The 139,832-nt window shown below is 35.8% G+C and overlaps 6 protein-coding genes, 2 long non-coding RNA genes and 1 pseudogene across 43 annotated transcripts; 5 read left to right on the top strand and 4 right to left on the bottom strand.

The window, feature by feature from the left end:
* Positions 1-5,554: 5,554 nt before the first annotated feature.
* Positions 5,555-11,381, bottom strand: MEF1 (mitochondrial RNAediting factor 1). Of its 2 annotated transcripts, none has more exons than XM_011627233.3 (2): positions 10,239-11,381; positions 5,555-7,156 (listed from the first exon to the last, which is right to left on the bottom strand). In XM_011627233.3, exons 1-2 carry the CDS (start codon positions 11,280-11,282, stop codon positions 6,314-6,316), a joined length of 1,887 nt encoding a protein of 628 aa, XP_011625535.3. In that variant the 5' UTR covers positions 11,283-11,381; the 3' UTR covers positions 5,555-6,313. The 2 variants fall into 2 exon arrangements, with proteins under 2 accessions (XP_011625535.3, XP_088719283.1); XM_088863157.1 differs by having other exon boundaries at positions 5,555-7,100.
* Positions 11,382-12,514: 1,133 nt separating this feature from the next.
* On the top strand, positions 12,515-14,584 carry LOC148782708 (uncharacterized). The gene is made up of 2 exons (XR_016052913.1): positions 12,515-12,600; positions 14,279-14,584. It is a non-coding gene; the product is annotated as an uncharacterized LOC148782708 (long non-coding RNA).
* A 2,333-nt stretch (positions 14,585-16,917) lies between these two features.
* On the top strand, positions 16,918-21,074 carry MYB83 (myb domain protein 83). The gene is made up of 2 exons (XM_006850150.3): positions 16,918-17,480; positions 19,619-21,074. Exons 1-2 carry the CDS (start codon positions 17,146-17,148, stop codon positions 20,340-20,342), a joined length of 1,059 nt encoding a protein of 352 aa, XP_006850213.1. The 5' UTR covers positions 16,918-17,145; the 3' UTR covers positions 20,343-21,074.
* A 20,808-nt stretch (positions 21,075-41,882) lies between these two features.
* Positions 41,883-61,084, bottom strand: ATP5 (delta subunit of Mt ATP synthase). Of its 2 annotated transcripts, none has more exons than XM_020670657.2 (6): positions 60,853-61,084; positions 60,325-60,375; positions 56,523-56,766; positions 54,708-54,820; positions 45,998-46,084; positions 41,883-42,503 (listed from the first exon to the last, which is right to left on the bottom strand). In XM_020670657.2, exons 1-6 carry the CDS (start codon positions 60,979-60,981, stop codon positions 42,387-42,389), a joined length of 741 nt encoding a protein of 246 aa, XP_020526316.1. In that variant the 5' UTR covers positions 60,982-61,084; the 3' UTR covers positions 41,883-42,386. The 2 variants fall into 2 exon arrangements, with proteins under 2 accessions (XP_020526316.1, XP_006850212.1); XM_006850149.4 differs by lacking the exon at positions 41,883-42,503 and adding an exon at positions 42,840-43,151.
* LOC148782707 (uncharacterized) lies at positions 53,386-53,732 on the bottom strand. The gene is made up of 2 exons (XR_016052912.1): positions 53,651-53,732; positions 53,386-53,553 (listed from the first exon to the last, which is right to left on the bottom strand). It is a non-coding gene; the product is annotated as an uncharacterized LOC148782707 (long non-coding RNA).
* A 13,054-nt stretch (positions 61,085-74,138) lies between the features above and the next one.
* Positions 74,139-80,674, top strand: LOC18439994 (putative cysteine protease RD19D). The gene is made up of 4 exons (XM_006850148.4): positions 74,139-74,679; positions 77,406-77,525; positions 77,630-77,873; positions 80,031-80,674. Exons 1-4 carry the CDS (start codon positions 74,227-74,229, stop codon positions 80,300-80,302), a joined length of 1,089 nt encoding a protein of 362 aa, XP_006850211.2. The 5' UTR covers positions 74,139-74,226; the 3' UTR covers positions 80,303-80,674.
* A 1,530-nt stretch (positions 80,675-82,204) lies between these two features.
* Positions 82,205-84,436, top strand: LOC105421095 (pentatricopeptide repeat-containing protein At4g38010 pseudogene; annotated as a pseudogene). Its single transcript, XR_016052911.1, has one exon. The product of XR_016052911.1 is annotated as a pentatricopeptide repeat-containing protein At4g38010 pseudogene (transcript).
* A 2,573-nt stretch (positions 84,437-87,009) lies between these two features.
* Positions 87,010-112,364, top strand: LOC18439992 (ARM repeat superfamily protein). 30 transcript variants are annotated; one of them, XR_016052910.1, is made up of 26 exons: positions 87,013-87,123; positions 87,227-87,373; positions 87,468-87,565; positions 87,980-88,056; positions 88,553-88,763; positions 90,586-90,667; positions 91,282-91,579; positions 97,078-97,180; positions 97,276-97,412; positions 101,579-101,755; positions 103,130-103,335; positions 103,466-103,609; positions 103,697-103,785; positions 104,042-104,189; positions 104,355-104,440; positions 105,184-105,229; positions 105,748-105,911; positions 107,155-107,330; positions 107,962-108,019; positions 108,106-108,178; positions 109,062-109,163; positions 109,324-109,420; positions 109,899-110,033; positions 110,391-110,674; positions 111,423-111,566; positions 112,007-112,364. XR_016052910.1 is itself a non-coding variant. In XM_088863141.1 (26 exons), the coding sequence occupies exons 4-26, from the start codon at positions 88,026-88,028 to the stop codon at positions 112,223-112,225; spliced, it is 3,219 nt and encodes a 1,072-aa protein (XP_088719267.1). In that variant the 5' UTR covers positions 87,013-87,123; positions 87,227-87,373; positions 87,468-87,565; positions 87,980-88,025; the 3' UTR covers positions 112,226-112,364. The 30 variants fall into 30 exon arrangements, 19 of the variants coding, with proteins under 19 accessions (XP_020526345.2, XP_020526344.2, XP_088719268.1 ...); XM_088863141.1 differs by having other exon boundaries at positions 87,980-88,052; positions 105,184-105,239; positions 110,391-110,677; XM_088863147.1 differs by having other exon boundaries at positions 87,980-88,052; positions 90,586-90,730; positions 105,184-105,239; positions 110,391-110,677.
* A 16,872-nt stretch (positions 112,365-129,236) lies between these two features.
* LOC18439991 (tRNA (5-methylaminomethyl-2-thiouridylate)-methyltransferase) lies at positions 129,237-139,206 on the bottom strand. 4 transcript variants are annotated; one of them, XM_020670831.2, is made up of 10 exons: positions 138,593-139,206; positions 136,026-136,100; positions 133,771-133,824; positions 133,316-133,394; positions 133,012-133,139; positions 132,460-132,543; positions 131,605-131,688; positions 130,926-131,077; positions 130,356-130,506; positions 129,237-129,675 (listed from the first exon to the last, which is right to left on the bottom strand). In XM_020670831.2, exons 1-10 carry the CDS (start codon positions 139,085-139,087, stop codon positions 129,265-129,267), a joined length of 1,713 nt encoding a protein of 570 aa, XP_020526490.2. In that variant the 5' UTR covers positions 139,088-139,206; the 3' UTR covers positions 129,237-129,264. The 4 variants fall into 4 exon arrangements, with proteins under 4 accessions (XP_020526490.2, XP_088719264.1, XP_088719265.1 ...); XM_088863138.1 differs by having other exon boundaries at positions 133,321-133,394; positions 138,593-139,170; XM_088863139.1 differs by lacking the exon at positions 133,316-133,394.
* Positions 139,207-139,832: the final 626 nt, after the last annotated feature.

Here is a 139,832-nt window from a genome sequence, read left to right as displayed (position 1 = left end):
ACCATCGATGAATTGGTCGCAAAATTACCGATTCTTTAATCCCTAAGTCATCTTTGCTCATCTCCCTTCTTTGTGAACAACTGAGCATCTCTTTAAAATCGTAACAGCCTATTTTGGAGAGCTAAAATTGGTGTTTCAATACCAATCTCTAAAACAGTAACACCCAGTGGCAAAGAAACATCAAAGATAGTTTCAACACCCTTCTTCAATTTTGGAAACATATCTTTGGATATATCTTCTCTCTAGAGTTTCGGAACTTCTAATTTGTGTCTAGCACACACCACTGATCACAACATTAATGGCGATTTACTAAAACCCCACAAAATTTGTAAAGTTTAATCTGAAATCCTAGAAACCAGACCCAAAAGCACTTGTCAAAAGATAAAACAGAATCAGCCTCATGCATAACCAACTGCTAAATACCTAGATATATTGTAAAAAAGCCAAACAAAAGAGGCAAGACACCATACTTGGGGGTTCATAACCTAACTTTCCCTTCTTTGAACCCCCACTTATAGGATATGTTAAGTTTAGTAATAGTCAAAATCATCATTGTTACCTTTTCTAAAAAGGTTCAGGCGTATTATGGACTTTCGAGTAAAAAAGATATGAAGTTTATTGGGGAGCAAACAAAAACCTAGTGTTTCTACATGGAGGTAAAAAACAAACATAAAAAATGCACTTTGGCGGTCATGGAAAAGGTAGATGGGTCTCCTAGAGAAATAAAAGTAGCCTCCGAAAGAGAAAAGCGTCACTCTCAAAGGGTTTTTTGTTGGTTTAATTTCCACTTCTAGAGAGAATTTAACTCTGTAAAAAGAAAGAAGTTGATCGGTGGTACTGTTTAGTTTGGAGAACGGGCGTTAAAGGGAACATAAATGAGAATTTTGCCAATATTTAGAGAAAGGACGCATTTCTTGTAATCGAAAAGTGTAATATGCATTGTCATAGTGGATTTTGACTTGCCGAGGCTATGACTGTAGGCCATTAGGGGTGTCATTGTAATGTAATTTTTGCATTTCCTTTATTTTCTTGCATTCTTTTTGTTGTTATATTTACCTAGTTTGCATTTAACCAACTGTATCTATGTATTTGGCTTCCTAGTTTTGTAAGTGAGGAATTCCTAAGGACCCTATATCTGGTATCAAAGCATAAGGTGTATATAATGTTAAGATATATGTTTCTAGTGGAGGAAAAGATGTATAACAAAGTTAGATACATGATTTGAGATGGAGAAATATGGAGGCAAAGAGTTTGTAAAACTTTTATAATATAGATAAGAGAGGAAATTATAAAATCTGTTTCAATAGAGATCAAAATCACTACTCCTATATTTTACACAAAAGACTAGGGGTATTATGGTTTTTTAGGTTAAAACAATATGAGGGTTCTCAAGCACCAAGCACAAAACCTTAGTGATCAATACCAATGTTGTCAGGTTCGTTTAGGAGTTTGCTTAAGTTTGGTTTAAAAAATGAGGCAATTTGGTGCTTCGACTAATTCGAAAGAAGATTTCGGTTTTTTTTTATTATTATTTTAAAATAGATATTTTTATAATTTTATAAAAAATTTAAATTTTTAATAATAAATAAATTTATTACATATAAAAAATATCAAAATATAATGTCGACTGACACTAAAATCAAGGAAACATGGAGTGACTTAATGTGGGTTGGCCTTTGGGAAAAACCTCATTGAAGTATTCCAAACCTTTATTCTTTGGTATGAATCCCAACTCATACCCTTACAAACTTCAGCATGCTTTGTACAAAAAGTCCAAGGCCTATCCCTGCCACCAAGGAAATTATTCATGTATGGACAAACTACAGAGTCCAATCCTTATCATCATCACCAAAGCTTTCACGTTCCCAATTGACATGTGTCAATCTTATATATCCCTTCTGCAAACCGCACAAGATTTCGGTGTAAATTGCTAAATCTTAGGTTCATGGAATTTTAATTGTAGGTAAAACCCTTGGATGAAACGAAGCGAATTTGGAGGTATAAATTAATATATAAAGGGGGTAAAAGAGGCATCATACTCAACTTCTGGTCACCTGGTCACCTCCAAAGGGATCATGTGATGGGATATGCAAAAGAGAAATAAATCTCCAAGTGGGGGTGGCAATGGACCTGATTGACTAGACCTAGGATACGGCGGGTAAATTTAATTTTTTGACCCAATGGGTCGGGCCGGGTCCAAAACTTGGACTCAATCACTATTCGGATCTAGGTCCGGGTTCGGGTTAAGACAGACCTAACCCGTACCTGTGAACCGTTAGAGATAAAATATTTCACTTATGTATTATTTGTTTTGGTGCATTAAGATCGTACATAGTAAAAACTCGTAGTCATATTTAGCTATTAAATGTCATATCAGATGGTTTAAAATCTAATGATGGATGATTGTGATCTTATTGTCAATAATATGGGTATATGATGGTAAAAAAAAAAAGAAAAAAAAAAGAAGCTCATAATCATAAAGTGAATTAGACCCCACCACACTCAGGACCCAATGGATTCAATTTTTTGACCTAACAAGTCAGATCTGGGTCCAAGTCTAGCCGGACCCGACCCGTACCCAACCTGTTAGCCACCCCTATCACCAAGAGAGAGACAGAGAGATATAGACTTATTAGATAGAGTCAGTAGTCTCGAGAACCTTATAATGGTTAAATTCAAAACAACATCATATATTAAAAAGTAGGTTGGACTTTTTTTTTTTTTTCTGGGAATTTTATTTAGGTAAAAGTTATATAAAGCCGAGACTCTAAACAATCAAATTAGAGTCCACCTCAAAAATTTCGCTAGAAGAGTTTATTTTGATGTTTAAATATCCTCAAATTGATCCTCTCGACATCAAGATGCATGGACATGAGAAAAAAAAATAGATTTCAAGTATTAAAAATAATTCATTTTGTAACACATTTTTTGAACCATCAATTTTCAAGTTTTTCATTATCTGCTTGATGTCCACTATTTTTTAAGCTTTAAAATCTATAATTATATTTGAAAATATATTTTAAGACTATCACAAAGATTACCAGTATTGGGACCGCATTTCTCGACACTATTTGAAGGTATGCTTTACTTTGATTGTTTAGAGAGCTATTAAAAATTTAAAACTATAGGGATAAAAATTCAAAATAACGTCATTTAGTCATAATTCCCTGGGTAGTTTATAACATTTTCTCTCTACAATAGATTATACTTGCAGCTAGTACATTGATAACATTTTCTCTCTACAATAGATTATACTTGCAGCTAGTACATTATACTTGCAGCTAGTACATTGTAGGGTACTCAAATAAGAAATCTGCCATCCATAAACATCAATGGACAGGGAAGATGAATTTCTATTCTACTAACAGTGCAGACTTGGAGTGGAAAAGCAGCTCCTCTCCATTCTCTGTTCATAACTATGGAGTCTATGGACACTGGATAGTGGTCAGAGTACCCCAACGCTATACTCGCTATTGAGTAAAGGATTTTTTTTATTTAAAAAAAAAAAATGTATACAATAAGACTATTTACTTTTGATACAAGGAGGTCACAATTATCATCGACTGTTAGATTTGAGATCAGATAGTTGAGAGTGTGTAATTGTTTGGGCACAAAATCAAAAATAAAATTTCTTAAATGTTTTGATACAATTTCATCTATTGGATTTCATATTTAATGGTCAAACGACCTTACACAAAAAATAAATAGTCGCATAGTATACAATCTTTCATTTTAAACTTTCTACCGAACAATTCATCTAGAAAACCTCCCTCTCTCTCTCTCTCAAACAAGTTACATAAAGCCAATGACAAGTTAAAAGGATGACATATTACACGGCCATAGCCAAGTACTGCAATGATCAAATGTCTTTTGTTGAAGTGCCTAGGTTGGTTATGTTGACGCCATAGCCATTACGTCCATTAATTTCAATAGAGAGAGAGAGAGAGAGAGTTGTTCTGATTGTTGAACCCAGTAATATTGGGATTACAGTATGCTTACACAAAAGACAGGCAAACTATAGATACTACTAAGATTGTCCAAGAATGTATTCATGCAAGAAGTGATGAAAGTAGACCAAGATTTATTTGCAAGCAAGACTTTGAGAAGGCTTAATACAAAGTAGACTGGAATTCCTATAAAAAATAATGGGCCTAATGGGGCTTGGGTCACACTTGAGGATACAGATAGCAGACTGCCTCCCATCTACTTATTTATCAGTCTTAATTATGGCATAGCCAAAGGCGATTCTCTATCACCATTCCTTTTCTCCTAATTATGGCATAGCCAAAGGCGATCCTCTATCACTGCTCTTTTTCTCCTAATTATGGCATAGTCAAAGGCGTTCCTCTGTTACCATTCATTTTCTCAATGGTAGAGGCGATCCTCTGTCACCGTTCCTTTTCTCAATGGTAGTAGAAGCATTCAGCCATAGGGGACTACTAAAAGTATTCAATAGTAGTAGAAGCATTCAGCCATAGGGGACTACTAAAAGTATTCAATGCCTTGGGTGATGACCCAACAAATCTCATCTGCATATTGCCGATGGCACAATCATCTTTTGTAAAGCACAAGTCCAAATGTGGAATATGTACCTTTTTTCTAATGGGAAAAGTTTACATAGAGCTGAGGCTCTAAACAATCAAATTAGAGCCTACATAAAATTTTTTTGATGCCCATATATCTTCAAATTGATCATCTCGACATCAAGATACATGAACATGAGAAAAAAATGGATTTCAAGTTTTGGAAGTAGTATATTTTGTAACGTATTTTTGAACCGTCAATTTTCAAGATTTTCAAGTTTTCATAGATCTGTCGATCTGCACTATTTTTAAAGTTTTAAACTTTATAAATAAAGAAGAAAATGTATTTTAAGGCTATCACAAAGATTTTCAGTAATGAAAACCACATTTCTCGACACTATTAGAAGGTAGGCTCTAATTTAATTGTTTAGGGCCTAGGCTCTATGCAAACCGCACCCTTTCATAATTGTCTTTAAAGTTGTGTCAGGATTTAAGATAAAAAATACGGTGTTGAATTGAGAAGTCAATTGACAAAGGATTCTTTGGAATGGGATCCGGCCAATGTCATTAATTGGGTCAAGGGGAACCCCAATTTTAGATGAGATCAAAACAGTCACGGAAAGGCTACGTGCACAAATTCATTCATCAATGTTACAGAGAAAGCAATATGCAGGCAGATGCTTTGATAAAGGAGGGTGCAACCCGAACAATTTTTATTTTTGTTTGGTAATATATTTTGAGTGTATAGAACTAATGATATTTTTCAACCATCTACATGTTGTCTAAATTTGTGTTACAGACTAATGTAAATTTGAAGAAAGATGATAGAAAGTTCCAAATTGACATTTAAAAAAAGAGAGGGAGAGAGAAACCGTTAACTTGCAAACTTTTATGGTGAAGAACAATGCAAAACCTAAATCATGGCAACGAACAATGTAAACTCTATACATTCTCTGTCACCTCGCTGCATGGCCCATATTGAGAAACTTGGTGTGAACAAGGATGGTGGAGAAGATGGTTGACTGTCAATGGAGAGCAGAAAACAAATGAAAATTTCATAATTCAATCATAAACAACTGAAAAATATTTCTCTGTAAGATCTCTCTCCCCTCTCTCGCTGTCTCTCTCCCTCTCTCTATACCCTATAAAAAATAACAACATCACTTCTGTTCCACATGGCAACAGCAAAAAGAAACAGGAATCGATGTCACACAGCTGTAGGATAGGAGCGAGATGGGTCATCAGGCCTCGGGTAGTCCCTTCTGACAATCAAAATTCACCCTGAAGCTCTTGCTTTTTCACCCCTGAACCTTGCTTCTCTCTCTCTGCATCTCTGCTGCCAATCTGATCCCCCTGCCTTTCCTATGAGTGTCTGCATGTATCAGTTTGCAGGAATTTTTCTAAGGCCTTCCTTCTCTCTCTATCCCTCTTCCATATACATTTGTCATATTATACTCTCACCCCTCTGCATGCGATGCAGAAGCATCCTCTCTCTCTACCAGGGCATGCCCAACCCTCCCACCCGCTCCCCCCAGGTGTATGCTGCATGCACATGGGTGTGCAAAAAGGTCCTATTATTATCTATATGAGCTCTCTCTGTGAACAAATATCCATGCAGAGGCATATATGTAAGAAACCTCCTTTTTACCAGTAATCACCACAGGAGCACACCCTGTCCTATTATTATCTATATGAGCTCATATGTAAGAAACCTCCTTTTTACCAATCTTTATGAGCTCTCTCTGTGAACAAATATCCATGCAGAGGTATATATGTAAGAAACCTCCTTTTTACCAGTAATCACCACAGGAGCACACCCCGTCCTTGAAATGGTGAAATCGGTTTGTATCTCTAAGCACAATTTCCCTCCCAGCATACCCTGATACGAACTTGATTGCCTCATGGCACTCCGTGCACACTCTCAGGTTCTTCATCACCCGTATCGGCCGCCCTCCCTCAACACTAATAAGCCCGAAAGCCACTGCCAGTCTCTCACTATGGAAGTCTGCCCCCCTCTGTATCCCCTCAATCTCTGTCTCTATATCCTCAGCCTTTTCCATAGAAGTCATCAATCTTGTCCTCTCCATTGCCACCTGAATCTCCGAGAGCTTTGTGTATATCTCATCTGAGCGAGCATGGGACCTATCAGCCGCAACAAATGAATGAACCTGTCGTCCAAGCTCAACCCAACTGAGGCCAGCCTCTTTCTTAACCCCTCTGTCTCTCATTGCCTTTCGTGCCTCTGCTGCCTCATGCAATAGACCAGCATCAGCATACGTGTTCACAAGAAGCACATATGCCCCTGACCTTTTGGAACCTGTCTTGAAGAGGTGCTCTGCGGCAAAGGAAGCCATGTGTATGTCCCCATGCATGCGGCTGGCACCGAGGAGGGCACCCCAGACAGACTCACAGGGCTCGAGCGGCATTTTCTCAATGAAGCCTTTGGCCTCTAAGAGCCTGCCAGCCCGGCCTAAAGCGTCGACCATGCATGTATAGTGGGCAGAGAGGGGCTCGATGTGGTGCTTGTGGAGCATGAGGCTGAAGTACGACTCGGCCTTATCGACAAGGCCTGACCGGCTGCACACAGACAGGATGCAGAGGAAAGTGATGAAGTTTGGTTGGAAGCCTGAGGCCTACATTCATGCAAGGTGGGTTATGGATTCAAAATTCTGTAAGTGTTTGGCGAAAATTTATTTTCGGCTCTTAGTTGAAAATATTATGGGGAATGCATGCATATTCAGGCATGGAGTTGTTACCTGAAAACTATGAAGTAGGTCTCTATCTATCTTCAATGGTGTAAAATATAAGAGCTCATTCCATGGAAATATCTCTTGCAAGTAGTGCAATCGTGTAAACCACCCAAGAAAACATAAAGAATGGTGTACAATAAAAGCTCACATTCCAGGGAATGTTTTTAGTTTTCTCTAGATAAACAGGAATGATTTAGCCATGCCTAGGATTGCAAATTACCTTTTAGTGCAGAGTTTTTGTTAGAAACTCATAATACTGCACAGAACTCTCTCTTTATTGATGAATAAAGAATATACAATACCCCGTATAAATATACAGCTAACAGTTCTGGAAAGACACCCACAGTTATTGATAATTACTAATTAATCTTATCGTAATCCTAGACAACTAAGAGATATATACCCGTACACAAAATACTGCAAAGAACTCTCTTTATTGATAAATAAAGAGTATACAATACCCCGTATAAATATACGGCTAACAATTATGGATAGACACCAATAATTATTGATAATTACTAACTAATCTTATCATAATCCTAGACACCTAAGAGATATATACCCATACAATCAAGAGAGTGAACATGTTTGAACAATAAACTCAAGATGCTTTGACACAAAGCAGCTAAAGTTTGAACAATAAATTGCATAAACGAACGAGTTGAATCTTGAAGTCTTCAAGTGCATGTATAAGCAATGGTCCCCATGCTCAGATTGCTTGAACAATAAGCACAAAAAGCAGTGGTGAATCTACAAGCCTCAGGAACAACAGACAGTCGAGAAAACAGAATGGCACTTGGAAGAGCCAACAGAACTCGGTGGAGATCCGAGACAGATTCAGCAACTCACAATCCAAGACAAATTCAGCAACTCACAGTCCAGAACACAGGCCAGAACAGGGACAAATGTTGTTTTGCAGAGAGTCAAAACACGACTCGAAGGCCTTTGGCTGTACTTTCTTGGTCTATGAGTTTATCTCATTAAATTGCTAGCGTTGATTGATTCAACCATGGACAAAGGGGACAGCTGAAGTTTTTGTGCAAAGGGGGAGTCTTCATTGGATAAGTCTCAAGAAAATCAACTTGAAGTTGAAAAGTTTCGTTGGCATAAAGAGTTCCTGGTGCGCCATGAACTTCAATAACACACCTCTATAGATTATCAGTGACTTGGTGCTTGAATCCAGCAAGTGCATTGACTTGCCATTCCACGAGCTCTTTCTGGAGTCTATTGCATGCAATCTTACTCAGGGTCTTGCGAGATGCAGAGGCGCTCATGCTTGAGAAGGTGAAGAGAGCAAGAAGGGTCTTAATGTTTACCGCCAGAGAGAGAGAGGAGAGGCTTAAAAGGCAACCACCATGGACACAGACCAGTCTTTTCCTTTGATGGTACTGCCTAGATCAGGGGTCAGATTTTCCTTTGTGCTGGATCCTTCAAAGTGCAATAAGCAAATTCGAATTGCAAACCCGCAAAGGGGTTCACAACGGTTTCACAAAGTTGCAGACCAAAGCTAAGTATTGGAATGGGAGAAATTTGCAAATTTGCAAAGCAAACATGTAGTGATTGAATCAGGGAAATTTGCAAAGCAAAGCATAGCAAATCTCAATTACACAGGCAGCAGGTGGCTTCGCAAACAATTTTGCAAATTCTCAAGAGAGAAAAAAATCTGTACTGGTCGCCTAAATAAAGAAAATCCGACTTTGTGCAGAGATCACTTTACAGAGAGAAAGACAGCATCAAAGAGGGTACAGCTGTTTGACAAAGCATTGGAACGAATCTGAAGCCGAGCTTAGATCCGGCAACCTCATATCTGAGGTGCGAGCTCAAATCTGAGGTTGAGGAGCCTATGGCTCTGATACCATGCTAGAAACTCAGAATACTGCAGAAAACTCTCTTTTTATTGATAAATAAGAATATACAATACCCCATATAAATATACGACTAACAATTCTGGATAGACACCAACAGTTATTGATAATTACTAACTAATCTTATCATAATCCTAAACACCTAATAGATATATACCCATACAATCAAGAGATATATATACACTAACAGTTTTATATCATTTGATAGGAGCAGTGACTAAAAAGCCAAATATTAAGTATAAAGCAAGTCCTAATGATATATTTTTGGGAACCATGTCACTAGAAAGCCCAATCCTTTGTAAAGAATTGCTACAACTTCTCCTAAATGACAAAATTAATGTTTTTTTATGTTCAACGACAATGTAGGCCTATATTTCCACTCTTGGCATGGCAGTTGCAGCCAAAAGGCCAGGACCCTATTGTTTGAACTCCAGCAAATCTATCCAACAAAGAGTAACATAAAAAATAATTAGTAAATATATCTACCATTGTGCATAAGCCAAAGGTTAGGACCTTTTCCAGCCCATCCCTCCTGAGACCCTGCTTAGGCAGGAACAGCACCGGGTTATGGCCCTTTTTATCCACCATCCATCCTCCATGACAGATGGGTTGAGATGAAATGCAGAAAAAAAAAAAAAGTACATCTCTGACCATTGATGCCCCTAAGGGTCATGGTGTACTATGCGTGCAATGTGTATATTTTCGTTTGGTTCGGTGGTTCAGCCCCGGAAGTGGGCTATGTGGCCAATTGGCCCTGGCCACCAATGTACAATATTGCAGAAAAATAATATAATCACTAGTAACGACCACAACCAACGGGTTGAGAACCGTCCAATACATTGGTTGGAAAGCGATGGCAAGAAAGAGGGCTGCACTGTACAGTGGGATCAACTGTCTCCAATACTGCCCAAGCTATTGATGCAATGGTGGATAGAAAATAGGGCTGTCAAACTACACAATAAGACCCACTTTCTCCAATGCCATCCAACCAATTGATGAGACGATGATAACCTCTAGGTCATGAAGATAAAATTGGAATGCTATGAACACAATATGCATATTATATTTCTCCACTAAACAAAAAGAGAGATGGATTTCACCTGCATCTCCTCAAAGAGCTCGAAAGCTCTCGCACTAAGCCCATGTTGAGAGCACGCTGCAATCACCGCATTCCACGCACCCAAACTCTTCTCTCTCATCTCTCTGAACACCCTCTCAGCCTCCTTCACCACCCCACACCTCGCATACATACCAATAATCGCGCTCTCTACAAAACTTGAACCCTCCACACCCACCTTCACGCACACACCATGCACTGCTTCACCCAGTCCCAAGCACCCTACACCACCACAACCACGCATAACACTTGACAACACCGACTCATTCACCCCCACCCCCTCTTCCAAGGCCCTCTTGAATGCACATACAGCCTCCGTACACAATCCCCCGTACACAAGTCCACTAATCAAACCACCCCAAGTCACCACATTTCTCTCAGGCATTTCATCGAACATTTTGCATGCACAGAAGATATCACCAAGCTTAGCATACATATCAACCAATGCACTACCCACATACACAACACCATCAAGCCCAGACTTGACGGAGAGAGCATGGAGGGCCCGAGCTGTGAGCTCATATTGGGCCGAACCAGCAGCTGTAATAGCACAAGGGAGACTGAACTCAGTGGGTCTATGGCCATGGAGAAGCATGGATTTGAAGTGATAAATTGCTTCAAAATGGAGCTGGTTTTGTGCAAGAGCCGAGATTATAGAGGAAAATGTAGCTTGGGTTTTAACAGGAGCAGTTTTAAATAGGAGGGTGGCTTCGTTGATAAAGGAACACTTGGCATAGAGGTTGAGGAGATGGTTCGTGAAGAGAGGGAAAGAGAAGAAGCCAATTTTAATGGAGATGGCATGGATTTGAAAGCCTTTACAGATATTTTTCGTGGGAATGAAGGAGCGGAGGAGATCGCAGAGGTGCCTGCAAGCTTGCTCTACGCCATTAGAGGAACTTCCAGGTCGATTTCGAGGAATTTCCAGAGATGATAAATGTGTCTGTAATTGTACCTTTGGAGCGCCATTACAGGAGATTGGAGGTGGGGCTTGAGGAATTTCCAGAGATATGAATTGGGTTAATGTCATTTTTTATGAGGAAGTTGTTGTTTATTCATTTCAATAGAGAGAATTTCATGGTTGCCTGTGATTTTACGCGCTATTAAAGGAGCTTGGAGTTTAGGCGTCTCACTTTATTTGAATTTTGCAGAGATCACAACCGTCTGTTTGTCGTCTCAGTTTCAAGTGAACATTGGGCATGGTCGCAAGCATTATGCACCGCCTGTTTCTGATGATGGACGGTGTAGATTATTTCTACACATAGAGATGCTTCCCTTGGCGTACACAGTCGTGTAGGGAAAGTATGAGACTTGCGGATTATGTACCTTCTGTTCTCCAGATGGACGGTAGGAGATGAACAATTCCCATTCAAAATACCATGTTCGATGTACCCTCCAGAACAGCCCACTCCAATTAATTGAGAAAAAGCTTTCACGATGACGATGTACCTCCAAAAAACGGTCTGAGTGAGCCGTTTCTTGAAAGGTCTCATTTTTGTGAGACCACAGTTGGAATCAAAACGAGGCATAATGTCCACACCTTCATGAGGGGTTAAGATGTGTTTAAGTGTACAAACAAATCCGATATTGGAAACTCCAAAGTCATATATATATATATATATATAAAATATTAACTAATATTGTATAAAGTAAAAAATCGCTTAAAATCAATATCTCTTGAAGGGTCTCATTTTTGTAAGACCACGGTTGGAGTCGAAACGAGGCATAATGTCCATACCTTCATGAGGTGTTAAGCTCTTTTTAAGTGTACAAACAAATCCGATATTGGAAACTCCAAAGTCATATATATATATATATATATATATATATATATATATAAACTAATATTGTATAAAGTAAAAAATCACTTAAAATCAATATACTTCTTTATTCTCTTCCAATGTTCTAATATGTTTTGTTGTCCAATATAATCATCCCCAAGCTTTCTTGTTCGCTAAACAAACTTATCTTCAACTTAGTTTTTAAATGTTAGCCTCACCAATTAACTTGAAGTTATATAGAGAAATGCTTGAAAGTCTTACAGCAAAATAAATGGAAAAAATGAAAACTTGTCACAACAAAAGTATGTTATTCTAAAGCATGTCATAATAAAAACATATGATTCCTAAATTAAGAATCAAAAGCACACAAAAGATTTTACAAGTTCATATGCCTTATACACTTAAATTTATACTACACTTAAATTAAAACTATATGTTACTGAGATTGCTATTTGCATCACATTTTACTAAAGTAAAAAAATGTAGGTGCAGAAAATGAAAATAACGATCAAAATTAGCAATCGACAACGTTATTTTTGGGGTGGACAATCCTCCCCACTGATTCAGGTTGGAAACACTGCCTATTACAATTTGTGTCATTATGAAACTCATGATTTATTGTTACCATATTGTAGACTTTCTTCTAAATTTAATTTTATCTTTGAATTCTAATACCCTAGATCCCACTATCCCGATACACCATAGAGCATACTAAACCATGCTCAACATCATAATCCAACCCTAATTATTATGAGAATATACCAAAGATTCATAATATCCCATTTTAGGAAGCCAAATATCCTTAAAAATCCTGAATCCTTAGCTTAGAAAATCAAATCACCTATAATAGATTGAATATTACAAGATTTGTCAAACCGAGATTTTTCTTTTTTTTTTTATCGAGATTGACAAAATAAATAAATAAAAGTATCTCAAATCCTAGACAAATATCTATAAGTTGGTACGGCACATAGGTGCTCAGGTTTCATCTTTCTATTATGCTTTGTTTTGTTGTATTTTCCTATTTTATTTTATTTTATTTTTTTATATCATTACGTAGTTTATTGTTTTGGTAGTCATTTTATTTTTATTTTTTTTTATTTTTGTTTTTTTTAGATTTCACACTGTCTAAATCAAGTCGGCCGCTGATCTACAAAGAATAAGTTTTTAAGGCTGATTTATCTGTAGATCTGATTTCGAGGGGCCCACCTATCTCAACTCTCTAAATATTAGTTTTAGAAACAGGGACTTTGATTAGTCTAGTTAGTTTCAAAATTGCATCTAAATACATATGTATTTTATACCTTGTGGAGTCTACAACAATATTATACAACAAAATCAAGCGTGTAAACATGTAACTATCTAATACCTTGTGCAATCTGCAATTATATCATATAACAAAACCAGAGGTTACAAAGATACATAGTATTCAAAATTTTCACTATATTACATCACCCATTCATATGCAGAAGTATTGCGTAACATATTCACTTAAGAACAAAATGTATATCCATTAAAAAAAAAACTCAAAATATTTAGTAGTATAATATGTATTTAAAATTTAAAATCTACTTTTAAATAAGTAATTTAAAAGAAAATAAATTGAAATTCAAGTTTTATTAGTTGTGGTGAGAGATCATATATCCCAGGGAACATACTACCCATTTGTATGTTATACGATGATTATTAGTTCATTCAATTATATCATTGGTTACCTCATAGAATAGGCTCATTTTCCTTATGTCTATTTTTTTTTTTCCTTCGGCAACTTTCCTTTTACCTATTCTTTTATTTATGTCTAAATTTATCAATCTCTTAAATGTTATATATTACATGATGTACAAAGCTATCTCCATGTTTTTTGTGTTGAACTCCGCGTTATTGCAATTAATAAAGCCAGAAGATTTCCTCCTCCTGCGGGAGGATACTATACATTTCCATCCTCAGGCCATGCTATAGATACTTTTCGATTCTCAAATTCTGGGGATGTAATCTTTATAACCCATAATATAATCTCAAAAATGTTTTTTTCAAAATAATCTTTATACTATTCATTTTCTGCACTCATTGAATGCATTTTTTCTTCCACCACACGCTTAATCACTGTTAGCCATTTGCAAACATTAACCTTTGAAAAGGATTAATCCATGTGATAGAATAATTAATGTATTCGATCCTTTGGTTGGGGCTTATTGAAGCTAACACTCACCAAATCTCATGCATTTTTTCTGTTCCTTTCCAACAGTTAAATGCTTGTAAACGAAGGCTTATTGCAGTTGAGCAAGCAGTGAAAGCGCCACTTCAACCCATGTAGGACAGAAAATCCCTCATAAGTTTTCTTCTTACTGTTGTACTTTTTCCGCGACGGCGGTGCCACGCAGATGGCCCAAGAGAGGGAAAGCGATGGCTAACAACGAAAGCCTAAACGGTTACATACATTTGCTTTCCCCAAATGAATGTATTTTGCTCATTCAGACAGTTCTTTTCCTAGATGGCAAGGAGAATGAGGACAATTGAATCATTTGTGGCCTTTTCAAAAATCGAATTCTATTATACTACTACTTGGATTTGTAGATGGGATCCTGCCTTTTCTCTAACTATGGCTTTTGTCAGATAAATTTACCGATTAATTTGATTAACGATCCACACTTAAAAGTCTTAGATATCCAGATTAGGGTTAACTAAATGTGCATATTGAATAGTTTTTCGTAACGATCTTTCGACGATCGTTTGATCCGGATATGAAATAAACGGCATTTGCATGTAAGGAAACCAAGGAACGAAGAAACCTTCCTCATAAGAACCTTATCAAACAGTTCCTTATGAGGAGTACAAAAGAAAACTCCATGATACTTTTTCCTAGAGGAAAGCTTCGACCTACAAAATGCCACACAACGCCAACACAAACCCAAACAAGGTCCAAGTACACTGAGCAACCAATTGTGCTCATTTTCAAACTTAAGTTATAGACAAAGAAGGTCTTGGATGATGCTGGTGCAAAACCCCATATCATTATCAGAGTTTTATCCCAACTATTTCGGGTTTGATATATGAATTATGTTATGCTGACTCATTCTATCAAGGGTCATACCTCAATCACACTTTTTTTACTTCCATCCATATCTTTTTGGGTCTTTCTGTTGTTTTTTTAAAACCTTTCACTTAAACCAAATCACAAGTTTTAAGTCCTAACTAGTGCAAAACTTTGTATATGTAGCATAAATATTTACTCATTTAGAAATCAAAATTAAAATTCTCTCTCAATACTCAAGCTAATAGATTTTAGAGAAATGGAGGTAGTGAACCATGGAGGCCAACCCAAAAGAAAACATGGAGAGGAAGGTCCATTTTTCATACGATAAAAGACTTGCAAACTCAGGATATATCTCTCGGTCTTCTTTTCTGGGTAATTCAATAGGAAAGGGGTCTTTTATACATACAAAGAATGTCTCCCAAGTTCTAACTTTACGTTAACGTTGTGTGCATTTTAAATTTTTTTTTCTAATTTTTTTATATTCTATTTGAAGAACCAGGTTGGGCATGCATGCCCAAAAATTTTATCTATAAAAAGATAAAATCAAACACTAAAAAAAGACAGTCAATTGATGTGGTCTGTACTAACCCATGGTCCGGAGGGCCTACCTTTTTTTTTTGCCCTTTTAGGAAACATGGCAATTTTGGACATTGGTATCATGTACTAATGAAATATGATGTATAGGGAAATGGGGCACACGGTTCAGTGAAAAATGAAAAAGGTAAAGGTAAGGTACACTCCCATCAACTTTTTCTTGCCCTCGTGTGCAATTTCAACACGTAGACCCTTTTTTTACATGAAAAATGATGAGTCCATGGATCAAAATAGCACAGCACTTCATTATTGGGTCACTCTCTCTAACTCTGTTTCTCTCTCTAAAACTTATTCAACATTTGAGTGCGGTTCAATGGGGCCGTACTTCTTTTGGGGTTGTTCTAAATGGGCCCTATTTTATGTCAAATCTCCAAAAATTTTCACTGATTTCTACCTTTTTCATTTAGGAAGTACCCTACATATGCCATTTTGTTTTTCCCCCTCTCTCTCTCTCATCTTTGGCATCTGTTGCATGTGTTTGGCCTCTCCCTTTCTCTCTCTAACACATTTTCCTTGATGCCAATTAATGGATCTCTTTCTCTCTCCTAGTATCGTACTTCATACTTTTGAAAGGCATTTCTCTCTCCTCTATCTCTCTAGGACGTTTCCCTACCTTTGCGTTAGCCTTGGGCTGCACCTCATGAATTGTTCTAGTGTAGTGTCAAAGAGAGGGGACGTACCCTCGCTTTCATGTTAAAACAAACAAGAGAGAGAGAGAGAGATGGTTGATGTAAACTCCAAGCAAGAACTTTAGCTTAGTTATCAAAAAACCTCACTCCTCTCTCTCTCTCTCTCTCTCTACAATGATGATTACCTTGTGAGTGAAGTAAAAATGAAACCCCAAGAGAAAAGGGTTTGAGTCAAAGACAAGAAGCATAACAAGCCATTCTCTCTCTCTCTCTCTCACTCTCACTCTCTAGGCATTCTCTCTCTCTAACTCTTTAAGCATTTTCTCTCTTTCTAACTCTCTAGGCATTTTCTCTCTCTCTCTCTCTAACTCTCTAGGCATTCTCTCTCTAACTCTCTAGGCATTCTCTCTCTCTCTAGGCATTCTCTCTCTCTCTCTAATTCCCAAGTCTCAATCCAAACCGTTTTTGTTCCTCACCCGACCAAACCAACAAGAACACATAACCCCCCCGCCCACCATTTCCCTACGTTCCACGCAAAACCCCACTCACCATCATGAAGCCTTCTTTTTCGCTCCACCCCCCCCCCCCCCCCCCTTCTTTTTATAAATGCCCCACCTCATTTCATACACCCATTTGGACTGTAACGCCGTTAAACTCCCCCAAAAGCCCAAACAAGAGAGAGAGTGATCTTGAATTCAAATCTCTCTCTCTTGCAAACCAAACTGACCTACCTAAGAGAGAGAGAGAGCCATCAAGCATAAGATACAACAAAATAGAGTGAGAGAGAGAGAGAGAGAGCGAGATCCCAATACAATTACACTCCTCCCATCTTCAACCAGCAAAAAAAACTCAGCCATGAGAAAGCCTGACTCCCCTGCCAAAGTGTGTAACAATATCAACAATAATGGCAACAGCAATACCAATGGCAACAGCAACAACAACAACAATAGTAACAAGAGGTTGAGGAAGGGGTTGTGGTCTCCAGAGGAGGATGAGAAGCTTATGAGGTACATGATGGGGAATGGTCAGGGATGTTGGAGCGATGTCGCCCGCAATGCCGGGCTTCAGAGGTGCGGCAAGAGCTGTCGTCTGCGGTGGATCAACTACCTCCGCCCGGACCTCAAGCGCGGCGCATTCTCACCGCAGGAAGAAGAGCTCATTGTCCACCTCCACTCCATCCTCGGCAATAGGTATCTAATTGGACCACCACCACTATCATCATCTTCATGGTCATGGCCATTATCATCATTATGGTCATGGCCGTCATCATCATCATTGTCATTACAGGAAAAATGTTGTGAGATTTTGTACATTTTAGTGATAATTTTACCTTTTTTATTTATTTACTACCTTGCAATGATCTCGCAATATTTTCTCCATCAACTTTTTTATTTTCTTTTTTTACTTGGAAGTTTTTGGATAATTTATCGTGCACTATTAAGCTTATCTATAAGGGAAAAAATGAACCCATGTGAAACTTCACATATACATATGAATTATGTAAGTTCATAGAATGTAGATGCGACAAGAAAAAAAGGAAATTATACGACATGCTTTTTGTTGATTTCATATTATATCATGCAAGGTTATAAGAATAAACATAATCTTTTAAGAGAATTTATGGTAGAGATTTATAAAATATTTAAAAGTTATTTACATATGGACCTTGAATAAGTTAGGAAAATACGAATTGCTCCTTTTATACGAGAAAATTACATTAAAGGTCCGCGATTATTTTTTTTTGACAAAATTACCCCTCAGTCTAAGGTTGAAATTCTCGGACCTTTTTTTTTTTTCGTCGAAACTTAAGTTTCCTCAAACGGAAGGTTAATTTTTTTTTAAAAAAAAAATCAAAACGATCTTTATTATAATTTTCAAGTATAAAAAGAGCAATTCGTTACTCATATTTTTTTAACTTATTTAAGGTCCGCACGTAGATAACTCAATATTTAAAAAAAAAGTTGATATTTATTACTAATAAAAAGCTAGACCAGATGATTGTAAAATCCTTCAATGAAAAAGAAATAGAAAAAATGTGCTAGTTTACACAAAACGCATTATGTTATCACTTTTGGCAAACATACGTATACTTGTTCCTGGCAATAAGTTCCCCTCATTAATTTATTCCATTTCTAAAAGATGTTCAAAAGATAGAAGTTCGAAGATCCAAGATCTCCCAAAATAATTTCTACCTCTTCCAAAAATTCATTAAAATATCATATCAATCAAGTTTAGTCATCATGATCATCATGAGTAGCAACAAATACATGATCAGTGTCATTACCATCATCAGCATCACAACATGACCATAATCATCATGGCAAGAAAACCATCAACAAAGGAAATAATATCACCATTGCCGACACCATCACCATCACCATCACCATCACGATTCATATTAATGTCCACACTCCTCATGATCTCCCAGTTTTATTATGATTATTGTCATCACCACATTTTCATTTGAATTATTTCATGATTTATTTCTTCCTCTTACTTATATTATAGAAGGCATAAGAGACTTTGAGATTAAAAGAATCTCCCTTTTCTCCAGGCCAAGAGCCCAAATCTGAGAGAGCATTATGTTCTCTCACTATGAAACCTTAATCAATGTTTTATAATACCTTCAGTTTATTTGGGATTAAGGGCACAAAGCATGGAGGTTAGAAACATCAGTATTTTTAGTTTAAAATTTTCACATTATCATACTGATTCTCATAGTAACCTAGAACTGAATGAATTAGTCACTTCCCCCCTCCAGCTGATGGTTAAATGCTATGCTGATTAATTGCAAGGAAATATACATCAGTTTAATAATCTTGGTTAATATGTTCTATTTCATAAATCAAATACCATATATAATATAGTTTCATAATCTTGGTTAATATGTTTTATTTTATAAATAAAATACCATATATAACATAGATAATTGGGTAAAGCTATAGGAACAATCATGGCTACTTTCTTTATCCATGCATTTTCATTACTTTGCTTGCAATTTACTTTTTGTAAATTTATCTTAAATCTACTAAACCACTCTGGTGAAAGTTTCTGGTCTTGAATATGAAGGAAACCTAGATATTTTTCTGGGAATTGGCACTAAGAGTAAATAACTAAATAATTTTGAAGGATTATTATTTTTCATGTGATTAGTTCCTGAGGCATTTGTTTTTTATAATGAAATTGTTTATGTGTGTGTGTCAGTTGGCATCTCAATTTTGTATCTTGCTATTCTAATTTCTTATGCCATTTTTCAGAAAACTCTTTGGCCTTTTTATGAACTAAGAGCTCATCTATTGCTACTCCCCTTCCGAATCCGGCCTTGCAGGTGGTCGCAAATCGCAATGCGCCTGCCAGGGCGAACAGACAATGAGATCAAAAACTTTTGGAATTCCACAATCAAGAAAAGGCTGAAGAGCAATCAATCAGCACCAGCAAAGCCTGAAAGTCCTCAAGCTGGCCTCATGGCCATGCATGACAGTAACACGAGCATGCATGACTGCGACATGGCAATGGCCATGGCCATGACCATGTGCATGGAGTCCCTTTCATCATCCCTATCATCATCATCATCATCATCATCCATGCCGTCTACATGCAACAGGACCAGCCAGTCGGCCGGTGTCGAGAACTGTTATGGGATGACCGGTTTAGCTGGTTACTTTCAAATGCCAACGTGCCTAAATGATCTGGGCTTTGATAATGGGGTTTTGGAAGTTGGGCAGATGGGTGATGGTGATCTGAGCTTGGAGGGGGATCTATTTGTGCCCTCATTGGAAAGCATAAGCTTAGATGAGGATATCAATAACAACCATGAAAATGATAGCAATAACAACACAAAAAATAACAGCAACAACTATGATAACATCACTAATAGCAATTACAGCATTGTGAATTGCAATGCTAACAGTAATAACTTGGGTAATAATTGTGAGAGTTTAAATAATGGGAATTATTGGGGAGGAGAGATGAGGATGGGTGAGTGGGGGTTGGAAGATATAGTTGGGGGCTCATCTTTTTCCTTCCCTTACCTGGATTTCCAACTTGAATGATGGAGACCCTAAAAAAATTAGGTTTAGGGTTAGGGAAAGTTTCCCATTTCATTTCTAGGACAACTAGAACTGTGATGACCTTGTTTTTCATGAAAATTCATAAAAGGGTCCTTAATTCTTCTTTGTTTGTTAAGAGTTGTGAAGAAGTTGCTCCCAAGCTCTTGAAACCTAGGCAAAGCCACTGTTTCAGACCTAATTTTCATGCCACTTTTTTGTTGCCATTCAAATTGGATCCTGCTGGGCCACACCAAATGATTCAGGCTCCCAAAATTTCAAGTACTTGTTCTAAATGTGGTGTGATCCATTTGGATTGTACAATGTGAACTTTTTTTATGGATTAAGGCCTATTTTGGTCATTCATGAAAAAGTAAACGTTTTTGCATACTCTATCCAAGTGTACCTAGGTAGAATCAATAATCACACTTCTAGAAATGTGCATACAGGATCCTTGTGGGGAAAAAAACAAAAGACATGTGCATAAAAGATTCAAAAATGGGGGACCATCACATTGATGGCAATACTTTGGTCATGGGATGTACAAGTTTAGAAATGAGGAGAGATGATTACCATGTCAGTGAATAAAGCTGAATAAAAGAAATAAGCATCTTCTGGCTTTCTTTTCATCTTTTTCTCTCTCCTTTCATGTTCAATATACATAATACTGTGTACTTCATTGTATATAGAGTAACATGTATACTTCTCTCAAATGGAATGTCCTCTTTTTATGCCAAATTTGCTGTCTATTTTGAAGCACACACAGACACATCTCTATAGTGTTTGCAAAATCGAATCGAGAACGGTTAACCGAACATGGGCTTAGAAGCGCTTTAACTTACCTAATCAGTAAACCAGCCAATTCAACCGTTCTAATCGGACATGTCCTGGGGTCAAAAAAGTATTAAAAAAAAATTTAAAATATACAAAAAAAAATCTACTAAAATATGAAAAACATATAAAGAATGATGAAAACAAAACACATTCAAATGAAGTTGAAAATTAATGAAAAAATGGATTTTAAATAATCGATTTGTGCCTACGGGTATTTTTTAATTTTTTTTGAAAAAAATAGAAAAATATAAAAGTGAGTATTAATGAACAAAATAATTTTTAATCTTTACCATAATTTAAATAATTTTAAAAAATGCATTACAAACCAAATTCATTACTTTTGGGAGTTTATATACATTTTTTTATTTTTTTTATTTTTAAATACTGGCCGATCACCAAAACGGTCCAAAACCAGAACCGGCTAGTGGCCAATTCCGATCTAACATAGTGGTTACTGGTTAGATTGCCCTATTTTTTCCAACAATGCATCCCTCTCTCCACCAATTGATTGAGATTAAAGCTTTTGCACTAGGCCTTGAGACATGGGTGGTCAGGGTGGCAGGGTTCCATACGAGCTTCATTCCCACCAAGATCCTACATTAGCGTTCAAAAATGGAAAAAAAAAAAAAAGGATTTTCTCAAAAAAAAAAAGCTCCATCACAAATTTGGTGGACGGCCTAAGCCATTCCCCCAACATAACACAGGGAAATGAAAATGGCAAATTTAAATGAGGCCTTGTTCAAATGGGGTCCCTTTCAAAACTCCATCTTACAGATGGGTCTATCATTTGAAATACATAGTAAGTGATTCGAAATGGGTTTTTTTCTTTAGATCCATATTTTTTGGTGAAAAAAAAAAGCGTGCAAATTTGATGATATGTGAAGAATTAAAATGAATACCCCAAAAATAAAATTTTAAATTATTTATTTTTAAATTTAAAATGTAGTTCTTTTCAAATGCATGATCATGGAGTTCGACCTATGATAAATCCAAAATCCTTTTGAAACATGTCGATTTACTTGAGCACCAATACCTCTCCAAATCTAAATCATTACCTTTTCAAAATGATAAAGTCACCAATAGGTTGTACCTAACATGAATAATTGTTTATGAGAAGGTCGAAAATGCATTTCACTATTTAAATTTTAAATTTTTCTACAAGTCATTTTCAATAAATATTTTGGTTATCACGTGCCAAATAAAAATATAAAAAATATTATTAAAATTTAAATGACTAAATTACCCGTGTAGGTGTTGTTTGGTTATTTTAAGTTTTAAAAATGTTTATTTTATATTTTTATTATGCACCCTATTATATAGATATATGCCCAATATTTTATCTCGATATGATTTATAAAAGATAAAGGTTTCTACACTTACCTGGCTGCATAGAAGATATATACTTCCTCCCTCATCCAACTGTCCAATTTAGATCAAGTGAGCCACTGATCATTTGACCTGGATAAGATGCCTCAGAGTATTTTTAGTTTTATTTTATTTTTTACAAATTTTATGAATATAAAATTTGGTACGTGTCGTCATCTCAATGGGGCAGGCCTTAAAAAAATATTAAAAATAGTTTTTTGATAAAATATAATGATCAAAATACCCCTTGAAACTTTTGGAATTATTTTAGTCATTTTATTTTATTGAAAATATTTGTTTTATATTTTTTATAGGTGCAAGTTTAAGAGAGGAATGGATGTTTAAAATTTGGTATCAAAATATTTTGTAGAAAAAAATTAAAAATAAAATAGTGTAGAGATGTGACATTGTGATTGGGGCTGTCTCAACCGTCCACATTCAGAATGGACGGTTGGATATGGGAAAGTATATAAGTTTTATACAGTAGGGAAAGTATAGAAAGCTTGCCCTTTATAAAAATATTAACTTTTAAATAAAGGTGTGGTTTCTATAAGGTTGCAACCATAAACAATCCAATTAAGGCTCACCTCCAATTTTTATCATAACATGTAATTTTGGTGTAAAAAAATCTTAGGATTATCTCAAAATCTATTTTCATATCTAATTATAAAATTTTAAACTCAAAAAAATCGTTAAAATCAAGTAGATCTCTAAACATATGAAAATCTTGAAAACGGACAGTCTAGATAAGGTGTTGCAAGATGAACTATTTCTGAGACTCGAAATCTTTTTTTTTTTTATATTCATACAAGCCGATGTCGAGATGATCAATTAGAGTGGTTTTTAACATTAAAACAACATTTTTCGATGGATTTTTTAAGTACATTTATAATTTTACATTTTAAAATTGCAACCTTATATAAACTTTTTCCTTTAAATAATAACTTGTATCTTCAACCATCGACAGCTGGGAGTATAATCTAAATTACTATTTATTTTAGGTGACAACTTATTATTAGCTTTTGTTCTTTACAATAGATATGGTCCCTATGTTCATGATAATAAAGGCATGTTGAGATTGTGAGGTTGCCCTAAAAGGGATGTGGTAGTGACGCCAGTTTAGGTGTCATACTTTTGTCATTGGGAATGTAAATTTTTTTCCTTCCCTTTGTCCCAATCAAATGCAATGATGTGAAAAAAAGGGCCTCTGTTATATGGGAGACTAAACACCTGTGGCCTCCAATCAGGATTGCTCATCCCCTAAACTTTCCCTTAATTCATAATGAATGGATGCACAAGTTTTCCTTAGTGATGTTATTTCACACAATTCCATCATGTTGTAGTCAATCATGCATAATGAGTTACTCCTCTCTTATAAAAGATTAGCCAAACGATTTTATGTTCTTGAGGGAGCATATTCTCTATTAACTCCATCAGGTAAAATCCAAGCTAGGAGTATTTTTAAGACCTCTAATTTTTGGGGATGTAATCTCTTCAAGCCATGTGCTACACTCAATAAAAGAATTTCCAAATTGCATTTTCCAATTTTTGAAAGGTGAGATCTAAGTGTTACAAAACTCAAAAAATCAAAATTTCCCCTAAGCATCTTGTTATATTTAGGTTGCTTCCAAAATTTTCGATAAAAAAATCTTCCCAAATCAGTCTTTTGCACAAGGGAATAAATGTACAGTATGCTTATGCAAGAGCATGTATATAAGAAATAAGGGAGACCAATTCTATTTACCCTTTGTAAAGTGAATTGTATTTGTGGTACATGGGTATATATCAGGCAAGGTGTAAAAGTCGCCTAACCAATTACTTCATTTGCTTGCAATAATAATACTTTGAATATGAAATTTTGTCGATCGTCTAATTGATCATTAGGTTTGAGAACAATTGCATAATGGCATCTCTTCAAAGATTATGTTGTTTTAACTAATTTTTGAAGCTCATGTCCATTTGACAATGTCTTCCGGTTAGAAATCATGGTAATTGTGGCATCCATTTTCTTTTATTTAAAAAAGAAAAAGAAAAATGTTTGGGTAGTTAAGTTTGTCACCATGCGATACTGACGTTGAACCCTCAACCTCCATCATACAAATAAGTGGTAATTAATGGGACCAATAGAGACAGGACAATACTAAGCTTGCATTTTTGAACTTGGGAGTGCTAGGTCCCACCCTATGAACCCTAAATGATTCCATTCAAAGCCTGTCTTTATAAAGTTTTTCCTTTTTACAACTAGGGCCAACTTGAAATGGAGTGATGCTTGTATAAGTCGTGAAGGCCATTTATAATTGGAAAATGCTCTCTTCCTGGGGCTGGACTGCATGACTACATATGCGGTCCAAAAACGTGTAAAGCATCCATTTCTAAGATGGATGCAAGTTGGGGTTTCATTTAAAAATAATGGAAACTAACGGTCCAAATGGTTTTTTACTAGAATTATTACTCTTCGTCTTTAAAATTTATTTATTTTTTCATGTTCATGATCTCCATGTTCGAGATTATATGCCCTTAAAATTCAAGTCTTAAAATCCATCTCAAAAATAGATTTATCAAGAGGCCCGCATTTCTACATATGCGGGCTTGGCCGTATAGAAACCGGGTCCTTTATAATTTACAATAAAAAGATGGGATATTTTGGTCGATTTCATTTTCTTTCCTTTTTTTTTCTTTTATCTTTTAGTTATTATTTTATGGGTATGGATTGTATAAGGTTGAGATACAAATAAATCAAAGTAAGGTATACCTTCAAGTAGAGTTAAAAGATGTCGCTTTAGCACCAAAAATCTTTATGATTGCCTAAGAATTTATTTTCATCTCTAACTAAAAAATTTTAAGCTTAAAAAAATAGTGTATGTCAAATAGATCCATGAACACTTGAAAATCTTGAAAATTGACGGTCTTAATAATGCATTACAAGATACACTATTTGTAAGACTTAAAATTCATTTTTTTATATTTATGTATCTGAAGGTCTAGATGATCGGATTTAAGGGTTTTTCAACATCGAAACAACTTTTTCTACTTAATACTTGTGGTGCGCCTAATTTGATTGTTTAGGACCTCAACCATATATAAACTTTTTCCTTATGTTATCTCTGCGATGGGTGTAGAGGGCTGAACTGCATTGCATTGGGGTTGCAGCAGCAATGATATTTTATCACTTACAATATATTTAATTCGTCTAAAAAAAAAATTGTACTTGCCTACCTCGTGGCGTATTTAATTCGTCTAAAAAAAAAATTGTACTTGCCGACGAATAGGAATTATACTGCAAGTTGTTTCCCATACCCATTTACCAATGACATGAACCCTGGGATGCGAAAGCACAACCATATTGGCAGAAAATGGTAGTCCATGCATTGCTTCCCAGCTTGATTTTGACTTAAGACGACGCATTTAGTCGTATTCCGCCGAAAGATAGCTTTAGGCACACGATAGCTTCACAACATTGACTTTCCACCAAGTATGATGACCATTTTGTGTGAATCGACAATTGAGTAAATAAATGTAACTATATTAAGTTACTAATGCAGTGTCAACAGTATAGTAAAACCAACATGTCTCACGCCAGTCTAAACCTAGCTCATTTTCTGTATTTTGTGGGTGAAAAAAATCTACTACTTGCCGAAAGTTGCTTCACAACGACAGGAAGAACAGGGGTAGCAATGGACCCGTATCTAACCTGGGACCCGACGGTTAGACCTAACACATCCCATTGCCACCCTTAAGGTTCGGTCCGGTCCGGGTACGATGACTTCGCGGATCCGGACCCAACCCAACACATCCCATTGGCACCCTTAAGGTTCGGTCCGGGTATGATGACTTCATGGATCCGGACCCGACCCAACACATCCCATTGCCACCCCTAAAGAAGAGCCGGCATTGGAGTAATAAAAAGCAATATTGTTAGTATTCTTGTGGTAACTTTTTTGTGAAACCTCTAGCTTTGAAGCCCGAATATATAAAAGATTGATAGGCCATGCAATTCATATTAGAAATTAGAATCAAATGAACGTTTATCTTTTTGTTCAAAACGAGATTGCAGTTCTTTGTTTTGCTCATCTTAGGACACTGCAATTATCTTTTAATAAATGTGCGGCCGCAGTGAAACTCCCCACCTTACAATGTCTTCCGCCCAGATCAGTTCATTCAGGACAAGCCTTGAGCCAAAAGTAGGGGTAATGCTATGTTAGGTTTCAAGAACCCTTTTATACGCAGAAATAGGAACCCTCAAGGTTGGATCCTACCAGCATTATGTAATTAATTGGCTAGAAACAATATCAATAAGAGTATGGGCTGTAACATGAGTATGCAAAATTAAAATAATGGCACACATATACCACAATAATATAAAAGTTTATGGAGTTTACCCCAAAGGGCTGTTTATGGGGCATATGACGAATCGAAATCCATAATATTGATGAGAGCTACGACACAACAAATGTATCATACCGACCATTGACAATACCCAATTAAGCAACTTTTCAAACCACTCTAAATCAACATCACTTGCCATTCTTCTTTATCTTTACTTATGACAACGATTACCGAGCACACTAGATGGGAATCCGAAAGCAACAAGAAACTGATTTTCTCTTTACAAAGAAAACACTACTTCAAATATCCAAGAGAACAATTTCTCTACAAGAGACACGATTCTTTCCTCACACAACACACTGATGTAACCTCCCTCACTAGATCACTTCTCTCTCTAGAAGCTCCTTCTTCTATGTACCTGGGGCATTTGCCTCTCTAGAAGAAAGTCGATATTTCCTATAAGGTGACCCAAATAGAGCATACACATTATTTCCTTTACTATTCCATATATATATATAAGGATAGAAAATATGAAACTTCCCATGGGTATTGATATATTTCAAAATCTAAGATATATAATCAACACTGCTAATCTTTTTGGACTTCCATCTTCTCTAGCTAATATTAACCCTATTTATGGCAAGATATAAGTGGGATGGTGATTTTGTCTATCAGCGTCTCTAATAATCTTCACTGGCAGGATATATGTGGGATGGTGATTTTGTCTATCAGGATCTCTAATAATCTTCACTTTGATAGCAAAAAATGCTCGCTCTGCCAACAACCATCAGATAGATTTTATAATTTCTTCCTTTTTGTCAAATAAATTGATTTGTCATTCATGCTAAAAAAGCCCACCATTATACTTTTCTAACTCAAACAAAACACTCACATATTTAGTCATATATTTTTGGGAAAATATCATCTTATCACCTATTTTTAACTTCTATATCTTATGAGACCCCAGAATTAGAAATATTACTTGTAAGCAAAATATCTCCATCTTTTCTATCTTACAACCCTCTAAACCTATTTGACTATGTATTATTGACATCAACAACTTATTAAATGACTCTCTTCCCTCAAAACCTAACTTTTTAACGTATGCCCTCTCTCTCTCTAAACTCAGTCTCTCCCTCTCTCTCTAAACTCCGTCTCTCTCACCCCTCTCTCTCTCTCTCTAAACTCCTCTTTCTCTCTAAACCCCGATAACCAGGAAGAGGAGGAATCAAGCAATTGTAGCGCCTCTCTTGAGGAGGGAGAGCAAAGTTTAAAGATCACTTTCATTCCCATGAATTCCTTAATTCTCTGTCACTTGCCACTGCCAATCCCACAAATCTCAAACATCAAAGTGAGAGAAGTTTAAAAAACCCAATAAAAGGCCGCTTATTGAAGAAGACAGCTAGAGAGAGAAAGAGAAAAGTTAAAATAAAATCTTGCGGATATAAGTCAAGGAATGGGGAATAAAACAATTCTAGAGAGAGAAACTGTGGAAAAATTTGATTATCAGATTTGGTAAAGAAACCTGGAGAAATAAAGTGAAGCAAAAACTTGACAAAACCAGGAAAATATTAAAAAAGCTAGAGAGAGAAATGGAAAAAATACTAAGCTTTCTTTTGAACCAGAAGCACCACCTTCTCTCTCCTGCCCTTGTCAAATGAAGCCTTAATTTGCAGGTGAGATTGCTTCACTCTCTCTCTCTATCTCCTCTCCCACTCTATCCATCACTGCCTCTCTCTCTTCTGTCCATTTCCTCCCTTCTTTCTCTCTCTCGCCATCTTTTCAAAGCTCTGAAATTGAGGACTTCTTCAAAATCATTTCTCTTGGGATGAGACTGGACTCTCAGAATGAGATCAACTTTGATTGATAGAAATTAATGGAGGAAATTTGTTTGCCTTAGGATGAGGGATTTGTGGTCTGTGGAAAGGAAAAAATAATGAAGGATTGGAGCTGTAAATGAGTGGATATATGGTAAAATATCCAATTTGTTAATGAGAAAGAGAGAGAGATCACTCCAACCGAATAATGAGGAATGAAGAGAGAGAGGAACAGATTGAGTTTAGAGAGAAGGGAGTCATTTCATCAGTTGTTGAGGTCATTAATATATGATCAAAAGGGTTTAGGGGGTTGGAAGATAAAAAAGATAGAGACATTTTGTTTACAAGTAATATTTTCAATACTTGGGTCCCATGAGATATAGAAATTAAAAATAAGGGATAAAGGGATATTTTTCCTATCTTTTTTTTAGATTCATTGTACAAACGCTAGCCTTATACTGAACCATGCACACCAATATTGCCTATTAGGTTACAAGAACCCTTGTAGATGCAAAAATAGGAAGCCTGAAAATTGGATCTTACCAGGATCATGTACTTAATCAATCAGAAATAATATCAATGAGAGTATGAATCATAATATGACCATGAGAAATAAGATATAGAAACACAACATACCATAAGAGCACATAGATATACATAATTCGGTAAAAATGGCCTCATCTATAAGCATGACAAACTGAATCCACTATATCGATGAGGGCTACATCACATATTTTGATAGAATATATCTCAATAACCATCAACAAAAATACCCAGTCGAGCAACCTTCGCAACCACTCTCCCGACGATATCACTTACCTTCTTTTTTCTCCTTGCTTCTGATGACTATTACGAAACACACCAGATGGAGATGCAAGCGCAACGAGAAATCGACTTTCTCTTTAAAAGGGGAATTATGCACAACATTTCCATGGGAACCGTTTCTCTACAATAAATAAGACTCGCTTTGCGTACAAGGCACCATCTCTCTCATTAGATGCTCACTTCTCTTTCGAAAGGGTATTTTAGAGGATCTTCCTTCTCTATAGAGGAGGCCCTTGCCTCTCTCTAGAGGGAAGTCCATCTTTCCCATACACTGACATAAATAGTACTCATACATGTTTTCTCTTATTTCATATATATATATGAGAAAATATAGGATTAGCCTACTAGCTCATATGAACATATAAGCCCAACATCCCAGATTGAATATTGGACAATCTGACAATCACAGATGTCTAGTAGTGTTTGAATTTTTTTTTTTTTTTTTTACAAATCTAAATTACTTGAAATTTTAGGTGTATATTCATAAAAAATAAGGGAATCTTTGAAAAATATCAAAAAAAATATTTTATATAAAATAAATTAACCAAAATACCCTTGAAAATTTTCGGGGGGTATTTTGGTTATTTTTTTATGAATAATTTTTTTTATATTTTTGTTAGGTGATTTTTTATGAGAATAACACACACCTAAAATTTTAAGTGGTTTGGATGTGTAAAAAAATAAAATAAAATTCAAGCAGTACCGGACATTTGTGATCGTCAAATCGTCCCAGATTCAATCTGGGTCATTGGGCTCATTTGTTTATATGAGCTAATGGGCTAATCCCATTTTTTCCCTATATATATATATATATATATATATATATATATATATATATATATATATATATATATATATATATATATAGAAGGCTAGAAATCCACATCAATATGAAACTTCTTATAGATGCCTCATATATCTTAAAATATAAGAGATAATCAAGAGTGCTAATCTTTTTATAATTCAAATAATTTTAACTTCTTTACCCAATATTAGATAATAGGATTTTCATGGGGCAGCGATTTTACGCCGACTCTAACATGCCCTATCTCCGCTTCGCATAATAAGTAAAATAACATTAAAAATAGTGATATTTTACTTCGGCTTCCAGTTACCCTGCACCTCTCAGGTCACTTCATTTCACAAAATGATGAACTTTATCAACCAAGTTTCCTTCAGTTTTATTTACTTCGAAAGTGAAAAACTAAGAAAACTATTTACTCTTAGATACTGATTATAATTCCTACTGTTACGCAAGATCAATTCCATAATGATTTAGATATCAAAGTTGCTCAAATTATTTGCCCCTCAAAGATTGACTTTAAATGGTCCATTTGAAGGACCGTAGATCTAGTAGTTAAATAAAGCTTAAAAGCATTTTGTAATTTGTACCTATTATTTATTTATTTTTATTTATGTTACCATTATTATTTTGGAATTTGTCACATGGTGAATCAAATGATCTAAAAATTACGTATAATTATGATTTTCTGGAGGCTTGGCCAACTACTTATAATTAGTAGCTGAGCTTGACAGTATAATCTTTTCTCTGTACTTCTTTTTATGTTTTATTTGCTAAGTATATCCACAATGCACCTGAAAAGTGCATTTGTACATCCAAACTTCATAAAAGTATTGCTGTAACGGTTTTTTCTTATTCAGTTATGAATTTCATGGCATTTATGCATGCAAATTGTAAGTCACTTATTTGTCCCGATCAATAACAGATTAAATCTAGAGAAAATTGCACAAAAAACATAATTGTCAACAATCCATGCCATAGTGAGAACCTAGTTATGAGGTTGTTACCTATAGGGAAAGGGGTTTAGGTCGTAGTGGTAACACCCTCATGTCCTAGTCACTATGTTGCGGTTTTGATTCTCCCCGACTCCACTTTACTAATACTTTTAAAAAATTAATTCTTAAATTATTTGAAAAAATAGGTAGGGTATACCTTCCTCACTAACCGAAAGATGATGATATTCTTGTAATACAAAACAGACACCGTAAAACTAAAGGAGACCATTGTGGCATCAAAATCGATCAGAAAGGAGACCATTGTGGCGTCAAAATCAATCAGATTTTGAAACCAACAGTCAATTTAAGGTCCTAGAGAGGAGAATCTAGATTGGACACAAATGAAGCATCGTCAAGGCTCCAATTTTCTATATTTTTTATTGTTCTTTTTCTAGATCCCCAGTCGTTAGAAGGATGTATTTGTAGAGGTTTTGGTCCATCAATCCGATCATCAAGATATGTTTTCGAGGTTGTTTTTTGTAGTTGTTTGGGTTACAACCGAGGTGTTATCAAAATATTTTTATATTAGGATTGTATACTATGCGACTGTTTATTTATGGTATAAAGAAACCTTAATCATTTTTAGCTATTGGATGTGAAATATAATAAATGAAAGTGCATTACAACATTTGAGAAATTTGATTTTGGAATTTATGCCCAAACAGTGACGCATTCTCACCCACTGATTTCAAATATAACGGTCAATGATGATTGTTATGTATACATACAGATGCATATCTATATCCATACGTTAACACCCTCCCTCAAACTCAAGATGCTTTGACACAAAGCATCTTGAGTTTGAACAATAAGTTGCATAAACGAACGAGTTGGATCTTCAGGTCTTCAGGTTTATGACATGACCGATAGAAGCAATGGTCTTCATGCTCAACAAGCACAGAAAATCGGTAGACCTCAAGAACATCAAGGATCGAGCAACAAAAAACTCGATCAACAGCAGACAAACAGGCCTTCAGAACATTCGGGATTGAGTAACGAAAAACTCAATCAACATACATGATCGAATAACAGAAAACACAATCATCAAACATGATCGAATATCAAAAAACACAATCATCAAACATGATCGACTAACGAAAAACTCGATCATCAGAAAAGATCAGAGTGGCTTATGAGAGTTCAGACTGATCACCCTGAGATCAAGATCCATAGGCAAAACAAAGAGAGCGGTGATTTTCCAGATAGAGCAAATAGACCGTTTTCATATGCCATTTTTTGTATGTGAATTTTGCAAATTAGCGATCATCAGAAACCAACGCCTCGAACAGAGTAGTCTCACATAACACCAAATCAATAGGCGTCCGGAACAGACAGGATCGAGTAACGGAAAACAAATGATCATCACACAAAATGGAGTAACAGAAAACTTCATCATCCAATAGGATTGAGTAATGAAAAACAAAGAGAGCGATCATCAAACAGGATCAAGAAATTCGATCATCAACCAGGATCAAGAAATTCGATCATCAAATAAATATGAGGCACTTGGAAGTGCCAACATAAGTCAACAACGGATCAACAAAAACAGTTGGACTTTAGATTCGGAGTTGAGGACAGTAAGATCCAAAATAGATTAAAGAGTCGAAACACGACTCAGCAGAGAGATAGATTAGAGAGAGAACAATAGCAAGGATTTACATTTTATAAAATAGTAAAAAACCTAGTGGTGCACTTGTTCAAGGTGCACTTTTTACATGTATAGAATGAAAGAGAGGATCCCAACAAAAGAATAAATTTACCCAAATAAAGAGGCTTCCATCTATTAAATGAATGCAGCCTTTTTGGAATAATAAGAAACTTAGAGGTGTACTTTTTGCCAAACAAAAGTGCCCAACAGAGTACGAAGTAATGAGAGAGAGGATGAGCTTCACATAAAATATTTTCTTCTTCGTTCACCACTCTCATCAATCCTTGAGAGAGGCAAGGAGAGAGGCAGGGAACTAAAGTACCAAGGTTTTATCAAGGTGAAGTCATGCAAAAACATAAAACAAGCTAAAGTCACACAATACCCAGGTGACCCCAAGGAAGCAAATTGTAGGGGTGAAGTCACGAAAAATAGATCTGTAACTTGCTCGAGCAATGGAAGGCAAAGGGAAGTCATGCAACAACAAATCAGTGACTCGAGCAAATCAGCACATTGAACTGTGGGGCTTGAAGCTGGGCAAAGAGGCTATGGCAACCTCACGACAACCTCAGATCTCGACAGCTTCAAATTCACAACAACCTCAAATCTCGATAACCTCAGATCTCGACAACCTCAGATCTCGACAACCCCAAATCTGAGGCACCTCAAATCTGAGGTTGAGGAGAATATCGCTCTAATACCATGTTAGAATTTTCAGAATACTGTAGAGAACTCTACTAAATTGATTAATCAAGAATACATAAGGCTCCGTATAAATATACGGTCAGTAACAGTTAAAGATAAATACCAACAGTTATGGATAGCCACCAACTAATCTTATCAAGAGATATGTATCCATACAAATGCATATCCGTATGTTCCAGTAACAGTTAAAGATAAATATTGCGGTTATGGATAGACACCACTTAATCTTATCAAGAGATATGTATCCATACAAATGCATATCTATACTAATGTGTATCAGTATAATACATATCCATATCCATGCGTTAACAGGATTGAGGACTCAAGACTCTACAAATCCATCTACTCGCTTCCGATATCACGATTCTCAAATAAATGGATATGGAGCTCTAAAAATATCTGTCCTGATTGCTCTCTCAGCGAATGAACTTGATTGTCCATTTCAAGATATTTACATAACACTCATACAAGATGCTAAGGATTCTAGCCATTTGTTCCTTCATTATCCCTTTGTGACCCCTTTCTAGAATTGGGCTGCCACAATTTCTAAATGGCAATGGATCATACTAGTAAAAATTCAGGTATTCTTTGCCATGATTTTCCCTTCGACTGGTACCCATCTATGGGGCATTCTGGTGGCTGCAATCCTGTGGGCAATTTGGAAGGAGTGAAACTCCAGAGTTTTTGATGGTAAGTCGCATGATTGTGAACAAATTTGGCAATTTGTTTTGAGGGGGCTGGTTCTTTGGGCTCAGGTCCTCTTGAACCTGAGGTGTTACCCCAAAGAGTTTTTTTCAAAGAAGTTTTCAGACCTCCCTTGCTATGTCCCAAAAAAGCCATTAGATCTTCGTCTTGGTCTCCTCCCCCAATAGGCTGACTCAAATTAAATTTTGATGGCAATGTGAGACTACAAGTGTTTGAAACGAGCTTTGGTAGTATCCTTAGGAATGATCATAGTGAGACCATCTTTACCTACAATGGACAGTCACCTTTTTGTAACATTAATAAACCTGAGGTCAGAGTAGTTAAAGAAGGCATACTCAGGCTACAACACAACCACCATAAAGTTATCATTGAGGGCGACTCAGCTAATGTGATCAAATGGTGCACCCACCCTCAATTGACCCTTTGGCAGTGGACTTCAATTATGGATGAGATTCAGATTGCTATTGATGGCAAATAAGCTCTATTCTGCCTTGTCTTTCGGGAAAAAAATAGCGTTGCAGATATTTTAGCTCGGCTCCCCCCCGTAGCCTTATCCCCCTTTTTTTCGTTTCTCTTCTCTTTCTTCCTCACTCCCCCTCTTTGTTCCCCTCTTTCTTTACAATAGCATTGTGTGATCATACACTTTCAACCATCCAATCTTGATTGTACATTTGAGACTATGTTTCATTAATTAATTTTTAACTTTTTTTTAATCAGATTAGACTATAATATGGGTCATTTCAAATTATTCAAAATATTGTTTTAATAGTTTTAATAGATGTATTTTGAAGTGTGAGTGCCCCTAATTTCAGGTAAATTGAATTTCTTAACAAAACATTCAGATTTAGTGGTGGGTTACTTTAAACTTTGTTAAAAAGTTAGGGTTTAGCATTGCTGATTATATTATCATAGAGATAATTTTCTCCATTGAGACAACTTCAGCTTCACTTTTACATAATCTATTGAATTTCTAGCCATATTTTCTCTTTAATATTAAGCATCTATACTCTATGTAAAGTGGCATATAATTGAACTCTAACCTCATTATCCTTACAAAGTAGTCTTTCTTCCTCTCTTTTTTTTTTTTTTTTTTTTTTCTTGAATTTATGACTTTTGAACTACTTGATATGAGCCCTATTTGAGTATATGTGGCATAAACGTAATTTACCATAAACGGGCAGTTTTATGTTTTATGACCTCCATTTTAGTTAAGAGTAACTCATTTTAATCTGAAAACTTATTTACGTTTGTGGTCTACATGCTAATACCAGAAGTTTGGAGACCACCACATAAGACTTATTCAAGTTGAATATAGATAGCTCTACTAAACCCAATTGCGGCCACGCTGCACCGCTGGAGCTGGAGGAGCAAAGAGGGTATGTTGGTTTTTGTTTTTTTGTTTTTCCCACCATTATGTACTTCTCTAATCGTATGAACTAGGTAGATGCTATGGTTTAACAGCTGGGTCAGCCATATTCGCTTCAATGTGATAAATCTTAAGAAGTTTTTATTTTTGTATCTATCAAACACATACAGCAAGGGAAATTTTGCCGCAGATTCCTTGAAGGTCAACCATATTCGCTTGAATGTGATAGATCTTAGGATGTTTTTATTTTTGTATGTATCAAATACATACTACAAGGGTAATTTTGCCCCAAATTCCTTTGGTAATTTGGGATCAAACGGTAAATTTTGCTGCAAATTCTCTTTGGTAATTTGGGATTAAACGGCTATAATAAGTGTTTCTATTGTCTTGGAGGTAAGCATTTGCCTCCTTTAAAATTTTGTACATAATGACTCCCTAGTTCCACATTATAGGTTCAATAAAAAAAACTTTAAATTGTTGGGTTATGTCATCTTTAAAGATTGTAAAATTTTGTACATAATGACTCCGTAGTTGTTCCACATTATAGGTTAAATAAAAACTATTGTAAATTGTTGAGTTATGTCATCTTTAAAGACTGTGAGAGCATGTAAATATGATAAATGATAGTGGATTATACATTTTAGTACGAATGTATGTTGGTTTAAGCTAGTGTTAGGCAGCGTATGTACACAATCTTTTTAATGTCATTTAATGTTTCATGCTGGTGATGTCACATCCCTCCTAATGACAAAAAACACTCTTACTAAAAAACATTGTATTACCAAACACTGTTACAGAAATGTCCAAAATTTGTTGAGTACATTTATAAAATGTTCCATATTGTGAGCACCCTAACGTGAGCTTTTAAATAATGTATATATATATATATATATATATATATATATATATATATATATATATATATATATATATATATATATATATATATATATATATATATATATATATATATATATATATATATATATATATATGAAGCATCTACAAAACACCTATAGGTGAAGTTCTACAGTACTTCACCTACACGTCATCACCGTCCAAAGTTCATCACACACTTACAGCTGTCCAGTCGTAATTGAATTTTCATAATTATTATATTAATCATATTTATCTAAAATTTGGGGTGTGTGTACATATTACCAAGTAAAACCAAAATAAAATATTTAAAAAATAATAGCCATAAAATAAAATGATGAAATTACCGCTAAACTTTTATAGGGGTATTTTGCAAAATTTTTATCATTCAAATTATTTTTTTATATTTTATTCATGTGCATCTCGCTAAGGCAGATACACCTACAAAAACTCACGGGTTAAGAAATCAGGGAGATAGTTAGTATTTCCTTTAATATGTTCTATTTCAAATTCTCCCCAAAAAAAAAATTTTAAAAAGAATAGGGGGAAAAGGAAAATACTTGTTTGCTATAATTATGGCAAAGTAGAACATTACAAAAATAAATGTAAAAATAAAAATAAAAAATAAATGCCTTACAACTAGATGATAATATTAGGAACCAACTATTTGAAATATTACAAATAGATGGAGAATCATCTGAGAATTCTTCCAGTTCTGATACTGAACAACTAGTTGGAGAAATAGAAAATGAGGACTTAATTCTTAGTAGTTCAGAATCAAAAGATAATAATATGAATTGTTTTTGCAATACACTTTCCAAAGAAAAAAATTTGATAATTGACATAATAGATAAAATAACTGATCCCGAGGCTAAAAGAGAAGCCTTAGTCCAATAAATTCATATGGCTAAAGCAAATAAAAAACCCTCTCCTCTAGTAAGAACTCAAGAGGATTATAACTTTGCTAAGATCCTTAGGAGAGTTGAAGATACAAAAAGTACCCAAAAGGAACCATCTATATCTGAATTAAGGCAAGAAATTATTCCATACCGCAAAGACCAGTATTAGATGGATTAGCAAGGACAAATAGTAATATCCAAATACCAATATACAGGGTATATGAACCTAGCTTTTCTGATAATGAGCCTACACCATCTGATCTAGACTTTAATATTCTCACTGTTCAAAAAGAAGAAAAATTTAGAATAGATAAAGAAGGGCTCACAAAGGACTTCTTGTCTAAAGAGAATAAAGAAATACGATATTAATATTTAGCAAAATTCCCTCAAGAATTATTAGATGCTTTTCATAAAGGTTCAATAAGTTTATAATCTATTTTTATTGGATATAGCATATTTAAGAATGACATCCCTAGTATCATGGACCGGCTTAATCCTTTTACCATGATAAACGGGAGTTCAAAGCAATTACCGTTGTTGCAAACTGCAGCATCTGAAAGTTTATAATTTATTATCATTCTACTACCATCTGTTGTATTCAATATTTGAGTTGTCTTACTAAAATATTTTGTAGGAACTAACCCTTCATTTATACAGTTTAAGTCAGCTCCTGAGTCTATTAATGTTAGGGTCTGAAAACTATATTCTTTATGGACTATAATTTTTACTAAAGTAAACAATTTTTGGGTAACTACTTTATCAAGTAGGTTAACATAACTATTATCTTGTATGGTGCTAGATGATTCTGGTTGTTCATTTATAGGAGGTAAAGGCTTTTGGTATTTATTTATAATATTATCAAATTCTAATTCTTCATCAGTATTATCAGAACTATTTTCTTGAGGGTTAGAGGCTAACTCTAGGATTTGTATTCTATTCTTCGGGCTTATTAATTCATTTCGTACTTCATTTAATTTCTTGCCTTAATTCAGATATAGATGGTTCCTTTTGGGTACGTTTTCTATCTTCAACTCTCCTAAGGATCTTAGCAAAGTTATAATCCTCTTGAGTTATTACCAGAGGAGAGGGTTTTTTATTTGCTTTAGCCATATGAATGTATTGGACTAAGGCTTCTCTTTTAGCCTCGGGATCAGTTATTTTATCTATTATGTCAATTATCAAATTTTTTTCTTTGAAAAGTGTATCGCAAAAACAATTCATATTATTATCTTCTGATTCTGAACTACTAAGAATTAAGTCCTCATTTTCTATTTCTCCCACTAGTTGTTCAGTATCAGAACTGGAAGAATTCTCAGATGACTCACCATTTATTTGTAATATTTAAAATAGTTGGTTCCTAATATTATCATCTACTTGTAAGGCATTTTATTTTATTTTTTATTTTATATTTATTTTTGTAATACCCTACTTTGCCACAATTATAGCAAACAGGTATTTTCTTTTTTTCCCTATTCTTTTTAAAATTATTTTTTGGGGTGAATTTGTTGGAAATTTTTTCCTTAGCAGCAGCTGTGTTGGTACTTGATTTATATCTTTTATTTCTATATTTTCTCTTATCAAAATCTTTGGACATAGGCAGAGTATTGTAACCAAATTGTTCACAGAAATCTCATAATTCTTTTATGCCTGTCATCTTTTGTTTCTCCAGCTGCCTTTTCAATTTTAGAACTTTACAGAGGGCAAGACCTTCTGCACATATTCTGCTGACAATTCTCCTAATGTATATAAGGAGTATGGTATTATTCCTCCATGTTTATTTTTCAATCGAGTTTTGACCTTCGCGGCAAAAAGATGGGGTAATCGGGCAATAAATTTTTTTCCAGTAATCGGATTTACTATCTTCTCTGGAGAGGAGTCTAGAGAAGAACACATGTTTATACCATTTATAATGGGATAGAGTTGGGCATCTAAGATTTGAAAGAAGGTCTTCTGATCTTGCATCGAGCAACGCAATACTCCCAACAAAGTGGAGAGTAATAGTGTATATAAGAGTATTTACTAAGTATCACTTTCATTATTTATTATGTCTTAGCCAAATTCATTTTTTACTACCCATTGCCTTGTAGCGGCCAATATTTCCTTTTTTTTATTCTCTTCTATATGGAAATCCCACCATCTTCTTAACCATCCAATAAAACCTCAAATAATGGCTTTAACTATCTTTTGATCATAGTTTCGACTTATTTTGCACGCGGTTGCGTACATATTCATATGTTTTATGGCATCAAGTATTTGATTTTCAGACATACCATTGATATTCCAATTTACTATTGTTCTTCCTGAATATGATACGGTGCTAGTTATTAAATCTTCTTCAAACTGAATGTCTACAGGAGTAGGTATTGGGTAATACATCCTAGTTTGAGAAGTTGGTCTTACTTTCCTCCCGCAATCTATCCTATTTATTTCAAGGTCTTCTGTTTTAAAGGCTTATTCTATTTGTTGTATCTCACTATTAGACAGAGTTTCTTCTTGGAGTACCATGACATCTTGCTCAGTAGCTATTCTTTTTCCTTTTATACTTAATTTGGCTAGCTTTTTGACTAATTCGTCAATTAGCTCTTTATTGTCTTCTTTCTTTTTTATTCCTTGAAGACTAAATTGGTCCTTACTGAGCTCTGGAGGTGGTTTAAATAGTAAGGCCTTTTTTTTTATTTATATCGGTTATCTTATTTGGCGGTATATTTTGGGATTTACTAATGATAGTTTCTATTCTAGTTGTTTGTCTTCCAATAGTCTGGAGACAGAGATTCATATAATTATTTTGTTCGATAACATGAGGTATAACATCTATTTTATGAGTATGATGTTCTGTTTCTTTTGGAATTAATTTGTAAGGGGAAGCCTTTGTTTCAGGCTTTTCTTTTAATACCCCTTTTAGGGGAAGGCTCTTTTTAGAAGGGTGAATACTTTGTATTTCCTCTCCTTCATTGGTATGAAAGGTCTGGTATTGGTTTTCTAAAGTATTAAGACCAAAATCTGGGACTGGTATATTCTTTTCTTTTAGAGTGTCTTAACCAGTCAAATAATCTTATATTTTGTTTATATATATATATATATATATATATATATATATATATATATATATATATATATATATATATATATATATATATATATATATATGTGTGTGTATGTGTATGTATATGCGCACGCACACGCGTGTGAGCGCCTGTGTGTGTATGCATGAAAAAGCTACTGTCAGCCTATGTGTTGATGAAATAGTATAAACCCAATGACCCAAATTGAATATATGCCGATATAATGATCGAGATTGAATATGAACTGATCAAACTATCACGATTGAATCTAAGTCGATCCAACTATCACCAAGTTTGTCTATGAAGAGTTGATCTAATTGTGTTAGTGTCCATAATTGATTTCTTTTGAGTAATACTAATTGATAGGGCCTCATTGGTAAGTGCTACAAGATCTCGTAAATCTCCCCAAATTTTTGTCTCATCATATCCATTCAAATTCCCAACTCTCTCTTTCTAACTTATTGGCTTCTTTTCTAAGTGGAATCCCCTAGTATATGAAAAAATGAAAATGTGCTTTCGTTGTTGTGGAATAAGAAACCTTCGTATCTTAATGCATTTATTTGATTTATTCGAAGCTATTAGAGAGGGATCCACTTTTAAATGAAATTGTCTCCAAGAAAAAAAATGTTTATTAGACCTAATATATTCAGTTTGATCTATATTTGTCTTCATTCTGCCCTTCATTCGAGTGCTTTTTTCTTCGCAAAACTGCCCGAGGCCTATAGTGTTTTCAATCCAATCATAGATGTTCGACTTATACATGGACCCGTGTCGGATATACCTGGTAGGTCCCAAGTCATATCCGGGTCCATTGCCACCCCTATCTATTCATCCCTTCAATAATTCCATATCAACTTTTTTAAAAAAAATCTAATTGTAAAAAAAATTGGATAAACAAATACTCTAGAGCCTTTAAAAAATGGAGGCAAAAATTATACCGGTCGCACACGGCCAAACGAAATGTTGCCCTTCATTATCTATCAATCATGATATATAAGCAATTTGCTTCTAATTTGGTAAGAATGAAATGTATATAATAAAACCATTTACTTTTGATAAAAAGATATAACAATCATAACAGCTAGATTTGAAATCAAGTAGTTGAAGATGTATCATTACTTAGACACAAAATCCAAAACAAAATTTATCAAATATTGCTCAAATATTGTGAATCACATCTTATGGCTAAAAATAATTGTAATATCTTTAAACTGACATCTTATGGCTAAAAATGATTGTAACATCTTTAAGCTGAAAATAAATGATCTCATGGTATATAAACCCAAGTAAGAAACTACAAAATATGTACCTGACAAAAAATATGTAGTCGAAAAGCAATCCCATTACATTTCATATTTCTTGGTTAGCTGGATGGACAATCCCCAAGTTTCAAACCACTGATCGGGCATCTGATGATGCCCTTGGAACAAAAGTATCAGATATATAAGGTTTCAATGAAACTTATATTTTTAAAATTTGATGAGAACAAGGCTCTCATACTAGAGAACCAGCTTTTCTACTCACAAATACTAAAGAACAACAAAATGTAGCACACAAGGATAACCATAGGAAAAAAAGTCAAAAACTCTCTTCTACTGACATTAGAGAGGCCTACATTTTTTCTTGAGTTATTCAATACATGCAGTATGGTGTGCAATCATATCAACCATCCATTCTCAATGACACACAGTAGAGATTAACTGTATCCCATGTGACCCACCTGGCTATGGTAAGTTTCAAGCGCCGGCCTGAGAACAGAGAGCCAATGCCCAGGCTGTGTACCTATATCATACACAAGCTCTGTATGATATCCCTTTGTCTTTTCCTTCTAGACAATTGTCGATTTGTTAAAAAACTGAAACCAGGAGATGGTGCAGGGGCAAGTACTAGCGGGATAACATCCACAATAACATAAGTCCGAGCACTTCACCACGAAAAATGAAAGCTGAAGAGAAAACGAGCACTTCAACACGAAAAATGAAAGCTGAAGAGAAAATGAGCACTTCAACACGAAAAATGAAAGCTGAAGAAAAAATCAAAAACTTCAAGTCCATTCCGAGCACTTCAACACAAAACATGAAAGCTGAAGAGAAAATAAGCACTTCAACACGAAAAATGAAAGCTGAAGAGAAAATAAAAAACTTCAAGTCCATTGCAAGTAATAGAGGGCATAATGATCATTTTGCAGTTTTAACCCAGGAAAAAAAACACATACCATTATTGATCATGAAAATGAACGATGAAGACTAGAGAAAAATAACAAAGATCAAGGGCACGTCCATAACCAAATTTATGGCCCAGATTTTATTACAGGGCAGCAAACGCCACAGAGTCAAGGGTCAATCAAATCTCTCAAAAATAAACAGTGGCTACAGCCAATGGCTCTCAAAACGAAAAAGGGGCTCTCAAAAAGAAAAAGAGGAGAAAATGGAAGTAGCAGATTTTTGGGCAGACAGTCGAAGCCCTAGAAATTCTCAAAGTTCACTGGGTCCCTGAGGAACTTCTCCATCTGCTTTGCCCTGGTCCTTATCGACATGTCAAAGACCTTTTGCGCAAATTCCACCACTATTCCTCCCATAATGCTCTGATCAATCTGCAAAATTGTAGAGGAGATGAAGGTGATGATTTTATCACCAACATGGGAGAAAAACGCGAGGAGAGTTAAATAAATTTCAAGGAAACCATGACTAGATTTGCATATGAAATCATCAATGGGACATTGATTTCCAAGTTCCGGTAAAGACAGTTCTTCTTTTAACTTGTTGCAGGGCTTGAACAAGGACAGAGATATCAACTCAACCAAAAAACAAACTCACAAACCATCAAATCCTTATTTGGAAGGGTACATCTTAAACTGCAGTTTTTAGAACTCTTTTAGGGTATGTTTGACGACCCTATCTTGAAATTTTAGGATATTGTAAAATCCACAATAATCTTGATCTTAAAAGATATTGAAAGGGCTCGTGACTTGTTTGATTGAACAAAACAATACCCTTTAAAATCTTAATAACCGTTAATTATCAGCATCCCACAAAATTCAAGTCTTAACTTGAATTTTGTGGGATTCAATTCTTCTATCGTTTTTTGGCTTCTGCTTCACGCCCACCCACACGAACCCTTGAAACCCCTCACATCTTACCATCTCTCTAGTCGACCTCTCTGAGACCCATTCCTCTCTCACCCTCACTCTCCTGTCTACCCAAACCCTATCCCTGAAAGCCTTAAAACCACCTCATTTTTCATAAAACTTCTCTCTTCAGAGGACACCAAATACTTCGCATCCTAGAGAGACAGCTTAGAGAGAGAGTCAGAATGGCGAAGTCTTGAGCCTCATAAGCCTCGTCGTTAGAGAGAGAGGCAAACAGGGTTCCAAAAAAAACTAGAGACAGAGTGAGAGAGATGATATTCTCTTTAGAGTGAGAAAGGGTGAAAAATTGAGGAAGAGGAAAGGGAGGCAAGGGTTTGGGAAAGAGAGGTGCAAAGAAGCATGAAACCAACCATTTATATGTTTGGCCAGAAGGGGAGGGGTTAAGTGTATCAGTGGCCTCATCCATGAAAACCCTATTTCGACATTTTCCTTGAGAACTTGTCAGAGAGCTGTTATCTCCACTGAGCACACGAGCATGAAGACTGTGATGGCCATGGTTGTGGTTTATGCTCTCAAGAGGTAGGGGAGGACCCTGTATAGGTTTGCGGGTTAGGATTTCTTCTATGGTTTTGAAGAGGAGAGGCATAGTGACTTTCTCTCCTTCTCTCTCTCTTTCCCTCTATGTTTCTCTTTCTATACATCTTTTGATTCTTTCTTTTCCTCTCTGTCATTACCTATTCTGTATCAATCTATGTTGAGTGAAGGTGAATGGTGCTGTTAATAGAGATTTGCTATGGAACAGGACATAGGAAATTTCCTCTGTTTTCTTTCTCTTGAATCAGCGTATATCCCAGGGTTCTCTATAGAAACTGATGTTGAGATGGCAAGTGGAAATGTCTCTCAAAAAGTAAGCCTCTGAGCGTCTCTCTCTCTCTGGCTTTTATTTTCACATTTTCCCCCTTCTCCCTGTTTAAAGCTCTGAAAGAACAGCGACTATCAATTTGCTTGTTTCAGGAGTGTGGAAAATTCTAAGATTTTTTAGTGCTTCTCTCTCTAAAATTTTATACCTGTGTTCTATTTTTAAAACTTGTCTTTCTCTCTCTAAAATTTCGTATACATGGCTGATGGAAATCAATCATCCCTCCCCTCTTTCATCTCTCCCTGTTGGAGCGCAACCTTCTCTCTCTAAAATTGGTTATGTTTCTCCTCTTCTGTTGTTCTTCACACAAATATCCTTTTTCGTGTTTCTCTCTCTAGAGTTGTACTTGTGCATTTACCTTTGTTAACCTTTCCATTAAAAATGATGAAATATAGGACGGCAATCAAACAGACAAAAACAACACATAGCAAGATAACATATAACCCAAATATATGAGAATCGATCAATGCTTTTCTTCAGATAACTCAAATCTTGAATATTAAAGATTCTATTTTATCAAACATGCCCTTAGCCATCTAGACGTTATAGTAAATTTGGAACCATAGCTGGATCGAGACTAGACACAGGAAGAAGGCAGTGATCAAGGAGAACTACATATCAAGTAGGAAAGAACATCTCTGTGTGTGCATGCATGCGTGCGCATGCACATGTGTGTGTGTGTGACAGAGAGAGAGAGAGAAAGAGAGGGATGAGGCCCATGAGAAGTGTCCTCTGTCTCACAATGTCATGGATCACATTCCTCAAAAACCGTATATAACCAACCCTCTGAAATAATTAGGTATTGAACATTTCATCCTTCTCCTAATATGCCAACTAGAAGTGCACAACCGTATCCTCAAAAAATCCAGTGAAAAATCAGTGAAAAGAATCTATTGAAACAAAGCACTATATATAAGCAACCCTGTATACAAGCAATTTGCATAGGGTATAGCTTGGAACAATATAGTCCCGCAAATAAAGGAATTAACCTATTAGGAAGCAAAGAGGCTTAAAATGATACATATCACCAAATCTCACCAGGTAAATAAAAAACATTAAGAAAGCTCACCAAGGAAAAGAATAATGCAATGCAATTATCATGGAGAATTAAGCATATGTAAGTATCATGAGGATGAGGCATAGATACTAATTTTGCAAATATAAAATCTAACCAAGAAAATTACTAATTAATATATTAATATTAGAAATATATTGTATCTGAAATAACCATTAACAGACATTCTAACAGAGAAACTGTGTACGACAACCACCAAAACAAAAACAAAAAGTAGAAATAACACAGAATATAATAAAATTGGTTCTAAATCAATAAATTCTAATAAGATAAAGAAAAACAAAAAAATCTACAAAAATAGTTAAGCAGATGTAACAAGGTAAATAAGCCCGGTCTTGTAAATCTAGAGAGCATTACCTTCTGCTCCAGCTTGACAGTCTTCCCATGCCCAATAACATCCTGCAAGGTCTCCTTCAGTTCTTTTTCCTCTTGCTCAGGAAGAGGCTGGGTAAAATAAATAAATATCATAAATAGCGATCGAGGAGAAGAATATGAATTCATGCCATAAAATATTCATTTCTGAGATACCACTAATAAGCTCCATTTACAAAATTGCCAACAATTTGACAGTAGAAGACATTCCAATCATATGCTGAACATTTGAACGTAAGCATTATAAATTACAAATGGTCACATTAGAAGATAAGTACTGCATGCTGACATAAGAAAGGAAGGTTGACATTTCTCAATATACATATACATCACCATTCAAATTACCTACAAAATATTTCCAACCATTAATAAAAGGCAAACATACTTGCAATGAACAAAGAAAGGTATGATACTATTTTAAAGGCAACTCGAATCGAGGCTGAAAATTTGAAAGTTAATGATCTTTATTCATAGGTAGTGGAATTTTGAGTGATTTAAATCTATGCTAAACTTCAGTAACTAACACAATAGTTAACCACAAAATCCAACTCCAAATAAGATTGCTTGTTTAAAAGAAGATTCTTCTTTGCATAGGGCCTTCGGTGGTTCTATTTGCAGCGGCATAATCTATCGGTACCATAGTTATTAAATGCAGTTGTATAACTCATTGTAGACACATCAGAGCCAAGCGGCGCTTAGCCATCCCACATATAGCCAGCCTATGTGGGCTAACTAGATGTGCTCGCATAGGTGGTGCATACATGGGAAAAACCATAATCCCCTTCCCCGAGACTCCACGCCCAACCCAACCCTGAAAAGAGGGCCTCCCTCCCTCATTGGGGCCGGAAGTCTCTTTGAACCAATATTTGTTGGTTCTAAAGGGATTAAACTTAAAATTTGAAAACAAAATTACCGATTCTGAAGTATTCAACAAGGTAGATTTTTTGGGTGAAACTTTGAGTTGATATTGTGCTGTGCTTCAAAGATTTTCCGCAAAGATTATCAAGCAATTGAGGGTATCAAGGGAAAATTAAACCAAGATGTCGAAATTTCATATAATTTTGGATTTGATATCAAAACCAAAATCAGTTTTGGGTGTAGCTATCCTTTTTATTTTTTATGTCATGAACTTTTGGTCTTTGGATGTTACGTACTTGTGGAGTACTTTAGACTCTCTAGTATTTGGCATTTTGGCTATATGCTACAATGTACTTAGTTGCTAGATGCTAATTTACGTTTTAGGTGCTTTATTGTAATAACACATATTCTTTGGTGTTTTATTTAATTTAATGGATGGATTGGATCAATTTATTTTACATTTTAATTGTACTAGTCATTAGAGAATGAAGACAAAAAGTCTCAATTACCCTCTGTAAGTGACTCAAACAACAAATAAATTAGAGATAAAATACTAAATTTACTAAATTAGAGATAAAATACTAAATTTACTATCACATGGATAATATATTCATATCTTTCTTTGTATTCTTTTATTTTTTCTAATTTTGAAAAATTATTGACTGTTTTGGAAGTGGTTTTCCACACATGGCTGCATTGAGGCGGATAGCGAATCAAGTCTACACCCCATGCAGTTGATAAGCTTAACTAATACAATGATTTGCTGACTTTGGAACAGTGAAAATAGAGAGAAAATAGAGTTGAGTGACAAGAGAATTTCAGCAAAACAAGAACACACCATAAGATTGAAACAAAAGAGAGAACCAACCAACAATGTGTGCGCTCGAAAGATGTTTTTCCTTTGCTACTTATATGAAAAAAGGCTAAATTTTGAGCCTCCCAAATGAAGGCCTCATATCCCCTTATATATACAAGTAAATAAATAAACACATAAAGATAAACCCCTTCCCTAAACTGTAAACTTCCTGACAAAGATTCACGTCCTTCTGGGAATCACAAGCCTAACACATTTCCCACTTTCTCCTAGCCTAGCATGTGCATCCCTCATCAAAACCCCACAATTCTAGGACTCCCACGTGAATCCCAAATAATAAGGAAATATAAAACAAGAAATAGCCTTATAGATAATTAAAAAAATTTCAAAATGCATGAAGCACCCAGACTGGAAATGTCAACAAGAACTTATGTTCGTTGATGAAGGCTGCATCAATCTCCCCTTACTTTGAGAGAACTTGTCCTTGAGGTTGGCACCACATCCTTGTAGAAATTCTTCGCAAATTGATGGTGTAGTCCTACTACTAAGCTCTGAGAGTCAGTCTATAAGAAGACCTGGGAACCAGTAAGCTTATCCAACATAACATGCAGTCCAAGTATGGGAAACCTATAGTTGACTGTTACTTTGTTAAAAACACAACTGTCCATACACATCCTCCACGACCCTACATACACATCCTCCACGACCCATACTTCATGGTGTCAAAAGAGCCAACACAACACTTGGGCTCATGATTAAGGGTGGCAACAGGACGGGGACGGGACAGGACGAGACGGTCCAGGCCAACTTTGGCCCTTGGCCCTGGCCCAGCCCTTGTCCCCCCATAGGGCTGGCCCTGGCCTTGCTAGGGACGAACCGTGCCAGGTCATGCCAAACTGGGTTGGGACTGGCCTGGCCCGGCCATTGGGCCACAGTCCATGGCCCAGGCACTACTTTTTTGGGGCCGAACCGACCGTGGCTGGACCGGGCCGACTGGGGCATTGCTATCCCTACTCATGATCTCACGACCCAGGCCCTTTTTAGTTAAGTCTTGCACTTGCCTCTTCAACTCTTCATGCTCAAGTGGACTCATGATATGCAGCTTGGTTTGGAGGACTAGCACCAGCTACCAAATCAATGCAATGTTGGATATTTCACAGCCGTGGCAACTCACCAGGCAACTCTTGGAGCATAATGTCCTTACTCTCAGTTATCAAGGGCTTCATCTCCCCAAGCAACTCTTCAGTCCCTTCAAATCCCATTAACCACAAGCGCAAAAACCAATCCAGTATTTTCACTCTTTTATAGGAATGCTCTAGTAGTCAAAACAATTAGTTGGTTTCACAACCCCCTTCTCAGGCACCAACCCCTCCTTCATAGGATGCAAGTGAACTTAAACCCATTATGCATAAAACTGTAGGTATTCTTCCTAGCATTATGCATCAGATTGTCATTGTACAACCAAGGACACCAAAGCAACGAGTTACAAGCATCCACTGGAATGACATCACACCACATCACATCTTATAGGTTTTGCAACAAAATAGTTAACTCGACAACGAGAATTAATAAGAGTTTCATACTTCGCTTTAACCATGACATTGTATGGTGAAAGACACTTATTGCTCTTCAAATCCAACTTGTCGACAAACTTAATACAGACGACATTCTCACAATTACCAGCATCAATGATCACTATACACACCGTTCCATCTAAGGTGCAGTTCATGCAAAAGATACTAGTTTGAAGGCAATCCTCATCACCTTTATCACAAAAAAAAAAAAAAAAAGAGAAAAAAAGAAGTCATTCTTCATCATCTTCACTATGTGGGGTCAGCATAACATGAGATTCTGAAATCTCAGAAATCAAGTTTCCAACTTATGTGGAACTAATATTTGCACCAGTTTGGAATCAAGATTATAACATATCTGGAATCGAGTTTCTGATGTATGTGGAACCGAGATTCATACCGGTTCGGAATCGGGATTCATATTAGTTTAGAATAGAACTTTATCCCAACTGGCAATCAAGATTTGTGACTCTATGGAGTCGAGTATGAAGCCCCATAGAAATAAGTTTCCTATATCAACGGCATCTTGTGCTTTATCAACTTATGAACCATTTAAGCAATCGATATCAAATGTCTCTTATTAGACTTGTACAAGGTTCCTTGCATTTGAAGTCAATTTACTGATTATTAAACTTAGGGTCAACTAGTCCACTAGGGAAATTATCTACAAAAGATACAAATGCTATCCCATGTATTCTAAATTATGATATGGACTTCATTATTTTACAGACAAAATAGGATTTTCTCTGTGCCATGGTATTTTTTGTACGTGTTGTAGTTACCAATTATACTTTAAAGCAAAGGTAGTCCATCCCAGCACTAATAAAAATGTGATACAAGCCAGTCCTAGCACTATTAGAAGCATTCACACTATTAGAAGCATTCGAATAAAATGAAGATTTCTACTCCAATTACCTTTAAAAGTGGTAACTATTCAGGAAGTTGGACATTATGTACTTCAAATTGTTTTCTTTGTTATTTTATTTATTTATTTTTGCTTGCGTTCACGTTATGCCATTGTGCTAGGGGAGAAATTCAGTCTAAATATCAAGCACACACATGGATACATTATTGCATAAGTAAAAACCAACACGTGGGTAGAGAGAGATTTTGACATCAAACAGGAATGTTATGTAGGTCAGAGCAAATTTCCATGTCAATTGAAGCGCAGTTTCCTGCTCCTACAAACCAAGGTATTTTATGTTATAGATTCTAGATTCAAAACCATAACGAATCAAGATCCATCACATGTGGAATCGAGAATTAATAGACCTGGAATCAAGATTCAATAAATGTTGGAATTGAGATTCGAGAAATTTGGGGTCGTGATACCACAAATAATGGGATCGAGATTCCTAAAAAGGTATGAAACGAGATTCCTAACTTATGGAATCTAGACTCTAACTTCCAAGAAACAGTGTGAAGATCCCTTGTCAGAATCGCCGAATTGGGATTGCGGACTGAAATCATGACCTTGGCATAAAGATTCAGGTAATTATGTGTGAGATTCACCCTCATAGTAGCGACGTCCTCTTGCTATACATCTTCATGTATTCAATCTCCTAAAACTAATCGACCCCCGACCCACCATCATTACTCGATGAAATTAAAACGGGGCCCATGCTTCTTCTTTGAACACTCTTGAGAACGATGCCCACTCTCCCTTGAAGCAACTGACACAAGTGTCATTAGCACCTCAACAAGGACGCATAAATGATTCCCCTTGGCGCCATGCATGAGTGCCTCACCATTGATTAAGGTTTCGTCCACTCGAACCACGTCCTTGGCTGGGGACTGTGAGCCCACACCCCGTTCTGGAGCTTCTACCCCGATCTCCAAATCCTCACCCTGTCATTGTTCTCTAAACTTCCTCGCCACATTTAATCCCAACTGATATACCTCATCTACACTCCAAACCTTTTAAATAATCAATTCATCTTGAATTTGTATGTGCAAATCCTTAAGACATCAAGCCACAAGCCGCTCCTCCAGCTCCACCAAATCAGTCCACATGCACAACTCAAAACATTCCTCAATGTATACCATAGTATCATTTCACATTGCCCCAAATTAGGATAACATTGATATGATAATCTGGGTATACTCATTGGAAGAGATTTTTCTTTTAAGTTAGTCTCCACTTTGTTCCAAGTATGAATTTCACACTTACCTTGTCTGTGTTCCATAACACTCCTTTCTTTTTAAGGAAAAAGTTCATATAAGTTTGAGGCCCTAAACAATCAAACTCAGGCGCACCTCAAAAGTTCACTAGAAAAAGTTTTTTCGATGCCGGAAAACCCCTCAAATCTGATCATCTCAACCTTGAGATACACGGATGTAAAAAAAATGCGCTTCGAGTCTTGAAATAGTGCATCTTGTAATGCATTATCTAAACCATCAATTTTCAAGATTTTCAAGTGTTCATAGATCTGCTTGATATACATACTTTTTGAAACTTTAAATTTTCCAATTAGAGATGAAAATAAATTTTCACACCATCATAAAGATTTTCGGTACTGAAATGACATCTTTCGATATTATTTGAAGGTTAGGGCCTCAGCCTTATACAAACCACATCCTTCTTTTAATGTGAAGTCGATTCGCCCAAATTGAAGCATGCCCCCTCAATTTGGTATTCACGGACTTGACTTTTCTCCGACTGTTCTTTCCAGTCAAAGAACTTCTCTAAGCTCGAGTTAATAAAGAAATTCTTCAGATCCAATTGTCCTAAAAAATCAGCAACATCTAGCGATACCCATGAGATCTCATTTCACAAGAGCATCTTCCCCATCTTGATTGTGGAAAGGATTTACATCGTCAGACTGCAGAACTTCTCCTGAATCAACATCCAAATCACAAACAGGTTGATCAGGTCATTCTCAACGCAGGGCCTGAAGTTCTCGCATCAGTTGATCTATTTCTCTTTGTAGCTCTTGGATCATGTCAAGTTGAGCTCGATTGTGCCTTCCTCCTCTACCATGTCCACTAGTTGCCATGGCGGATCAGTAACCTTCTCTGATACAACATCGGTGATGCAACAATAGAAAGAACATGGAGTCGTAAGAGAAAAAAAAAAAAAACTCAGCCACAAACATCCAAAACAAGAACACACCGCAAAATTGAAACAACAGAGAAAACCAGTCAAATATGTATATGTTTGTCAAGGGAAACATGTTTTTTTAATTTTCTTCTTCATTGAAAAAAGTCTAAATTTACAACAGCCTATGTGAAGGCCTCCTATCCCATTCATATTAATAAATAAATAAATACATTAAGAGAAGACCCTTTCTTAAACTAGTGAACTTCGCAATATAGACTCGCATCCCTCAAATCACATGCCAAATCCAATTCCCAGTTCCTCCTCGTGTAGTATGTGCATCCCTCTTCAAAACCCCGCAATTCTAGGACTCCCACATGAATCCCAATTAGTAAGGTAATATAACACAAGGAAAATGGCAATTCTACCCCTTGACAATTAAATAATACCCAAAAAATCTAATTAGTCCCAAAATTCATCACCATTTTAGGTTAGGGAAAAGTTTATATAGAGCCGAGGCTCCAAACAAACAAATTTGAGCCTACCTCAAAAATTTCACTAGAAGAGGTTGTTTTGATGCCCAAATATCTTCAAATTGATCATCTTGACATCAAGATGCATGGACATGAGAAAAAATAGATTTCAAGTTTTGGAAATAGTGCATTTTGTAACGCATTTTTCGACCGTCAATTTTCAAGATTTTCAAGTTTTCATAGATATGTCTATCTACACCATTTTTAAAGTTTTAAAGTTTATAAATAAATATGAAAATATATTTTAAGGCTATCACAAAGATTTCTAATATTGAAACCACATTTCTCGATATTATTTGAAGGTAGGCTCTAATTTGATTGTTTAGAGCCTAGGCTCTATACACCCTTTAGGTTAACTTTCTCAAAAACAATTTATCACCACTTTCATGCCTATATGTTAGATTAAGAATTCAGGCCTAAAAATAGCGAAATTATGCAGAAATGGCCTTCATAGATAACTAAAAGAACTTCGAAATGCATTATGAAGCTACCACCCAGATCGGAGACATGGATGAAAAGTTATGCTCCTCAAACGACAACTGCATCAGACTTCTACGAAATTCAGAAGCACCACTTGCATTTCATCTTTCTATAAAGCATGTCAATTAACAATCCTTGTCCAAAACATCTACAAACCAAACATAATGACTATGAAACTACCTATTGAATACAAGGCCACTAAACAGGCCCCGTCTTGGCTACGCAGGTGTCCTTCATTGGAAGCAAACCTGCAAACCACCTCTTGAGGATCAAGAGCCGCCCAAAGCGCCCAAAAAAGAACATATGTGGGAAATCTGAAATTCAAAAAACAGAATGCCTTTATACATCAGGTACTCCCAACTTAGGCTATTTGCCACAATTTGCCAATTTGCAATTCTGCAACTCCAGCCCAGAGTTAAAAAACTACCTGCCATGCACCTGCCTAAGTTTCAGAAAATGTGCCAGCTTGTGCACCATTCAAGATGAAACTAGTATAGGGCACCACTCACCCAAAAAAACTAGTATAGAGCACCATGTACAAAAAAATCTCCAACTCCTATCACACAATTTCCACCCAATAAAACCTCCCCCTGTCTTTTCTTAATATTTCAATATCCATAAGTTGATGAGACAGAATAATTCCATTTTTCTTGGGTAGGTTAGCAGTAGTATTAAACAAGTCACTGGAATCATATTTAACCAACATTCATTTATGCAACACATAATTGAATTTCCTATTTTTTTTTCTAATTTATAACAAAAATTTCATTGACTATGCAACATTTACAAGTATAGCAAGTATATCCATGTGCATGTATCACTGTACCTCTGTCTCTAAATTACATTTCCTAACTTCAGTTAATATTAGGGGTGCATTACTCTATTGGATTATCTTGCACATATTTGAATTTCTGATGAAACATTGTCAAACACATCATTTTCCCTCTTTGTTATCCCTCTTTGTTTAAACACTTTGTAATCATAAATGCTAATTAACTATAGTCATATGCTTTTAAAAATCCCAACGTAAAACACAATTCTCATTGTCATGTAATATTTCACTGGTAAACATGATACCCGTGGTAATACAAACCAAAGCACAAGCTATTTACAAACAAGAAAGATTGCAAAGATACAATTTGAAAATAAACTGAAGATTGATCAATCAAAACCAGCCATATAATCTACAAACATAACCTAAAAAAGAAGAGAATGGCCATGTATTTAGCAATTAAAAAGGCACATGCATACGAAGCTCACTAACAAAAATTTAGGTCAGGAATTCAAATTCCAAACCACTATTTTCATTGTCGTAATTCGATATTTCTATCAATCAAAGCTCAATCTGAACTGATGCAGAAACATAAGGATTCTCTTAAAGGAGAAGGAACAAAGGACTTACAATAACGGTTGTAACAACTGCCTTGACCTCCCCTCTATATGCCATGGTCAATTCAGTGAAGCATTTCACGATCTTCTCAATCAGTCCCAACCTTCGATTCTGAGCCGCCACAGCTTGAATCACGTAAACAAATCAATCACAACGATTTATAAGTTGCATGCAGCATAGTTACCAAACAAAGGAAAAGAAAAATTGCAATTCAACATGAACTTTTCAGAAAGGAAATATAACGCGTCAAATAATTGTTGGGAAAATGGAAGTCACAGAGATAAAACATTTGGAAATGCATAACAACGAAACCAATAGTGTAAAGTACACCAGGATCCAATTACATAAGCACAATAAAGAGACGCATGTTCCATGATACTGAACAAAGAAAAAGTTCGAAATACAGAGAAAAAATCTTAGATATTTTTTTCCTTCTAAGTTCTTTCATGTGAAAGAAATGTGCATTATCAACTTGTAATCTTGGTACAAACCGCTGGAGATATATACACGGATCTGCGAAACAAAAATGGTATGAAAAGACAAAAATATAATCGGAATAAAAAATAAAAAACAGATAGAGATCACAAGGAAAGGAACATGGCACTGATAACTTGTAAATGAGATCCCATGTTATCGTTATTCAACCGATTGGCTTCCTTCATTTTCGTCCTTAATAATGTGGTGGAGAGTGACCCTGGTGACAGAGATACATCCATCACCCTACTAGCATCTTGTTGGACAGACAATTTATCAACAAATAACTCCACTTACTTCCCCACCCACTTACTATCCTCTGCTTTTAAAGAAAACACCTCACCCTAACCCCCACCCAGTCCCATAGAAGCCTAAATAATAAAGGAAAAGTATACAATGAGACCATTATCTTTGGTACAAGGTGGTCACAATTAATCTTGACAATTGGATGTGAAATTAGATGGCTGCATTTTTTCCATTGACCAAGCTCAAACTTCAAAAGTAATGTTCTCGAACTTTGTGACACACTCAAGCTATCAGATTTCACATCAGATGGTTGTAAGTAATTGAAACCCCTTTGTATCAAAGGTAAATGGTCTCATTGTATACAATGCCAATAAATAAATAGACCTTGTTTTTTCCTCATTTCCACACGAATCATTCTGTGATGGAGACCATCCAAACGGGGCTTAGGTCAGTCAAACTCCATGGAAAACCAGCCTGTTGGTGTGCCCATGTTATGGCATTCAACAAGTCACTTTCAAATAGATGCTACCAGAAAGAGGTGGGGTGGGAAAAAATTTTAATCAAAAGCTTTTGCACCGTTCATAGGAATATCCATGAGGGAGTTGACCATGACTTCTAAAAACTTATTCAGGCTTATTGTGACTCAACTCAGCAAGCCCCTTTTTCCACTAAATAAATAAATAAAACTTGTCATTATACAGCCACAAGTTATACCAATTTCCTTATCTTCCTATTGTCATCCAGGTCCTCTCAAGAAAAATTCAGTCTGTCTGGGTCACTTGGCCCATTGATAGCCACCAGAGTCCAATGGAAGGCATGCTTCAAATTTTCTAACTTGACCAACATTGAGAACTTCCTCAATAATGCTCAAGCATTTTCAATGCTTCCCCACGTCATTTAATAATGAGAAGCCATAAATTCTACCAATACAGGAAATATGATACCAACAGTGTTTGCTTCAGTATTATCGTTTCAAATATCCAATGGAAGAAAAGATTCCCATTCAAATGCTACGAGTTACGACTAGTTACCCAAAAGAGATATATAAACGGGAAACTATAGTAAAAGTTCACTATCACTAAAAGGCAAATTACATATGACTCATACCCAAAAAGTTCTTTGTAATTTCGGAAAACCCAGCTTCAGAGGCTATCTCTTGTACAGCTTTCACTTTGGTCTCTGCAGGAACTGAAGGATCCTTGATGAACTGTGAAAACAGAGGACTTTTCTTGGAAGCTTCAACAAGGTTAAGGATATCAGATTCAACTTTGTCCAAGCAATTAGATTTTGCAGCTGCAGAAAACAGCGCAGTGGCATACTTTCCAGGCACTCCAAACAGAACCAGAGGTACCTGAAACATAAAAGGACAATAACAAGTGAAATGCACACAAGTACAATGAGATACAATTTCAGATTGACACAGGCTCAAATGATTTCTTTCCCAGGACACTGCAAACTTAAACTCTCAAACAAAATCCTAAAACAGTTCCATAAACATATTGAAGTCTGACCATGGAACAAGTAAAATCCTATCCATAAACATATTGAAGTCTGACCATGCGAGTGAACAAGTTGGACTTAAAAGAATCACAGAATAATGCCTGGAACCATTGTGTTACTTATCCAAAAAAAAAAAATTTAAAACAAATATCACTGATTTAGTTAACGCAACAGAGTTATTTAAGAGCGTTTGGGAGAAATAATCATACAAAGTATCTGATAATTCATAGTTAGCACAATATGTGTGCCATAAGAGAAAAGACATGCCCTGAGAATAAAAAGTTTTATTTGGAAAAGGGTCAGCAGTTATAAATCACTGTGAGGTGACTAGAATACCTAAAATATCTTCAGATAAATGACAGGTGAGATGTAGGTAATTATCATACAGAATCCTTGGGTACATCATTATGTGTCTATTACAATGAGAAAAGCACCATCCATCATGAATACTGGAAAGGTATAGGCAGATGTTTCAAGATAAGCCTGCCGGTAATGCTTTCAAAGAAGCGGTTGCAGTTGGGTGCTTAAAAACATCAACACCAATACACAGTAAACATGAAATTTTCAGAAGGGAAAGGCTCGCATCTAATAAGGCGAATGCTAGATGCAGAATCCACTATTATTGTAAGATTGAACAAAAAGATTACCAGATTACAGATTTTCCAATCTCATCATTTCAATAAGCCCTTGATCATTTCAATAAACCAATCCAAGTGCTCTTATTTGGACAGCAACCAATACATACATCGCTACAAACAGTGGACATACTTCGTTTTTTTGACAAAAATTGCATGCATCCTAACTAAATGAGATTTTTGTCTTTTGTCAGTTCTTACGATTAACACTTAACTAGGCAAGACTAAAGTTTTACAGAAAAGGCAAGAAAATTCCAACCACAATCAACATTGGATATACCCTGAAAGTGGCAAGGCTGCCTCCTGAATTTACCGAATGGTTGACAGCATTTAGATATTGAAAAATTGAGCAGAGTGAGGTAGTGTGTAAAGGTATGGGATTGTTGTGGATGTAGTTTGCATAGAGAAACTATCCATAAAGAGACTACTTTACGAATTAAAGATGAAAGCAGTACCTCTCAACATCTTTCCAAAAAAAAAATTATCCATGCCTTCTTCAGCTCATACAAAAAAATTATCCATGCCTTCTTCAGCTCATCCAAGAGCATACTCTCACAAATATGGATTCTCACACCAACTGCTTGAAGAGTCCCAATCATCACAATCATCATCATCATCAAGCCTTATCCCAATTATTTGGGGTCGGCTACATGAAAACTATTCTTCCATTCCTCTCTATCAAGGGGCATACCCTCAATCAGACCAAAAGTCACCATATCTTTTCTCATTACTACTATCCATGTCCTTTTGAGTGTTCCCCTTGCCCTTTGAGAGCCATCCAATTGAACCAAATAAAGTCCTAAATTGCACCTCCTAACCGGTGCTATATTATGCCTATGCTAAACATGGTCATCCCACCTTTGTCTACTCTCCCACGTATTATCGCCTATCAAAGCCACAACTAAGTTCTCTCGTATGTATTCATTTTGAATTCTATCCTTGCTTGTCTTGCCACTCATCCATCTCAACTCCTCATCTCAGCTACGCTCATCCTATGGATACGTTGTTTCTTGACCACCCAACATTTATCACATAAAGTATGGCTGGTCTTATAACCGTCCTATAGAACTTCCCCTTCAGTATCAATGGTAAGCGGTGATCATATAAAGCTCTAGTGAATATCTCCACTTCGCCACCCAACTCTAATTCTATGTGCGACATCTTCCTCAATCTCTCCATTCTCTTGGATTATCGACCCTAGATCTTAGAAATGATCTCTTTAGGTGCTTGAAGAGTCCCAATAAGGGATCAAATTCTCCACAATGTGATAAGAATTGAAGCAATGCCCACAACAGGAAACAAATATTGCTTGACTAAAACAATATAAAAGATTGGGTGAAAAGGCTGAGGCAATTGTACAATGATAGTCTACACTATAAGCAACTAGTTGTTTTCTTTTGTATGTCCCTAGATTTTCAGAGGACCCAAGAAGAAGCCATGAGAGCCCCAAGTCATGCGAGTGACCGCTCCAAGTAAGAATGCCAGGAGTTGGCAATTGTCAAGGGTCACTAAATCTCCATATAAATTAGGTAACATGTTCAATAAGCAACAGCCTCAGTTCACTAAATCTTTCAACTACAGGAGAATTGCAGTGGTAATAGGAATACGAAAGAGAGACTTTTTATTAGAAAATACAAGGATTTTGAATCCAAGTCGACAATCTGGCATACGGACTCCTCAACCAATAAGAAGTACCGGAAGTTTAAGACTTTCAAGCATCTTAGTCTACTCTAGCATAAGTTACACAAATGACTCAATGGGTGGTCATTAAACCTAAAGTTGTCACAAACTCAAATTCAAGGTAGCATATCACAAGTGAATATGACAGATTGCTTCAAGTCTAAGAGCACTTCTATTCATTCCTAGATATTCCAAAATGGAGATGAAATCTTAGATTACTAAAGAAATGTAATAGGATGGCAAACTACTAGGTTCAGCTCATATCAAAATGCATTAAACATTCCACTCAAAGGTAATTGCAGCACTTTATGTTATCCTCATTCCAGTAAGTCCTGTAAGGTCATCAAATGTTGACAAAAGATTTGTAACACTTCAAGAAACACACACACCTTGCCCCATCAACCCACAATAAACCTGCCTCAAGAAACACAGCCACATTGCTACATCGACCCACAGTAGACCAGGCCTAGTTTACCATGATTTTAAACAATGGCCATATTAGCATGCTTTTATGTAATCAAATGGTAAATCAAACTGGAAACTCAGTATGGTAGCATGGAAACATGCAAGATGAATCCACCTGAGTTGAGAATTGAACCTTGTAAATATTCTTGTGATTCCAATTGGAAAATGTTCAAAAATTTACTAACGCAGGCCAGTTGAATGTTGTGTATTCCTTCCATGGTTTATAAATTTCTAGTAAATCCACACAGAAGACTTAAAATACATTAACAAAAGTGGATAAATTATGGTAATCATAACCAATTCACTATGAAATTCTTATAAACAACCACACTTATAATAGACAATTGTCAGTTTATTAAATAATCTCTTCAAAAAGGTCATATCCATATTTTTAGAAAGTTTTCCTCTCTAAAAAATGTTGATTAGGAACTCCATGGACGTACACTTCATGCTCCAAATCTATTATTCAGGGCAGTCAGGTACTCCTCAAATAAATTTATAAATAAAATAATAAATTAATGCAGCGTGCATTGAAAATCTAGACTTCAAAAATAAAATTAAAACTCATGGCATAGAAAAGCTTATCTTTGACAAGTTTGCAATATAAGCAAGTGAACAAATATTTTCACCTTGACTTCTGGTTCCTTAGTGTGTATTTCCTTCGTATAATTCCTTGATTGCTGAAAGAAGAAAAAATCAGAATAAAATGAGCGTAAATCGTATATAATTGTCTAAAACAACCACCCCATAATGCACTGCAACAAATACCTAAAAGAATAAATATATACATAAAAAAAGATGCAAAAAATATTCTAATTCACAAATAAAATTGGACAATGGATACTTTCTGGTAAAAATAGAACGAAATATCATAATGCATACTAAAAGATAAATACTTTTTAAAATTCCAATATAGCAGCTCATATCAAGAATCAAGACAACATTGAAATTTATACAATGAGATCAAGTCATGAATGGGATCTCATTAATGCCCATAATAATCTAATCTAAGTAAAATGCAACAGAAATCACGATTGAAAATATGAATCTGCACAAGAACCAAAATGATCATGAGAAAGGGAACCCAGTCAAACCCTACATTAAAACCATAAAAAATTACTCATGAAAACATAGCACAGATAAAAATCCTGGATTACCTGAAAGTGGGAATAAATAGGGTTACATGAGCTCCCAACAGGGCTCAGTGTCTCTGCAAATTGAGGAGTAGTATTTAGGGTTTTCCGGATCAAAGAAAAACCCGCCCTAATACGACTTGCCATGGCCATTAGTTGAGCTTTCAGAAATGGCGAACTACCAAAATGCCCTAAAATACCAGAGTTTATACTGGGCTCGATGGAGTACCAGCAGGTCTTTTGCTTTGAAAAAATTGACAAATATTTCCTAGAAAATGACGTATATGTCATACCCGTCCTTCGGTACAAATGCGAACAGTATGATCATACGTTTATCACCGTTCTAAGGACGGATCTAATTTGATGGTGTGAGAGAAGTCAGTACATTTTGGATTAGTATGTATCTCTTGGGAGTTTCTACACAATCACTGTCTAAATTAACGATTTGACGGTGACGGCGCCCTAGGCCTTGGTATTTTGCAAGTACGTGGGGTTATAAATAGTTAGGGCATGTTTGGGTACATGGATTTTAAAGCATGCATTCTGAATGTAATATCTCGGATTTAAAGACTAATGATCTTATAAGTCTTTTTCAAACTCATGTGTGTAGGACCTCTAAATATCACCATTAAATATGGCATCAATTTTTAAAAAAGTTATGATAAGAGATTTGACTTTTCTAAAGATGTGTGACATATTGAATGGTAATCATTTAAAGTCGTACACATATGAGTGTAAGCAGGTCTCATAGGATCATTACTAAGATATTTCGAAATCAAAATCATATAAATAAGACTTACTTTTTCATGATTTCATTTCCCTACCACAATCTCTTTTTTTGCATTTCCAAGGCATATTATTAGCTCCCTTGACTCAAAACATAGAGAGCATTAGGTAGGTATGAAAATTTTAGAGAGGCACGGTACCTAAATTTTTTAAAACGATAAATTACCTCAAAAATTTTAGAGATAAAAACTATCTTAAATTTTAACTTTGAGCTAGTGAAAGTTTTTTTAAAGAGATAAATTATCTCAAAAATTTTAGAAATAAAAACTATCTTAAATTTTAACTTTGAGATAGTGAAAGTATGTTAAAAATTAGAGAGGTAAAGTACAAATTTTTTTTAAAGAGATAAACTATTTTAAAATTTTAGGGAGATAAACTATCTCAAATTTTAACTTTAAGAGAGATAAAATATGTTAAAATTTTAGAAAGATAAAGTTCAAAAAAATTAGAGAGATAAATTGTTTCAAAATTTTTTTGAGAGAAACTATCTCAAATTTTAAGTTTTAGAGAGAAACTATCACATTTTAGTGAGAGAAAGTATGCGCAAATTTCTAGAGAGAGAAACTATCTCAATTTTTTAGAGAGAGAAACAATCTCATATTTTAATTTTTAGATAAAGAAACGATATCAAATTTTAGAAAGTACATAAAAAGTTTTAGAAATATAAACTATCTCAAAAAAATTTAGAGAAAGAAACTATAACAAATCTTAAGTTTTAGAGAGAGAAAGTATTCTTAAAATTGTAGAGAGATAAGGTATTCTTAGACGTTTAGATAAAACTATTATAAAGTTTAGAAAGAAAAATGGGCAAAAAAAAAATTAGAGATAAATATCTCGTTTTTTAGAGAGATAAACTATATCGAATTTTGAGTTTTAGAGAAAAACTATCTCGAATTTTGAATTCCAGAAAGAGAAAATATATTAAAATTTTAGAAATATAAATTATAGCAAATTTTAGAGAGAGAAACTACCTAAAAAATTTTAGAGAAAAACTATCGTAAAATTTATGTTCTAGAGAGAAAATATATTAATTTTTTCTAGAGATAAACTATATCAAATTTTAAATAGAAAACGTACATGAAATTTTTAGAGAAAAACTATCTCAATAAACTTTAGAGAGAGAAATTATTTCAAAATTTAAGTTTTAGAGAAAGAAAGTATCTCAAATTTTAAACTTTAGAGAGAGAAAGTACATAAAACTTTAGAGAGACACTATATCAAATTTTGAATAGATAAACTATCTTAAACTTGAAGTTTTAGAGAGAGAAAGCATATTAAATTTTAATCAAGTAACTATATCAAATTTTAGAGAGATAAAGTGCATAAAAAATTTTAGAAAATGAAACTATTGCAAAAATTTTAGAGAGAAATTATCTTAAATTTTAGCTTTTAGAAAGAAAAAGTATCTTAAAATTTGAAAGAAAAATTATATCATATTTTAGAGAGAGAAACTATCTGAAAACTATTAAAGATGGGAACTATCTCAAGTTTTAAATTTGAGTATCTCAAAATTTTAGAAAGATAAACTATATTATATTTTAGAGAGAGTAAACCATCTAAAAATTGTAAAGAGAGAAATTATCTCAAAATTTTACATAGACAATTTCAAATTTTAAATTTTGGATAAAAAGTATATTAAATTTTAGAGAGACAAACCATATCAAATTTTAGAGAGAGAAACTATCTCAAATTTTAGAGAGAGAAATTGTATCAAGTTTTGTTACCAATGGACATAGAAGTGGTTTCAAGGAATCCATGAATTTTGTATAGTTTATCCAAATAAGAGATTTAAGAAATCCATAATAAAAATCCTTAATATTGAAAATCCATAGATTTTTCTGGATTTTAAATATCTAAAATTTCTAATTTCCTCCTATCCAAACAGACCCTTAGAGAAAAAATGGGATTTGCAATTTACGAGACTTATGGATGGAAAAGTGTGGTCATATGGACGGGACTCTTCTACTAATAGATGGAACCAGTGTTTTAAAAGATGGATAGTGGATCAGCCGCGTATTGATTCCAATTTGGATCATTTAGATTGGTGATCCAAATTGTTTGGATCAACAATCCCATAAAATCAACCAAAAAAACAAAAGTTTGATATAAAAAAATAGGGATTTTCTACAAATAGACTATGTACCTTTGGAAAAGTTTGTATAGCTGAGGCTCTAAACAATCAAATTTGAGCCTACATCAAAAATTTCACTATAAGATGTTGTTTTGATGCCCCAGTATCTTGAAATTGATCATCTCGACATCAAGATGCATGGACACGATAAAGAAATGGATTTCAAGTTTTAAAAATAGTGTATTTTGTATTGTATTTTTAGACCGTCAATTTTCAAGATTTTAAAGTTTTCATAGATCTATCGATATACAGTATTTTTTAAGCTTTAAACTTTATAAATAAATATAAAAATATATTTTAAAACTATAACAAAGATTTCTAGTAGTGAAACCACATTTCTCAACATTATTGGTAGGCTCTAATTTGATTGTTTAGAGCCTAGGCTCTATACAAACCGCACCCTTTATCTTTTGAATAGACCAAAGTTTCAAAAAAAACAAATCTCGGACTTTGTGATTCACGCAAAACCATCCAATTTAATATCTAGTAAGTGAAAATGATTGTGATATCTATATACAAAGTATAAACGGTCCTTTTTTAGACAAACCTTATAAAATAATGTAAGGGCATTATAACAAGTATTTAAAGTAGCATATTCAGCGATATTGTAGCTTTTAACCCTCAACACTTATTAAAAAGTGTGAAAATTATCCAAATATCCATGAGAGATTGAAGTATCTAACATTCTACCAGTATATTTTGATTTAATTTAAAAAACACCCATCAAACGACATGTGATCATAAGTTGAAATAGTCGCCATTGCATAAAACGTTAAATAGAACATCTTTTATGGGTATTTTGATAAATTTCTCTTAAAAAATAAAAGAAGCCTTACCACTTAGAGCCACAAAAGTTTATTTCATAATGGTATATAATATTTATATTGAATTACTGATTTTGATAAGGAATCCAAATGGTTTTGAGTGATTCTAGATCTATATCAGACTACTTTTTACCAATTATTTAATGGAAAAGGTTTCTATACTTTCCCTACAGCATAGAAGATCTATACTTCCCCTACCGTCCAGCCGTCCAATTTTGATAAAGAGAGCCACTCACCGTTTGATCTTAAATCTGACGTCTCAAAGTATTTTTATTTTTAGTTTTGTTTATACAATTTATATGAATATAAAATTTAGACGTGACATCTTCTCATTGAGGCATGCCTATTAAAAAATATTTAAAATAATTTTTTGATAAAATAGAATGACCAAAATACCCCTTAAAAATTTCAAAGGTATTTTGGTCATTTTATTTTATTGAAAATATTATTTTATATTTTTGCTAGTGCTAGTTTAATAGAGGATTGGATGTACAAAATTTGGTATCAAAATAGTTTATAGAAAAAAATAAAAAATAAAATAGTATAGAGACGTAACATTATGATTGGGGCAATTTTAGCCCTCTATTCAAAATAGACGGTTGGATAAGGGGAAGTATATGAGTTTTTTGTTGTAGGAGAAGCATAGAAAGCTTGCCTTTATTTAATCATTGGGTTGGATAGTGATAGTGTAGAAGCAGTCTTTATACATCAAGTAGATGACTTGTTTGGTTGGTTGTGATGACCCCTTATGCCGTGCTATTTCTCAAGCTAAAATATCAACATTTCTCATGCTAAAGTGTCGACAAGGGGTTGCCTTCTTTACGAAATCACTAAAAGGTTCAAAACATCACATATTACATTTGAGATTTTCTTTTAAATTTCTATTTCAATCGGTACGCCTTTAAAGAAAAAAAATAGAGGTCCCAAATTGTCGTGTTGGATGTTGGGAAGTCCAAAGAATTTGGGGCACTTCAGTAATTTTATAGGAAAATTATTCCGTACCCCTTATCTTTTGCAGCCCGTTTCTTAAGAGGCCCAAGGTTCTAAGCTATTTAGGGCGGCATGAGGTTTTTTACTTTTCTATCTTTCAACCCCATAAAATCTTTTAACCGTATGTTATAGACCTAAACAATATATAAAATGACTCCCTTTTTTATCAAAATCTAACCTCCCGCATCTCTCTCTAAACTCTGTCTTTCTCTCTCTCACACCCAAAGGTAGTGGGTTTCTACAACTCTCCCCATCGTCTCTCTCTCTCTCCTCGCTCTCTTTCTAAACATGTCTCTCCCTCTCAAAACTCTGCCTCTCTCTTACCCCTATCTCTGTCCAAATCCAAATTGTGAAGATTTCACAAGCTACTATTATATATACAGAGACTAGAGATTGTAAGTCCATTGATTGCTCCAAACTGGATTCGTGCCTCAGCTCTTGAGCTTTCACCAGTGGCTCACCATGGGTTCAATTTGATATGGGGCTTTAGTGTAGACCCAGGTTTTGGATACTTGGTTAGGCTCCATTTTTGTGATATCATAAGCAAGGCTCTGAAAAGGCTATACTTCAATGTGTATATCAATGGCTACCCTGTATTTACAGGGCTTGCTTATCAACCTTGGCCTAGCTTGGTTGTCCTGTACTATAAAGATTTCATGGTTACTGCATCGATAACAATGGGTCGAATAATTGCTTGAGTAGGTCCAATGAGTCTGAATTCATTTGGGTCTGATGAACCAGAGCCCAATGCTCTTCTTAATGGGCTTGCAACCATAAAGCTTAGCAATTCATTTGGGAGCTTGGATGGAGAATTCTCTTTTCATGGTGGAAGATCGTTAGTTACGGCTGGTTCAAAGAGCAACCCATGGCTTTTGAGCATTTGTGGTGAAAAAAAGACTAATATGATCATATCGAGGTTTATATACTTTTTACTTTTCTTCTTTTTCACCATTTTTCTTTTCTTTTTATTTTCTTTTAGCAAAGATCACCCACAAGTAGTCTTATTACAATAAACTATTGCTTCAAAGAAAATAAAACTAACAAATCTAATATCTTAAAAACTTTGATGTCATTAAACCAATTTTCTTTAAACATCGAAAATAACCACAATTATTATGCTTGGGAATATAAATACGATATAATTAAATATAGCAAGAAACAAAAAAAGAGTGTTGGATATTACCTCAACTGGGCTTATTACACCTCACACCAAGTCACTACCATCCGATGACGCAGGATCAACGATTAACCTTCAATCTCAATTTAGGAAAAACAAGTTTAGGCCAAACCCTTAAATGGAACTTTGAACTCCTCTTGATCATAAATCTCAAACTTAGCTACAACCCATAAAACATAGTTTAAGACAGATAGCACTTACTCACTTCTACCCAACTCCTAGATCATCACAAAGCAAGATGAGAGAGAGAGTTCTATCTAAGTGGGACATGCCCCTTAAATTTCTATAAGAGAGAGATAGAGCTTTCTTTCCTAAGTGGAGCATGCCCCTTATTTTGGCATTCTTGAGAGAGAAAAATATTAGAGAGAGAAGAGAGATTTTGGTGTAGAGATTTATGGGCATGGGGTCATCTTTTTTATAATATAAAAATAGGATTAGGGTTTATTAGGGTTTTCCATTAGTTGTCTCCTCTGTGAGATTGAATATGCAACATTGATATTTAGTAACTTGTGGGGTGAGAGATTTGAGCCCTCCATTCCATAGATGGGTCATCAACGTCATATGGAAGTTGCTAGAACTTTTATCCTCAATTTTTAAACTATTTTTCCACTAATAGAAATTAAATAAAATAATTTCATTCATAATATTGTGCTTACCAAAATTATGCACAAGCCTTCTCATACTTTCCAAAATTCTATTCAAATCTTCATCATGGCAAAGGCTTTCTAAAACATCACAAACTTTTTTCTTCAAGCTAAAACTTGATCTCATAAAATGAGGCAAGTCCTAAGAGTGGGGTGAGCCACCTAAGATGGCACTCATGTGCCCCACCCACAATGCAACGGGGGACCCATATAGCTTACTGGGCCTCCCATGCAATAATCAAATTAATTAAAATATTATTTGTTTTTTAAAAATTCATAAAACTCGATTTAAATAATTAAATCATTCTAAAATCAATATCTATGTTTTTATAAATTCAAATTTGATAAATAAAATATCCAAAGATCTAGAAAAAATCAAATAACATTTCTAAAAAGCATATATTATTAAAACAAATATAATTAATGAAAAAATTATCCATATGATCTAAGAATTAAATAAATAAACAATGAGACATTCCACCCTCAATAGTGGACTACAGTCCACCCTTATTTTCTAAAACCGACTCAGTGTTGTCCATGACCCATAGTCCATGCATGGACTCATTAGTGGGTCACCAAAATCTAGCCAATAGGCAAGAGGTCGTAATTCCAATTTTTGGATTTCAGGTTCTCCCCTAGAGATGTACCAAGGTCACCTAAACTTGATGTGACCACAATTCATATGACGTATAGGGGTATCTCTTGCATATGCATAAGTTTCACCTTGAAAGGCGATTCGCTTTCCCGAAACGACTATCATATATGCATGCCGTGTGATGGTATGCAAATGAGGCTTTGGCCCCCGTCTCTGAAAGCCACCATCACACACAAGGGTCATACAGTCCTTCGGCTCACTCATCCGGGCATACTCCGATCTCATTAAGGGATGACTTATTTAAACCCTTATCGGATAGTTTTCTATACACAGAAAACTGTCACGACCCTCCCCCCTGGCCCCACCATACACCGCCGAAGGGTGATAGAGCGTAGGATCGCAATCACAGAGGTCGCGAACGTTACTCAGGTGGGAGTGGCTCAACACGTAAAATACGGAATCAAGAGCACACAAAAAAGAAAACTAGAATAAAAACCACTCCAACAGGTGAAAATATCAGAAGTCAAGTACAACCATCTCATTCATTCATTATCAAAGTCATTACAATTTTCTCAAGGAACTACTGGCCCAAAAAATATACACAAAATGAAATGTTCATCATATATCCGAGACCACCAAAACAAATTCTGAAAGTCTTCACAGGACGGCTTTCCAACTTATGAACTTCGAGTCCCCAAAATGGCCGCCCACCTTTAGTACGGATGTCACACTCTTCACTCTACAGTTATGAAGATAGGATGGAATGAGCTAACTAGCCCAGTAAGCAGATTTACACCATTGCATTCCCACTAGCGTAACAGTGATAACAATATGCAATGCATATATATATATATATACATACAATCACGAGGTACCAAGTGAAGTCCCTAGACATACTTTTCAGTGTTTTAACAATAGTATAATAAAATCAATTCCATATACAGTGCATAAGTCACAATCACCTACTTAAACAACAACAGTAAGGGCCACAGATCACAGTCACAAAACTAGTAAGGCTGACGCCTGAAGTAGAAGTCTCATTGCTCAGGTTAAGCCAATCCTGTTGCATGAAACCTCTACCCTGATTTAGAAAGGAGGACAATGACAAGTGGGTGCCCCACTTCGTAATGTCCTCACATACATTGCACATACACATCCCCAGTACACTGTGGGGTTTTCGATAGGTAGTGGCCTTGTAAGACACGACCATCTCTTTATGCCCTTTAGAGAGAGAGCGTTACACTACCATTGAATAACCCAATGTGTAGTGCTTATATAGATCTGAGGGGCATGACCCTCCCAACTAATCACATCCTGACTCTTGTCCTATCACGAGGAGTTAAGGAAGATCTTTGCTGTCAGCACCATCATTCACATAATAGGTGCTCATCTCCATATCACATAAGCAACACGGTACCATCATTCACATAGTAGGTACCCATTCACATGTAGCATAACATCAAATAAACAATATAGTACCATCATTCACACAATAGGTACCCATTCACATGTAGCATAATCGTGGTAATATCGCATTAACAGTGGCAATATTACGATAACAATGGCAATATCACACTTAAGCATATAGCATAATTTATGCATTCATAGACCACGACATGCGTTCAAGGTTTGGGTCCTAACTCTTGGACCAATTAGAGTTTAAAAACGGTTCCAAAACCATTTTTGTACTAGACACACCAATCTTTCAAAGGTAGATGGTTTGAATATAGTTGAATCTTATTTGGTCCCCCAAAGGTTCACAAGAATGCGAGTCCAGTCGTTGTACTCTGCATGTGTGCATGGAACAACGACGTACCCTACTTCACAAAGCTATAACTTTAGAATTGTGAGGAATTTGAGATATTTCAAAAAACCAAAATTCATGCCAAAACACATATATTTCCATCAAGGTCAATTTTAAAGAATTTGGACTCCATTTGGTTATTCAAAAGTTCATTCCAAATAAGGTGATAATTTTGGTTTTTATCAACTGCCAACAGTGGTACATCTTCACAAAATAATGCATATCTTCCAATCTATTAGGAATTAGAAAATAATTTTTCATGCAACTTTTAGTCCTTTCAAGGCTCTTTCAAATGGCTGTGATTTGGTAGGAATTGGACTTTATTTGGTTGGTAAAAAGAACAGTAGGGTTAGTGCAAAATCCAGAAAAATAGTGAAACAATGACCTACCCACACAATTCGAAATATATCTCCCTTTTTGTAAAGAATTTTAACAAAAGAAAAACATAAACATTTTATGAGACTCACATGGCTTTCCAAATGCAGTAATTGGAGGCAAATCGGAGCTCGTTTGACCATTGAAAACCATTTTAAAAGTTCCTGAAATTTCACAGTGGTACTAAGCATGCCTTAAGAACATGCTCCATAACTTCAATCTCTTGCCAAAGAACATGATAATCACATTTTCTTCACATTATAACCACATAAACATACATTGCTCACACAATCATGATTCATCCATTCACTCATAACATTCACATTCATCACAATATAAAATCCCAAATTTCAGTGGAAAAAGGCGTAAGGATTTTCAACAATACATATACTTCCATTTCTCATTTCACATACATAAGTTTCCATGCATCCTTATGACTATAGTGCAATGGTGAAGGATCCACTTACCTGCACAGCAATAGTGCCTTCTCACAACTCTGCTTGCATAGCTCCACCCTTAGTCCAACAATGGCTGCCCACCTAACTTGTCTGAGAGAGAGAGAGGGAGAGAGAGAGAGAGAGAGAGAGAGAGAGAGATGAAGGGGAAAAATGAGTGGTGGAGAGAGGGAAGAGGCTTAAGTATTCTTGAAAGTGGGGTGGCTTGTCCAAGTGGTGTAAAAAGGCTTACACATATGGACACGTGGCTTCAAGTCAGCACGCACTCTCCAAGTGGAGCTTACAACTCATGCATGCCTTGAACACGGGCGGCAGTGACCAGCCAGCGATAGCCTATTCTTCGCGTAGCGTTACCGCTTGTGTGTGTTGTGCGCCCTTCATTTCACTACGCGCTTCTTCCTTTCACTGTGTCGTGCGTCCTTTGCTTCGCCGTGCGCTTCCGTTCTCTTTTTCTCATTTATCGTTGTGCGCCTCCATTGCGCCTATTGCCACGCGACTTCACCCAACGCCTACCGTCGCGTGACCACTCCTGCTGCACTCCTCCCTTCGCCGTGCTTCTACCCTCGCCGCGCACACCATCATCGCGCGACTCATGCTGTTGTGCGCGCCATCGCCGTGCGACTCTTCTCTCCTTCTATCGCCACGTGGCTCACCCTCTATTCATCCCGCCATGCACTCAACTCAACCGACCGGGATAGTTCGGGTCCTTACAATAACATAGGTTTTTCCTAACCGATTGACCTAGTTCGTAAAACTCAGTTCGGTATCAGCAAACGTAATTTGCTTAGTAAGGTCCACGATAGTAAGGTCCACGAATGATCACACTTCCGCTGAGTTCATGTTCCATTATACCAAAATATTTATTACAAGCACTCATAAGGCCTTTAGTGGCCACACTCACCCAACATGTGGGACTTGGGCCCATGATGTTTAGGTGGCACAGAAGACCTAAATATTAGAAAAAAAACATAATAGTTTCTCTTCATGGCTTCTCCCTCTTCATCCAGGTGACCATTCGACCATAATAGCATCACAAAGAGGTTCCATGAGTGGGTTTAATGGAAATATTTATTCATCGAGCCTTGGGCTGGGCAGATACTTAACTTGCTCGGAGTTGCAAAAAGCCACAAAAAACTTCAACCAGTAATCATTAATTGTGGTTGGATGCTTTGGAAAGTGCATTAATTGGGGTTGGATGGAAAGTGTACGAGAGAGAGAGAGAGAGGGAGTTGGGAAAACCCACTAACTTTGGGTATGAGAGAGAGAGAGGGAGGGGCTAGAGAGAAAGGAGTTTAGAGAGCGACAGAGGGGTCAACGGGAGGTTAAGTTTTGATAAAATGGGGTCATTTTAAAAACTGTGTAGGTCAGTAATATAAGGTCAAAATAATTCAGGGAGTTGGAAGATAGAAAAGTTAAAGACCTCATGCCGTTAAAAATAGTTTAAACCCTTGGGTCTCCTCAGAAATGGCTCCAAAATATAAGGGGTGATGAGAAATTTTCCCTAATTTTATCGTAAAAATTCCTTAACAGAATGATAAAACAAAACCCTGCTTGTTCAAAGTTAGAAATAAAGAATAGCTTGTTTGATATTTAAAATAAGGAGCAATAATTAGAAATAAAGAATAGCTTGTTCGATATTTAAAATGAGGAGCAATAATTAGAAATAAAGAATACCTTGTTTGATATTTAAAATGAGGAGCAATAAGGGATATTTTTAGTTTGATATGTTCGGTAATTGAATTGAGAAATAGTAAGGGGTATTTACCTAATTTGACATGTAGCAAGCAATGAACTTTTGCGCGCGGAAAGCTTAAGCAATGTTTCGAAGAGCCATGGCCTTGTTCCCTTTCAAGGGCATTAAAACCCACCCCATGGTGATGATTCGATTACAACTCCAAATCCATAAATTTTTGTGATGAAACTAGACATCTAACTTTTCCATTTTCTTATTTCAAATTTCTTGTTGTGAAACCATTGAGTGAACAAAATACCCCTCATGTTAATTTATTTCATGTATATATTCCTCGTCAAGGAATGTTTATTAACATGAATGATTCAATTTGGGTAGAGGTCTAGTTTAATAACAATGCTAAAATAAAAAAAATGTGTTTTAAAGGAAAAATATTATATAGAGCCTAGGCTCTAAACAATCAAATTAGAGCCCACCTCAAAAATTTCATCTGAAGATGTTATTTTGATGCTCAAATTGATCATCTCGACATCAAGATGTATGGAAATGAGAAAAAAATGGATTTCAAGTTTTGGAAATGGTGCATCTTGTAATGCATTTTTGGACCATCAATTCTCAAGTTTTCACAAATCTGCTCGATCTACACTATGTTTGGAGTTTTAAATTTTATAATTAAAGATGAAAATATATTTTAAGGCACAAAGGTTTCCAGTATTGAAACCACATTTCTTGATGTTATTTGAAGGTGGGCTCTAATTTGATTGTTTAGAGCCTAAACTCTATACAAAACACATGCATACAATAAACTTCAAGATTAACGATAGATTACAAATGTGTCATTTTTCGATTCTAAATTCAGCATTCAGTCCACAAGAAGATCAATACCTAATCTGTCTTCTTAGGTAGTTCAAAGTTTGACTTTTACACTGTCAAAATATTTTTTTTTTATCTTACTGTATTAGGCAATTCAAAATTATCCAAACATATTAGTTTTTTTTTTTGTGTTTTAGGGGATCTAAAAGTTAGAACCCCAAAACTGCTTGAGTATAACTTTTTTATGCTGAAAATATAATTTCATTGTTTATATTTTTACAAATAAAAAAAACAATGAAACCTTACTGTAAAATGGCACAAATAAGAGATATTTTCTAATAGTGCATTGTACCTATATAAGTTGGGATTGTCTACAAAGAGGCCATTTATTTTTTTGTACATAGAGGTCACAATTATTCTTGTCCCTTAAATTTCAAAATGAGTAGGTATAAGAGGATCATTGAATAGACCCAGTTTTAGAAAACAAATTGTCAAACTTTATGACTCATCCCAAGCCATCAAATTTGATATCTAATGAGTGAGAATGATTATGACCTCCATAGACAAAAGATAAATGATCTCTTCATAGACAATTCCGTATAAATTTCGCTTGTGTCTCTCATATCTCTACCGTCATAACTTGTATCACATACCGTTATCCTACTTAGGGTGGGCCTAGGTAACAAAATATAACTGAGGGTCAGGCTTGAATCAGGTCAAAATAGGTCCGGCCCGATTCGGCAGGTCGAACCCTTATTTTTCCATCTTTTTGACTTTGTTTCCTTTTACGGGTCACGGTCGGCACGTCATTGGGCTAAAGCCAGGCTTGAACAAGATCGGGCTAGGGCCAGGACTGGCGGGGCGCGTTGCCACCCCTAATCCAGCTCTCCAAAGCGCTTATAAATCATTTTCCTTGTCACACGTCGCAGTCCTTCATGTACATGTGTCTCATGCACAAAATCCTTCATCCACGTGGTCCTAGCCAGTACACTTTTCATCTAATCCCAAGCTGAATAATCCATTTCTTGAAGTCTGTAAGTTTGAATCAATTCCTCGAACACCAGGGGCTCCTGCACAAGCTGTTGAATCCAAAGTAGAAAGAAAAGAAAGAGAGATGGAGAGAGAAGGAGAAAGAAGAAGTTTTTTGGCTATGGCTTTGTTGTTCATCTTCTTGGTGGCTTCTTCTTGTTCCTTAGTAGTGACTTTTGCAGAGGAAGAGAAGAATGTGCTGTTACAAGTTACAGAGAGAGGGGAAGAGAGTTTTGTGATGTTTATGAATAAGTACGGGAAGAAATATGGCTCAAGAGAGGAATATATTCACAGGTTGGGGGTTTTCCTAAGTAACATGAAGAGGGCAGCCATGAACCAGGTTTTGGACCCTTTTGCTGTTCATGGGGTCACCCCTTTCTCTGACCTCTCCCAAGAGGAGTTTGAAGCCTTTTACACTGGAATTCTCCCTTCTTACTCTTCGAATTCTCTCCCTACAGCACCTCAGCTGCCTGTCGATGGTCTGCCTCCGGATTTTGACTGGAGAGAGAAGGGAGCGGTTACCCATGTCAAGATGCAGGTCAGTGTATTTTCATTTATGTGACATTCTTCCAAATCAAACTAATTATCTGGTGATTAGCAATTCTTTCTCACACACATGTGGGAAGCTAACATCCATCCTGTTCTCAGCATTTACTACAATTGCGCATTTAGGCGTGGCAGTCGATGAGCTAACCCCACGGGTTGACTCGAGACGGCTCTGGACCCAAATATTGGACAGTGAGTTCCCAAGACCTAACGTCAGTTGGGTGTGGTTTGCGTTATGGAACTACACCTTATAGGCCTAGTTCGGCTAGGCTTAGTTGAGGTCTAGGACATGGTTGACCCGATCCCATAATATACTAAATATATATAATAATTATTTATTTATTTATTTGTTTTGACCTTTGGACTCAAACCAGGTCCAGATTAGGTCCTAGTCCAGCTAGGACTCAGTTGGGTCGTCAACCTTGACCCAACACGGACCCAACCCAACCCATTAACACCCTTGTAGAATTAAATACACCATCCAATATCCAAGTCAAACTTTTGTGAGTCTAGCTTGGCTTCGAAAAGGTTCTAATAAGAGAACTAGGACTTTTGCAAAGGCCTGGAGCATTCATACTATTCTCGGGTTTATCGGCTCGGAATCCCCGGTTTGACTCGGGCCATGAAACACCAAAAACATACAAGAGCTATGCAACACATATGGAAGGCATTTGTATAGGGAGTATGCATGTGGTGACATCCGCTCTAGCATGCATATGCACCTGCCCTAAGACTCTCATTTTGTTCTTTTTTTGGGTTAGTTGCTTGGGTTGTCTCTTTATGAGAACGGTTATAGTGAACCCTATAGAAATAAAATACATCATGATGCATGTATCATATTGATCGATAGGCTACAAGTGATATAAGCATTTCATTGATGTGTCCTGGGCCTCCTGTCGAGTCCATCAATCTCTCCCTCAACCATGGATAGAGCAGTGCACATCACATAAACCACCTGCAACAATTGTGGCTGAAGTTCCTTGCATGTAGCATATTTGACATTTTGCTACAAGTATCATATTAAAGAATCTACAGATTGCCGTCATTGGATGAGCTTTTCCGACTCCAGCAACTAAGCCCACTTTTGAAAAGATTGTTCTCCTCTCTAGAGCTCTCTATCTCCAAAACCCAGGAGCCAGAATTTCCAATCCAGTGTTAGAAACGTCGAGTCGCGCTGATTACTGGGTCCAGGGCCGAGACCGAGTAACTTGGCTCGAGTGGCAGCCAAAAAAAGGTTTAAAATTATAAAAATACAAAAGAAAAAAAAAAAAAAAAAAAAAAGAAGAAGTGGGACACCCAACTTGGGGTAAATCGGGCTCGCCAGGGTGCCGAGCCTGAGTACTCGGACCGAGTAGTCAACCACTGGAATTTTTAGTCAGTTTTGGCTATTCCAAGAACTTGGCCATGGTTGGGAAGTTAAGCTAACCTTGACAAAAATCAATCTGAGATACAGTCGATGTAAATGGAGTTTATCCTGGAATATGACAAACTACAATATAAGACTTCTCAAATCTAGCCAAAAACCATAGCAAAACAGTGCAAAATTGTGGCCACCCATAGAGGAACAAAAACATTAAGACAATTCAAGACCATTCCATAGATAAAACCAATGGAAAATAGAGTTCCAGTAAGTTCTTAGGGCCCCAATGTGTCTGAAACTTTGGGGCATAAATAAGTATCGGTCGTGGTCCATGAGTTGGAAACAGACTTCTAAGACACCCGCTTTGTCTCCCAACCTCCTTGTTTTGACTAGATAGGCTATGGCATAGATAGGTTGTGAAAGGTAACACCTCTTCTACTACCTCATCTGTCAAATTTTGTTGTTTTATGTTTCTGCAGCGTTGAGGGACTCGGCTGGGTAGCCCGGAGTTGTATGTACAACTTGGGATACATTAAAAAACAAATCCTTAAAAATTGCAAAAAACAATTGAATGTTGTATAAGTTTTTTGTGTATAATTTTAATGTGTTTGGAAAATATTTGTGGGTGTGTTTTTTTTTTTGTTGCCATAGTTCCTTTTTCTTATGTTTTCCTTTTTTGATATAATTTTGTTAATGTCCCCAACTATAAGTCGATTTTTTTTTTTTAGATCTATTTTTTCTGTACTTTTTTAAGCTTATTTGGACTTTTTAACATTGATTTTGGTTTTATTTTACTTTTCCTACATTTATTTTAATTTTCATATTTTTGTTTTATTTTTTCTGGGTTTTTTTGCCCTGTACGGGGCTTGGGTGAGTCATCAGCAACATTGTGTTTTAAATTAGTACATATGTATATATGCAAATTGAAAGCACCCCAAAAGCCATGATTCCCTATCTACTACTTGATCTTTCAATGATTCTTTTTTTTGAATGTTAAAACAGTGACTTTCATTAATGTAGAGCGGAGCTCAAAATTACAATAGATGATCTTTCAATGATTTCTTAAACTGGATTACAATGTGACACCCGATTCCAAATATTACCTAGCCATTCTCCAATTACTTGGACCGGTGAAGCTCTCACAGTTTTATGTCATTATGTAAATGCACTCAATTCTCCACAAGAAAAAAATACAAGGTACTAAGGTCTTATGTTGTGGATATGGATATTTCTTGCTTTTCTCAGTTCAATTTGGAACTAATTTGATCAAATGCATGTGGAACATTAGGTTTTGCACTACATTCTCACGTATAAAACATTACATAACATGAGACATGGTGCATTGTTGGTGGTGCTAGGGAGCTTGTGGAGCATGTTGGGCTTTCAGTACTACTGGTGCCATGGAAGGAGCATACTTCATTTCGAGCGGGAAGCTAGTCAATCTAAGTGAGCAACAGCTTGTAGATTGTGATCACATGGTAATGTCCTTGTAATGCCAGCTTATTTTTTATTTTTTTAAAAATTTTCGTATATTGGATTTTTGCTTCGGCTAGTTCCCTGACCAAGGGATGTGTTGTGTTAGTGTGATGTGGAAAGTAGAACTGACTGTGACGATGGATGTAAGGGAGGTCTTATGACTAATGCTTTCGAATACGTGAGGGAAGCTGGAGGATTAGAAGATGAGAACTCCTACCCATATGTTGGAACTCGTGGTGAATGCAAATTCGAGCGCGAAAAGGCTGCTGTTGGAGTTCTGAATTTCTCTAAAATATCCATGGATGAGGACCAAATCTCTGCAAATCTAGTCCGAAATGGGCCCATTGCAGGTTCTTCCTATATCTTGACCGTGCAACTTCACATTTCTTACAATTTTGCGTGGGAGCCTATGGTAAAAACTGTTTTGTTGAACGTATAAGATGCATAAGCTTATGAATTAGGTCTCGACTCTTGACTAGAGGACTTCTACACAACTTGTTTTGATTAGAGTACTCTCTATTAGGTCTTCTGTAAAAGACTTGGACACAGGGTTTATTTTGTTACTCTCTCTCTCTTACACACTCAAGCTAACAGCAATATCTCCAAGCCCATCACACATGCAAAATACATGCTCAAATATCAGTGGACAACTTGCAGCAAAAGGGAATTCAATTCGTATCTGAATGCTGACCAAATAAGCGGAACTGGACACTAGAGCACATTATCTACCTGGACTTGAAATTTCTTTCATTATTGTGTTTGTGCCATGAGAAAGCTCCATATAGGCATTATCCTTGTGGAGTAAGGAATACCTTTCTTCAGACAACCTTACCAATTTTTTTTTTGCTTTTTCTTGTCATGATGTCAATGCATAGACACTCCTTTTGACAAATCTTGAAGTACTACTTATTTTTCTCATGGTTTCAGGCTTTCAGCACATTACCCGAGTGGGCCAAATGCAATGATGAAGTACAGTGAGAGCGGACTTGAAAGAGTTCCCAGTATGATTCTCAAAAATGATTTGAAGGGGTCCCTAAAAAGGTGCTCCAAGCTTTAAATTTAAGGTGTTCTAGGATGTGTGTCGTCAGTGAGTTTTTTATGACCACCTCTCTAGAGGCCTAGCTTCTCTCTTAGGCCTGGGCTTTATGTGGAACCAGCTCAAATAACCTGCTGCTTATCTATTTGAAAGCAAGAACTGTCTGGTAGACTAAGGATAAGGTCATTTTGTAGACTAAGGATAAGGTCATTTTGTTCTAGAACGAATTACTCATTTTAGAGGTCACCGAAGTTACGAGAGAAATGTTAGCCAAACTAAGTGTTAGATTTTGTGTTATCAATTGATATCTGAGTTTCTCATGTCTTGAACCAGTTGATTGTCGAATCGTACTAAACAGGATTATTTTTCTTTAAAAGTTGGTTATCAATGCCTGAGGCCTCTTACATAACATATGTTTTGACAAGCTAGACTTGTTTACCAGAAGAGCAATAAAACTGCAGATATCTACTGAAAAGCAGGTCTCAGCAACTGCAAACAGTGATCCAACCTTTGTCTTCTTTCTATTTGTTTCCTGTAATCTCTGTACTTTGTTGTGTCTGACGATCGTTAATCTCCTTTATTCTACTCTTCCCAATCCAGAAAAAGCCAAGAGTTCCATTATTTTTACTTTTCTTCCTCCTACTCATATAGAAAAGAAATATGGGATTTATTGTTTCCTCCTGCTATTTCCAGATAGCCGCTATTCCACAGCTAGCGGCTGCCCTTACCAGATAGGTCTTGGCAGTGTTTTCTACACCAGAAGCGTTCCAAAGGTGATTGACGCAGAGGTTCTGGTGGTATTCCCACAGAGGCAGAGGAAGATAATATTACAAATCCATTTAGGGGTCCATCCAAACTGGCCTTTGGTGCTTCATTTACCACTTTTAAGTTTTTTTACTTTATTTATTTGTTTTTTTTGTGTGTGTGCCTTTTTAGGATGAATATTCTCTAAAAATAGGTTTGGACAAGTTCTGAGCATTCCTGGATGTTCCAATCTATTTCCTGCGATGGTGTTATTTTCATTCTCTCAAAGCTCATCTAGGTTCTTGTCTACATTTAGTAGAACATGCTTAAGAGTTCAAGGTGATGGTTCTCAGATCTTCAGGCATTTTAACTGAGGAAACCTGCTCCCACAAACTTAATCATTCATACTACAAAAGGTGATCTTGAGATGAGGTGAATTAAAGATCTAATCACTTCTTTGCTATTAACAGGTGTATATCAATCCAGCATTATCAATTGCATTGCAATGTTTGTTAAACCTCTAAAATAGAACATTATCTGGAGTTTTGTTGTGGTAATTTTCAACCATTTTGTAAATTCGACTAAATTTGTGAACATTCGCAATGTAGATTGGTTCTTGATAAATAATTCTTCCCCAATGGATGGTTGGTAACTTATAGTGTACTTCATGCATAAATGGCATAAGCCTTGGCTCATTTTGATAGTCACTTTGATTTTTATGATGCAGTTGGAGTGAATGCCGCATTCTTGCAGACATATATCGGCGGGGTGTCCTGCCCACTAATATGCAGCAAGAGGCATGTGAACCATGGGGTTCTTCTTGTTGGGTATGGTGCAAAGGGGTTCGCGCCTTTAAGGTTAGGGAATAGGCCATTTTGGATCATCAAGAACTCGTGGAGTGATCGATGGGGAGAGCATGGATACTACAGGCTTTGCAAGGGTCATGGTATGTGTGGCATCCACACCATGGCATCAGCTGTTGTGACCACTGAAGCATGATAACTAAAAAGAAGGTTTGCTTGGTTTGATTTCATGAATAAACTTTAAGGGTCACTAAGACCAGGTATCACACCCTTAGGCCCTAGGACATAGGACATATCATAGTTTTTCTATAGATACAGGTAGTATTTAAAATTAGATGAACTGCTCTCTCTCTCTCTCTCTCTCTCTCTCTCTCTCCCAGAAAGGGAACCTTGTAAATTTGGAAGCTGAGATGGGAGTCTCAGGATAAGTGGATATCTATGTTCTTAATCCTATTAAATTTCATCTATGTTCGTATTCCCATAGGAGGTGGAATTAAAGCTTAGGACCTTAAGAAAACGGTTTGTATATCAAGTGAGTTAAAGCTAAGATGAGGCCTTTCAATGTGCAGCAACTTTTTGTTTTCATATTTGGGACAAAATAGACATCTTAAAATGCCATCAGAACATATATTCGAGTGATGGCATGAAAATCTATTTTTGCCTTAATTACGAAATTTGAAGCTAAAAAATGTGGATCCGGTATATATGTAGACATTTAAAAGGGTAGTTCAGGTTATGTTTTTTAATATACATTAATACGGAATTTTTTTTTTTTTTTGGGTACTTGGAGATCACATATGTAAAATAGGGAAATTGGGGATGTTTAGGGTAATTGGGGATGTGTCATTAACTACGCATAAAGGCTAATATGATTTTTTAAAATATTGTAATATATTTTAATTCGTTAGATTTTACTATTTTTTAAAATATTGTAATAAATTCGTTAGATTTTAGATCTAATGTTAGTTATCTAATGGTTAATTGTTAAAAGTGATTGTAATTTGTATGTATAAAAGAAAAGTCTTATAATATAGAATTCTTATTTTAATAGCTCGAAATCCAATTTTCTTTTAAAGATGGATGAGCAAGTTTAGAATCTCCAAACCATAAAACTACAAATTCTCATGAGGTTTTCATGTGCAGTTCCACTATTCATTGTAAAGCTATATAAACGTTTTCCAAGTTTTAGGATTCTAACAGAACCATCTCCATAGCGCAAAGGACAATATGAAGCCTTAAACTTAAAGGGTGATGTTTGTATAATGTGTCCACCTTATACTGTATAAGTAAAGTACAACTCTAAATTTAGCTTGAAGAAGCACTTCTATCTTCAGTTCTAGCATTAGAAACCTTTCAAAATCCATGTCCAATTGTTGAGATGCACCTTAACATTTTTGACCTTCAAGTGAGAACGGTTTGCTTCTCAATTTTAAAAAGCCAACCACTAATCCTATGGTATTGCTAATGAATTTCAAAAATTGGGATTAAATGTATCCATTGATTGTTTCCATCATTCAATTCTCTTAATAAAAAGCTTTCTTCTTTTCATAAGCTTCAATATTGCATTATAATGTTTTCAAATTTTATCCTCACCCAAATTCATCTCTCGTGTATGGAATTGAAGTTTAAAAAAGCTAACCTGGGTTATTTTAGACGATTTAAGTAATTAATGGTATACGGATGCATTTGTAGAGGTAAGGTGCACTTTTAAATTTTATCATGGTATATAATTTTGATGTAAAATGTTTTTAAGATTATCTCAAAATTTATTTTTATATCTATTTACAAAATTTTAAATTTTAAAAATAGTTAAAATCAAGGAGATCTATAAACATATGAAAATCTTGAAAATGGACGGTGTAGATATTATGTTGTAAAATACATTATTTTTTGTAGATATTGTGTTGTAAAATGCACTATTTATGAGACTTAAAATCTTTTTATTTTTTATAGTAATACATCCAGATGTCGAGATGATCAATCAAAGGGTTTTTCAACATTGAAACTATATTTTCCGATAGATTTTTGAGGTGCTTCCGTAGTTCTATGTTTTAAGGTTGCATATTTATACAAACTTTTTCTTTTTTTAAATATGCAAACTTATCTATCCCTAAGCCGAAGCTTGATGGACAAGAACCGAAAATCTGACATTCCAGGATCGGGCATTCCCGAATCAGCCAAAGCCATCAGTAAAAGAGATGGTAATGTGGAGTTCACACGTGTGCCCGACTGTTCCGCTGCACTCATTGTTCGTACATTAACAGAAAGCATACTGTTTACACACGTGCATGGCCTCTCTCCGAACCAAACGTCTCAAAATATTGCTACAAATCCATGCACAAATCCTTAAAAACCCTAAACCCCATTTGCCCAATTCCATCATTTCTGCCTTTTCACATTCTCCAAACCCCAGTCATGGAATCCTGATCTACAACTTGATGTTCCAAAACTCAATTTCCCCTGATACTTTCACATTCACTCACACTCTCAAGCTATGCTCTCTCTTGCCTCACCTCCCAAAAGGGAAGGAAATCCATGGATGCATGGTGAAAACAGGTTTCCAATCAGATATCTTCTCTCTAAACTCTCTCACTCACATGTATTCTCTCTCTAAAGACATGGGTTCTGCCCTTCAAGTGTTTGAGGCCATCCCTCAAAGAGATGTGGTCTCATGGACCTCAATCATATGTGGGTTTTTGAGGAATGGTTTAGAGAGAGAAGCTGTTTCAGCATTTGCATCCATGGATATGAGGCCTAATGCAAGGACACTAGTGAGTTTGCTATCAGCATGCTCAAAGAGTGACTGCAACAGTGGTTTTGAGCTTGGAGGGTTGAGAGTGGGGAGATCAATTCATGGTTTTAGTGTGAGAAACATGATGATAGAAGGGAAGAGGGTTTTTTGCAATGCATTAATGGACATGTATGCCAAGTGTGGGGTTGTGGAGATTGCAAGGCTTGTTTTTTATAGGATGGCAGAGAGAGATGTGGTTTCTTGGACCACCATGATTTCAGGCTATGCACATTGTGGGTGCCTTGAGGAAGCCATTGGGCTCTTTGATGAGATGCTAAAAGCAAGAGTGGAGCCTAACGAGGTCACCTTTGTGAGTGTTTTGCATGCTTGTGCTAGGTCAGGTGCCTTGGGTCTAGGGAAATGGGTGCACCAATACATGACTGATAAAAATGTAAAAATGTGTCTCTTCTTGGAGAATTCTCTAGTGGACATGTATGCCAAATGTGGGGACCTTGACATGGCCATGAGGATCTTCAATGCAATGCCTCATAGGGATGTCATCTCATGGAATGCCATCATATGTGGACTAGCCATGCATGGCAACGGCACGCATGCTCTCGAACTTTTTTCTCTCATGAACAACGTCGTCGTTCGCCCCGACGCCATTACTTACATTGGAGTCCTCTCCGCATGTAGCCATGCAGGCTTGATTGATAAGGGGTGCCAATATTTTAGAATGATGAGGGATGTGTATGATATCAGCCCTAGAATGGAGCATTATGCTTGCATGGTTGATCTCTATGGTAGGGCTGGTCTCCTAAAAGAGGCAGAAGACTTCATAAGAAACATGCCTGCTATGCCTAATCTTCATGTGTTGGGGGCATTGCTTAATGCTTGTAAAATCCATGGTGATATGGAGATGTGTAAGAGGGTGGGGGATCTTATCAAAGAGATGGGGCTCCCTATAACTGGTGGTATTTATGCACTTATTGCAAATATGTATACTAATGCAAACAGATTGGTTGATGCCATTGAGGTGAGAGAAACTTTGAGAGATCAAGGAGTGAGAAAGTCACCTGGGTGTAGTTGGATTGAAGTTCATGACAGATGAACAGGATCAAAGTCCATGATGCCTGTGTGCCATGCTTGAAAACAGAACATATTTATTTCAAAGTTTACGAGACAAAAAGTGCTGGTTATTGCAGGAGAGGGAGATTATTTGTGTACAAGTTTTTCATATACCCAAAAGAGGGGTTTGAGCAACTCGCTTGTGTGCGGTTTCACTTCGACTAAAATTATATGGACTGTTTTATATCCTTCAATGATGAAAGGGGGGAATTACATGCAACAAACTGAAGTTCAATCATCTCTCCCAAGAGCCTGCAGGTTTGAACTCGGTTGGCAACACATGTCCGCATATATTGTTAGTATTGGCGCGTTGCAGCTTTTATGGACTCGGCCGATGTGACTCTGACTCGGCCAAGTGCCTGTGCCCTGTATCGATATTCTATATGTATTATTATTCGTCGGCTCATTCGCACTGCGCCTACGCGGCTATTTGGCTAGTAAAGCAAAAATTCTCTTTTACAAAAGGAAAAAGTTTATATAAAGATACAATCTTATAATGTAGAACTATGGATGCATCTCAAAAATACATCGAAAAAAAAGTAGTTTTAATGTTAAAAAACCTTTTGATTGATCATCTCGACATTGAGATGTATGATTATAAAAAATTAAAAGATTTCAAGTCTCAGAAATAGTGCATTTTACAACATATTATCTACACCAGTCCATTTTCAAGATTTTCATATATATATAAATCTACTTGATTTTAACCATTTTGAGATTATCTTAAAAATATTTTACAATAAAATTATATACCATGATAAAATTTGAAGGTGCACCTTACCTCTACAGCTACGGATGCATCCGTATGCCAACTCCACCTTTTACAAAAAGCAACCCTTTGCAAAGGGGGCTGAACCACTTGTAAAGGGACTTAAACAAATTACCTGTGTGATGCTTTCATACTTCTATTAAATAAAGGTATGTTTTTGTATATAAACTTTATTTAGGTTCATTATTATTATTTTTTTAAGATGGCATGAACTGGCCCGAGTTACTCGGACTCGGCCAAGTAACCCAGCTTCGCCAGGGTCCGAGTACTTTGGCCGAGTCTCTGTTTTGAACATTGGCGTGTTGCTATTCACATCAAATGCGATTTTCTATGACCCCATTTGGTCATCCCAACTTAGTTCATGATTGTTTATTTTTTAGAGAAATTTATGCGTGGAATGCAAAAGGATGAGGTATTATTACATAGTCCATATTTTATGACATATTATATTATATTGACGTGTTGCTTTTTTTTTTAGTTTTTTATTCCTATTTTACCTCTCTCGAAAAATCTATAAAAAAAAATAATAATTATGTATTTGGATAGTTTGAAAGTCCGACTTCCGAACTGCTTAGACCATGTTCTTTGGCAGTTCAAAAGTTTTAAAACTGTGTTTTGGTGGTTTAAAAGTTAGATTTTAAACTAACCATTACTTTTTTTTTTTTTTTTTTAGGTGTTTCAAATATTGGATTTCTGAGCTGCCCAAACACATTTTTTTTATTTTTTATATTTAAGTGGTTCAAAAGTTAGACTTTCAATCAGCTAAAACAACATGGGTAGTTTTGAAAGTCGGGGTTCAAAAGTTGAGCTTTCAAACCGCCGAAAATATGAGATGGTTACTCAAGATAAATTCTACACATGAAGTGGCTCGATGTCAACAATGTCGAACACTCATGTACTCAAAATAAATTTTTAAAAGGAGTCGGTTCAATATTTTAAACATGGAATAAGGTAAGGGAATGGGGTTGAGATTATCGAGTAACACCACTTCTGCCGCAGTTATTAATATAGGTTACCATTTTCACTGACACCTTTAAAAATTGCTAACTATTTCTAAAACGGGTAGGGGTATATATTCCCTACTGTAGTGTTAAGGTGGCCAAAAAAAGGCCGGGAAGTTGGAATAAAGTTAAGACTATTGAACAATAGAAAATGAAAAAAAAAAAAAAACTATAAAAATCTCGCCCGATAGCATAAAAGCTTCGTGTAGATCAATGGTGATAGAGAGAGTGTAGCAAGTTCAATGGCAAATCCCACTCTTTTTCCATTCACCATCCGAGCATTAATTGGGTGATGATGGACACTTAAATTTCTTTAGTATACGTATGATGGGTGCGGGTTTGTATAAAGCGCCAACCTTAAACAATTCAAGTAAGGTGTGCCTCCAAATTATGCTAAAACCATCGACATAATGGGAGCCTCCAAAGTATGCTAAAAGATGTAATTTTGGCATCAACAACTTTTGCAATGGCCTAAAAAATTATATTCATCTTTAATTGTGAAATTTAAAGCTTTAAAAATGATGCTCATCAAGTAAATCTTTAAATATTTGAAAAATCTTGAAAATGAACGATCAAGATAATGTGTTATATTATTGATTTAAAAAATGCTGAGCTAGCACAGAATCGTTCGCTTCGACCTGGGAATCGATCTTTCTATGCCGATTATGTCAATATAGAGGAAATCGTTCAGGTCTATGAGAGAACCCATGATTTGCTACAGTAAAACGACATTTTGCTATAATAAAAATGTCGATTCACCGATCCGGACCGGTTTTTGGTCGTTTTTTTGCACTCATTTTTTGCTGATTCACTATTTTTCCATACAGTAAAACAACATTCTAGATCGCCGATTTATAGATCCAGATTGGTTTTTGCAATGTGCAATCCTGGTTATCGATCTGTTTTTTAAATCACTGCGCGACAAGATGTACTAGTTTTAAAAAAATTAATTTATATATATATATATATATATATATATATATATAGAGGTCAAGATTATTGATTGGAGGGTTTTGTGGCAAAATACATTAGTTTTTAAAAAATTAACTTTTATATATATATATATATATATATATATATCTTAAGGTCAAGATTATTGATTGGAGGGTTTTGCCACATCAAAACAATATGTTTGGTTCTTGAGGTGCGGTCTTATTTCTATAGCATAAGGTTGATAGCTGATATAATTTTTTTCCATCCCCCAAATCCCACACAAGTGAACTTTATGCACGTGTAAAGCCTCCTATTACAAATGCCCGCGCCCATCTTGAATCTTCGCAAGCCTCAAGAGGCCACAGCGCGAAAGGATTATTCTCTCTCTTCAACTGCGTTCTCAGAGTATTTAAAGAGAGAAGGGATTTAATCCAAACCCTAGAAATTGATTCAGGGTAATAATTTTACATACTCCTACTTCATTTTTCTGTAATTTTATTCAGAATTAGTTACAGCTTGATTTAGTACAATGAAAGAGTTTACTATTATTTGTTGCAGAAATGGATTCTCTTATATCGGTTTCCAATGTACAAACTTCGTCGATATCAATCGGTCGAGCCGTGGCTGTGATTCTCGGCTCGCGCCAGAGAGACCTTGATGCTTCATTTTCTCAGATTTGTCGCAGTTATCAGAGAAGAAATGGAGGTTCCACTAATCCAATGTTCTTATTAATCAGAGTTTTGGTTTTCTTATTAATTTTGTACCTTTTGTTAATTATTTGATTTTTGGTGAGTTTCAGGTTTGCTGGAGTGCCTGCGTAAATTGAGGAGGTTTGCCTGCATTTGTGTCGAGAGGGGCGAGCCATTGGATGAGGTGCTCATCCCCATGATCGAACATGTAAGCAAGCTTGCCTTATTTGTAGCAGCTATCCAGTTTTTGCTTTGAAAATTGTTTGTTCAATTTGTTCTCTCTTTCGTTTTTGTTTTGGAAATCAAGTTTCTGGTTCCCTGTCTGTTTTCCTGGGCCTCAAAAAGTTGAAGTTGTGTTCTTCTGTTATCCCAATAGATTTAGTAATTCTGAATTATCCATAATATTATCGTCACATAATTACAATTAATTATTATATAGTTATCCTGCAATTGTAATTTTGTGTAAACTGCATGTTAATATGAGAACTTTTATATGTAAGCTAATTAGATCTTATACTTCCATTTATGTATCTCCTTTTCAGTGTGTCAAATTTGTCATGTAGTTTCTTTTAAGATAATATACTTTGCCTCATTCATCATTTTTAAAATTTGAAAAGTATAGGTTTCCTTCCAGTTGATCTTCCAAATGACGGCAGGCTTTGTACATTATGGACTTTTCTCTCTCTGGTCAGTCAGTAAGTAAGTCAATCCTTCCCTCTGGTTAGTCTAGTGACTCTAGTCTGAGAAAGAGAGGTAAGAGCGCTTTCTCTTTGATTCTAACTCTAAATAGAGGAACTAAAGCTCTTACCACTGGTTGTCTTGCTTGTTGGTCAGTCAGTTCTTCTTTCCCTCACTCTGGTAAGTAAGTAAGTAGTTATTCCTTCCTTTCCTAAGGGTAGTCGGTTAGTAAGCCCTTCCCTCCTTCTCCTAAGGTATAAGTAGTTTAACCGGCAGTTATAGGAGCGTCAGGGAAGGGTTTTACATATTTGATTAAAAAAGTGAATCATCATGACTTTATTTTAGTGATTTTGGATACATGCGTGTCAGTTACAAATTCTAGATTGGATAGAGTATCTTATTTGGCAATCTTATTCGCAAGCATGATGGGGATTGGTATTTTCATTTATAAGAACATTCTAACCTGACAGTTGGTTTGCCTTTCATCTGTTGAAATAGTTTGTTGTCTCTGTTGTAGGCAGTGAAATCGAGCAGTTCAAAGAATTGCAAGAAAATTTGTAGTATTCTTTGTTGGTTATTTGAAGATGAAGATCTTTTTGGAGCCCTTTCAACTAATCTTACAAGCATTATTGTGAAAAAGGAGGATCACTACATTGCCCTGGGGTGGTGCAAGCTAATACAATACCTTGTTGATCATGAGATAATGTCAAATCAGTATTCAGATGGAGGTATCTCAACAAATGCTTCTTGACTTCTCAAACTTAAAGAAATTGTTTTATCTCATATAGATGTTATCGGTCAACAAAGTTTATCTCATATTTTTTTGTGGAATATTTTATATCACAACCTATATGGAAAAAGCTGGCCAATGGTCATCTTACTTCGTCCGTTTATTTTTCCCAAACAAACTATGGTTTCTAATTGCACTCTTTTTTTCTTTCTTTTGTTTTGTTTTTTTGGGATGATTCTAAGTGGAAGTTTTCCATATTATTGATTATGAAATAGATCCAAGTATTATTGGAGGACAGTGTAGAAGTTTTTGTACAATTGAATGGTAATTCCATGTTGTATCTTTGATTGCTGACAAATCCAAAAGTAGAGATCAAATATTGTTGCTTTCAATGAACGTTTCATTGCGGTGACTGAGTTTATGCTCTCCTCATCCAGGTTCATCAAGATGATTCCTCGACATCTCTGTTTCCAAAGCTTCACTTATTGTATTAAAAAAAAAACCAAATTAATAGAAGTTATCATTGCTGATTGAGAGAAAGGATGGACATGTCAACAGAGCTGTTATCATAGCATGTATGCTTAGTGTGGCTTTGTAAAGTTGCCATGGAAAAGGCCCATCGACCTGCCTCTTACAAACCCTTTCGTGTCTCATGGTTACACCGTGAATCTTGGAGCCATATCAAAAAATAAATGAAAAATAAAAAGGAAATGCTAAACGGTATCTCTGCACTGTGGGATGTCAGTATATATGTTTAGAATGCCCGTGCTTGACGATATTTCTCTTGATTAGCATTACGTGTTTCTATTTTCTATTTTGAAAAATTGAACATCTTTTTTTGGCTTTTGCCTTCCTGGGCATTAGAAATGGCATAGCCATTGCCCCTACTAAACTGTGATATGTGCTGGAGGTTGTCATGCTTGTCTTGGCATGTCTTATGGGCAGTGCCTGTGTGGGCAATATGGGCAATATCATCTTGCCACATTGTTGTACCAAAATATTGCTACCCATGCAAAACACGTTGGCCAGAAGCTTGCAGTTGCCTTACCAAACCACATAAAACGCATGGACCTATTGATGATCTATGTCATCAAATGCATCACATGTTAGTCCTCATGTTCATAATGGCAAAATTGAACTGGTTGATGGTTATGATAAAATACAAAGGCACTTAATTGTTTTCTATTGAGAACTGATGGGTAGAGCTATGTCAAGTTGCTTGAGAAGCTACCAAGGGATGGAACATCACAACCTTTTGATAAAGATAGACAAATCATGAAGAAAACTAAAAAACAAAAATAAAAATAATGATAGAACTAAGATAAAGAGGGACAAAACAAAGAATGTAATAACATGATAGGAGAAGACAGAAGCATGGAAAATAACTGCAATACCCTCAAATGGAGGGTGCCCTTGAGTTTGATCACATTCACTGTGAGACGGGATTGCGTTCAGTCAAGCTATCATATGTGTCTCCTATAATTGCTATATTGAGCATTAAGCATGAGATGCTGCACTAATTTGAATATCTGTATGAGGTGTTGAAATAATCTGAATTTCTGTGTATCATATAACAAAGTGTAGCCAATTTTCATATTCATAAAATTATATCCAAAGAGAAAATCGGATGAACCTATTCTAATCTTAATATATAAAATTACCGTGCATTCATCTGTCGAGATATTATGCTTTGGTAGTTATTAGCATTCAGGTTGAAATGTGAAGCTTATGTTTTCTTATTTCCTTTTAAGGTTCAGTCTATTCTAGTGGTGAATTGTAACTTGTGATTCTCTGTTTAATAACGTTATGTTGAATGTTAGGGAAACTCCATAGGTCCTTTGATCTAGTGAAGAGTCTATGCCAGTGTATTCCACATCTGTCGTCCATTGTATGTAAGGGAAGGTGAGGATTAGCTCTACACAAGTCAACATGGATATATGCAAGTTCAGGAATTTTACCTTTTAGGTGAATTGAAACCTTGTTTTTCTATTCTTTCATTGATAATTTTGAATGGCATTACAGTTCATTCATTAGATTTGAGTTTCAAGCTTTCTAGGAAATTTTGAAGCATGGTTTTTGGTGTTAACTATTAGATCCTCATTGCAAGAGAAAAATAGAAAGTTCTTTTTAGAATCTACATATTTCCATGGATCTTATTTCTCCCATATCATGATTTTGATAAGCATGATCTTGAGAATTTATGGCTCTTCGTTCATCAGGAGAGTGTTTTTATTTTCACTGCCCATCTCTTCTCCTTGACCTCTTGGACATGCACCAAGTTTTGATGTTAAGTGCTGACATAGGTATTGTGTAATATGTATGTAAAAATAAAGATACATTGAACATTACGTTGAAAAGAGGAATTTTTTCTGATGTTTGCGAGGTTGACTATGTTATCTTGTTGCATTTTTGGCTCATCTAACATTAACATGAGTAAACTATTGTCTTTGATGACTATTCATTGTCTTATTTAGCTTTTCTTTCAAAGTCTGATTTGCAAGTACTTGTGCTTGTAGCATTCTGCAAGATGATTTTGCATTGCCAACACGCCTTTCAATGGCTGCAGCAGACTGCATTTTAGTCTTGACCGGAGCATTAGTGGGATATCCACAGATTTCAAAGGCTTTGAGTAACAGGAAAACATTATATGATTCAAATGCATCCAGAGAGATAGTCGTCTCAACACCTACTAGCAGCGAAAGAGATGGAAGTTCTGCATCCACATCCTTGCATGGGTCAGAGCCTATGGAAATGGGGTTGTTGCTGTGGAATCTTCTGGGTGAACTTGTTGTCCTCGTACAGAAATTACAGGCTGTACGTCTAAACTCAAAGTTTGTTTTGATCAGTCTTATTTGTACGAAAGTGTTCTCTTATCGTATCTGTAGGAATGGTTACATGCTCATGTTCTATACGATTCTTGCATGTGATTAATTCTCTATCAATTTGGGTGTTGGAATGCTCAACTGAGAATCACGAACCTTTACAAGTACTTCATCATGAAAACTTTGATAATGTAAAGCGAGTATCTGAACCACCAGAATTTATTATACTGCACAGGATATAGGAAATGATTAAATGTGATTTTATGTTAGAAAAGGTTTACAATTGTCTGCTGATTGTGAAATATAACTGCAGCATTGTAAATTGGGGGATCTACACTGTAAAACTCATCCTCAGTGAATATTCAACTAACTTGGGTGAAACTTCTGAAGTTGCTGCCTTAGTCACTTCATTATTGGCATTTCCTTCTCCAAACCTTTCTGTTGTAAACTAATAATCTCTAAAAATGTGTAAATCACGTGAAATTGCAGCTGTCCCTCAAATCAAGAAACAATTAAATATCAAGCTGGGTTGAAACTTTAGGTTCTGATGACGGTGTGTAGCCATTAGCATCCATTGTTGATACTGATATTGATTTCACTTTGGAAGTTTATGAATTTGGTAGTATAGCTATAGTGCTGTGCAACGACCACATATTTGGACTATTCTCTGTCAGATAGCCCTCTAGTTGAACCTGTTATTTGCAACTAGTAATACATATGGTTCGTGAACTTTTTAGGGGAATTAGTGTTGGTGAGGGAATTATTTTACCTTCCATTAGAGATCGAACGTGGACTTTGACTTGCATGCTCAAGGAAGAATAAGTTTCTGAATCCTCTTAGGACATCTTTTCGGTTGGTTGAGATCAATAAACCAGAGCTTCGGGGTGCATTTCGGGCCCTTGTTTAGAATACTTAACATGAGCCAATGGCTAATACTGAAATATAAAACTAAATAAATATGCATAGTCTTAAACTCAATTGCCCAAATTAGATTTTCATTTAATAGAAAGCTGCATACTTTTGATCTTCTCCCATTTTATTTTTTTACATATGAAGCAATAAAGAGATAGGGCTTCAAGATCCATTTTCAAGTCACACTGGGCTGTCTTCCCTTTTTTATTTTGTGTTCCCTTTGAGCAAAATTAGGGAATATGGAACATAGAGTTATATAAAAGTTTGGAGAAATCACCAAAATATTTATATAATATATGTAATAAAAATTGGGGTTTTTGGCCACTCAGGTAAATAAAATGCAAAGACTGCGTTATTTGTGAGATTTGGTTTCTAAATTTTCTTCTCAGGTTTCGTAAAATAATAAAATTATAACCATATTTTTTCTGCATACCATTTTTAAGAAATTTGGGACCTACAACAGTTGATGCCTGTTGTTCAAGAAGCCTGAGCCTGGCTTAATTGGTTAGCGCTTGACGATTTGCAAGGCTACACCTTAGGCTCAATTCTACCAAGGATAGGGGCCCTCTCCCCACTGATCCACTCCAAAAAAAAAAGATTATGCACATCAAATCTTCTAAAGATCTATCATCATGAGATGCTTCTGTCACTATACATTGCATCTTAGGGTCCAAACTGCCTATTAGCGAAATTAAATGACTAGTATTGTTTTCATTTGTCTCTTTATGCATACCTTACAGAGTAATATATCGTCTACCTGAATCAAGATTCCCAAGGCTGTATTAAATGAGATACTTTCTACCACATACACTGGTGAAACTAATCTATTGCAGTCTGCCATGGCCAAGTTCTTATCTCCCAAGGTGTCTGAGTCACATACATCACACAACCAAGTCAATTTGAGACTCCTAGTGGTGGATTCACTTGTTCCAGCATGGCTTATTATGGGCAATGCATCAGTTGGAGGTAAGCCATGGGAAGCTCAACAAAAAAGTTCATTATAAGTCTATAAGATATTATGTCAGTTCCAATATACACAATTCAATCCTTGTGGCCCATATACTAGCATTTGGACTGCACTGGCTACTCATTGACTCGAATACACGAATTAAAACACAGTGAGAGCTAAAATGAAGAAGCTTATATACTACAAATACCAGGAGCCCAAAAGCCAATGTTAAATGGGGACCAACACAAAAATTGGTATGGAAAAACATGTCTGTAAAAGTACTATATCGAAAAATAATAAGGTTTTATATAACATGTTTCTCATTTCATTATACATAATGCAAGGTGGTGGAGTGGTAGATTTTGCTCTTCACTAACAAGATGTCACAAGTTCGAGCTGGCCCATTGCTGGAGTGTTTTGTTTTTTATATCCAATAATTATACGTTACATATAAAATTATTTGCAATTTTTTTCTTCTTCATGCGCTCGCAGGGTGGTAGACCTCACCACAAAATTTCAAGAGATTCATGGTTCTAAACATGTGGAGCACCACAATTTTTCAAGAGATATTTGGTTGCTCTACATTTTTGTTTTTAGTCTTTGCAAACTTGAAAGGATAAATAAAATTTATAGGACCTGAAACCTCCTTAGACCAATGTAACCTACACCTGTAAGCTTTGGAACTTAGCTGTTCAAAAAATGTGGACATTTCTATAAGTACCTATAGGCACTAAGGTACGATGTTATCATTCGACATGTATGGTCAAGGTGTTGGGCCGCATATAGAAGTATTGACATGCATCAACACGCTACACATTAAGAATATTCAAGTAGTGCCAAAAATATAAAATCATTAATATAACATCCAATGTTCGAAAACTCAACCACCTAATGGGATGAGCGGTCAAGACGCCTAGGCGGCATCTAGGCAGGTACCCTAGGCGGCTTGTGTCTAGGCACCTGCCTAGGCCGTACCTTACCTGCCTAAGCAGTTTAGTCAAGGCGGCCGCCTTGATGCAACATGCCGAGGGTGGAAAAATGCCCTCGGCTAAGGTTACTTTTGTAACTTTTCCTCCTAAAAAGGGGGAAAGGGTTTTGGGGTGTATTCTAAACCCCGACAACCTAATCCATGGCTCCTAGAGAGATCAAAACTTCCTAAAAACCTCGAATCTGTGATTTATCGAAAGATTGATAAATTTTTATTTTTTTGATTTCTTCCCAAAACATAGGCAATAGTTTGTGGGTACTTTTAGAGCTTTTAGTAGTCGATTTCGAGGACTTTTGGCAACCCAATAGAGGAGGTTTGGGCCAACATGATTTTGATTTTGATATTTTTAAACTATTAGCATATTTTGAATAAAGGTTTTGATTTGTTTTTTGCTATAACGTATTATGTTGTAAATCATTTGTTTTTTCTTTTTTAAATTTTTTTCCTTTTATAGCATATTTACATGTTTGTAGTTGAACGAATTGTTTTGTGATTAATTGAATTTTTCCCCATTTGGATGATGAAATTGGGCCTATATTGAATTCTTTTATGAATGGTTGATTCCTTTTTTGTACAATGTGTCATATTTTGAATTATTTGTGATTGTAAATCTGTGTTGTAATTGTAATATTATATTTCCTCTTTTTCACAAGGGGTTTGGCGCTCTAAAATTGCCCTAAAATCTCCCCAAGGCCTAAAACCCTGCCTTAAGAACTCCTTAGTCCTTGTTTTGTTGGAGGGAGGGCGGGTTTTGTTTTGGGAGTGGTTCCATGTCACTGGGCGGGTGCCTAGATGACTAGGCTGCCAGGTCCCCAAAATGCTTGGCGCCCCCCTTGGCTTTTTGGAACATTGATAACGTCCTATTTGGCACAAAGCTGGTAGCTGGAGTAAAATAGTTTTCTTTATAAGCCACAGTTTCTTTACAAGCCACAGTCTCCTACATAGAATTTTGACTTTCTGTATTATGATCATCATGTGGCTTCATCGTGGAGAGACGAGTAATAAAGGCTTTGAGATCCTTCATGGATGATTTCCTGAATACACATGGTGGAAGTAGTCCCTGGTTGGGTTTCATGCTCATGGCCTTGGAAGAAATTTTTTACAACATGAATCATACTATTATGCAAATTCTCATTTTTATAAATCTCACTTTTGGAGGGCATAAATTCTGATAAGCTTTCTTTTTTTGTTCTCCCTTATTTCTTGTCTCTAATAGATTATAACTGTGAATTAGGATTTTGGATGAAATATAATACAGTTTGTTAAGCGAGTAGGATACAATTTTTTGGAAACTTTGTCATTTGATTGATAAAACAAATCAAAGAGATTTTTAAGTAAAGACCTTATAAGGATGAGAGTGTAGACAGAGAAAGAGTGGGAGAGTGTTTAGGAAATTTAGAGAAAATAAGAGTAGTGAGAAATTTAAGTCACACTCCTAGTTATTTTGGGCACGTGCATTTTATGATGCTCTTGTCACTAGCGATAAAACTTATTCTTAACATATTAAGTTAATGGAAGAGTAGTAATTTTTAGTTTCTATTTCATTTTTAAGCTATTGTTATTTATTTTGTTTAATGTTTTAACCTTTTTTAAAAACTTTTCTGTATTTTAGGAGAAAATACTGTTATAGTATCTCCTATTTAATAATTAGCATATGATAAATATATCTAAGTTTTTCATGAAAGTTTCCTATTTTGTTTTATTACTCTTATTTCTTCTCCATTCTACGTAATAGATTTTTTTCTAAAACCAGGTATTGGAGATAGAACATAAAAGAGACTTTTGAGGAGAGACATACAGACATTTTCTGGCAAGTTTGTGGTTAGATTTAAATAAGGGAGGGGGAAGGGGGGGGGGGGGGAGAGAGAGAGAGATTAGTAGACTTGGAAAAATGTGTGTACTTAGAAATGTAAAAGTCACACTAGTATTTATTCTCTCTTTCATATGTGTATGTGCACACATACACACATACAATGCATTTGACGACAGTACTAGATTGCACTCTTGGCTGTGGTTAGATTTAAATAAGGGAGGGGGGGGGGGGGGGGGGGGGGGGGGGGGAGAGAGAGAGAGAGATTAGTAGACTTAGAAAAATGAGTGTACTTAGAAATGTAAAAGTCACACTAGTATTTATTCTCTTTCATACGTGTATGTGCACACATACACACATACAATGCATTTGACGACAGTACTAGATTGCACTCTTGGCAGTATGACGTTGTTTTGTTTGTGTGCAACATGCTTTGCACGGCATTGTTAGTTTGAGCATATATCTTGTATGTACAGGTCTATTTCTCTTTACCTTAGTGCATGATTTTGGTATTTGTGGTGAGGTCTGTTATTGTTCTTAGGTGCTTACAAAGCTAAACATACTATAATCAATATAACGTGGATGGAAATAATTCCATTCTGCAAATTGAGAGTATTTTATTGCTTGCTACATACTAAGAAATAAGAATTCAACGCACAAAGGAAACTTATGCATAAATCTCCATCCATTTCAGAATATGGAACAGCAGATGGTTCACTTTGATTGACAACCACATTTTGTATGTTTTGAATTTATTGAAAATTGAGATTTTGCAGTCTTCTTGAAGTTTGGCTTCTAAAGATCCAATTGTTATTCTTGGTTTACATGCAGTGGAGCAAGAAAAGCCGGCCCTTGCATGCAAAAGGTTTGGGACAAGTATTAGCTTGGTTGCAAGAGTTGAGAGAGTACTGTGGTTCAACACTAGATGAAACAGGTATGATGCTCAATAAGTCTAGTCCTGTGCATTTAACCTATAATCAATGCTGTTATCTTGAACATTATAGCTGTTTCTTTCAATTTCACCTTCAGGAAAACAAATGCCTGATACTGGAATATTGCTGCTGTCTTCTTGTTGGAAGCATTATGTAAAACTTTTGCGCTTGGATGATCACACATTTTCTGTAAATTTCATGGAATTGTTGAAGCAGTATATAGCTGGCCTTCAGGTACAACTAATTCATGCAATTCTTGTCTCTCCAACTTGAAGTTTGTCATGATTTATTTATTTTCTTCTTTTTTTAGGGTGTGTGGTGTTATAGAATTTTCTTTATACCACAACTTTTCTTTGTCCATAAACTTATATTATGATGTATCCTAATGTTTCTAAATGATAGTTGAACTTCTCCTGCATGAATTATGCTTTAAATCTATTGTCATGATTGGGGATAAGTCTCTGACCAAAAAAAAGGAAAAAAAAATTCCCCAAGCAATTGAGTGCTCTCCAAATAGAAATTATATAAGTTCATAAATATGAAAGGTCATTTTGTTGCTATAGATATGTAAGTTCTTTTGGGCAGCATTGTCGTTTCCATTGAGTATTTTGTTCTTATTTGAATGTTTCCTAATTGTGTTTGTCCTTCCATGTCCTCAACGAAAATCGATAGATCATTCTTCATCAATTTTGTAAGCCTTTTTTCATTAGTTCATCTTACTTATGGTTTATTATTTGTTGCAACGCCATTCGGATTATCAGGCATGACTCTCAAAGTCCTTCACATTCCTTGTATAGAATAGATATTTTGGCATTACGGTTGATAAATACCTCACTAAAAATGATTTATATTTGTCAGGTTATAAGACTCTCTTGTTAAATATGAGAGAATCATATATTCTCAATCTTGAAAATGAGTGTTCAACCCCCTTCTTTACAAATATGTGAGTGCCAAAAGAATGAAATACAATATGAACATGTTATAAATGTCTCTGGTACACTTACTATGAAAAACATGCACAACATCCCCCCTTCACATCAGAGCATCCAATGACAGGATTGACCATTGTTATCAAATTCTTTCCGCTTCGGTCGAAGCTTTCGGATTTTAGGCATAAACCGAAGAGAAGCAAAGTCTGGTGCTGCCGCTTTGATCAGATTCGGACCGCTTCGGGTTGCTTAGGTCAAATTCGGACTGCTTCGGGTTTGTTTTAGGTATGCTTCGGGTCTACTTCGGTCAGCAAAGAAATAGCTATATAATTTATTTTTGTTTAATTTTTTAATTTTTATTTTAATTTTTTCCATTATTTGTATATATTTTATATATCAATATCTAATGTATTTATATTAATTTTTTTTTAAAAAAAGTTCGATGTCTTCCCCTGAATCAGCCGAAGCACTGAATTGCTTCAATTTTCTCACCAAAACGAAGAAGACTCCGAAGCGCATGTGACAACATTGGGATTGACATTTCATTTACTAATTAATTGTGTTTATCTTGAATTAAGGACATGATGAACAAATCTGTAACTTTTCTGTTGAATTCAGTGGTGGAAGAAGCATAACGCCATTGCTTAAAGAAGAAGATGTAGTCTCAGATAAAAAACTCAAGGATTTGTTGTTGTAGGTTTCATGTAAACAATGTGTGACCCCAATGTGGGTTGTATATGGGTTGTATAAAGAATGTACCAATTATGGGTGTAGTTGGCCATACAATCTGGAAAAAGACAAGGACTACTGCCATCTTAACATAATCAAAGAGTGCAAAAAATGAATGGAGATCAAGACTCTTAAACTTTGTTAGAAATGCCCAATTTGTCAATAATTTGACAGAACCATGCACCTTCCAAATTATATATATATATATATATATATATATATATATATATATGCTGACGTAGGCCCACTAGCCTACAACTACATATAGGCCCAACGGTCTAATTTGGGCTGATCCAATGATCACGATTGCATTTCATATTTGAATTTTAATTTTTTTATATAAATCCAAATCACTTGAAATATTGGGCGTGTGTTCTTTAAAAATACTAGAATCCCATAAAAATATCAAAAAAATATTTCGTAAAAATTAAATTGATCAACTGCAACATTGCAAGGGTATTTTGGTCAATTTATATTTTACGAAATATTTTTTTTAATATTTTTATTAGGTGCGTGCTGATGAGAAGAATAAACGCTTAAAATTTCACATGATTTCGATTTATAGGAGAAAATTAAAATTCAAATACAAAATGAGATCGTGTCCGTCAGATCGGCCCAGATTGAAAATTTAGCCGTGCATTCTACTCATCAAGGCGCATCTAATAAAAATATAAAAAAATAATTCGTAAAATATAAATTAATCAAAATACCCCTAAAATGTTTCAGGGTATTTTTGTCAATTTATGTTTTTGGAATTATTTTTTAAATATTTTTATTAGATTCTACTATTTTTTAAAGATAGACTTTCAAAATTTCAAGTGATTTGGATTTGTATAAAAAAATGAAAATTCAAATACGAGGCCATTAGTATAATGCCATTTCATGAATGAGGTCATTAGTATAGAAAATGGGTGTGCATATTGAAAGTAAACAAAACAAAGACATTGAATTTCAAATCTCGTAAGTCATAACACAGGGAGAGAGGATAGAGTGTGGGTTTTATAGAGAGAGAAAGGGAAGGGTTTCTTGCTGGTATTGGAGAGAAGGAGAGCGGGAGAGCCGAATGCTCTAGAAAAACTAGAGAGGGTGAGGGAGAGAGATAGAGTGGTTTTTATAAAGAGAGAGATTTCTTGCTGGTGTTAGAGAGGAGAGTGGGAGAGCCATATGCAGTAGAAAATCTAGAGAGCGGGTGAGGGAGGGAGGCAGAGAGAGTGGGTTTTATAGAGAGAGAAAGGGAAGGGTTTCTTGCTGGTTAGAGAGAGAAAGAGGGAGCGAGAGTCGTATGCAGCAGGAAGTTTTGAGAGAAGGTGAGGGAGAGTTAGAGAGAGTGGGTTTTTTAGAGAGAGAAAGGGAGGGGTATCTTGCTGGTTAGAGAGAGGAGGGAGGGTGCTGGTTAGAGAGAGGAGGGAGGGAGAGCAATATGCAGCAGGAAATCTAAAGAGACGGTGAGGGAGAGAGGTAGAGAGAGTGTGAGTTTTTTAGAAAGAGAAAGGAAGGGTTTTCTTTCTGGTTAGAGAGAGAAAGAGAGGGAGAGCCGTATGCAGCAGGTAATTTAAAGAGAGGGTGAGGGAGAGGTAGAGAAACAGAGTGTACTTTCAAGGGCATGGGATGGAGCAGGGACCTGGAGCTTGCACAGGTTGCTTAGCTCCTTGGTCTTCACCTTGCTCCAGGCTGGGGAGTGAGTGAGGAGAAATGGGGGGGAGAGAGAGAGTCAAGAGAGAGATTGAGAGAAAATGGGGCAAGAGAAGAAGGGATGGGATACAGAGAGAAAGAAGTATGAGATAGACTGATTTTTTACCAAAAGAGGAAATTGGGGATGAAGAGAGAATTTCTAGGAAATAGAGAGAGAATGGGCGTGTGCTATAGGGTTTCACTTGGGGAGAGGGAAGGGAAGAGAGCGAGGGGTCACAGGTGGGAAGGGATACATACTACTCTCGGGTACGGGGTGTCAATCGGTATCACGTTTTAGTTTGAACATTTCATTTCATCAAGGCCGTTCAATTTGGCCCAATTAATCACCGCCCTTGGTGCACCCATTTGTTGTATGTGAGCCTGGATACGTGATCCTTTCCCATATATATATATATATATATATATATATATATATATATATATATATATATATAAATTGCAGAAACGAAGAAAACTACAGGGAAAAAAAAACAAATCAACAAATGCAAGCAAGAAAACGGATACACTAATATATATATATATATATATATATATATATTATATACTACTTGATCCTTTGAGTGAGGGATACAAGCACTCTTGGAAACCACTTTCTGTCTAACAAAGTCGCAATACGCTTACTATATGCTTGGTCTGCTCATGAAAGATGAGACAAACACTATTTTTATGGCTTCCTTGTTATGGCACTGCATATTAATTGAGTAGTCTACTATAATAGCACTCTCTTTCAAGTTGCCTTACCAACTCAGACAAAAAAGATGTCACCATTCCTTATTCTGCCACTTGTCACTAGATTAGCAACACTTAGTTTTTTACTTTTCTAGGTTTTAGGTTATAATCTAGCCACAAAGAAGGGTTACTGGATTGTAGGGATGGTGATAATGAAAGAAAATGGGGAAGAAAAATTTTGTTTCTTAGTGTTCCCTATCTTTAGCCGTATTTGTTTGAAGTGATTAAAGAATACTAACTGTCGCTAATAATGTCGTGCTATTCTTTGAACTTGCTGGTAGAATTATTTAGTTATAAAGAGCTTTCATCCTATATCTGCAGCTGTATACACAACAGGATGAAGCTGAAGATTATCCTGGTGGAAAGGACAGTCCAGTTGAAACAAGAAAGTTTTTCCTATGCTGCATAGCTCTTCTGTGGGGACGCCTTAATAATGAACGCCTTGAACTTGCAATGTCCAAAACTGGGCCAGAGTTTTTAAGCATATTGCTTGCACAGGTTTGTTTCTTTTATCTTTTTCCTTTTTCCATTTTTCCTATTTCTACTGTCAGTAGCATCCTGTTGCCTTTCTTCTTGTTTGCTTCTGGTAATTCGTCATTTGATCGAAAGAAAAAATATTTCAGATTACTTTTTTTCAGTAGGTTGAGAATCATTTTAGCCCTCTCCTTTAGGCTTGTTCCACCTTCTGTGGCTCATCCTGCTGAATGACTGAATTACATAGGTTATCTGATCTTCTCCATCATGGAATGGCTTCCTGGACGAACAAGATAATTAAGCGCTCTTGCTTGTGAGGGTCTCCCTATTAGTAGAGGGGTAGTTTTGTACTTCCTATACATCCAGCATCTCTGATTCTCCACCATTTTTGCAGAGATCCTTGGCTTCTTTCATTGCCTGTCTTCCCTCTTCCTCTTTTCCATCATCCTTTTTCTCAGCTGCTTGCTCATTCCTCTGTATGTTCTTTATTTTCATCCTCTGGATGTTCTTTAAGTTCAACATAAAATTCTTGACGATCACCCCCTCTCATGCATAGATGCATGCAGACCAATCTGCTCACTTTGCAGGTAAAAGGCACTTGTCTGGTACCAGAGATGGCAATTACTTCAAACTGGCGTGCCAATTTTTGTTTAAACAACATTGTCACTATATAGGAAGGGAGGGTTCTGAATATTTTAATCTACTATGGCTTGGAAACCCATATTGATCGCCTATCTGTTAAAGAATTGCAGGTGTTCCTGAGGGGTTATTCAAAGTTTTTATTGGGTAACCATATTGCTTTAGAGTCAAAACGTTGCTTGCTCCGTTCTTTGTTTGGTCATCAGAAAATATGTTTTCCTGCATTTTGAGGCAGAATAAAACTGGGTGTGTTTTGTATAAGGCTGGGGCCCTAAACAATCAAAGTAAGGCACACCTCCAAATAGTTTGGGTTGACCTGAAAATTTATTTTCATACCTAATAAAATTTAAAGCTTCAAAAATAGTGTAGATCCATCAGATCTATGAACAATTGAAAATCTTGAAAATTGACGGTCCAGAAAATGCACTGCATAATGCACTATTTTCAATACTTGAAATCTATTTATTCTCTCGTTCATACATTTTGAGGTTGAGATGATCGATTTGAGGATTTTTGGGCATCGAAACAACCTTTTAGAGTGACTTTTTGAGGTGTGCCTTAACTTAATTGTTCAGAGCCTCACCCTTATATAAACTTTTTCCAATAGAAATTGACATGTCAGTTTTAAGTAATTGCCATCTCTAAACTTTAGATATTCTTAGCATGGCTGGTAATTTTTCGATATGGCAATTCAGTTTTGGAATTAATAGACTCGCTATTTAAAGTATGAATGATTTTTTTTTTTTCTTTTTTTTTAAGCTTCGTTGCAGGGATAATGTTCTGGTTGAAGGAGGTGTAGATATATTGAGGAAAATGATTTTTAAGTCAAACTTTTCCATCTCCGCTGATACTGAATTTGACTCTGGCCAAATCAAAGTAGTGGTAGACTTACTGCTTAACCTCCTTGATGAGAGGGATTCTGTTGCAAGAGCTGTTGTCTTGCTTATTTCTGAATGCTGCTCTATGTATCCTTTGCATGATTCCTTGGAGCCTGTTGTATATCACTACACTATTTCATACAATTAAAAGAAAACTCACTGCAGTATTTCTCTATCTACAATTCCATTATGTCAGACTTAATTGATTGTTTTCCAGAAATCCAGATGGTCAATGTTTGCAAGAGATTTTTAAGCGTCTTGATTCTGGAAATTACAGTCAAAGGAGCAATGCTCTTGATGTCATCTCAGAGTTTATGTCTATATGTTGTGTATCAAGAAAAGCGTTGATCCCTTCATTGCGGTATATAGCATCATTCTGATGAAAAAAATCTACCCAGCATGTTTCGTGTGCCTATATGTTTGATCAATCGTAATGATTATAATGTAGACAAAATATTGCATTGCACCTGCTGGAATGCCTTGGAGATGACGAGCTCATAATACGCGATAAAGTTTCTCGTTTGCTCTCTCAGCTTGGTCAGTATGTAGATTCTCTCTTTTTGTTGTGTCCAGCTGGATTACCTTTCTCCCCAACTTTAAAAACACTTGCTTCCACTTGTGCAGTATATAAGCTGAATATATTTCTGTAGTCATTTTCGTATTTCTAATAATTGTTGAAAAATTGATAGTTACTTAAATTTGCTTGGAAAAGAGTTGTGGCATCTAAATAGAAGTTCTCTTGTTTCTTTGCTCTTGTAATGTGTTTATTTTTGAAAAACCATGTCTTATCTAGATCCTGAGTTTGTTTTTCCTCCTCTGCTACTATGCGTGTATTCTTCGGATGAGAAAATGCAATCGGCTGCCAGTGAGGCCATTCTTGCAGTGCTCAAGGGACATGAACAGACATGTGATGTGGTGGTTGCGCTTCTTGACTCTCTCAGGTCAGTAATTTTCGCTTTTGCAAGCATCAGGTTGTAGTTGATGGAATTTTTATAAGCTAAAGAGGACCTGACCTATATAGACAATAGATGGGACTACATCAAATCTTTATGTTTGACCTATGATAATATGCTATGGCTGGCACTAATCATTGGTAGTGTGAACAGAAATATTAGTCAGAGCCCAGCTATTCCAGAAAGCCAAGGAGGGTTAAGAGAATGTATACCTTCCAGGGTAAAGACTTCTCAATCAGGTACATGTTCATCATGTTATGCCAATTTCATGTTCTTTGTGTCTGAAGTCTTACAACACGAAGCAAGCATTGTTGTGTTCATTTTTTAGTGGTATAAGGTTAAAATATGAGTTATAGATACCAATAAAAGAAGTGGCTCCAGTTTCAAAAGGGTGTTTGTAGCATGTCAGGGTGTTGCATCAAGCCCTGCATAAACCTTTAGGTTTGCTAGATCCATATAGGAAAATGAATTGAGACAGGTAAAAAAAAATAGACAAAAGATAATAAGAGAGGAAAAGCTTCGAAACTAGGAATTAATTTTTTTAAAAGTTTTACAATATTATCCTTGCTTCAGAAGGAATGAAGAAGAACAAGAACAAGTAAAAAACAAAAATAATCTTATCAGAAAAAAAAAATAGAAACTGTTATGGAACCACAGGTAAGTGAGTGAAATTTTAAATGTGTTCTTAGTTTTATTTTTATGTTTTATTGGATTTATGACGAAGCATCTCAATCTGGATTCAACATATTCTTTGCTTTTTCCTTTTGGTAATTAAGTTTCAAATACCATACTTTTTCTTCACACTTGCAATCGCAAATGTAAATATGGATCGGTTCTACATTCACTTTTGGGAATCCATATGTTTAACCATTTCAAAAATTGACAAATCTTGTAGTGTTCTTTATCTAGGATTGATTAAACTGTTCCTGGATAATGTTTTGGTTGATCATTGTTATTGCTTTACCTGTTATTCCTATCTCAGGGACCAAAGTGGACATTGATCAAGTACTTCAGTTGGTACCCAAGTGGTCAGAATCTGTAAGACAGAAATAGTTTATTTGACATTTCATCTTTGTATTGTTCATCATCAAAGTTAATTGGACTTGTGATTTCCATCTTCAAATAAGCCTGTGATCCATTCAAACATTTTCTATTGATGTGGCTCATATTCTATGTACCATGTATTACCAATTGCTCTTCAAGTTTTGAATGTGTTATTCCTTAACTGTCATTTTTGAAGGATGCATACATAGAAAATATACCGAGGAGCCTTATTTATGTTGTTTCATAACCTCAGAACTATTCTTTTTGTCATTAGCTGACCGGCCCTTTCAAGTCTGAGAATTAATATAAGAAAAGAAATTATTTCTGTTGAATTCTTAGCTTGGAATTCTACATTCCCATTTCTTTCAGTAACTTCATATTAGTTGCACTTATGTACACATTGGTGCACATTCTTGGATTCGGGAAGGTTATCTTTCTTTCTAGATATATTTGTGTTTCTATTTGTTTTCTGGACCTCATTTTCACATCCACACTTTATTAGGTTCAAGACTGGCGCACTTTAATTGAAGTTCTTTTAGAAAAGATACTGGCAGACCCATCGAATGCAATTCTTCTTCGATTTTTGGGTTACATTAACGAGCAACTGGCAGAGGCTAGGGATCTACTCCTCCATCGAGTTCTCTTACATATGCAAGCTCAGAAAGAGTAAGTATATTGTAAGATTATTTTCGTGACAGTTCTAATATTGTGATGCACAGTTCTTTACTAAGTATTTTGTAAGTTGCTGTATGAGATTGTTGTTGTATATTTTCAGTCTCTGAGGTTGCATATTGAGATTCTACACTGGTAAGGTTATTTTTGACACCAGATCCTATTTATCAAAGTCCCATAGTGTAGCACATAATGATGACTCATGCCCCCCCATAACAATAAGTCTCATTTATATCTACCAGAAAAAGCACCTTCTAACTTATCACTTTATTAATGGTGATAGAACCTCTGCTCCCTGATGGCATTAATTCGTAGATGATTTTTTGCAAATAAATTTAATGCCTTTGCACTACAGTTTTTGCAAGTAAAATTTAATCTACGCATAGTCTTAGACCGTAGTTAGATTTCTTTTCAGGGATTGTCTACAAAGATACCATTTACCTTTTGTACAAGGAGGTCACAATTATTCTCGATCATTAGAAGTCAAATTGAATGGCTTAGGGTGAGTCATGACGTCCAAGAATTTATTTTTTCGAACTTTGTTTCTAATCAATGACACTCTTACAACCACCCATTTTTAAATCTAAGGGGCAAGAATGATTGTGACCTCCTTGTACAAAGGGTAAATAGTATCTTTGTAGACAATCCCGTCTTTTCAGTGCCTTCTCTTTTATCTATTGTAAAATGTACTAAAATACTGAAAGTAGCACCTGTCATTGATTCTGGAAACATTTAGCTTACTCTCATGAAGTCAAATGCATGGAAAGTCCATATTTGAAATATAACTTTGTCAATGTACTTTGATCAAAACTATGCCGTTAGTCCATGTGCATACAGTGATTACAAGTATTAACACTATAAGATGTCCCTTGAGCTTCGGCAGGGTGGTAGACATATCAGTTTGGGTGAGGAAGGTCAAGGGTTCAAGCCCTTGAAGTTTGTCCCAAAAAGAGTAAACAAGCTGACCTACCCATTTTTTTTTAAGAACACTATAAAACTTTATTTATGAAGCTAACCTGATTTAAATTCCTCTAAGGAAACCAGTGTGCCAACTCTACAAGAACCCTATCTTGTGTTTTGTAGGATACACAAGTGACTAGGGAAAGTCCTTCATGTTCTCTTCTATATCCATCCTCGTTCTCTTCTCCATCTTTCTCTTGTGTTTGTTCAAAACAATATGAAGATTTTGGTGAAAAATTTATGTGGCGTTCTGAAGCTTTAATCTTTTCTGTTGTAGGTTAAATGAGGACATGATCTCTAAGTGGGCAGATGGTGACTCTCATAGCGCCAATGGATTGAAAGAGTCATTATTTGATCGCCTTTGTCCATTACTGATTCTCAGGATGCTTCCATTGAGGGTATTTAGTGATCTAAGCTCCTCTACATTGTATGGTCATCTGCAGTTTTCACATGGTAAGTTATATTTTTGTTTCAAGTTTGCTAACAATTTATGTATTTTAAATCTCTGAGCAGGAATATTTTCTGCATTCCTATCACATAATGAATCAGAAGAAAAGGCGGCCTACTACTTTATTGAGCTTGAAATCCTTTATGATTTTATTTTTAACAAATTGAAATTCTCTCTTATGCTGGGTCAAAAACATAATTTTCACATGACTTTTCTCAAAAAAAAAAATGAAAACATAATTTTCATGTGACTCTTCGTTTGGAGTTCTTATTTTCTTTGATTGAAGAAATGGCATAGTAAAGAATAGGTTAGCAATCAGCTCTCGGCTATTTTTTTGTTTACTCCCTATACATAAAAGCTCCTAATACATTGTCTGAACTCAATAAAAAAATGAACCTAATTATTTTATATCCAGGCCTTTAAAAGCCCTAAACCACTAATTTTCTTTGTACATCAATACATCAAGGCAATTTGAATCGTAAGAGCTCATTGAGTTTGTTTTTTATGCTCTGTGTCAGCTTAAATAAATGATTATTTTTGGATTGATGCGCTGTAATAATGATGGTCTTAACATCCATTACATTCCTATAGTTTGTGCGGGATTTATTGATTACATATTGTCTCACATTTCGTCAGGGCACAGCAGTTTTGATCCAGACAGCACTGGTTGCATAACTACTTTCCTAATACACAGGTAAATTAAAAATGTAATGCGTGTGACCTTTTGTTGGCTGAAATCAAATCTTGTTGTGTCTTGACATCTTTTCTGGGTATCCTTAGGGCATTCCTTTTGCTTGAATTTGAAGATGTTCGTAAAGTTGCAGCAGAGGTTTCTGGCCGTCTTCATCCCCAAGTATGATATACTGGTCAATTGCGATGAGAATTAGTGATAGTGCTAGCATGACCATTTATCTTTTGGGTCCATTTCATAAGTGATTTTCTTTTTTAGGCATGCATGATATATCTTCATTCATTGCATAGTAAATGTTTTGCCATCACTGTAGATAGGATTTATCTGGTTGCCCATCGTTGCCAACAAGAATATGAGACCGCTATTTCAGGACAAGGATTTATATGGAGAGAGATATTCATGGTTGATCTTTGGCACTTAAAAGTAGTTTGAGGTGATAATATGTATGAATTGGCCCTTGAAAAGTTGTGTATTACCTGTTTTCAACAATCAGAGAGCATGGTTTAAGCCTGCCACCAAGCCTGTGCATTGTACTTACCAAATTTGTGAAATCCATGTTTGATTTTGTTTAATTACATGTTTCTTGCCTTAACTCACCATGAAGAGCCTTCAAGTATGCAGAGAATAATCAGCGAACATACTTGGCATGGTGAGGTCCAGTATATTTAATACAGAGGATTTGGTAGCCTTTCTGGCTTTGTGATATTTTCCCTGCTATGAGACCTGTAAAATCTAATCACATATGTCAGTGGAGGCCTTTCATCATATCCTTCCTTGCTTGATTCCATTGAGCATCACTTCATCTAGTTCTTAGGTGTTCATGCAAAGGATAACCTTCATGAGCATACCATTTTATCCTTCACCAAGTTCATCCTGGTGCATTTTCTTGGTGCAATTTGAAATTCTCATAATCTAAGGTCTATATTAGTCCAATGTATCTCTTTTTCTCCTCATTACCTTTTAAGTTTTAGATTGCTAGCAATCTTTTCGTTAATTTCAGTATATTGCCGGGTTGGGATTTATGCTAACAATTTTCTATTGGCAGGTCATCCTCCCTATCATAGGAGATCTTCTAGAGAATGCTACAGTATCTCGGGATTTGCTGAAAATGAGAGCTTGCTTATTTGCAACCTGTACTTCTCTTCTGGTACCTATTTTACCCACTATCACCCTCTTCTCTTGGCTTATTCACAGTTTGCATTCCGCTTCTGGTACCTATTTTGTCCATCGTCTCCTCTACCCACTGGTGTTCATACTCTCTCTCTCTTTTGATGTTTGTAGTATCCATTTAATTATTCATTCTTTAGGTTTGGGGCAAAGAATCAGTTGTGCACCCTGTCATGGTTCAGATAAGGAAATATATGGAGTTGGCCCTAAAATGGCCTTCTTTGGACTCTGATGAAGGTTTGCACCTATTATTGCAGTATAATTTACACTTTTTCTTTGTCAGGGAAATATACCATGATACGATGGAGTATGGTTGTCGGTCTCCAAAGGGCCATCCACCATCCATTCCTAGTGATGAACAATGTAGATTATCTGTACATGTGTAAATGTCCTAGTAGGCCCCATTACATGATTCATATCCATTTTTCATCATCATGATTGGTCGGTGGACTTTACCTTGAAGAATCCACCTTCCATTCCTAGTGATGAACAATGGAGATTCTGTACCTGGGTGAATGTCCTAGTAGGCCCCATCACATGATTCATAGCCATTTTTCATCGTCATGATTGGTTAGTGGACATTACCTCCTTTGGCATACTACATACCATACATTCAGTGCACTACCATACAATTTCCTTTTTCTTTTTTGCTTATCTATGCGAGCTTGTCAGGCTTCTTTGGACCTAACTCTGAAGTGGGTTTCCTCATCCTTAGTTTCCAAAGCACAACATGGATGCATTGATTGTCTAGCCTTTATGATATGTGCTGAGCTAGAGGCTTTGGTATCACCAACCAACAGTGATGTTCTAAACAAAACAGACCCTCTGAATGAATCCCAGAGTCATCTGCGTAAGGGCTTATTACTGCAAGTTTGTGAAGAACTTGAGAACATACTCTTATTATTTCAGTGATTTTTCATTTAGGAAACTTGTACTGTAGTCTAATGGTCTATGATATCTCATAGTCCATTGGGGTCATATCCGTCAGATGAAATGGACTGTGATGAAGAGATACAAAGATGCATTAGAACAGGAGATGACCACAACTGTGTCTCTCTCTCCCCATCACCCTCCATCATTTCATCAGATGGTATGGACATGAGGGACTATGTTTTCCATATTTCATTGGACTCTTTAAGGAAAGAGGATACTTACCCTTGTTTCTGTTTTCGTTTGTTTCACTAAGACTTCATGAACCAAAATGCAGGAGATACACTGGAGAATGGTTTGGTTCTCTCGTATGTTATTCAAAATTTGATTTGCCACAAAAATGTCAGATCATTCACAAGTTTGGAGGATACTCAAGCTAAAATTGAGCCTTTAGACTCCTCTCCTATAGAAAGAGGAGGTTCTCTGTTTAAGGGTTCAGCTCCACTTCCATTTCACTTGTGCATGGCAAATGTTCTCATTAGTGCCTGCCAGAAGATGCCACCTTTAGCCAAGCCATTGTTTGCTCAAAGGGCCCTTCCGCCTCTTATTCATTTTGTCAAGGTGGTTGATATTGAGTGTTTTTCTAATTTTTCCTTAAATTCTTTATACCTCTTTCATTTTATGTCTGGGAAATTTGTAAACAAAGTTAATCAAAATATATAACTGATATATTGTACAATATTTTTTTTTAATAGAAGTTTTTGTAAAAAGTATGTTGTATAGAAATGTTTATAAGATGATGTTATACAGAAATCTTTATAAGATGATGTTATATAGAAATTTTTATAAGATGTTATAAATTTTCAATATATACAATTGTATACGTATTTCCCATAGAAATATAATTTTTGGGAACTTATGTATACAAAACTTTTATTCTGGTATATAATGGAATTTCAGCATTTGTAAAGTTTATCTTAAGATCAATGTCTAAATGACAGAGAAAATCAACAATAAGTGACTTGAATTGTTGAATGCTTCAAACCACTAGATATGCACCAGATAATAACATGGTAGTGAAATGTAGTGTCAAGCTAACACCATTCAGAGCAATATATGTTTTGTGGGACAAACCATTCACAATTTCTCTCTATCATATGATACATAGTTTTGTTAACAACCATCTGCACCCAACAACAGATGTTGGAGATTAACCGATGGGCATTCACCCAGTTTTGTGCCATATGCCAGAGACAAGACTGTGCAAAGAATAATTGCCATATGTTGTCTATCGAATTCCATTCTACATTCAAGTAACTGTGTGGTGCGCTTCGTAAACCCTTTTGGCTCTTTAATGTTCTCTTGGCAGGTAATGGAACAACCGGAGATGAAAGTTGCCTGCTTGCAGGTTCTCTTTACGGCCGTTTACCATCTTAAATCTGCAGTGCTTCCTTATGCGACTGACTTGTTCAGCCTATCTATGAAAGCTTTAAAGACTAAAGGAGCCACAAAGGTATTCAAATGATATAAGTGATGGGATCTTGTTTATTTTGCATTGACCAAAGTCATGGGTAATATAGCAATTATTGTAACTTTTTGATGGTCCATGGTCAATTAGGTGGAACCTTCACTAAGGCCTAACCATTCTCTCTCTCTACTGTGCATTCTTTCGTATCATTTTAGTGGGTGGGAAGGAACTATTCTTATTAACGGGGTGGATAAGAAAGCTCTTTAGTAAAAATATTGCTCTTGTTCTGTGAGAAACTTCAAGGGTTTTGATCCTTGACCTTCCTCACCGGATTTCTTAGAGGGCTAGGTGAGATTCTAAAGGACTGATGAAGCCCTTAGTAATCTTACTCTATTAAGTGCTAAGAGAATTAAATAGAGCGAGAAAAAAGTTTTTAATAGTAGTCTTCTCTTCAAGCTTCTCTCACTAGAGATTATATGCACCAGGAAAGAATTGCAGGAACAAAGCTCATTGCCTCCCTAATGGCCAGCGATGATGCAATTCTCAAAAGCATCTCAGCAGGTTTGCTGGAAGCAAGATCAGTTTTAGCAAGTGTTTCTTTGATGGACTCCTCACCTGAACTGCAAGGTTTGTGTGAGAAACTTCTGAGTTTTATAACTTCTCCTTTGAACAATGATGTTCGTAGTGCTCTTCAACTAGGCTGAAAGTTGAGAACTTTGAGGTCCCTCTGTCTCTCTCTCTCTCTCTCCCTCTCTCTCTCTCTCTCTCTCTCCACTGTAAATTATCTAACAGAAGAGTGTACAGTCAACTTTATGAAATTTGTGCTGTTATTTGAAGTTCCAATGCGTTCAACTGTTTTCATTTGTTGCTTTTCACTTCACACGATCTTCAATACTTCGCAATTTTGCACTGATCAGTTATCAGTCAATTCCAATTAAATGGGGTTTGTAGAGCACGCTTACATGTACATGTGATGCACAAACAATATACAACAGTTTTCCTCAAATGTCTGTTTTGGACAAGATCGGTGGTGATGAACAATCCTCAAACGACCTGTGATGGCAGTTGAGATAAATGTAATTAGCTGTTTGTATGATGCATTTCCTGTGGTATGATTTTTGTTAATTATGTTGCCACTGTTATGATTTATCGAGAGCAAGTTGTAACTACCTTTTTTTTAAGCTGAAGTTGTAACTAATAATAGTTGCCAATATGCCACAATAACCTCTCTCTCTCTCTCCTTTTTTTGAATGTAAATGTGTATCCGATTCATTTATCGTCAAGAACTGTACCAGATTACCCAGGGGCAAAGCAAGATCAGTTAACTACCCACCCAAAATCTATTTATAAGTAACGAAGAATTCGGAGTACCTTGTTTAGCCAAGCATGCCTGCCTCTTAGTTTGTTTCTCTATAAATATAAGGCCATCATACAGATCCTCTTATCTCTATAAGCATGGTTTCATGCATTGGCATTTAGGGAGTTCCACTTTTACTTCATGATGGTTAATATCCGAAGTTTTTAGTCCTTGCAGAATAGCCCTTATTTTAGCTTCATTAGCTTTACTTTCACTTTCTACATTCCTTGGTGAATTTTCATCAAAATCAATTTGAAAGTACAAAGTAGTGGTGGTAGCCAACCTTGAGCTCTACATTCTCTCACGATGTTCATCTAGGCTAGTTCATTTAATTTATATAATAGATCAACTCGTCCTCAGGAGATGGGTTGCGTTAGGTAGGCAGTCAACGTAAAATTTTGACATATCTTATTATGAATTTTGAATCTACGTTATTTGCTCATGATAGGGTGTGTATGGCCCTTGTAGAGTATAATGATGAAACAAGATTCGTTTAACTGATTCTAATTAGTTGGGTTAAGGCTTTGATGATGATAGATCCGCGATAGCCCAACACTCTTTAGTGACAAAAGCTCAATTTGGTACCAACTCATCTTGTTCTTCAATCTTTCCACCTATAAACATCGACCCTTAAATAATTTCCATGCCTCTCCTTGCACGCCCCCCATAATGAATACAATCTCATAATTTTCGAGAGCAGCTCACTCGTCCTTGGAAGCAAATGCAGCTGATAGTTGAATGCTTATGAGACGTGGTGAGGGAGGGTTACGTGTAGTTCCACAGACTGCGATACCCACTCCCAAATACTCTTTTGTAAATTCATAGGGAATAAATAGATGATTTTCATTTTCTTCACCTTGTTTGCACAGTAGAAATATCTTTGTGATAATTTTACCTCTCTTCCTCTAATATCAAACGGCTTATTTAAGCATAAAATCCACCAAAAAATTGAACTTTATAAGGAATAGAAAGCTTTCATACTTAGCTAGCTTGGCTCCTTTGCATCTCATTCTATAATTGAAAAGCACTCCACATAGGGAAGTAGCTTGGAACCATATTGTGGAATACCATGGGCCTTTAACCATTTCGGCCCCCTTAGCATACTTGAGTAGAGATTTTAGAAATACCTCCAGGAATTGAATCTTAACATGTCTATCACCAACCCACTTTTGGTGCTATAATAAGACGAACTCCCCCTGCTAATTTACCAAGGTGTAGTGAGAAATGGATAAGGGTTAGTTAGGACATTTTTAGTAGCCAGCCCCAAATAATTGGAATAAGACTTGGATGATAATAATGATTATGTTTTGATATAATACTTAACTAATACCTATAAGGTAAGTTTGCACATCTCACCGTCTCTCTTTTGGGTTTGCCCATCTCACAATCTCTTTTGGATTTGCACGTCTTTTGGGTTCCCCCTCCCCAGACACAACAAAAAAAACCACCAAAAAAAATAAAAATCGTATTCCTTCCCAATTCTTCATTAAACCTATAAATTCCTCAAATACTATCTGAATGAGGATATGAATTACACCAGCAACGTCCCTCTCTATAGAAAGATAGAGATGGGAGAAAGAGACGTTTCCTTCAAATCTAGTGGACTGGAGTACAAGAGTCAAAATGCAAGGGTGGTTCTAGAGCAAACCAAGGTGCAACTCACGCCGCCCAACCCATGGGTTTCCGACCATTGATTTGGTTCCTGCCGAAAGACCCGGGGCCCCCAAATCTTTTATCCTTCTTGTCAATTTCAAAAGGAGCACAAGTGCATCGAAAACTTTTTGAGCTTGTGCAATATGCTCGTATGGGAGCATATTGTATATTTACTCCCTCTAGAATACTTATTAATAATAATAATAATAATAATTACTCTCTCAAGTGAAAGAAGGATTTCCCATTCTAAAATTTGGTGATTTACCTAGGAACTTTCAGATGATTGTCTTTTTTTAAAAAAAATTACAAAGTTTGATACTAGATATTCTTTTTTGTTTTTGAGGTTAGTCACTAGTATATTCTTTTCAGTTTGTCACTGGTATATATTTTTTTTATTTTTGAGGTTATCAGATGTCTTTGATCAATATGCCAGTATTGGTTGCCAGAAAGATTGAAAATAATGAGAGATTTCTTTTAGGGCTCTGAAGGTCATAGTTGCAGATTTCATTTACTGCGAGGGAATAGGGTGTGCACCCCAAAGAAGGAAGGTGGTTTAGGTATCAGAAAAATAAGATTGATAAAGCAAGCTTTGTTTTGTAAATGGTGGTGGATGAGCCTTCACTTTAAAGATCAGCTTTGGTATCAAGTCCTCCTTGCTAAGTAAGGTGTGGGTAGATCGGCCATTTGGATTGGTCAAGGTACTGGGAGAGAGACTTGTTAGATGTGGAGAAATATTGTGCATGTTTGGCCCATAGTTGCAAGTTACGTAGATGGTCGATTGGGAATAGGAATAATCGTTTCTTTTTGGCACCATACGTGGGTGGGTGAATATACACTCAAGTCCCTTTTCCTAAACCTTCTAGTTTACTAATCAAACTTCTATCCATTTTTTAACTCGTACCCTACCAATTTTGAATTTAATATCATAAATTTATTGTTTATTTGATATTATATAAAGAGACATTTGAAAGACTTCTATAAAAAATAAATAAAAATAAGGCTTATCATAATAAAATCATGTTATTCCAATCATATTGTTCCAATGACTTATCATGTTGAAACCAATGTCATGTTAGAAAACATATGATTGCATATTAAGTGCCAAAGGCACTTAAAATAAATAGGAAATAGTGTCATGACTGTAAAATGGGACAAGTTATTATTAGAAAATATTTTTAGAATGAGGATAATGTTATTATTAGAAATGTTTTTGGAATGGTGTGATGATGATTTTAATTGAATATTTTAGTGGAATTTTGTAACAAAAAAGAAGGAAATGATAATTCTGCATTTAGTGGAATTTTATGACAAAAAGGAAAGAAATGATAGTTTATAGACACGTGCTGGTAAAATATTGGTAATGCATTTCCTATATATCTTCCGGACATAGCCAAACAATAACTATGTATTTCCTAGGTTGCATCTAAATACTACCCAAACAGTAACAATCCATTTACAGGTAATGTATTACACGGTAATGTATTACTCCAGTAATATACTTCACAGACAATATATTTCCAGGTATCCGAACGGCCCCTTAAGGTATACCAGGCTGAATAATAATTTATTTTCACAGTGGTGTGCGCTGATGGAAATACTTGATAAAGCCTATATTGCATCAGATGCGAGAGATGAAATGTTTGGACAATTGAAAATGATGGAATCTTCACCATTAAATCATGCTGTAACCTTCTTTTCCATGATTGGCAGAGATGGTCTTACCCTCGGATTGTTGTTGTTTGGAAATGGCCTATATCTCGCAAAGTGCAAGTATTTATCTAGTTGGCCGCGTTGAATAAAATCTTGATTATTGACAATATGATTAAAAGCAGTAAAATTCTACCAAATGTTTGCTTATTATGACAAAAGTACTTGTTGTATTATTAATTTTTTATAAGAATATTTTTTTTTGACAATAACTTTTTATTATTAATTTTTTTTTAATAAAAAAAGAAATTTGACAAGAAAAATAATTGATAAGAACCTTTTTTTTTTTTATAAGAAAATTTTTATTTTATTTATAAGAAAAAAATTTGACAAAATGCGAAATTGATAAAAAAAACCTTTCATTTTTTTTATAATAATTTTCTTTTAAAAAAAGTGAAATTGATAAAAAAAACCTTTCATTTTTTTTATAAGAAAAAAATTTGATCTCAAAAAAATAAAATTGAAAAGAAAAATATTTATAAGAAAAAAATTTGACCTCAAAAAAATAAAATTGACAAGAAAAATATTTATAAAAAAATTTTGACCTCAAAAAAATAAAATTGACAAGAAAAATAGTTGATAAAAGAACTCCCTTTCGTCCCAAGGCACCCTCCACATCCAGAAAGAAAGAACCCGCAAGAATAGAACCCACGCCTTCCACAGGTAGAAAGAAAGAACCCGCAAGAATAGAACCCACACCCTCCGCACGTAGAAAGAAAGAACCCACAAGAATAGAACCCACACCCTCCACATGCAGAAAGAAAGAACCCGCAAGAATAGAACCCACGCCCTCCACATGCAGAAAGAAAGGAGAATAGAACCCACGCCCTACACATGCAGAAAGAAAGAACCCGTGCATGCAGAAAGAAAGTTATAACCAGTAAGCCACATGCTACTTAGTAATATTAAAAGCGCAAACAAAATATATAATATATTAATGTTTCAAGTTAATACCTTCACATTATCTCATATCGTAGAGGTAGAAGGAAGTTGTAGTGAATAAATACCTCTTTGTAGTTAACGAGGATAACGTGTGCGAATTGAGGAGAGTCACGTGGCGAGGTGTACAGACCTTAAGGTACATGTACTTTTTAAAATTTACAAAAATAAATTTACAAAAACATCCATTGAAAAAAATTTACAAAAATGCCCATTGAAGAATTGGCGGGCCATGACGTCATGAATCAAAGAATCGGTCATGAATCGAAGAATCGGGAGAATCATGACGTCACAGAAAATTTACAAAAATGTCACGTCATGAATCAAAGAATCGGTCATGAATCAAAAAATCGGGAGAATCATGATGTCACAGAAAATTTACAAAAATGCCACTTCATGAATCGAAGCATCGGTCGATTCATGATGTCACATGGCAATTTATGGCATGGAATCCGAATCATGATGTCACATGGCGATTTACGGCATGGAATCGCCGGTTCTTCTTTAGAACTGGGCGATTTCCGGTATTTCACCCAAATCGGGTCGGGTCTGTCGGTTCCCGAGTCGAATTAGACGAGTCCGGTTTGACTCACCGACTTTTGAATCATTGGTTGCAACTATTTGGTACACCACAAATATTCAGCAGAAAAGTGTGAGCCGGAAAATGTTCTAATTAATCATCTTGATCTCGAGATGTATGAATATAAAGAAAAACAAATTTAAATCTTAAAAATAGTGCATCTTCTAACAAGTTATTTGGATTGTTTATTTTCAAGATTTTTACATATTTATATATTTACTCGATCTGCACTATGTTTAGAATTTAAAATTTCACAATTATGTTGAAGATGAATTTTAAAGCCACCATAAAGTTTCTACTACTGGAACTCCCAACCAAATTTAGAAATATATAATATAAGGTGGGCACCTTATAGGCTTATACAAACCTCGCCTAGGATAGAATGATAGAGGAAATTTATCAAAACAATCATAAGATATAAATAATTATAAGATATTAATCATTTAATATTTTGATTTAAGTTCACAATACACACCAAAAGGTGCATAATTACACAAGGGCAAAATATTAAATTATAAGTATCTTGATAAATTTGTAGTTTCCCAAATTAAATTCATCATTTATGTCACTTGCTCGCATGTAATTTTCTTTTTCTTGAAAGACATAACAAGGAGATAAAGTTTATTATTCATTTAAAAAGGGCACCAAAAAATAGTTTTACAAGATAAGTATGTAAGTGACATCAGACATTCCAAGAACCCAATAAAGCCGTGAATCGGATGCCAGCAAAAAAGAGTCAATCACGTCTTGAATCTATCCACAAGAAGTGGGAAGAATTTTTAAGTCAAAAGATTATTTAGGCTTCAGACATCTATAGGACCTCAAATTCTGAGTATTTTTAATAGCCTAATTTTGACATATTGCTCTCACCAACCTTAAATAAAGTTGGCTCCTCTCTAGATTTAACCAACGAAAACAATGGGACATAATTGTAATTTTTTATAGGATTGATGTCATTATCGGGGGCAGGACTGGCAAAGGGCCGGGCCGGCTCTATGGGGAGCCCATCCCTAGTTTTTGCATCATTTTTTTTTTTTGGACAAAGTTATAAATTTTTATTAATGATTCAACAACTCATTACAATTATATAGCAAACTCAAAAGCAGTTACACCTTTTTGTTTTTTTTACAAGAGTATCAGCAACATCCTCCGATAGACTTGTGGCGAAAATCTAATTGCAAATTAGCCATTAAGATTTCAAATGACCAAATCTTGTTGCACCAATTAATGAAATTGGGGGAGTCTCTTTCAATGACACAAACAATCCAACATGTCTCTCTTTCATCAAAGCGTAGCACAACTTCAAGGCCACAACGCAAAGCACCAACGCGATGGTGCAGCATTGGCCCAAGAGCCGTGCCATATTTTGTGGCCTAGACCCTAGTAGGATCAGGGTGGCCCACCCGGGCCAGTGCCACCAACCGGTGGAAGAACTAGAACACGTCATTTAAAAATAGGAGACTAGAATAAGCTTGTGGCTCCAACTTTTTCATAATAAAACTGTAAAATTCATGAATTTTCTAAACCATGAACCATCTTTCACAAAAACAGACTCATCAGCCCTAAAATTTGCTCCAAGCAACCTTCTGCCAAAATGACTAACCGGCGCATATACTATGCTCCTGCTGGAGCATTACTATTCATCTACTTCCTCAGGTAGGAAACCTACTTGGGTGGATTCTTTGAATATAAAAATATGAGAATTAACTGATGATCACTAGATGATTATTTCTAATAGATAAAATTTTAACGTTTAACTTTTCTAACACTTAGATCTCCCCCTCAAAAAATTGGATGGTCTTGGTTCAATCTTTGGGACATTTTTTTTAAAAAAGTGCATTGAAAGTAGAATTTGGTAAGTTTTCTTTTTTTTTTTTGTGGTTGGTCTATGTATTAATCATGTTACATCTCAAAAATTAACGAGGCTAACATTTCTCATAAATTGAGTTGTAACCGAAGGAGTAAATATATAATATGCTTCCTCGGGAGCATAAAAAATCTTTTGGCATCTAAAAGCCCAACATTTCCTCCTCCCACCAGAGACTCTTGGCTTGAGAGAGAACCCAGGAAAGAGGGGTACTTTTGGAAAGTACAAAAAAATAGAGGAAGTGAGAGGAATGTATATGCCTCTTAGGTCTTATTAATTGAGAGTGCCGAAGTAAAAATGACCAAAATACCCTAAATTTTTTTTGAAAAGGATACGGGAAAATACACCAATCTATTCCCTCCATTCCAAACCCAACCATATGCTCTCTCTAATCATGGTCGATCAACATTTTGATCAATAACAACACGTTTGTTTTGCTTAGTTTTTAGATTTTAAGCCTAGACGAAGTGAAGTGAAGCGCCAATACATCTGTTTTAACCCTCTTCAGAATGTTTCGGCATAAGCATATAATTGTCTTTTTATTATTTTTTATTCTAAATATTTATTATTTTAATATATTTTATTGATATTAAACTTTTAAAAATCCTAAGGTCTACCTTGGAAGCACCGAATTGATTTGTTTTTTCTACCGGTCCAAAAATACCTCAAAAACACCGAATTGATTATTTTTCCTACCAACTTAAAAAAGCCTTTAAAGTTAATTTTCATTTTTATTTATTTGTGTTGACCAATTGGTCCATCCCCATTTTTAGGTAATGGCGAAACGAGGTAGTCGGTTTAACTCAAGAGTGGTCGACAAGGAAACCAAAGCTGTGGGCTTTGAATGGTTGGAGCTCACAACGCCCCACGCGTTCACATTGAGGCGCACGTGCATTGTGATAAATCTAATGAATGGCCTTCTCTGTCATTTAGTTAGCCAATGGGAAATATTTTCAAACTAACTGAATACAAAAATCAAGGGAAACGTGTCTCTTTATAGAAGGAGAAAGAGGTACACAGAACTTACAAACAAATAGAAAAAGGTGGGGAGGTTGCTCTTGCCCTACAGATCATAAAAGGCCCGAAAAAGCCTAAACTCTTGCTCATCATACAAACCACCTCTATTCAATTAGGGTTCTGTGAACATTACTCAAATAGGTGCATTTTTTATACTTATTTCTAGAATCCTTCAAGTTCGTAGTCATTTATAAAAAAGGTAAGGTTTGCATAAAGTTGCAACCTTAAACAATCAAAATAAGGCATACTTCCAACTTGAACTAACTCGTCGTTTTTCAGTAGTGTGCTGGGTCTGTTCCACACATGGCTAGCCTATCTAAGTTTGATATCTCTTATCTTATCATCTATTCGTACCATACCTAAAATTTTTTCAAATTTATTCATTTCGTATTCTATACCTTCTTTTCTTGTCACTCATCCATCTCAACATTCTCATCTCCGCTACACTTGTTCTAGTTGTATTTTTTTTTGCTGCCCAACATTCCACCCCATAGAGTAAACATGATCTCACAACTATCCTATATAACTTTCTTTTTCGTCCTATAGAACTTTTCCTTCAGCTTTATTAGTATTTGGCGATCACATAAAATTTCGGTTGCACAGCTCCAATTCGCCCACCCAGCTCTAATTCGATGTGTGACATCTTCTTTAATCTCTCAATTATCTTGGATTATAGACCCAAGATATCGAAAATGCGATCTTTTTAGTATTTTCTTACCGTTAATTTTAACTGCTTCATCGTATATACTCCTACTATTACTAAACTTGCATTCTATATACCCTATCTTAGTCCGGCTAATTTTAAAACATTTATATTCTAGAGCATTCCTCCAAAGTTCTAATATTGTGTTGACGCCGTTTCGAGTTTTATCGATCAAAATTATGTCATTTGCACAACATGCACCACGGAACCTTATCTTGTAGGTGCCTAGTAAAGTCGTCCTTAACTAAGACAAAGAGGTATGGGTTTATTACTGACCCCTGATGTAACCTATTATCTCTAAAAACTCTACTCATCTCTCAACTAGTTGTTTGTACACTAGTTAGTGCTCTATCGTACATGTCTGAACAGTTCGAGAAGCCAGTCAATGTCAATCTCCCCTATGCACTTTTAAACCCCTATCGGGATACCATCTGGTCTTAAAGTCTTTCTTATCTTCACCATTTTCAAAGCTTTTTTCACTTTCGATATCTTAATCTTACGAATGTATTTATGAACTCCGCACTCATTTATGCCAACGGTTCCTTCTACCACTATATTCGCACTATATTTATCATTTAATTTTATTTTTTTTCTGGGTCTAAGAAAGGTGATGACCTTAAACTTTCCTTTAACCCGTCCCATGTACAGGTAAAAGTGCTAGGTTATATTAGGTAGACAAACAATGTAAAACTTTATCAAAACTTATTATGAATCCTAAATCTTTAGATTGAAGAAGTTACATTCCCAAAATTTTGGGTCCTAAAATTCATTCTAAGTGGGGTTTTATTTGAGGGAGTAAATGAACATTCTACTCCCACGTTAATAGAATGTCTTTTAGCTTTGTTAAAATAAGTGCTTGGAGACAATTTCTTTTTGCTACAAAAAAGTCACAATCATTTTTACCATTGAATCATTAAATGTGAAATCTAATAGATGAAAGTGTGTGACAATATTCAAAGACATTTATTTTGGACTTTGTGCCCAAACAATGACACACCCTTAACCATCAAATTTTAAATCTAAGGGTAAAAAAATGATTGTGACCTCCTTATACAAAAAAATAAATAGTCTTATCGTATACATTTTCATAATAATAAGATAACAATGAGGAGAAAGTTTATTCTTCATTTGAAAAGGGAACCAAAAAATAATTTTATAAGATAAGGATGTAAGTTATGTTAGACACTCCAAGCCTTAAATGGGATGCCAACAAAGAATGTCAATCACATCTAACAAACTCTCAAAAAATTCTCTCATGTAGTTAAGTATTAGAATATTTTTACATCAATTAGTTGTCAATTAGTATGAAAGGATGCACTAAAACCAATTGGTATGAAAATATTATCACACTTAACTATATGAAATAATTTTTTCATGTGATAATATTTTCTAAACAACAATTTCACGTGAACCAATCGTGCTATAAATGTTTTTTAGTATCTTGAAGACGTTAAATTTTGAAATTTAATCTCCTCAACAGACCTTAAGAAGATAAAATTTGTTATTTTTAATAAAGGAACATTTTATATAAGACATCAACTTTATATTATAGGAGTAATGCTCACCTTTAAAAAAAAGCTTGTTTCGATGCTAAAAAATCCTTCAATTGATCATCTGAACATATGAAATTTCAAACCCTAAAAATAAAACATCTTGTAAATATTATTTGAACCGTCCATTTTTAACATCTTCAAATATTTTTAAATCTATGCAAACTATTTTTGAAGCTTTAAATTCCATATTTATAACTAGCATAGGCTTTCAAGCAATCATAGCACCATAACCGCATATATTTGAGGGTTTAAAGATACGCCTTACTTTTATCGTTTAATGTTGGCGCCATACACAAACACACCCTTTCGTTCCATTCCGTGCTTCGAGGTCAAAAGAACATCCTAGAATTGACCAAAAAAAAAAAAAAAAGACTGCCGCCATCAGGTCTTTTTGGTTTATATAAAACCGAGGATCTAACCAATCAAATTAGAGCCCACCTCAGAATTTTCATTTTCATTAAAAGAGGTTGTTTTGACGCTTAAATATCTTCAAATTGATCATCTAGACATCAAGATGCATGAACATGAGAAAAAAAAATTAAATTTCATGTTATGAAAATAGTGTATCTTGTAAAACATTTTTAAAAGGTCAATTTTCAATATTTTCAAGTTTTCATATATCTGCACAATCTATACTATTTATTAAATTTTATATTTTATAATTAAAAATAAAAATATATTTTAAAACTATCACAAAGATTTTTAGTATTGAATCATTATTTTTCGACACTAATTGAAGTTGGGTTCAAATTTGATTGTTTTAGAACCTCGGCTCTATACAAACCTCGCCATGTGCGTTCACGTGAGAGAGAGAGACAGTGGTGCGGTGCTATCTATGTTCACATGAGAGAGAGAAATGCAGAGAGAGAGAGAGAGAGAGGCAGTGGTGCTTCAAATAAAGGAGAGCGGTAGAGAGAGAAAGAGAGGGGCAGTGGTGCTGCAAACAGAAGAGAGTGGTAGAGAGAGAAATTGGTGTTTTAGAGAGAGAAAGAGAGCAGTGGTGCTGCAAACAAAGGAGTGATAGAGAGAGAAAATAGTGTTTTAGAGAGAGAAAATGGTGTTGGAATATTTGCTTGACAGCTCGTGTTTTAAAGGCGGAAGGAGAGAGAAAGGATGAGAAGGTGGAGGTGCGTTGCTATCTAAATTTAACCAACCCAACGAGAATGGGTGGCGTAGTAATCGTCATTTTGGATAAAGGACTCTGCAATTATCACGACAGGCAATCACATAACCATAACAAAAAAGCTTGTGGCTCAAACTCATTTGCTAACAAATGTAAAATCCATGAATGTTTTAAACCACGAATAACTTTTAGTAATAAATGAAAATTAATGTATAATTCATGAATTTTTTTAACCATCAATAAAGGAATGAGTCATACGATATTCTGCCTGGTCAAGGACCATAAACTTAGTGAAATTATGGTGAAATTCTCTATAAGTATATATAAAAAAAAAAAATTGTTTCACCGCATTTTTACAGTCCAGAGGTATAAAACATCAAAAATGGATGCGAATAGGTGGTTCATCTTAAAATAATTAAAACTAACGGTCCAAATATTTTTTATAAAATTATTATTTTTAAGTTTTAAAATTTATTTATTTTCTCATATTCAGGATCTCCATGTTAGAGATTACATGTCATTAAAAATTAAGTCCAAATATCAATCTCAAAAATAAATTTTTAAGAGGCGCCTCATTTAAACCGGGTCCCTAAAAAAGAAGCCTACTTCGTTTGTTTTAGGAGAATGGAAAGTAGGAAAAAAAAACTGCCGTGATGGCCGGATTCTCAGGCCATATTTATGGCACAGGCTCTAGTTTTTTTGAGCTGGGCTGAAATTAAAGAAATGCTTAATAGGCCTCTACAAAGTTTCACTTCTATTTTTTGAATCCCGATTCATTACATTTACAATCTCTCGGAAATGTTACACTACAATTCATTATCAATTATATAGACCCAAGATCCAATTTATTGAAAGAGAACCCCATTCAATTAATTCCCCTTATTCTCACAAAAACCTACACCAAGGCAGTATGGTACAAATACAATAAACTCTTCAAACCCAAGATCCAAGAACTATAACCAAGCCTATACAGCTTAGATCTATGACAGAGACATATTACAGGAAAAAAAAAAAAACCCAAAAAGGTGAAAAATGGTGAGGGTATTTATCTACCTTCGGATCAAGGATCGTATGACTCTTGTGCACCCAACGCGTATGCGAGGATAAGCCCTGAGAGTATGAGTCAACATATTGCGTATGAAAGATTCTATGGTCTCTACAAAGAGGGTGAAGCTTCTGACGGGGGGCACGTACAGAGTGAGGGGTGCGGCCGAGAAGGCTAGAGCAAATAGGAGTTGCATCATCTCCACAAGCCCAACAATGGAAAATATCCAATTTATTCTTTTTTTTCTTTTCAAAAAACCCAAATGTTCTCTCTCTAAAATACCCACTTCCCTCTCTCTCTCCCCCAATACATAAGATTGTCTCTGAAGGACCCAACTCTTTCTTAAAGACTCAATACTCTCTCTCTACCCCACTCTTTTCTTAAAGGCCAAATACACTCTTTCTCTCTCTACAATTGCTGGTTTGCTACTGCTCTCTACTAGGCAATACTCTGGGAAAACACAGTCTCTCTCCCCAACACACTGTCTAGAACCCCAATACTCTCTCTCTCTAGAACCCCAATTCTCTCTCTCTCTCTAGAACCCCAACTCACTCTCTCTCTCTCTCTAAAAATGTTCTTTCTCCACCAGAAATCCTAGAACTCTCTCTCTCTCTCTCTCTAAAAATGGATTGAGCCGAAGCGTTGTGCGGGGCTGTGACGTTCTTTATATGGGAAAATCGACTTACATGTGAACTGGTACTTTCTCGAAAGGACAAAACCGGCCTTGCTTTTAAACCTAATACCCAATGTATCCTTTTTTTTAAAATAACTAAAAAGCATTTTGTTGTGTTAAAAAGTGGGACTGTTTTATGAGCCTCATGGATAGTCATGAGGATTTATCGTCGTTGAACGAATTATCGTGCGGTGATGAAGAGGGAGTAGGGAACCACCATTTAGGGGAGTTTGATTTTGGGACGGTCCCCCTCTTCCATCTCTCCATCGTCCATCTGTTGTTGGCCGGTGATGACATCAGTAAGTAAATTCGTATGGTCATGAGGATTACATAACTTCGCTTTGAAGACTTTCTAGAGATGGTGGTATGTGAGGAAAAATAATTTTCTCAAATTTGAGTACAGTGCTCTCGCTAGAGCAAACTGTACACACCTATTCCCTCGGGTAAGAGACCTAATTTAGAGGATTTTTCTTTTACATTCTGAGCTGCACTCTTTAAACAAATGAGTATGTTCTGAAAAGAAAGTTGGTTTTTAACTTTTTGAACATTTAGACTATGTTGTCCAAAAATTGGACATTCTTTATTCAATTACATGTGGAAATAAGGCATTCCAGCAAGTCCGGACTGACCATTTCCATTATAAATATGAACCAAGGGAGTCCATAAGAATTGAATTGATTCCCGATCTAAATCGGCAATTGCATCCAGCACAACCCGAATCGACAATTCCTGATCCAGCACAACGGGTTTTATATGTGTCAGTTGAGAATGAGAAGCGGTTAATGAATATTTGAGTACCCGGGGCTTACCTAGAAATTTTAATGAAATTTGAAGTTCTTGTCATTTTGGAAAAAAATTAGTGTCAATTTAGGGATTATGATGGAAGGACGTCTTCTTTGGATAAACGATAGACGTGGACTGTTAGGTTCTCCTTTTTCCTAACGGCAACTTCATCGTAAGTCCATAATACAAAATTCCCCATAATTCTTGAAACTATTGCAGAGATGCCCATAGTTTTGCGGCTTGACTGGAAATTTATCATTTGAAAATTTGAACCGCGCACTAAAACTGGACAAAGTTTATATCGAGCCGAGGCTCTAAAGAATCAACTTAGAGCACACCTCAAAAATTTCACTAGAAGATGTTATTTTGATGCCCAAATCTTCAAATTCATCATCTAAACATCAAGATGCATGGACATGAGAAGAAAATGGATTTCAAGTTTTGAAAATAGTGCGTCTTGTAATACAGTTTTGGATCATCAATTTTCAAGAATTTTAAGTTTTTATAGATCCGCCTTATCTATACTACTTTTTAAAACTTGAAATTTTATAATTAGAGATGAAAATATATTTTAATGTTGTCACAAAGATTTTCCATATTGAAATCACATTTCTCAATACTATTTGAAGGTGCGCTTTACTTTGATTATTTAGGGCTTCGACTCCAGACAAACCCAAGGGTGGCAACGGGTCCGGACCCTACTAGACCTGAATTCTCTAGATCTAAATCCAGACCCAAAAATATAGTATGGGACCAAACCCAGACCCAATCAGAACTGAAACCAGAATTGGAACCTGAACCCGAACCTAGGCTTGAATAATGTTTGGATCCATACTCGGACCCAGATCAAATCTACCCCTCGAGTGTAGGGTCGAGTCCGGGTGCTGACGTCAAGTTGTATAGATATAAAAAAAAAAAAATTTATTTTAAATCTTAAAAATAGTTTATCCAATACAAAATTATTTAAACATCTAGATTTTCAAGTGTTCATAAATCAGCTTGATTTACCTCATTTTAAAATTTTAAATTTTTATAATTACAGTTGTTTTTCAAGCCGTCCTAAGGTTTAACAAAATCTACTGGAAGGCCATACTTGTAGAGTATAAGGTAGGTACCTCATCAAAACCTCATTTTAAATCACGGTTAAAAGTGGTGCACGTATCTTGAGTAGAGGCACGATTGTACAAAAACATTTTTGACTAAAACCTCACAGATGAAAATGACCAAAACACCCTTATCTCCTCAAAGAAACACATTCTCCGACCTTTCAATGTCCTTGGCAACTGATTCACCAAGGTAGTTTGATGACTCAACATAACTAATGGGAAAGCTTTTTATGTTCCTGACTCAAAATAACTAATGGGAAAGCTTTTTATGTTCCCTCCAATATAGAAGCTTTTTATGTTCCTGACTCAAAATAACTAATGGGAAAGCTTTTTATGTTCCCTCCAATATAGAAGTTCTATTTTTATATTCCCCTGTAATATAGAAGTTCTATGTTCCTTCTTATCCAACCGTCCATTTTTTAATGGAGGACTAAAATTGCCTCAATCACAATGTCACGTCTCCACACTGTTTTATTTTTAATACTTTTTCTATAAACTTTTTTTACACCAAATTGTGGACGTCCATTCCTATATTAATATTGCACTAAAGGAAAAATATATTAAAAAAAAATATTTTCAATAAAATAAAATGACCAAAATATTCTTGAAAGTTTTAAAAGGTATTTTGATCATTATTTTTTATCAAAAAATCATTGTTAATATTTTTTATAGGTGCACCCCAATGAGAAGATGGCATGTACCAAATTTCATATTCAAAAAAATTGCATTAAAAAAACTAAAAATAAAATACTTTGAAACATCAGATCTAAGATCAAACGATGAGTGACTCTCTTGATAAAAAATGGACGGCTGGATGATAGGGGGAACATAGAACTTCTATGTTGTAGGGGGAACATTGAAAGCTTTCCCATGTGTTTTTCTTTTTTTTTTATGGAACTCAAGAAGTCAGTATCCCGCCACCTTAATCACCAAACCTTGAGTCCATTCCTAAATGACCAAAATACTCCTTGCATACCTCTTGGCGCATTAGAAATGCAAAAGATAACAACAAATAGAAGTATTGATCAAATGTTAAAGGACAACAACAATGCACTTAACAAGTCATCATTGGGTGTGGATGAAGAGTTGGATCCTTGAGGTTTTTGCGCCCAAACCAAACCAAGCTAAATTATCTTTTCTTAACTAAGGATAAAACCACCAGAGTTAAATTTTGGAAAAAACTTAATACACTTGATGCAAGTGGATAGCTAATTGTGAAGGTATAACAAACATTTTCGTTCTATGACAAAATGGAAAGAACTTAATGAACTTTTGTCCTACCGGTGAGAAACATGAATTTGCTCATCCAATTTGATTTGATTTGATTTGATTTCAGAAGTCAAGATTTCATTTTGTCAAAATGAGTAGTTTCCCATTCAACAAGATGCATTCGCTAATGAATCCATTCTTGCCCAAAGAAAAGAAACTAAACCATTCACCAAATAGTTTAATACACTTCATATCATATAAGGTTATCAGTTACTCCATCCTTACTCACTTGTGATTAGAAGATTATACGCGCAATCCATGGCCTCAAATGACGCGATTATCAGCTGCTTAAAATCCAAAAATGAAACGAAGGGAATCACACACACCAACCCTGAACAAATTTCTAGTAAAACCCAGAAAATACTGAATTAGAATAAATGCAACCATTGTGTTTTTAGTCTCTGAAACCAATCCATGGCTACACTCAGCTTTTCGTCAGTTTTGGGCTCTGCAAGCAAAAGCTCATTGTCTTTACAATCAAAACCCTTTGGATTGGGCTCAGATTTTACCTTAATTTTGATGGGTAAACCCAATTTAGATTTGTCCTCCATTTTTGCTCTCTCAAGAGCCTTGGAGCAAACTGAAAAGTTTTGATCATCCCATGACTCCAAGATAATGCCAGACCCGATGCAAACATTTTTACGGTAAAAGGCAGCAAATTGCCCAGCTGCCAATCCTTGATCGTCTTCTGATATATGGATAAGAGCTGAATCTTCATGTTCATCACATCGTGATTCTACCTTGAAGGTGCAATCATAAAAGCAGGGACCATGGCGAACCTGAAGCAAGAACAATTATTTAAGGGTGAATTATGAACTCTCTGTCTCTCTCAAACACATAACACACACACACACACACACACACAAATAACACACACACACACACAAATACACACTTTCAAACATATTCTTCTCCTAACAAACACATATGGTGTTAAGAGACCTCCAATTTGGGATGAACAAAATAAGCTTCATTGCAAAAAGAGAGGCACCACAGTGCATTATGCAAAACCAAAGAACAAAAGAGGGAGAGAATGGGATGATTTGGGAAATCCCTACTCTCCCAAAGTCCAACCAAACTTTTAGAATAAAACGATTTAATAACCAATTTTTTTTCAGAATTTGGATAGAGAAACGACATGAGTTTACTCATCTTAGTTCATGAAAAGGTCCCAAATGCGGATTTCGAATCATAATTTAAGCTGGTAACAGTGCTGCTACTCAGCAGATCTCCCTACCATACCACTTGTTATCTACATCATAATTGACCTCATATTCAACTATACCACAAGAAGAAAACCATCAATCAATCAGGTCTGAAGTCTTTCACTTGGAATGATAGGTGGAATGATGATTTGCCACTATTTAAAAATCTTCCAAAATCCAAAAGGAAGTAGAACTACCTCGAGATGACCGCATGTTCTATTAGTCCCTTGTCTTAGCAGTGTAAATGGAATTACCTTGCATTGAAGCTGATCAAGGTGCTCCGGAGGTGCCCCAGACAACCATTTCAATGAACCCACACGAAAACTCCGTCTCTTTTTATCAAAAGAAAAGTAGTTTCTTGATACGAATATCACATTGTTTTCAATATCCTTATTGACAACATACCTGCCAAAAGCACGTATCATTCATGTCACTGGAAAACCAAACATCACCTTGAATTTTAACTGTTAACGAAACACCTGAATTGGCTCCATGAGCAAAGATATTGTGCGACATTTCCAACCATACAGTAACAGGATAGTTTATTATAATCCAAAGGAGTAATGGAACCTCCATAAAGGTCATCTACCTCCAAGGAAATAACGAACACAGTGGAAATTGAGTGCGATCCACAATTGCGGTCATGTCCTAACTCACAAATGTGGTAATGTCCTATTCTGTTAGAGTCCCATTCTTTCCCTTGCCATCCATCATTTGAGTGGATGTTGATGACCACAATAGACAATGGTTTTCCATATTCCATTGGTTTATAGTTTTTAGTATAGTTTCCTTGTTTTAAACTCATATAGCTAGCAAATGCTTACCATGGTCCACCAGGAAGACGAAGGCCTTGACGTTGACCAATTGTATAGAACCAATAACCCTGGTGTTTCCCAAGGAAATCTCCAGTTTCTGCTTCTAATAGGACACCTTCCATCTCCCCGATGTGTCTTGTGACAAAGTCACTGAATTTCAGCTATCAAGTACCAAACCCAAAGAAAAGCAAGTAAGAAGCCATGCATCAAATTACTTCTGACTGCCTTGGAAGACAAACCTGCAAGTACTCACTATGAACTCCAGCAAGTACGATAGATAACTAGAGATGGTTTAGAACTTGAGTACGAGCTCCCCTCCTCCATCTAGGCCTGGCAATTAGCAGGGCCAGCCTTGGCCAGGCCTTATGGGCCATTCTGCTGGCCCAAATCCATATAAGGGCTTAGCTGGCTAGACCGACAGGGCTACATGTGCCATTGCCAGGCCTAACTCTGTCCATCCTAATATGTGTGTGTGTGTGAGCATTCATTTGTTTTTGGTATGTCCCTAAGTGTATAGGAAAGGACCCAAACTAAATCTTAAAAACTGCAGTTGAATGCTCAACCATTAAAATGAATGAAAATGAAAACCAAAGTTAGAATGAACCAACTGCTGGAAAAATGATCTCACTTGCACATATTATATCAGAATTCTTACTGAGGCGAGATTGAAATTCATAAGGATATTCACCTTCCCAAGGAAACATATTCCTTGTGAGTCTTTCCTGTCTTTGTTGGGAAGACCCATCTTTGCTGCAAGTCTGCGAACTTCATCCTGCATATGACTCCCAACAAAGAATTAAAATAAAGAAAAATCAAATGATTTACAATGTCAAAAAACAAAGTATGGTGAACAATGACTAACACCAACAATAACAACAATGACAACATCAACAAGTATTATTTAAAACAAAATGACTAATTAGCCTTACACTCACAATTAAAATTTTATGATGTCATTATTAATGGATCACTTGGAAAAATCTCTATGTATCACCTAGAATCTACTAGCAGTCAATCAGTCATAACTGATTACAAGGGCAAGCGGCATTACACAATGCATATGAAACATGGCATTTCAACTTTACTAACAATATGATTATACATTGAGAAAGGGTGAAGGAAAAAATGCAACAGGGATGATCCCATCATCAAGTGAATTTATTACATCTTATTCGAATGTGAGACAAACAGAATAATCCTAGAATGCTGTGTAGCAACATTTCCTGGGAAACAGAAACAAAGTTTAGGAATTGAGTGGACACAAAATAAATCACAAGTCACAATTTAATGAAAAATGTTAAAGGAGATCATTTTGAGATCATTTCACTAGCTACTACTCATGCTAAGATTAAAAAAAACATGTGCAACAATTTACCAAATGCTCGAGAAAAACAAAGAGCAAAAAAAAAAAAAGAAAAACGGGAAGCTACCCCATAATTAGGCCAAAGTGGATCCTGCAACAAACATGAATAGACAAAGAAACTAAATGTAGCTGAGTATTATAACGTAAACAAAGAACGAATTCTTATGTAGCCTTTCTAACCTTTGAAAGACAGCCAAGAGGAAACAAAAGACGATTAAGTTGGGTCTGCGAAAGATGTGAAAGGAAGTAGGTTTGATCTTTCACCTGAAAATATCAAGCACAAAGGAACAAATGAAACAATAATCACAAAAGAAGCTCAGAATGTCTATATTTCCTAAATAGGTCTAAGCACTGAAAAATGGTTAGAATATAAAGCGGACAGAAGATATAATTACTATCTACATGCCAGACATCTGCAAATACAATCCACCAGCAGGAGCAAGAACACCATAGCAAAGTGATTAAAAGGCATGAAACTTGTCTTGATGCAGCGACACTATATCACATACAGCTGTACGGGTGTCTGCCATCAGTTTTCAACAATGGAAGATGGAGAGATTAAACATTTTCCCAATAAACGACCATATTTGAGAACTACAGTTAATCTCGACCATCCATGGTTGAGAATGGCCGGTGGGTAGTGATACCCCAGCTATGTGCTACATATTATACAAAGGATGTGTATTGTATGCATTGCCACAGGCCTATGACCAGCTTAAGTATAAGGCAAACCTTATCAGCAGATAGTTCTAGGGCTGAAGATGCATCAGGTTGATCTGGAGGTGGATGAACTACACGAGCATAATGCCCGGAAGCAACATAATCAAAATCCATATTGCCTATAGCATCCAGAAAAGCACCTAAAAAGAAGGGGTAAATGGAAGATTATTATTACCATGTAAGATTCTGATTGACCTTAGTAGTTAATAATACACAATGATCTTAAATATTGACAATGGATAAAAGTATAAAACTACCAAGCAACATGCAATGCAGGTATAAAATTAATTAACTTAGAAACTGATCCAGTAGATACCAAACTTGATTCTTGTATTGCAAAGAACATCTGGATTTGGCGTACGGCCACTTCGGTATTCAGAGATAATGTGAGACACCTAGAGCATAATATTAGAGAAATTTCACCAAGTTTGAACAAGAAAAAACTCAAATCGAAATTGTGGAACATCGACACCAGTGGACTAAGCAAAAGGCAACCATTTGAAGAAATATCTTAGATCTTAATGAAATTAACTTCGATCTTGATTTCCTTGGAAGATCCAAAAATGTGGTAATAATAAAGAGCAAATAGCCTGTATTTACTCTAAAGAAAGGGACCACGGAGTCTATCCGAGCCTTAAATTACACTAAAAACATACTTGATTTTTACTAATCTACAGAGTGACAATCTGAAACTAGATTTAAAAGATAAAATTGCCTCGCATTATCACAAAACAAATATCAATAAACAACAGATGGCAGAATTATACATACCACATTATTCCAATACTCATCTGTCAAATGAACAACTTCTAGTGGAACATGAACCTAGCAGATGAACAAGCCAAAATGCAAGTAAGTTTTTCTTGTTCATCTCTAAAAATGTACGCAATTGTGAGTGGGTATTCTCCCAAGAATCACAAAAGACTCTCATTATATTCAGAATGAAGCAGGAAAACAAATTAATTCAAGAGATGCTAAACATGGAAAACCAAGGCCATGCATAGAAGGAAAGATATTCTACACAAACAACTCTAGTATAAGAACAAAGTACGCAATCATCTTGATAAACTAGATTCCAAATATGAGCATTAGCACTATGTTTGAAACATTTTATTAAAAGAAAATTGTCCCCCAAAGGCAAAGCTCAACTAGTGAGGCACATCATTGCCAATTAGGAGGATCAATAGAGTAAGAATACAATTTGGGATATAAAATATCTATGTTAATATGCAGTAAGACTCCACTAATTGCTTCTCTGGTAACCTACTGTCCTACAAAACAACAAATAAACACAATACATGACATTGAATAACTCAGAATTCAGAAAGGAACCACATCTTTAGTTATTGCTAAACATGAATGCTTATTTCCTCTCTAAAAACATCCAAATTGCAAGGCCTCTTTTTTTTCTTTCTTCTTCCCCCACCAGGAGAAGAGGGGGGCAGGGGGTAGGGGGGCGGGGGCTGGCGCTGGGGCTGGGGCTGGGGGGGGTGTTGGCGGTATTTGGGAGGAGTTGGTGTGTGGAGGGGGAACAGGCTTGTGTGCATGTGTGTGTGTGTGTCTTTTCAGCATGCGAGCGTACGCACACACATGTGTGTGTGTGAGAGAGAGAGAGAGAGAGAGCAAAATTTATTGCAGTAATACCCAGGTATAAGTCCGTTGAGAGAGAGCAAACTTTCTTGCAGTAATACCCAGGTAGGAGTCCGTTGAGCAACAGTGGTTTGCAATCATCAAAACGTTTTGTACAAATACCCATTCTAGTAGAAGTGATCATCATCATCATCATCAGAGCCTTTTTCCAACTATTTGGGGTCGACTACACGAATCTTGGTCCACCATTCTGCTCTATCAAGGGCCATGCCCTCAGTAAGGCCATTCTAACAGAAGTCAAATGCTATAATATTAAAGGACATTAATCGTTGTTCGCTATCATAAAAGAACATAAAATATAATATGAAAAACATCGATATGTCTGCCCCAAAAAGAAATTCCCCATTCCATACATCCAATCTTCTTTCACATGCGCCCAACAAAAAAGTTGATCGTTACAACAAGTCGTGCAGCCCCCACTGCCCTAGTCTCCTCCATCAAAACAATGTCTACATTCACCTTAATACCTTTATCTCCTATTAGTCAATCAAAACAAATTAAAATGAACTTTAAAATCACAACTACACTAAGATTTTGTCCATAAATTGAAGAAGTGAGATCACATATAGCAACTACTGGCAATAAGCCCTCAATCATCCCCCTCTCCTCGGTTCACCTAAGACTCCTACTCAGAGATTCAACAAGGATAATGAAGAAAAGAGGGAGCAATCACCTTTTCTTAAACCTCTAGAACAAGTAAACCTTTAAGGTCCCACTATTCATAATAATGGATAAACATGTCAACCTACATAAAGTCATCCAATGGCCTTGTTGCTTATGAAAACCCTTTCTCTTATCATATATATCAAAAATACCCAATCGACCATACCACATCTTTACCAGATCAATCTTATATAAGTAATGGCTGTCTCTTCTGATCTAGATCCATAGTTTCATCAGGTACTGAAACCCCATTCAGAATTTTCATGCCTAACCCACTAAAATGAGTAGTGACATAATCTGACAGGAAATTAGTTTCCTGGTCAAATATTTCAAATGCATGTGGTTTCTTATTAGTGGTGGGAATATTTGTTGAAACATGGTGATATAATCCTTCGTGATTTTTGTTGGAATAAGTAAATTGGACTGGGAGAATCATATTATTCTTCCATTTGTACCATGCATACTTTGGTTTCTAATCCGTAAAAACGGAATGTTTCCCATTAAGCATTTCGCTTTCTTCATCCATATATCATAAAAAATCAAAAATAATTTCCAATCACAAAAGGCTCCTCTTACATTAACTCTGCCATTATGGTTTTCCCTACGATCCACAATGACAATCTCTAGAATTGGTAATAATAAAAAAAAAAAAAAAGTGCTTCAGAATTAATTATATGATAGCACAGCAAACAACAACAGGGGAAAGGAAAAACCTCATCGCAAACAGCTTTTGCATACTTCAAATCTTCATCCCACGGGCATGCGGACCAAAAGTTTTCAAAATCCTCCTACATAAAAGACAAGTCAAAGTTCATCCCTTTGTCAAGAACTAAGGGAAACATATTGCATAAAAGAAATAAGAGAATAAGCATGCATGCTAGGACAGTACAGCAACCCTAATTTTCTTAGATGGGAAAAAACCTACTGGAGAGCTGTCCATTTCTACAACAAAGGCTCAAAAAACACTTTAGAAGAAGTTTTAGGCCCTGAAAGTTTGCTAACATATCTTGATTCCTGTTCTGATCATTTCTAAAAATAATAATAAACAACTTTGAGCCGTTAAAATTATAGATATAAAATTGTCACATGCATGGACGATCCAGAGTTGTAGAGTGAGCAGGACTGCTGTCAGCTGTCTAACAAAGTTGTTGGTATTTGGGCTTCCACCAATGCTGTAGGAAAGGATGATTCCATCCATAAAAAGTTTCCCAATGGATTAGATACTCTCAAAAATCACAAAAAATGGAATTAAATACAATTTGATTGTGGTCACTTTCCATTCTGCAATCACTTAAAATAGGCAACCCTACTCTAGAACAAGTTTCAGATCTAGATGGATACATGCCACTGGGAAACTCTATGAGAAAGGAGGTCCCATCTGGGACGGCAGCTTTTAACTGGTCAGCCAACAAACAAAAGGACCTAAGAGTTTATTTCACTGTGAGTTTCTCCCATTGATTGTATACATGCAACAGAAAGGAAGAACTTGATCCCTTTTCCTCTTTCCCACCTCTCCTATCATCTTCTCTTCTCCCTCCTTAGTTGTATTAGTCTCTGCTTATATGTACCTATAGGCAAAATTCAGCATATACTTCTTTCTCATGCAAATCAATGGGTACTCATCAGAATGAATAAAAGGAGGAATCTCTTAATTTTCATGACGAAAATGAGGAATTTGCTGGGAAGAAAAGGAGACCACAGTTTGGTGGACCAATATCCTTACCATTGTATGGTGGGTTTCTCGAAAGAAGGAACAAATGCATTTTCAGAAAAGCCACCACAGCCTATTGACTTGTTCTCAGATAGTCAGATTAGAGTCTTGTGTAAATTTGAGAAGCAGAATATGGCTCATGTTTCAGTCTTAGTACGAAATACTCATTAGCAAAATGTGTGCAAATGAAATGGGCTCCTCATCCACAAAGCGTACTAAAGATCAACCTCGACAAGAGTGTCAGAGGGAATTAAGGGCCACGTAATGCTCAATCAAAGGTTTATACATGAGTTATTCAGTGAGACTTAAGAGAGGAATTTCTGGCCAGGAAAATTCCATAAAATGACTTAAGAGAGGAATTTCTGGCCAGGAATGTTTCCTACAATGTAAGTTTTTTTTTTTTTTTGGGCTGAAGCGTAAGATTAGAGTCTTAATTTCAGACAATAACTGGCACTGAAGAGAGTGTAAAACTTTCCTACACAGGAAGGAAGCCTAAGAGATCGACACTGCTTATTACTCTTCAATATTGTTACCTGGAGACTTGGGTTTTGCCTACATGCTTCATATCAACACATATCCCTACAACAACACATGTCAATGCTTCCAAACATTTCTCCAATACTTAAATCTTACATGTTGGAAGTATTAAAATCAAACTTGAAAGTGTAGAGCACCACTTAATTGGGAGTGCCAGACACTTCAATGTAAGTGTCAACGATGTTGTTGATACTTCTCTAGAATTGCCAACCGCATCACCATAACTTCTCCAAAAGAAAAAGACACTCGCCAGGTGCATCAACCCTTCTAGTAAAATCAAACACTTCCAAGTATTGGCATACATTCTCAAGGTTTCTTAAAGTTCTTTAATATTTTTCCTTTTATAGTTTCATATGCCTATACAAACATGTCACCTGGTGATTGTATCCGGGATCTTTTTAGGTCCTTGTGTCACCAAGACACCCATGTCCAATCCCATGCCGATGGTTATCGAAGACTTGATCGTTAAAAAACATTTTCAAATTATTTTGGTAATATAAAGTAGGGATGATTAACACAATGAGGAAGAACAGATTCTGCATTTAACCTCCTAAATCTATTTATTCAATGCAAGTTTCAAGATATAAAAAGACGAAAGAATTTGTCAAGAAAGACCTGTGTTTAATTTAGAGATATTATCGTTCACAAAAAAAAGCAAAAATGAAGCATACATACTTCAATCAAATCCATGACAGTAGCAATATGAGTAACTTATTTAACAAAAGCATAGAAGTGAGCATTACAAGAGACAAATGGAAAAAAAAAAAAATAGCAAAATAAAAGCTCATTAACATGAATAAAAAAACAATACCAATATTCACCAACTAAAAATACGTAGCTGTGAAAGTCAATGCAAATTAAAAGGTTAATAATAACGAGCAAAAAACAACAAAAACACTAACAAAAAAGGATGCGTAAACAAATATTTGAATAGTAATCGTTGCCAACTAGAAAATCAAATTAATACAAGCATATAAAAAAATATAAGTAAATGCTCAATCTAAAGAGAAAAATTACGGATTCAAAGCTCACCTGAAACCAGATTTTTAGGTAAAATGCAGTGCAAGAATGGCCAGCATAGCAGAGAAGCCTCAAAGCCACACTACTATCAACCCCACCACTCACTAAAACTGCAACTTTTGATCTTTTTTCAGGCAATGAGCACTCCAAGTACCGCTTTTCCGGCACGAAACTGCCCGAGTAGTGGTTTTCCGGTAAAAAACAGTCGGATGAGTGATTTTCAGGCCAAGGGGAGCGGTTTTCACGCAAAGAGGAAGACCCATCTTGAAAAACCAATAGGGAGTCGCCAGAAATAGAGAGAGAAAGGGGTTTTACTCTGGGTTTCTGGTTGTGTGGGGATGAAATGGGTCTGAGTAGTTTTAGGGAGAGAAAGGGTGAGAGGAAAGGGAAAACGGGATGGAGTTTGGAGGTGGAGTTTAGGGGTGAGATGAATAGGGAATGTGGGCGGAGTTTGGGGGTTGAGAGGAGAGAGAGAGCAGGAGAGAAGGCCATCCTGCTTCGCGTCATGACGATATGGCTATGGAAAATGAGCTTGTTACAGTGTGTATGGTGAAAATTGTTTCATCCGGGCTGAACGCTTTTCTGCATATGCGGTACTTCAGTATAAAGTGTGTTCATTTAAATCCAATCGAAACTATCTGTCCAAATGTCTTTTTAGTAGAATTATTATTTTTAATTTTTTAAATTTATTTATTTTTTTCATATTAGATCTCCAGGTTAGAGATTACATACTCTTAAAAATTAAATATCTAAAAAATAGATAAGAAATTATCAAAACAATACCTTAAGTTTCATCTAAGTAGAAAAAAAATCATCACTTTTATCATCCTCGTCTACACCTTGTTTTCTTCAATGACATTCTTTTTATCAAAATACCATGTCCAGACTAAGCATTACAGTCCCTTTAAATACCGTAATGCTCACTGGGTCTCTTTCTCCCTCATTTGCCACAGCTGACCGGTCATTACAATATTTAAAATACCATAATGCATTAGTCATTACGGTATTTAAAATATTATAATGTGGTAATCATTACGGCAATATGATTTCTGTAAATACTATTTTGGTCAAAAAAGTCAAAATTGAGAAAAAAGACTACCATAAAAGCTATTTTGATAAAAAAATACCAAAAGTGAGGAAAAATAGTGTGGATCAGGTTTATGAAAGTTGAGAAGTTTTTTCCAATTAGGCGAAAAATATGTATATTTCTGATAATTTCCCACATTTCTACATGTGCGGGGTTGGCCCGCAC

This window comes from Amborella trichopoda, chromosome 3, assembly GCF_054954075.1.
Source record: "Amborella trichopoda isolate Santa Cruz 75 chromosome 3, AtrichopodaSantaCruz75HAP2 v2.0, whole genome shotgun sequence".
Classification (NCBI taxonomy): Eukaryota; Viridiplantae; Streptophyta; class Magnoliopsida; order Amborellales; family Amborellaceae; genus Amborella; species Amborella trichopoda.
Note: the sequence above shows the minus strand (reverse complement) of the source record. Positions and strands in the feature narration are given on the sequence as shown.

What these genes read in the sequence shown, in the direction of transcription:
- MEF1 (XM_011627233.3), bottom strand. Translation starts at nt 11,282, where the DNA reads ATGACATTAACCCAATTCATATCTCTGGAAATTCCTCAAGCCCCACCT. An exon ending in AGCTCTTTGAGGAGATGCAG is followed by an intron (nt 7,157 to 10,238) that starts GTGAAATCCATC and finishes GCATGAATGTAG; the next exon opens with GCCTCAGGCTTCCAACCAAA.
- MYB83 (XM_006850150.3), top strand. Translation starts at nt 17,146, where the DNA reads ATGAGAAAGCCTGACTCCCCTGCCAAAGTGTGTAACAATATCAACAAT. An exon ending in CACTCCATCCTCGGCAATAG is followed by an intron (nt 17,481 to 19,618) that starts GTATCTAATTGG and finishes CCGGCCTTGCAG; the next exon opens with GTGGTCGCAAATCGCAATGC.
- ATP5 (XM_006850149.4), bottom strand. Translation starts at nt 60,981, where the DNA reads ATGGCCATGGCAAGTCGTATTAGGGCGGGTTTTTCTTTGATCCGGAAA. An exon ending in CTAAGGAACCAGAAGTCAAG is followed by an intron (nt 56,767 to 60,324) that starts GTGAAAATATTT and finishes TTTATGTTTCAG; the next exon opens with GTACCTCTGGTTCTGTTTGG. An exon ending in CAGTTGTTACAACCGTTATT is followed by an intron (nt 46,085 to 54,707) that starts GTAAGTCCTTTG and finishes TATTTTACCCAG; the next exon opens with CCTCTTCCTGAGCAAGAGGA.
- LOC18439994 (XM_006850148.4), top strand. Translation starts at nt 74,227, where the DNA reads ATGGAGAGAGAAGGAGAAAGAAGAAGTTTTTTGGCTATGGCTTTGTTG. An exon ending in TTACCCATGTCAAGATGCAG is followed by an intron (nt 74,680 to 77,405) that starts GTCAGTGTATTT and finishes TGGTGGTGCTAG; the next exon opens with GGAGCTTGTGGAGCATGTTG. An exon ending in CCGAAATGGGCCCATTGCAG is followed by an intron (nt 77,874 to 80,030) that starts GTTCTTCCTATA and finishes TTTATGATGCAG; the next exon opens with TTGGAGTGAATGCCGCATTC.
- LOC18439992 (XM_020670685.2), top strand. Translation starts at nt 87,229, where the DNA reads ATGGATTCTCTTATATCGGTTTCCAATGTACAAACTTCGTCGATATCA. An exon ending in TAAGCATATTGCTTGCACAG is followed by an intron (nt 101,756 to 103,129) that starts GTTTGTTTCTTT and finishes TTTTTTTTTAAG; the next exon opens with CTTCGTTGCAGGGATAATGT. An exon ending in TTATTCATTTTGTCAAGGTG is followed by an intron (nt 110,678 to 111,422) that starts GTTGATATTGAG and finishes TTCTCTTGGCAG; the next exon opens with GTAATGGAACAACCGGAGAT.
- LOC18439991 (XM_020670831.2), bottom strand. Translation starts at nt 139,087, where the DNA reads ATGACGCGAAGCAGGATGGCCTTCTCTCCTGCTCTCTCTCTCCTCTCA. An exon ending in ACCTAAAAATCTGGTTTCAG is followed by an intron (nt 136,101 to 138,592) that starts GTGAGCTTTGAA and finishes TCTTTTATGTAG; the next exon opens with GAGGATTTTGAAAACTTTTG. An exon ending in CTCTTGGCTGTCTTTCAAAG is followed by an intron (nt 131,689 to 132,459) that starts GTTAGAAAGGCT and finishes AGTCATATGCAG; the next exon opens with GATGAAGTTCGCAGACTTGC.